Source organism: Papio anubis, chromosome 9 (assembly GCF_008728515.1).
Source record: "Papio anubis isolate 15944 chromosome 9, Panubis1.0, whole genome shotgun sequence".
In the NCBI taxonomy this organism is placed as follows: domain Eukaryota; kingdom Metazoa; phylum Chordata; class Mammalia; order Primates; family Cercopithecidae; genus Papio; species Papio anubis.
In genome coordinates this window covers 107,230,617-107,359,528 of record NC_044984.1, presented here as the reverse complement: position 1 = coordinate 107,359,528, position 128,912 = coordinate 107,230,617, and the positions used below count along the sequence as shown (strand labels likewise).

The window sequence follows — 128,912 nt, the reverse complement described above, 5'->3', positions numbered from 1 at the left end:
TGAGGAAACTGAGGCACGGAAAACTCAATTTGCTTGTTCAAAGTCATACGGCAACTAAATGGTACAACCAGGATTCTAACTCAATATCCTATTCTGCCTTCATATGAGCACCGATGACTCCAAGAAAATCCCACCTACCAAAATCTAAATTCCCCTAAAGTAAAAATGAGGGAGACAGCCTTTGCTTCAATGAAAGCATCACCACCATAACTCTCCTGGCTAGAGGGCTTAATTCTCATGCCGTTTTTGTGGAGTATGTTTTAGTTGAGTTTGAGAGAGCCTCAGATTGACCTGAGATGAACTCTGGGACCCTGGGAGCCAGTGTGCAACCCTGGTCTCCTATGGAAAGCCCCAAATCAAGTTTGAACCCTGGCTCCTCTCCTTTTTTTTTTGTTAAAATTTTTATTTTAAATTAATTTGAGAGAAGTTACAAAGAGTACAACAAATTATTTATACCTTTCACCCAGATTCCTCAAATGTTAATCTTATATTTGATTTCTTCCTCTTCCTCCTCCTCCCCCTTCTCCTCCTCCTCTTCTTCCTCCTCCTCCTGCTTATTCTCTACCTCTCTCTGTGTGTGTGTGTATATATATACACACACACGCACACACACACGAACAAACACAATACATGGATATATATAATTTTCTGAAATTATATATATCCCTCCTTCGTCTTCACAGCCAGCAGCACCCTCCAGTCCCTTTCCCTGCTTCTGCTGTCACTTTTTTCTCCACTCTGACCTTCTGCCTCCTGTTAGAAGGACCCTCCCTCTTATAAAGACCCTTGTCATGACACTGGGCTCACTTGGATCATCCAGGATCATCTCCCATCTCAAGACCCTTACTTAGTCCCATCTGCAAGGTCCCTTTGCCGTATGTGCAGGTGTGGGGATGAAGATACGCACATCTTTGGGGGCCCTCATTCAGCCTATCATGGCTACCTGGCTGAGGACTGGCTGAGACCTTCTGAGCCTCTTCATTGCTGCTATTGCTCCTTTGCTCCCAAACCACTCACCTGCTTCGCCAGGGCTGCAGTCGTTGACCAACTCTGTCTGAGGTTGCATGTCTCAGTGGCAGCGTTTCAGTGAATTCCGCATTTGCCTTTTTTTTTTTTTGAAACCGAGTCTTGCTATGTCACCAGGCTGGAGTGCAGTGGCGTGATCTCGGCTTACTGCAACCTCCGCCTCATGGATTCAAGCGATTCTTCCACTTCAGCCTCCAGAGTAGCTGGGATTACTGGCACATGCCACCATACCCAGCTAATTTTTGTATTTTTAGTAAGACGGGGTTTCACCACGTTGGCCATGATGGTCTCGATCTCCCGACCTCGTGATCTGCCCGTCTCAGGCTCCCAAAATGCTGGGATTACAGGCGTGAGCCACCGTGCCCAGCTGCCATTCTTAGTTAAGAAGTGAGTGTGTGGGCCCCAGAGTCTGGCTGTCTGAGTTGAAATCCTGGCTTCAATGCTTTGTGGCTGTGTGACCTTGGACAAGTTACTATACCTCTCTGTGCCTCTGTTTTCTCATCTGTTAATGGGAGTGAGATAATAGGTACCAGTCCCATAGGTATGGGGTGTGAGGATTAAATGACTTCAGGACTGTTGCATTCTTAGAACAATACCTAATTCAGAATGACCTCAGTTAATGTTAGCTAGCTTAAAAAAAAAAATTAAACAAAAACATTATTGACCGGGTGCTGTGGCTCACTCCTGTAATCCCAGCACTTTGGGAGGCCAAGTTGGGTGGATCACTTGAGGTCAGGAGTTCGAGACCAGCCTGAGCAACATAGTGGAACCCAGTCTCTACTAGAAATAAAAAAATTAGCCAGGTGTGGTGGTGCATGTCTGTAGTGCCAGCCACACGGGAGGCTGAGGCATGAGAATCGCTTGAACCGAGGAGGTGGGGGTTGTAGTGAGCTGAGATCTCGCCACTGCACTCTAGCCAGGTGACAGAGTGAGACAGTCTCAAAAAAAAAGTTATTAAAAGCAGAATATTTCATCACTTACCATCTACCAGGCTGCTTCACTGTCTTCTAGGCCTGGGCTTTGAGGTCTGAGTGTGCCAGGGTGTTTAATGCCAGCGCCACAACAGACAAACCCTGGACTCGCAGTGGCGAAACACAATCAAGCTTGCTTCTTGTTCGTCTTAGGAGGAGGGCAGCCCTTCCCCAGAGAGAACACGTGGCCTCAGGGTCAGTGGGGCAGGGCAGGAAAGCAGTGGGACTGCTCCATTTCGCAACACCAGCTCTCCATTGCCTTAACTCCCAAAGTCACATGTCAGTCTCACTCCAGTTCCAGCCCAGGAACTAGGTCAGTGGAGGCAGGGATGGGGTGGTCAGTGCTGCGTTGGGAGGTGGAGCCTGGGACAGAGAAACCACTAAGGTATCCCACGGAGTCACAGAGGCCTCAGCGAGGAGGTGATGAGTAACTCCAAGCTTGAACAGGAACTTGCCTAGGACAATCCTGGATGTGGTCCTGGGATAAACCCTGCAGGAGATTAAGGTTTCAACATTCAGGGTGAGAGACTAAACCTGGATACCTAGAGACAGCTGCACTCCAATGCTCATTCCATCATTATTCACAATAGCCAAGATATGAAAACAACCCAGGTGTTCAGGGCAGATGATGGATAACGAAACTGTGGTATATGTACACAGATTATTCAGCCTTCCAAAAGGGAAACTCTGCCATTTACAACAACCTTGATGAACTTGGAGGACATTATACTGAGTGAAATAAGCCAAACACAAAAAGAAAAACACTGCAGGATCTCACTAGTAAGCGAAATCTAACAGTCGAATTCATAGATGCAGAGAGTAGAAGGGCAGTATCTGGATTATTTTGAGATGGGAGATGATCCTTGAGAAAGAAGGATAGGGGAGAACTGGGTGATTCATTGAGGATTTGGCAAACCCAGGAGACATTACCCCGACACATTCAGATTCCAAAGCTCTAGCCTAGAAGACAGCAAAGAACCTCTTGGCTGGGGTTCTCAGCCTGGGGACCACAGACTCCTTTGAACTTGGATAGGGAAAGTGATTGTCTTTATTCTCATTAACCATGAATTGAAAGACAGCATTTCCTTCTACTATGAACATAGGCAACAAACCACAATGGCGTGAGTAGTGTCTGACTGTGTCGTGAATAGAATCCTATAGTTTCCTATTACATTTCACTTGTTGGTGCTGTTTCAAAATATATTGCCTTTACTCATCACTGCTTTGAAATCATTACAGTAATTAGACTGGGATCTTCATTTTATTTTATTTTTTTGAGATGGAGTCTCACTCTGTTGCTCAGGCTGGAGTGCAGTGGCGCCATCTCAGCTCACTGCAATCTCTGCCTCCTGAGTCCAAGCCATTCCCATTCTCCTGCCTCAGCCTCCCCAGTAGCTGGGATTACAGGCGTGCACCATCACACTCGGCTAATTTTTGTATGTTTAATAGATATGGGGTTTCGCCATATTGGCCAGGCTGGACTCGAACTCCTGACCTCAGGTGATCCGCCAGCCTCAGTCTCCCAAAGTGCTGAGATTACAGGGGTGAGCCACCTAGCCCAGCCTATTTTAACACAGCCCGAGTTAACTGTAGCTCAAGAGGGGTGACCCCAACAACCTGCAGCTGAGGAGTCTTGATGAGATCCGCCAGGCTTTGGGCAGCACTGGTGCAGCGGACTGAATGTCTATGTCTCCCCAACCCCTAAATTCATACATTGAACTCCTAACCCACAATGTGATGGTGTGAGGAGGTGGTGTGAGAAGGTGATTAAGTCTTGCAGGTGGGGCCTTCATGAATGGGATTAGTGCCCTTTATAAAAGGAACCTTGGAAAGCTTCCTTGCCCCTTACAGGCCAGTATGAAGACATGCAGAGCTATGAAGCACTTAGCTAAAGCCTATGAACCAGGAGGAAGGCCTTCATCAGACACCAAATCTGCAGATGCCTTGATCTTGTACTTGCCAGCCTCCAGAACTATGAGCAACACATTTCTGTAGTTTCTAAGCCACCCGGTCTATGTATTTTGTTATGGCAGTCCTGAAAGTAACCCCCGTGGGTGAGGGTCTTTCTCTGGGTCTTCTAAATCAAGCTGGACTATGGGACATGCATTGCCCATTAGTAGGGACATCGGGACTCAGAGCAGCCTTGAAATAGCAGGGCCCGACAGTGCCCCTGAAATGCGGTTTGCTAATGAAGTTTCTGCCTTGGCTCTGGGCCCTTCTGGACTGTTTACTGCAGGAGACTTGGAGGGCGTGGAGATGGGAGGAGGGAGAAGAAGGACTGTGAGCCTTTAGTCGCCTGCAGGAGGAGGCGGGTAGAAGACAGTGAGGCTCTCCAGCGTCCAGCTGAGTTGAGGTTCCAAATCTTGTACCATGAGGATTCCAGGGTGTGAGTGTGGGAATACTTCCTGATCAAGACCTGGGCAGTGACCTTGGGTGGGAGAGTTGCTCTGAGCCTCAGTTTCCCCCTTGGTCGGATGGAGATGAAAATATCTACCTCATAGGCAAGGATCCAATGAGGATGGATGAAAACTTTGAGCTGAGCACACAGAACACTGTGAGAGTGAGCTGCTTTTGTTCTCTCTGCGTTGGACAGGATGCCCAGGGCTGAACCTAGCTTGGCCTTGGATGAGTGAAGAATAAGATGGGGATGCAACCCAGTGTATTTAGTCCAACAGGATTTCCCAAGAGCCCTTAAGAAGAGTTATGGGCCAGGTGTGGTGGCTCATACCTGTAATGCCAGCACTTTCGGAGGCTGAGGTGGATAGATCACCTGAGGTCAGGAGTTCAAGACCTGCCTGGCCAACATGGCGAAACCCCATCTCTACTAAAAATACAAAAAAATTAGCCGGACGTAATGGTGGGTGCCTGTAATCCCAGCTACTGGGGAGGATGAGGCAGGAGAATTGCTTGAACCCAGAAGGCGAAGGTTGCAGTGAGCTGAGATTGCACCATTGCAGTTGCACTCCAGCCTGGGTGACAGAGCAAGACTCTGTCTCAAAAATAAAAAAGTTAAAAAAAAAAAAAAGAAAGAAAGAGTCATGAGCTAGCATTTAGCTGGAGCTTCACCTGGGCCTGGTAAGTTTGGTTGGGTGGGTGTACAGGCTGGGGAGAAGCATGGAGTGTGTGCCCCATAGGAAGATGGTGGTGTTAGGGGTGGGGATAGGTGGGTTTGGTGGTAGGAGGAGACAGACCTGGAGGTGGGCGGGTGCTAGTTTTGTATGGGCTGCTCACCGTGTGATGGAGGACATACGCAGGTGCTTCTGCACTGCCACACTTAGCGTGTGGGGTCGCATGCACATCACCTTGTCCTTGTTAGATGGCTGTTGCAGCTACAGACTTGATATTGCATTCAAGGGCAAGTAAGGGGAACCCAGGTGGTGGTGGCTGAGCTGTTCCTTTTATCAGGAAAGACACTGTACTTTGGCCAAATCAATCTCCATTTGCAACATGTTTCTCCCTTACTTGACTCCACCATAGAGACAGTGAACTCTAAATTTTAATGTTCCACCCCCACCCCCTTATTGATACGAGAAATAAGTCTTCTGGTGCATTCCTCTCCAATTTCCATCTTCTTTCCACTTGAGCTGCCAGGAGATGCAACAGTCATTTTGAAACCAAAAAGATAAAAACTACATACTAAGAATGCATGAACCTAAAGATTTACAGAGCCTGGGACACTGGTGATATTTGGAGTCAATGTATCAGCTTTGGATTGATCCCCATGGGACTTCTTGTTACCCAAGTGAAACAGTCCTTCCTTTCATCTGTTAAGCCACTATGTTTGTTTTGATGGTTCTTGTAGCCAAATACAGTTTTGACTGCTATACCCATTTTTTCCTTATGGATGTTCATGACTTCTTTTATATTGTGGATTGTATTGTGAATATATATCATGTTTGTTGCAAAAAAAAAAAAAAAAAAAAAAACTCTCTGAAGCCTCCTAGCAGATTTCCCCATCAGTCCCATCGTCAGCATGGGGAGCCAGCCGAAGGCTCCCTTTAGCTGTGAAAGACTGTGAGAAGAGACAGGTTTTCAGCCCCTGCAGTGAGAAGCAGCAGGCGAGAAGGCGTGGGGATGGCTGTTGGGCCCGTCAGTTGATTGTGTCCTCCTCAGCTATGTGAACCCCACTGGTACCTGGGGGCCACTCAGGTACCTCTTCTTTCTCTGAACTTCCACCTGAACACTCTAGGCTCTTAGCTACAGCCAGGGACAGCTTTCTAGGTGTGTCACACAGAGCCCTTCACTCAGAAGTGCCCGTGGTTAAACACTCTGGTGGTATAGCCTTAACCATTTTTGTTTGTTTGTTTCGAGACAGAGTCTTGCTCTATCACCTAGGCTGGAGTGCAGCAGTACAGTCATGGCTCACTGCAGCCTCGATCTCCTGGGTTCAAGCGAGACTCCCTCCCTGACCTCCTAAACAGCTGGGGCTACAGACTCATGTCACCACAGCCACCTACATTGTTAAATTTTTTTGTAGAGATGGGGTCTCACTATATTGACCAGGCTGGTCTCCAACTCTTGTCCTCAAGTGATCCTCCCACCTTGGCCTCCCAAAGTGCTGGGAGTACAAGCGTGAGTCACCGTGTCCAGCCAGTCTTGAAACTCTTAAGACCTTTTCCACAAGGGGTCCTGCGTTTTCACCTTGCACTGGGCCTCACAGATCATGGAGTTGGCCTTGTCTACTGCTCACGGTGCTATAGCCACTTTTCCTATGAGGCCAGAGGTTTCTTGGTTTCCCATATATTTATGACCTTAGGGAAACAAAAGACCTCAAGATGCAAAATCATTCACCAGGGAGCAGACCACCATCGAATTAGACTGCACTCAGACATCCCTCCTGCCCGCAGTAGAGGTATGTGTGTGCTCAGCTCGGGTGTCTTTAAGGGAAGGATATTACTTTTTTTTGGGGAGAAAAAAAATGAAGACTTAATTTTTGTCTCTCTTTTTTTTTTGGTTATATAGATGAGAGGTTTCTATGTTGCCTAAGCTGGCCTCGAACGCCTGGCGTCTCCTCCTTATGCGCCAGGACAATACGCCTGAGTCACCGTGGCTCCTCATTTTGTCTCTGTTTTGAGTTACTAATTAATTGAAACACAATGTAAAATATGCTCATTGAAACATAATGTAAAATATGTTAAATATCATAGAAATAAGCTTCTTTTCCTTTTTGTTTTTTGAGAAAGTTCTCACTCTGTTACCCAGGCTGGAGTGCAGTGACATGATCACGGCTCACTGCAGCCTTGACCTCCTGGGCTCAAGCAATGCTTTCACCTCAGCCTCTTGAGTAGTTGCAACTACAGGCGTAACCCTAGCTAATTTTTGTAGGCTTTTGTTTTTGTTTGTAGAGATGGGGTTTCTCCATGTGGCCCAGGCCGGTCTTGAACTCTAGGCTCAAGCAATCCTCCTGCCTTAGCCTCCCAAAGTGCTGGGATTACAGGCATGAGCCACCATGCCCAGCCTGTTATTTTTCAAGATAGCTCCACCATCAAGCCTGTTCTCTTACTCCCATTTATTATGACATTTTCATTCTTGTGGGTTTAGTTAAGTGGTCTTTCCCACTTCTATTTTTTTTTATTGTTTTTATGGTGGCAAGGTATATATAACATAAGATTTGTAATTTTAATTGTTTTGTAACATATAATTCAGTGGAATTAATCACATTCACAATGCCATGTAATCATTGCCTCTACCTATTTAGAAAACTGTTTCATTATCTCAAACATAAACTTCATACCCATTATGCAGTAACGCCTCATTATTCCTTCCCCCAGGCCCTGGTAACCACTTTTTGTCTGTATGGTTTCTGAATTTGAAATTATGCAGTATTTTTTTGTGTCTGGCTTCTTTCAACTAGCACTTTTTTTTTTTTTTTGGTGACAGAGTCTCGCTTTGTTGCCCAGGCTGGAGTGCAGTGGCATGATCACGGCTCACTCTAGCCTTGACTTTCTGAGCTCAACCCATCCTCCTGCGTCAGCCTCCTGAGTAGCTGGGACTACAGGTGCTTGCCACCATATCTGGTTACTTTTTTTTTTTTTTCTATTTTTGGAGATACAGGGTCTTGCCATGTTGCTGAGGCTGGTCTTGACCTCCTGGGCTCAAGCAATCCTCTTGGATAGCCTTGGCCTCCCAAAGTGCTGGGATTACAGGTGTGCGCCACCACGCTCATTCTCAGCCCCGTGTCTTAGCACTGAGGTCCATCCATGTCGTAGTCTGTATCAGAATGTCATTGTTTTTACAGCTAAATTATAGTCCATAGTGTTATGTGCCACATTTTGTTTAGCCACTCATCTGTGAATGGACGCTTAGGTTGTTTCCGCTTTAGGCTGTTGTGAATAGCACACTGTGAACATTTGTTTACAAACATCTGTTCAAGCCCTTGTTTTTAACTTTTTGGGGTCTATATCTAGGTGTGAATTTGCTGAATCACATGGAAATTCGATGTTTAACTTTTTGAGGAATGGCCAGTCTGTGTCTACAGTGGCTGTACCATTTCCACTTCCCAACAACAATGTGTAGTAGTTCCAATTTCTTCTCATCTTCTCCAACAACTGTTATTTTTTCATTAAAAAATTATAGCCGGCTGGGCACAATGGCTTATGCCTGTAATACCAGCACTTTGGGAGGCTGAGGCAGGCAGATCACCTGAGGTCAGTAGTTCAAGACCAGCCTGGCCAACACGATGAAACCCTGTCTCTACTAAAAATACAAAAATTAGCCGGGTGTGGGGGCATGAGCCTGTAATCCCAGCTACTCAGGAGGCTGAGGCAGGAGAATCACTTGAACCTGGGAGACAGAGGTTGCAGTGAGCCGAGATCACACCACTGAACTCCAGCCTGGGTGACAGAGTGAGACTCCATCTCAAAAAAAAAAAAAAAAAAAAAAAGTCATTCTAATGGGTATGAAGTGGTACCTCATTATGGTTTTGATCTGAATTTCTCTAATGACTAATGACATTGGGTATCTTGTCATAAACTCATTAGTCATTTGCGTATTTTCTTTGGAGAAATGTTATCCAAGTCTTTTGCCCATTTCTGAATTGCAGTTTTGTCTTTTTGTTGTTGAGTTATACTTCTTTATATATTCTGAATATTAAATCCTTATCAAATATATGATTTGCAAACATTTAAATTCCATTTTGTGAGCTGTCTTTTCAATGCTCTTAATAGTGATACAGGAAAGGCAAGCCCCAAAACTGGGGCTTAGCTCTAGAGGGTTCTTGGCTTTGCCCAGTGTATTTGTTGCTGACAAAGACATACCCAAGACTGGGCAATTTACAAAGGAAAGAGGTTTAATGGAGCATTCACAGTTCCACATGGCTGGGGAAGCCTCACAATCATGATGGAAGGCAAGGAAGAGCAAGTCACCTCTTAGGTGGATGGTGGCAGGCAAAGACAGAGAGCTTGTGCAGGGGGGCTCCTCTTTTTTTTTTTTTTTTTTTGAGATGGAGTCTCGCTCTGTTGCCCAGGCTGCAGGGCGGTGGTGCGATCTCAGCTCACTGCAAGCTATGCCTCCCAGGTTCACGCCATTCTCCTGCCTCAGCCTCCCCAGTAGCTGGGACTACAGGCGCCCACCACCATGCCTGGCTAATTTTTTGTATTTTTGGTAGAGAAGGGGTTTCACCGTGTTAGCCAGGATGGTCTCGATCTCCTGACCTCGTGATCTGCCCGCCTCGGCCTCCCAAAGTGTTGGGATTACAGGCGTGAGGCACCATGCCTGGCCTGGGAGCTCCTCTTTTTAAAACCATCAGATCTCATGAGATTTGTTCACTACTATGAGAACAGCACAAGAAAGACCTGCCCCCATGATTCAATTACCTCCCACTGGGTTCCTCCCATGACATGTGAGAATTGTGGGAGTTACAATTCAAGAAGAGATTTGGGTGGGGACACAGCCAAACCATATCACCCACGAAAGAATTCAAGGACGAGCTGGTGACGTTAAACAGCAACTGTTACTGAAGCGGTGATGTACAGTATCAGCAGGGTACTGCTCCTTGCAGAGCAGGGCTACCCCCTAGGCAGCGTGCCCAGAGTAGCAGCTCAGAGGTAGTTCTTCAGTTAAACTTTTACCAACTTCTAATTATATGAAAATTAAGGGGCGGTTTATGGAGCCATTTCTAGGATGAGGGTGGTAACTTCTGGGTTGCTGGGTCATTGCCATGGTAAGGGGCAGTAACACTGGAGTGTTGCCTTGGTAATGGTAAACTGAAATGGCACACTAGTGGGTGTGTCTTATGGAAAGTTGCTCTGCTTCTGCCCCAGATCTGTTTTAGCTAGTCCTCAATTTGGTCCAGTGTCTGAGCCCTGCTTCCGGAGTCAAGCCCCATCTCCTACCTCGCTAGTATCCTTTAATGTACAAAAGTTTGTAATCTTAATAAATTCTATTTTGTTGTTGTTGCCTGGGCTTTTAATGTCATATTAAGAAATACAAGGTCATGTAGATTTTCCTCTATGTTTTCTTCTAACAATTTCATAGTTTTAGCTTTTAAAATTTAGGTCTTTGATTCATTTTGAGTTAATTTTTGTATATGGTGTATGGTAAGGATCCAAATTCGTTCTTTGGTGTGTGAATATTCAGTTTTCCCAGCATCATTCATTGAAGAGACCATTCTTTTCCATTGAATGGTCTTGGCACCCTTATTGAAAATCAACTGACTATAGATGTGAAGGCTTATTTCTGGATTCTCATTTCTGTTCTATTCTATTGATATACATGCACACACACATATATTTTTGTGTGAGTACCACATTGTTTTGATTACTGTACTGTAGCTCTGTATCAAGTCTTGATATGGAATTTTAAGGAATCAGAGCAGTCAACTTTTTTTTTTTTTTTTTAAAAGATTGTTTTGGCTATTCTGATTCCTTGAAATTCTGTATTTTAGGATGAGTTTTTCCATTTTGGCAAAAAATCCAATTGGGATTTTGATAGGGATTGCATTGACTCTGTGTGTTGCTTTGGGTAGTATTGCTGTCTTAACAACATCAAGTCTTTCAATCTGTGAACAACACTGTTCCATTTATTTTTAAGGACCTTATTAACACCTTAGGAGGTAATTCTTAAAAATGGGTCTGCCTTCAGAACTCCAAGACGAGAATCCATCCATAATGGTCAAATTTGAGGTCGACAGGGAAGACCTGTCTTTCGAATACATAGCACAGAATGATCTCAAAAATAACACGGTGGGTTAATTTGGTAGCGCCCATCCAGTGTCCCTCAATTTGTAGGAAGCCAAATTAGAAGAATAAAGGCTGTTTCTGGGCCTTTGGCCAGCTCATCCTTCTGTACTCCTAGTGAGTAGCGAATGCACAGTACGTGGAAACACTCAAGTGCTTAAAGATGCCCTGGTTACGTGGATCAAGATTCAGAATGGACTTCCCTTCCCTAATCACATTACAGTGGCTTTAACTGTACTTAACCATATTCTAGGACTTTCCTACTTCCTGCTCAGGCTAATTTAATTCTCTCTAATACCACAAGATGGCAGCAAGAGCAGAGCCACCCTGAGCCAAGAGTGCAGGAGTAGAAGAAAAAATCAGGCACAAAGAGAAAAGGAGGGAGATGTGGGGAGGAGATGGAGAGAGAGAGGAGGATGAGGCGTGAGCAGGACAGACGCCACCCTGTGGACTGGCATGCTTGGCGGGCCCAGGATACTGACCGCGGGTGTGCAAACACCCTGTGCAGGTGGGTTATCATGCTTGAAGTAAGATAACACACGAAACTGTTTGAAACCAGTATTTTCCTTTAATAGTGAGCATGGAGGAAGCAGGGGAAATTAGGGACAACAAAGAACTTCTCCGTCTTCCTCCCTATGTCCACTCATGGAAAGCTATTTTACATGACAACATGCTTAACAATTGCAATCTCCCGGCAGAGAAACGCCCCCTGCCTTAGAAACGTTAGAATCTTAGAAACGTTCCCTATGGAATGGACAAAAGTGTTCCATAGAGAGAGCTCTAGTGCACAGCAAGTATGTAACAATGATCTAGCAAAACCCACTGGATCACTGAGATAAGTGGCTATGGAGATAGAATAGAAGCCAAAAGAGAATTGAATTCAAGGGTAGAGTGTGAGACCTGGGTTCAAGTCCTAGCCCAGCCACCGACTTGCTGACCTTGGCAAGTGGCTCCAAATCTCTAGACATCAGTTTGCTTTTCTGTAAAATGAGGATTGGATCAGCCAGGCGCAGTTGCTCATGCCTGTAATCCCAACACTTTGGGAGGCCTAGGTGGGCGGATCACTTGAGGTCAGGAGTTTGAGACTGGCCTGGCCAACACAGCAAAACCCTGTCTCTACTAAAAATACAAAAAATTAGCCAGGTGTAGTGGCTGCATACCTGTAGTCCCAGCTACCTGGGAGGCTGAGGCATGAGAATTGCTTGAACCTGGGAGGTGGAGGCTGCAGTAAGCTGAGATCACACCACTGCACTAGAGCTAAAAAAAAAAAAAAAAAAAAAGCTGGGTTCAGTGGCCCATGCTGGTAATCCCAGCACTTTGGGAGGCCAAGGTGGGTAGATCACCTGAGCTCAGGAGTTTGAGACCAGCCTGGCCAACATGGCAAAACCCCGTTTCTACTAAATGTACAAAAATTAGCTGGATGTGGTGGCAAGCACCTGTAATCCCAGAGACTTGGGAGGCCGAGGCATGAGAATTGCTTGAACCTGGGAGTTGGAGGCTGTAGTGAACTGAGACCATGCCACTACACTCTAGCCTGGGCAACAGAGTGAGACTGTCTCAAAAAAAAAAAAAAAAAAGAAGAAGAAGATTGGATTGAATGGTCTATCCTTCTTCAATCCCTCTAGAAGATCCAGATTTAAGGATGAAGATATTAAAAGTGAGGAGTTTTAGCAAGTCCCACCAGCCACCAAGTAGGAAAGAACAGAAGGGGCCCCCTGTAGAATGGCATGAGAATGTCTCAGAGCCCACAAACTCAGGTGTGCTAGACGTAACACGTGTCTCTGCTTTCGTTGAATCAGCCTAGTTTTGTTTCCAGGCTCCCATCCATGTAGAGTGGAAAATTCCACCTTGGTGGTTTTTGGGGCTTTCTTCCCTGGTGAAGGAATCTCCTGCAGTGCAAAGGAGGGGCTGAGTCCCTGGTCACTGGCTATCTCTGAACTTGGGCTCCACTGAAATGTCCACCGTTCCAATCATATGGCACCTGGGTGGTCCTCAACTGTTTCATTTTGCTGCCTGGGGAATGGGCCTCTTTGTCCAGGCTGGAATTCCTTGTTTAGGGGCACATCTCAATGGGGGTGCCATGCTGTTAATCCTTCCCAGGGCACTGCCTCAGAGCACTGGTCCTTGCATCTCAGGACCCCCAAACTCTGCCCATCCCCCTACCTATCTCAAGTCACTCTTGATACCCAGACAAATTTTGCCAACTACTCAGTGTTAAACATTACTAGGTGGAAAGATCTTTTAATAATTTTTTTTTTTTGAGACAGGGTTTTGCTCTGTCATCTGAGCTAGAGTATAGTGGTGTGATCATAGCTCATGGCAGCCTTGACTTCCCAGGCTCGAACAATTCTCCCACCTCAGCCTCCCAAGTATCTGGGACTACAGCAGTGCACAACCATGCTCAGCTAATTTTTCAATTTTTTTGTTGAGATGGGATCTTGCTCAGTTGCCCAGGCTAATCTTGAACTCCTGGCCTCAAGTGATCCTCCTATCTTGGCCTCCCAAAGTGCTGGCCACTGTTTTTTTTTTTTTTTTTTTTAAATCCATGGTAGCACTGAAGTTTTCATAGTTTTAGAGAAGTCGGTTTTGGGAGGCAAGGAGGGTGAGTGGTTTGCCCAAGTGGTTCAAAGCTCAGAAAGTTTAAGCCCTTGACCCTGGGGCTCCTCTCAACTCTCTGAGCCCCTGCATGATGATGGATGGAGGCACCGTTGTCTTCTCATTGTGATCAGAGAGAGTGCCTTTCCTCTTCACCCCTTCTCACTGCGTTTGCTCATCCTGCCCACCAAGCCCAGAGCAGTTAACAATTTTATTACATTCAGTGTTGTCTTCTTTTTGATTAGGCTATTACAATGAAAGATAAGATTACACTCATTTTCCTATTGCATCATTATTGTATAAAGGGAAATTTTAATAGTGGTTTAAAATACTTTTAGGGATTACTATAGAATTCTCTTCTTCCGTACTTAACATTTTAGCACTGGGAGGGAACTTAGTTATCCTGCTAATGTAACACTCTCATTTTAGAAACTAGAACGTGGAGGCCAAGAAGATATAAGTTCAAGAGAACTATTGTACACATGGTGACCGTAGTTAATAACAATGTATTGTATATTTGAAAATTGCTCAGAGAGTAGATTTTAAGTGTTCTCACCACACACACACAAAATATGTGTGTTAGTCTGTTCTTACACTGCTATAAAGAACTACTTGAGACTGCGTAATTTATGAAGAAAAGAGGTTTAATTGTCTCACAGTTCTGCAGGCTGTATAGGAACCATGGCTGGGAGGCCTTAGGAAACTTACAATCATGGTAGAAGGCGAAGGGGAAGCAAGCACGTCTTTCCATGGTGGAGCAGGAGACAGACAGCGAAGGGGAATGTGCTACACACTTTCAGACAACCAGATCTCATGGGAACTCATTCACTGTCATGAGAACAGCAAGGGGAAATCCTTCCCCATGACCCAATCCCCTTCCACCAGGTCCCTCCCCCAACATTAGGAATTATAACTGGACATGAGATTTGGGTGGGGATACAGAGCCAAACCATATCAGCATGTATGGTAATGCTTATGTTAAATAGTTTGATTTAGGTTTCCACGATGTATACATATTTGAAAACATCATGGTGTACATCATAAATATATACAATTTGTCTTTGCCAGTTAAAAAAATGGAGGCCAAGTTTCTTCATGGCAGAGTGGGGACAGAATTCCTGTCTGCACCCAATCACTTTCTTGATTATTGAGGCCCATCAGATGAAAAGTTCTTCAGCTCCAATGAGCATATTGGCTGCTCTGCTGAATTGTGTTAGTCTAAAGCTTGATTTCCTGGGAGGTACTAATGTTCTCCCCCTCAGAGAGGAGAGGCTATGCAGCATTTGAGGGCAGGCTCCTTACTTCCTTCTCAGGAATGGCCTTATGTGGTGGCAAGAAGTAGTCTGGTTTTGGATGGGCGCAGTGGCTCCCACCTGTAATCCCAGCACTTTGGGAGGCTGAGGTGGGCGGATCACTTGAGGTCAGGAGTTAGAGACCAGCCTGGCCAACATGGTGAAACCCTGTCTGTACTAAAAATACAAAAATTAGTCAGGCATGGTGGTGCATGCCTGTAATTCCAGCTACTCGGGAGGCTGAGGTGGGAGGATCGCTTGAATCTGGGAGGTGGAAGTTGTGATGAACCAAGATCACACCACTGTACTCCAAACCTGAGCGACAGAGTGAGAATGCATTTCCAAAAAATTAATTAATTAATTAATTTAAAAAATAAAAAGAAGTAATCTGGTTTTGGAAGATGCCTCATTTCTCTTGGTAGTATTTCTGTGTATGAGTGGCCCAAACAGTGTGTTTAGGTTAACTGAGGATAAGAAGTCTTTGGGGGTCCCTGGCCAGAAATCAGCCCCAGCTTTGGCAGTGGAATTGGTTATGTGGTGGACTCGAGCATTCCTGACAGAAACAAGCATGGTTGTGTCTAACTTGACTGACCACGATGAGACAGCCAGAGGTTCGGACACTCTCTGGAGTCAGTAGAAAGGTAGGAGGTGGGACTGGTTGCTGGAGGCAGGCTCCGACTCCAGACCAGATTGAAGGCTAGCTGAAACAGGGAAGAGGCAAAAGCACCTTTCCGTAAGAGATGCCCACCTGTGCCACTGCAGTCTACAATTGCCACGGCAACACTTGGGAGTTACCACCCCTTTCTAAGGCAATGACCCCAAAACCCAGAAGTTACCCCTCTTTTTCTAAAAATTTCTGCATAACCTGCCCCTTAATTTGCATATAATTAAAAATGGGCATAAACGTGACTGCAGAACTGCCCCTGAGTTGCTACTCTGGGCGTAGCGCCTGTGAGGTAGCCTTACTCTGCAAGGAGCAGGACCTCTGCTGCTGCTGTGCACTGCTGCTTCAATAAAAGTTGCTAATACCACTAGCTAGCCCTCGAATTCTTTCCTGCGTGAAGCCAAGAACCCTCCTGGGCTAAGCCCCAATTTTGGGACTCACCTGTCCTGCATCAATGGGACATTAGTCTCATCTTTGGGAATGCCAAGGAACCAGGTGTTTAAGCCAGTGAATGTTTCCATTCCGTCTTCTGGTGTTCCTTAAGAGACTTCCATGATAGGACACTTAGGTTTTTTCTTTTTGTTTTTGTTTTTGTTTTTTTTTTTTGAGACAAAGTCTGGCTCTGTTGCCCAGGCTGGAGTGCAGTGGCACGATCTCGGCTCACTGCAACCTCTGCCTCCCGGGTTCACACCATTCTCCTGCCTCAGCCTCCTAAGTAGCTGGTACTACAGGCGCCCGCCACCACGCCTGGCTAATTTTTTGTATTTTTAGTAGAAATGGGGTTTCACCGTGTTTGCCAGGATAGTCTCAATCTCCTGACCTTGTGATCTGCCCGCCTCAGCCTCCCAAAGTGTTGGGATTACAGGCATGAGCCACCGCACCTGGCCAGGACATTTAGTTTTTTATCTGGGCCCAGAATAATACCTGGAATCCATGTGCCAAGATTCCTTACTGGGAAGAGACAGACTTGGAAGGTAGCAGTGGGTTTGTGTTCTTCCCACTGTGTGCCATCTATCTGCACCAAATAGGGATTAGGGTCTCCTGTTCCAGGTGGGGAAGAAGGAAGGAAGGTAGCAGAGCAGAACAGTGTCCCTTGGCATCAGATAGAACCGAGTTTGAGACTTAGTTCTCATATTTTCTGGCTCTGTGGCCTTGGCAAGTTCCTTCTGCTCTGAGCTCAGCCTGCTCATCAGTAATGATAATAACATTAGTGACTATTAGTGAACACTTACTAGGTGCTGGGCACTATGCCATGTGCTTTGCATATCTGTTAATTAACTTTCACGACAATCCCTGGAAGTCAGTTCTTATACTTTTTTTTTTTTTTTTTTTAAAGATAGAATCTTGCTCTGTCATCCAGGCTGGAGTGCAGTGGCACAGTCACAGCTCACCGCAGCCTTGAAGTCCTGGGCTCAAGCAATCCTCCTGCCTCAGCCTCCTGAGTAGCTGGGACTACAGATGCATGCCACCACATCTGGCTAATTTTTTTGTAGAGACAAGGGAGTCTCATCTCACTATATTGCTCAGGTTGGTCTCGAACTCCTGACCTCAAGCAATCCTCTGATGTCAGTTGCCAAAGTGCTGGGATTACAGGTGCAAACCAAAATGACTGGCCAATTCTTATAATTCTTATCTTACTGTATTAGTTTGCTGGGGCTGCCATAACAAAATATCACAGACTGGGTGGTTTAAAGAGTGGAAATTTATTTTCTCAAAGTTCTGGAAGCTGGAAGTCCAAGGTCAAGGTGAAAGCAGGGTTGGTTTTTCCTGAGGCCTCTCTCCTTGGCTTGCAGATGGCCACCTTCTTCCTGCATCCTCACACTTCCTGTGTTCTGTGTACATGTACCCCTGGCATTGCCTCCTTTTTTTATAAGGACACTGGTCTTATTGTATTGATGTCATGACTTCCCCTTTCTCATGACCTCCTTTACCATCACTACTTAATGAATCGCGTGAACCGGGGAGGTTGCAGTGAACAGAGATCATGCCACTGCATTCCAACCTGGGCAACAGAGCACTCTGTCTTAAAAAAAAAAAAAGTACTGGGGGTTAGGGCTTTTACATATGAATTTGGCGGGGGGAGGGGGGGCGGACACAATTCAGTTCACAACATTTAACAGAAAGGAAAGCCAGGCTAGTGAGGTACAGTACCTTGCCCAAGCCCACTCAGTAAGTGGCAGCACTGGGATTTAGATTTGGAGGCCATTTAAGTTTAAACTAATTAAAATTAAATACAATTTAAAATTAATTTTCTCAGGCATACATCTCACGTGCTCAGTAGCCAATGTGGCTGTTCGGTACAGAGTTGGACATTGTAGATCTGGAACATTCTCATCATTGCAGAAAGTCCTGTTGGACAGCCCTGCTTCAGAGTCTATGCCCGTGGCCTCTGTGAGCTCTGCTCTGGGGGTATGAAACTCAGGGAGCTGTTGTGAGGACTAAAGGAGCTAATGTCTCCTAGGTGTCCAGGACACACAGAGAGCTTGGGAAATGGTAACTGCTTGTGGTATTATTTTTAAGTGTCAAACAGAGAGGGACTTCTGGGATGCTGGAACAGTGGGGATTATAGACACCATTAAATTTCACCTGGTAAGACTCAACTTGGTCATTGTACTCAAAGAAGCACATCATAACTAGGCGTGTTTTGGATGAATGAACCTAGTCAAATATCTGGCCTTTTTTTTTTTTTTTCAGTTAGCATTTTGAGACAGGAGGCAAATAACATTATTATAGTTTACTGATATTCCAAGTTCCTTCTGCTGATCAATCTCCTTGGACGTCAGTGACTAAATACATGAATATAAGATCGTTCTGCAGTGGGCAGGTCTATGTAAACCTACCCCCAGAAGTTGGAAGAAGCTGAGAGGCCAAAGAAAGAGGCTGGTAAATAAAGTTTCTTAGGAAAAAATACTTAATAGCGTCTTACAAACCGAAGCCATGCCTGTGTCTTGGGCAGTGGGAAGACCAGATGGTGGATCCCCATGCTATTATGACTGCCCAACGGGTTCTTCCTGCCCACTGCCTAGATACAGTTGATTTATCAAGACAGGGGAATTGCAATAAAGAGTTTCATACTCATAGAGACAGTTAAACGGGAAACTGGAGTTTTATTATTACTCAAATCAGCTTCCCTGAAAATTCAGAGGCTAAGGGTTTAAGCCGGGCATGGTGGCTCACGCCTGTAATCCCAGCACTTTGGGAGGCCGAGGTGGATGGATCACGAGGTCAGGAGTTCGAGAGCAGCCTGACCAACATGGTGAAACCCCATCTCTACTAAAAACAATAAAATAAAAAAATTAGCCGAGTATGGTTGTACATGCCTGTAATCCCAGCTGCTTAGGAGGCTGAGGCAGGAGAATCGCTTGAACCCAGGAGGTGGAGGTTGCAGTGAGCCAAGATTGTGCCACTGCACTCCAGCCTGGGCAACAGAGTGAGACTCTGTCTCCAAAAAAAAAAAAAAAAAAAAAAAAAAAGATAGTTTGGCAGACAGAGGATAGGAAATGAGGAACGTTGATTGGTGGGTTCGGGGCTGAAATCACAGGGAGCTGTCTTCTTGTACCACGTCAGTTTCTGGGTGGGGGCCGTAAGACCAGAGGAGGCAGTTTACTGGTCTGGGTGGGACCAACTGATCCATCAGAATTCAGTGGCTGAAAAATATCTCGAACACCAGGCCGAGGTCTTACAATAGTAACATTATCCTTAGGCGCAACTGGGGAGGTTAGGAATTTTGTGGCCTCTGGCTGCACGACTCCTGAGCTACAATTTCTAATCTTGTGGTTAATGTGTTGGTTTTACAAAGGTGGTTTGAGTTCTAAGCAAGGAGGGAGTTCCTTTTGGGAAGAAAACTCTTTGTTTTAAAGCTAAACTCTAAACTAAATTCCTCCCCAAAGTTAGTTCAGCCTACACTCAGGAGTGAACAAGGAAGCTTGGAGGTTAAAGGCAAGATGGAGTTGGTTAGGTCAGATCTCTTCACTGTCATAATTTTCTCACTGTTAGAATTTTTGCAAAGGCAGTTTCACCATTACTCCCAGACCCAGGGCTTATATACCATAGGGAAAGGGTGATTCAGAGGGGATGCTTAGGGCAATTGACATAGAAAACATCGAGGTGGTTTGACCTGAGAGCAAGATTTATAGCAAGTATTGGCTCTTCTACAAGGAACAATAGATAAACTGGAAATTTTAGGGGCCCTTTTGGAACTGGGCTTAACCAGAAGCCCATATGGTGGATTAGTGTCTGAGATGGAGCTGCTTTGGCCTCCACAAAGACGTATTTCATTTCTACTTTCAAGAAACTTACAATCTAGAGCAAATGCACCATGGCATATGAGGTAGTTTGGATGTGTGTCCCCACCCAAATCTCACATTGAAATGTAATCTCCAGTGTTGGAGGTGGGGCCTGGTGGGCAGTGATTGGATCATGGAGGTGGATTTCTCATGAATCGTTTGGCACCACTCCCCTTGGTACTGCCCTCACAATAGTGCATGAGTTCTCATGCAATCTGGTTGTTTAAAAGTATGTAGCACCTCCTGCCCTGACTCTTTGCTCCTGCTTTTGCCATGTGATGTGTCTGTTCACCCTTTGCCTTCCGCCATGATTGGAAGCTTCCTGAGGCCTCCCCAGAAGCAGATGTTGCCGTGCTTCCTATACAGCTTGCAGAACTGTGAGCCAATTAAGCATCTTTTCCTTATAAATTACCCAGTCTCAAGTATTTATTTATAGCAATGTGAGGATGGACCAAAACACCATATCATGCAACACTTTAATACTTTAGCAACCAGCAAAGTTGTACAACTGTCAGTTCTTGTTCTCATTCCAGCTCTATCTCAGCATGGGTTACCTGCAGACTGATGAACTTCCCTTCAATAACCATTGAGATGTCAGTTGATTCATTGGTAGATCCAAAACTCTTTTCCTACAGAACAACGTAGTCTTTGGAAATAATCATGGCAGTAGTCTTTTGAAATATGTCCAAAGCCAAGATGCTAGATTTCCCTAGAGTGCACATCACTCAGAAGATTAAGAAAGACTTAAAGGAGGTGGTATTTACCATGATGCTTGAAATATGGGAATGTGTCTGCTAAGATACGGGGTAAAGATATTCCAGGTAAAGAGGAAGCATGAGTCAGTTCCTGTGTGTGTGTATGAAAGACACATTCTATAGCAGGATAACAGTTCAATTGGCTGGAGTTTTCTTCCATGAAGACCCTGGTGCAGGAATGGGTGGTGGATGTATGAGTGACACAAAAGAAGGTTCAGAGCCATGCGTGGTGGCCCACACCTGTAATTCCAGCATTTTGGGAGGCTGAGGCAGGTGGATCACCTGAGGTCAGGAGTTCGAGACCAGCCTGGCCAACATGATGAAACCCTGTCTCTACTAAAAATACAAAAGTTAGCTGGGGGTGGTGGCAAGCACCTGTAATCCCAGCTACTCAGGAGGCTGAGACAGGAGAATCGCTTGAACTCGGGAGGCAGAGGTTGCAGTGAACCAAGATTGCACCACTGCACTCTGGTGTGGGTGACAGAACAAGACTCTGTTGAAAAAAAAAGAAAAAAGAGAAGGTTCAAAACCATGCCCAATACAAAAGGAATTAGGTGTATGATAAAGCTAGCACCGCTTACCTGTGAGAAAGTGGTAAGATGTTAAGGTAACTGGTCTTAGCAATAAAATAAAGCTGAATTTCCAAGTGATTTCTTACACTAAAATATTCTGGACAAAACCATGAAAATCTCAGATAAAAAATGACAATGTAAAAACTAAAACAAATGAAGTCCCAGAAGTGGAGAGCTTTCTAACAATGACATAAAACTCAAAGGAAAAAAATCACACAATTTAATGACTGGAATGTATAAACAAAGCACCAGAGGAAAATGCCTGCAGCACTCGTTAAAAAGGCTGGATTATTTAATGTGGAAAGAGCTTGCACAAATCTAGGTAAAAGGAGACCAACCTAGAGAGGTGGACAAAGGACACGGGCAGGTGGTATTAGAAAGATAAATGCAAATAGGCAATGATTCTTTGAAAAGCATGCTAGACACAGATCTTAGAGGTAATGAAGAAAATGTAAAATTTTAACTTTTCTTGTGTGAAATACGGCAAACATACATAAAAGTACAGAAACACAAATGGACAGATTAGCAAATGCTAAAAATGTGCTTAAAAGAACCACCTTACCCCACCTGCTCCGCGACCACTGTCTGGTAATCAGCATCTAATTTCTATCACCAGAAAGTAGTTTGCTTGTTCTTGAACATCATGTGAATGGAATTGTGCTGCCTGCACTCATTTGTGTCTGGCTTCCTGTACTCAATGTTAAGCCTGCAAAACTCATGCATGCTGTTCCATGTTACTGGTATTTGTTCCTCCTCTTTTGCTAGGTAGTATTCCATTGCATGTCTCTGCCACAATTTATTGCTCTGTTCCTCTGTTGTTGAGACATTTGGGTCGTTTCTAGTTTTTCGTCGTTATGAATAGAGTTCCTATGAACATGTGAATGCAAATTTTAAAAAAATTGTATTAATTACCCAGTCTCAGGTATTCTTACATACTCTTGTATTGCTCTAAAGGAATACCTGAGACTGGGTAATTAATAAAGAAAAAAGGTTTAATTGGCTCATGGTTCTGCAGGCTTTACAGGAAACATAGTAGCTTTTGCTTCTGGGGAGACCTCAGGAAGCTTCCAATCATGGTGGGAGGCAAAGGGAAGTGGGATGTCTCACATGGTGGGAGCAGGAGCAAGACAGGGGAGGTGCTAAACACTCTTAAACAACCAGATCTCTCAAGAACTCACTCACTATCTCAAGAAGAGCACCAAGGGGATGGTGCTAACCGTTCATGGGAAACACCTGCGTGATCTAATCACCTCCCACCAGGCCCTACCTCCAACACTGGGATTACAATTCGACATGAGATTTGGGTGGGGACACAGAGCCGAGCCATATCAGATATATATTTTCATTGGGTATATACCTTAGGAATGGGTCCTTATAAGAGGGAAGCAGTGGGGCTGGGAGGGAGGGTGGTCAAAGCCAGAGGTATAAGGAGAAAGTAATGAGACCATGGAGGCAGAGATTGTAGCAATTGCAGCTGTAAGCTGAGGAATGCAGGTGGCCTCTAGAAGGTGGAAGAGGCAAAGAATGGATCTCCCTTAGAGCCTCTAGAAGGAAGCAGCTCTATTGATACCTTGGTTTCACTGCAAATAGGCAGTGGATCTCTGAAAAGCATGCTAGACACAAATCTTAGAGGTACTGAAGGCCGAGGAGGCCCATTTCAGACTTCTGACTTCCAGAACTGTAATAGAATATATATGTTTGTGTTGTTTTAAGCCACTAAGTTTCTGGTAATTTGTTACAGCTGCCATAGGAAAGAATCAAATTCCAGCTTGGATCAAATTCCAGACTCTTGTAAGCTCTGCAGCCTTGAATCAGTTCTGCAACTGCCAAGTCCCTTTCCCCCTCTGTAAAATGTGAATCTATCAAGAGTATGTCAGAAGCATCACATGTCAGTGTTCAGAAGTTGGCATTTAATCAGTAGGTGTTGAATGATGTAGTTCTGTCTCTTTTTTTCTGACACGAGCATTGTGTTTGCAGGAGAAAAACTGCTCAGTGAAGGAAGAGGCAGGGCATGGAGGAACACGAATGGGATGAATTTTATCTTACTCATTTCCTGGAGGAATTTTGACAAAGCAGAGATGAAGGCGAGTCCTCATTCCTAATTCACCAGGAGGCTGTTAGCCCAGCAATTGGGCGTGACTGTTCCTGCCCACTGTGCTGTGGGTGGCAGCTGTGTCCCTGGAGCCCCACATCCCCAGAGCTCCAGGTATATTGTGGCGGCATTTATATATATATATTTTTGTAATTTTTTTCTTTTTTCTTTTCTTTCCTTTTTTTTTTTTTGAGACAGAGTCTTGCTCTGTTGTCCAGGCTGGAGGCTGCAGTGCAGTGGCAAGATCTTGGCTCACTGCAAACTCCACCTCCTGGGTTCAAGTGATTCTCCTGCCTCAGCCTCTGGAGTACCTGGGATTACAGGTGCCCGCCACCACGCCTGGATAATTTTTGTATTTTTAGTAGAGACGGGGTTTCGCCATGTTGGCCAGGCTGGTCTTGAACTCCTGACCTCAGGCGATCCACCTGCCTCAGCCTCCCAAAGTGCTGAGATTACAGGCATGAGCCACCGTGCCCAGTCATTTTTTTGTAAATTCTTTCTAAGGTACTTTTGCTGTAGCATATTGTGGCTTCAGGCCTCCCGGCACTGGGATTGTGGAGTGGGCCGCCGTTTTCTTCGTCTTCCTCTCCAGGGCACACAGACTGGATGGATGGGGGAGGAAGACAGGGGAGAGGAGAAACAGGTGGGACTTTGGAGGTCTTTGAAGAGAGTTTGACACAGGTTGGGGCAATTGAAACCCCAGGTCTCAGTCATTGGAGCTGTTCCTTTCCTTTCTTTATTTTTTAGAGACAGGGTCTTGCTCTGTTGCCCAAGCTGGAGTGCAGTGGGTTGATCAGAGCTCACTGCAGCCTTGAGCTCCTGACCTCAAGCCTCAACCTCCTGCCTCAGCCTCCCAAAGCACTGGGATTATAGGTGTAAGCCACTGCCCAGCCCAGGCCTGTTCTTCTCTGTTTACACTCACTTTCTAGATTCTCTCTCCGGTGTCATGGTTTAAATACCAACTGGTTGCCAATGCCCAGTGATAGGGTTTGGCTCTGTGTTGCCATCCAAATCTCACTTTGAGCTGTAATAATCCGCACGTGTCAAAGGCTGGACCAGGTGGAGATAATGGAATCCTGGGGCTGGTTTTTTCCCACGCTGTTCTCGTGATAGTGAGTGAGTTCTCATGAGACCTGATTTTTTTTTTTTTTTTCCTGGAATCTTGCTCTGTTGCTAGGCTGGAGTGCAGTGGTGCGATCTCGGCTCATTGCAACCTCCGCTTCCTGGTTTCAACTGATTCTCCTACCTCTACCTCCCGAATAGCTGGGATTACAGGTGCACACCACCATGCCCAGCTAATTTTTGTATTTTTAGTAGAGACAGGGTTTCACCATGTTGGCCAGGATGGTCTCGATCTCTTGACCTCATGATCTGCCTGCCTTGGCCTCCCAAAGTGCTAGGATTACAGGCATGAGCCACCGCGCCTGGCCTGACCTGAGGGTTTTATAAGGGGCTTCCTCTTCTGGTCGGCACTTATTCTCTCACCTACCGCCCTGCGAAGAGGTGCCTTCTGCCATGGTTGTAAGTTTCCTGAGACCTCCCCAGCTATGCAGAACGGTGAGTCAATCAAACTGCTTTTCTTTATAAATAGCCCAGTCTCAGATATGTCTTTAATAGCAGCATGAGAACAGAGTAATACACCCAGTGTGGTAGACTGAGTAATTACTTCCTCAAAATGTCCATGTCCTAATCCCCAGAACCTGTGAATATGTTACCTTATATGGCATAAAGGACTCTGCAGATACGACTAAGTTAAGAATTTAGCAGGGGGAGATTATGCTGGTGGGTTTGATGTAATCCCAAGGGTCCTTATACGAGGGAGACAAGAGATAAGTGTCAATAGTAGGAGGTGCGATGAGGAAATCAAGAGGTTGGGGTGATACCAGGAAGGGGTCGTAAACCAAGCAATGTGGGTGATTGCTCTGAGCCCCGCCAGGCTGGAATCACGGTGACAGCTGGGCTGCCTTCCTTTCTGGAGGCTCTGGGGAGACTCTGCTTCCAGACTCACTCTTGTGGGCAGAATTCTGTTCCATGTGGTTGCAGGGCGGAGGGCCCTATCTGCATGCTGGATGTTGGCTGGGGCTGTTCTTAGCTCTGGAGGGTGCCATGTTTCCTGATCCATGGCTCCCTTCATCTTCAAACCGGTGACAGAAGCTCAGGTCTCTCTCCTGCCTCTTCTCCAGTGAATCTCTTCAGCTAGGAAAGGGCCTCTGTTTCTAAGGACTCAGGTGATGAGTAGGTTGGTGCAAAAGTAATTGCAGTTTTTGCCATTGTTTTCAATGGCTTTTGCATCAAAATAAGAGATTGGGCCCACCTGCATAATCAAGGAGTGTCGCCCCATCTCAAGATCCACGACCTTAGTCACATCTGCAAAGCCCCTTTGCTGCGTAAGATAACATACGCACAGGTTCTGGGGATTAGGATATGGACATCTTTGGGGGGCTATTCCTCTGCTCTCCTGTACTCCTTGCCTCCCATGGGTTTAGTGGCATTTTCTCTCCTGCTATCAGAAGGAATTGAGCTTCGAGCTCATAGTGGTCACCTGCTGGCCACCCTATTCTTCCATTATCCTAGCCATCATCCTGGCCAAATCCTCCTTTGAGATGGAGTCTCGATCTATCACCCCAGGCTGGAGTGCAGTGGTGCCATCTTGGCTCACTGCAACCTCTGCCTCCCGGGTTCAAGCAATTCTCGTGCCTCAGCCTCCCAGGTAGCTGGGATTACAGGCATGCCACTAGGCCTGACTAATTTTTTTTTGTATTTTTAGTAGAGACGGGGTTTTATCATGTTGCCCAGGCTGGTCTTGAACTTCGGGCCTCAGGTGGTCCACCCGCCTCAACCTCCCAAAGTGCTGGGATTACAGGCATGAGCCACTGTGCCTGGCCAAAGGCCTTTTTTTTTTTTTCTGAATAGCAAATAGTTTATTGGTAAGTACATGGTTTCAACGGGAGTAATAAATTCACATGAACACGAAACAATATTCAAGTCAAAAGAATAAATGCTTACCAATCATCAGAAAATCTGTGGCCATTAGGACTGGCACGCGAAAACTCAAAATCACTCAGAGGCCAAATCTTAAAGAAGATTCATCCTCTTATTAGTCCATATGGAATAGGTCCATAGTACCTGGAATGTGGAATCTGTAGAATTCTGTAGATTATCACCTTCTAACCAAACATGACCGACTGGCACATAACTATGGCTTTTAAAGAAATCTAATGGACTAGTGGTGAGGATTTGGTCTCCTTCTGATTACTCTTTTACAGATATTTGATTTTGGATCACTTGGGCTTTTTGCAATCACAATGTCACCTCTTTGGATATCACAAAAATGTACACTAAGATTTTCTGCAAAGACAATATCTGAATTTTGAATGGCAGATTTCGTTAATGGTCCAGAACACATGACAGCACCACTAATGTATTCAAAAGCACTATACAGCTATACTGAATAGCACAGCCAAGCCAAAATGTTTTCCCCAGAACACCACAAAACATAGTTCTATGTAGACTCTGCCACCATCGGCCTCGGGCCCTAAAGAACCCTGAAGACCCTCAACCAGGATACAGGTGCACCAGGGCCTTTTTATCTTGCTCTTTCAACTGTGGAGTCTTTTCCCTTCTGGCCAGGGCTTCAGTTAAGCCCTTTGTGAGCCTTTTTCTCCTGGCTGAGCCTTGGCAAAGGATGTTATTTCGTAAGCACCCCTGCCCGCAAACTGAGCTTTTCTCCTTTTCCTGCTGATAACTCCCTGCCCCGCCAGTTGGAGCCCCACATCCCCATTCCCTCAGGAACATGACGAGTTCCCCTCTGCAATTCCCAGCCTGGCCTTACAATCGAGGGACAGTGGCTTGGATATGGCACCTCTTTGAGGAACTCCATCCGAGATGAGCATGCCGGACATTGTTGCTTGGATGGGACCCTCTTGGTTGGGCTGAGTTGCTGGGATCCTCGTATCCTGCTCTCCTTGCCAGATTCTTCCCTCCAGGTCTACACAGCACTCCAGGGCACCCAGCTCAACTCACATAGGCAAAGGAGAGCTTCCTTCCTCACCTTTCCCCGTCTAAGGATTATCCCAGGCACTGGTGCCAGAGAATGGAACCGAGGAGTGATAACATCTTACCTACTGTGATCTGACTAAGTTCAGCTGGAGGAGCCTCAGGTCAGAGCAGCCAAAGCTTTCCAGCATGCAGGCTCCTTTTATCCACAACCTCTCCCCACTGGTGACCTTATTTGTGGTCGGTCGCTCAAATTCTTCCTAAACTGCCCCTTTGGCCATTGGCCACTTGCCATGAGTAGTCCTGCATCTAGTCATTGCTTCCTTCCTTTGATGTCAGTGGGGACCTGGTTGCTAGGGTAACTGGGGTGGAACTATAGGTCTGGGGTCTTGACCTTGAACCCTGCTTAACTGGATTCTTGTTAGGTTCTTGGCTCGTTTCCCTTTTGTGGTTAGGAGAATGCACACCCTTCCACATTTCTATCCTGGTTTCTCCATATTTTGTTGTTCTCTTTCTTTGAAGTCTGTCTGGCCTATACATTTTCTCTGGAATTTGCTAACTCAATGGCTTTTGTTTCTCGTAGCCAATATTGCTCCCAAATTTAAAAAATCGATTTGGCAAGAACACGTAATGGATTGTGCTGTGTGCTCTGTACTGTCTCATACCTGGAGGCCACCACGTTTGGCTGTTCCTCCTGCTAACACTGAGATTAAACTGTGGATTTGGTACCAGGAACGGTGGCTCATGCCTGTAATCCCAGCACTTTGGGAGGCTGAGGTGAGAGGATTGCTTGAGATCAGGAGTTTAAGACCAGTCTGGCAACATGGTGAAACCCCATCTCTACAAACAAATTTTAAAAATTAGCTAGGTGTTCTGGTGTGCACCTATGGCACCTATGGTCCCAGCTACACAGGAGGCTGAGGTGGGAGGATCATTTGAGTCTGGGTGATTGAGGCTGCGATGAGCTGTGATTGTGCTACTGTACTCCAGCCTGGGTAACAGAGTGAGGCCCTGTCTCAACATTAAAAATAAAAAAATAAAAATAAACCCTGTGGATTTGGGAGGTGACATCTCCCCACCCCATTATAGCCTTCCCCATCATTTCATCTAATGGTTTCATCCATTGATAATCTCTGCCTAAATCATTTATTTCATCGTAGGTTGCAAAATTAAAGCTGTCCTCATAGGGTTAAAGTGAATTCTGGACAGAAATATTATTGTAATTAAGCATTAATCATGCTGCGCTTTGATCCGCTTCCTTGTAACTGAACGTCAGGAGCACTAGATACTGACCATTTACATCCCCATTGTTCCTATAGGATCTCTGACATTAGAATCATAAGGCTTTTGGCCAGTCGTGATGACTCACACCTGTAATCCTAGCACTTTGGGAAGCCAATGCAGGCAGATCATCTGAGCTCAGGTGTTCAAGACCAGCCTGAGTAACATGGTGAAAGCCAGTCTCTAAAAAAAATACAAAAATTAGCTGGGTGTGGTGGTATGTGCCTGTAGTCCCAGCACTCAGAGGGCTGAGGTAGGAGGATCACTTGAGCCTGGAGATGGAGGTTGCAGTGAGCCAAGATCACACTGCTGCACTCCAGCCTGGGTGACACAGCTAGACCCTGCCAAAATCATAAGGCTTCTGTTTAAGAATTGCCTAAGATGTTCTTCTGATCCTAAGTTCCAACAGAACAGCTGATGGCAACCAGTTTGAAGACCCCAACAGAGGCACTGAGTCAGCAGTACTATGAGAACACAGTTTCCTCCTCTCTTTGTTCCGTGACTTCACGCTGTACTCTTCAACCAATCAACGATCTCCACACTTTGGCCCACTCCCAAACCCTTAAAAATCCTAGCCCCCAACTATTCAGGGAGGCAGATTTGAGGTTTCCCCCTATCTCTGCATTTGGCAGCCCTACAACTAAACCGCTTTGAATGTTGCAACCTGGTGTCTCAGTCAACTGACTTGCTGTGTGCATTGGGCAAGAAACCTATTACGGCTACAAAATGATGATGTTTCTAATTTGTCATCTTTTAAACATGTATTAAATGGAATTCTTCCATAAAAAAAGAATAAAATTTCCTCATCAGTTATGGCTGCTCTTTTAATACTGAAACACAATTTGTATAAGAAAGGCTGGGTTTAATTATTGCCTATTCAGGGCCATTTGTTGCCAGTTTTCTGAGAAAGGGTTGGTGCCCTAGCTGCTTCTAGTAGTGACCCGTGACTGCATGTTTCTTAATTACTGTGAACTTTTTATTGTCTTTGCTCTTAATGAATTTAAATGTCTACTGAGTGCTGAGAAGACATTGATGAGAAAGACTGAAATGGTCCCGTTCTGTCTTTGTGTGGCTTTGAGCAGCTCACCTTGTTCTTTACGGTCTTTCTCATCATATACATCTCACTTGGCACGTGTTGTAAACTTCCCTTCATTTTTCTTTTCTTTTCTTTCATTTTTTTTTTTTTTTTTGAGATGGAGACTCGCTTTGTTGTCCAGGCTGGAGTACAGCGGTGAGATCTTGGCTCACTGCAACCTCCGCCTCCCAGGCTCAAGTAATTCTCCTGCCTCAGCCTCCTGGGTAGCTGGGATTACAGGCACCTGCCACCAAGCCCAGCTAATTTTTTGTAGTTTTAGTAGAGGTAGAGTTCATCATGTAGGCCAGGCTGGTCTCGAACGCCTGATCTCAAGTGATCTGCCTGCCTCGGCCTCCCAAAGTATTGGGATTACCGGTATGAGCCACCAAGCCTGGCCCTTCATTTTTCTTTAAGGGATTTAGGGCTATGTGTTCCAGTTCCTCTAGCCAAGCCCCATGGGTATGGGGGCAGCGTCTTACAGTTTCCTCTTCCTTGTTTCCTGCCTATGTATCTAGTACAAGTTTGGGTATCCAGAAGGCCCTGGTAATAGTTGTAGATTGAGTAGATGTGTCCTTAAAGTGGTCATTCTTTCATTAAATGTTTTTTATTATTTAAAAAACTTTCTAAAAATTATTCTTGCTTTTTCTTCTCATGCTTGTTTCCTGTATTCCTCCATTTTTCGACATCTTCATATATACTTCTTTTGCCTGCGTCCTGGACAAGAGTAGTGGTGCATTCCAACACCTAATCTGTGACACCAGCTGACTGTCTTACAATTTAAGTCAAGTCTGGCACTGATTACCTGGAATTTGTGTAGATTCCACAATTTAAAGAGCAAGGTCCTCACCAAGTCCACCCTTCTTTCAGACTCCAGCCATACATGGGGTCCCTAGGCTACCTACACCTCTGTCCGACTTGGTTACAAACTTGGGAGTTTCCATGATTTTCCTTCAGTTTTGATAATTTACAGAATGACTCACAGAACTCAGGAAAATGCTCTACTTACAATCACCATTTTATTATAAAGAATACAAAAGAAGAGCCAGATAAAGCGATATGTATGGTAGCAAGCACTGGAAGGGTCCAGAGCTCAGGAGCCTTCGTCCCTGTGGAATCAGGATGCTCTACCTTCCTAGTACACTGGAATGTTCACCAACCAGGAAGCTCCCCAAGCCTCACTGTCCAGAGTTTTTATTGGGGTTTCTTTACATAGACATCATTGCTTAAATCATTGGCCATGTTAAAATTGAACTCGATTTCCAGCCCCATCACCTCCTTAGAGATCGGTGATGGGATGGGGCTGAAAATTCCAATGCTCTAATCACATGCTTGGTCTTTCTGGCTTGGTCAACTCCTCCCTTGAAACTAAGGGCCCACCATGGGTAACCTTGTTAGCATAAACCCAGGGATGGGTGAAAAGGACTTGTTATGAGTGCAAAAGACACTCCTATCAGGAAACAGTAGAGTTTTTGAAGCTGTGTGCTAGGAACTAGGCACAAAAGCCAGACACATTCTTTATTATATCACAACTGGTATATGCAGCAGTGACAAAACTTTAAGTGAGTGTGTGTGAGGTTGAAGTACCTAGACCTTCGAGTATCTTTAAGGCTAAAGCCCAAAGAAAAAGTCTTTTGATTTGGCAAGAGGATACTCCTGGGTTGGGGGAGAAAGGCAGGCTCAGAAGGAAAAGACAACAGCCTCATATATATATGGCAACAGTTATAATCTGAGCCTTTGGAGAGCTTGAAGGTCTAAGGAAAGGGTTGACTGGCTGCTGGCATAGAAGACCTCTGTGTCAGCAGGGACAGGAAGGGTTTTGTATACAGAGGAAACAGACAGGACGTGGATGAGTTGGAAGCTCTGAGAGCAAGATCACAGAGTTATGAGAACCAAGGGGCAAGTAAAGGGCTTTGCTTTGAAGACACAAAGGATTCCTTTTTTAGACTAGAAGGAAAAACGAGGAGCTAATTGGAAAAATGCAAGAAAAAATACAAGTTGACAGAAATATGATGCACACAAAGTGGATGAGAGCAACTATTTTTAAAGGCAGGCAGCCTGCAGAGCGGGAGTTCAGCAAGGCAAGACTTTATGAAAGGTCTTGCAGTCTTGATTGATTTCAAGGAGTCCAAGAAGCAAGGGAAGGAGGAGTAGGGACCATCAAGGGAAGAATAGACGTGAGTGACTCTTTCTCATGGTGAGCCGAGTCTTTGAAAGTGATTGCCAGATGACCTCTAGAAGTTTCTTCTAGAGTTATTATTCAGGATTCTATGGCTTCTGGATGAGAACATCTCATTGACAGTAGGATGGATCCTAGCTCTACAACTTCCTAGTGTCTGCATTGTCTAAAAAGAAAAACATATACGTGGGAGAGCAATGTCTCCTAACAGTTACAACCATTGCTTAAAATAGTTAGGAGGAAAAAAGGGGGCACCTGTATCTGGGAAGGTAACTATTGCCAGAGACAATTTTTTGGTACTTATTTATAATGCAGATCTTAATAATTAGAGCTAACTCCGTGGTTGGCTTGGCCACCTCTTCCCTACATTCCACCCAGGGTTGGGGTGTAGGGTTCCTCTACTGCAAGGGTTCTCACCTAGGGCAGAAGACAAATGATAAAGTCTCAAGACACTTTTAATTGTCACAACTGGGTAGTGTCTAGTGGGTAGAGGCCAGAGATGCTGCCAACATCCTACAATGCACAGGACAGCCTTCAAACAAAGAGTGAGGAAATATCAAAGTTGAGAAATCCTGCTTTAAAGAAAATACCTGGAGGAAGGATATCCTGGTGAAATATACCAGGTATATCTTGGTAGGTAGGGAGGGCTTTCGAGAGGTGTGGCAGACATCCTTGGGTGGCCAGTGCAACCCACGTCCACAGTCATCTTTGTAGCTACCTTCAAGTTATAGGTAACCACATGACATTTCTGAGCAATGAAATGGAAGATAATTTGCTGGATGAAGCTTCTAATAAAATCACTGTGTTCTTGACCTTTGGGTATCTTTTCCTTCTTCCTTCCTGGAAAGTGAACTTGCCATCTGGAGGTACAGTGGCCGCTTTCAGGGCCATGAGTACTCAAATCAACAGCTAAAGAGGGTGGAGCCGAAAGCCAAAGGCAGAAAGATCTGTGAACCCAGGGGAATGTTTGACAATGTCTGAAGATTTTGGTTGTCGCTGGGGAGGAAGGCTAGTGGTATCTACTGGGTAGAGATTAGGGATGCTGCTCAGCACCCTACAGTGCATGAATCCAGGGTTACCTGCCTGAGGATCACTTGTAGTGGGGGCTTAGGGAGCTGACCAGTTGTTTAAGCTCCTGTGAGCTGGGTTTCCTGTTATTTGTGGCTGAGTTAATTTCAAGTTGCTACAGTAGGAGAACTTCTTTGATTCAAGCCTGTTACAGGGCTATTTCCAGACAACGCCTCCTTTAGATGACTTTTACCGCCACTTTCCAGGGTGATATTGGGTTTCCAGTCCCATCCTTGAAGCAGAGAGAGTATAACCATTCCTTTGCTTCTTTTGCCAGAAGATGCCAACACCAACGGTCCCCTCCACCCACGTCGCCAGTGGGTTCGGCTGGGTCCAAGATCACAGGCCTGAATAAGAGGTTAGAAGGCATTAGGAGATTCCAAAAACCAGTGACTTCAGAATTTGGGGTCCATCCTATAATACTTTCAGCAATAAGGCAATGCGTTCTTATAGCTTAGATGTCAGCAACTCAAATTTACTAATAGGGTTCAAACTAACTTCCTAGAGGCCGCGTGCAGTAGCTCATGCCTGTAATCCCAACACTTTGGGAAGCTGAAGTGGGAGAATCACTTGAGCGCCAGAAGTTCGAGAACATCCTGGCCAACATGGAGAAACCCCATCTCTACTAAACATACAAAAATTAGCTGGGCGTGGTGGTGTGCACCTGTAGTCACAGCTACTTGGAAGGCTGAGGCAGGAGAATCAGCTTGAACCCGGGAGGCAGAGGTTGCAGTGAGCCAAGATTGTGCCACTGCACTCCAGCCTGGGTGACAGAGTGAGGCTCTGTCTTCAAAAACAAAAACAAAAACTAAAGTAACTTCCTAGAATTACATCGTATTTGCCAAAAGTGTTTTGAAAGCTGTTAATTGCTATACTTATGAAGGCATAATGAAGGCATATTCTAAATTTCTCCTCCTTGCTATGTCAGCTAAAATATGATACATAATTTAATCAAATATAATGTTGCCAAGAACCCAGGGTAGGCAACCCACCAGGGGTTTCCTTCTCTCTTACTTCTCCTCTATTCTTTTTCAAAGCTCCTTTATTTTCTCTTTCCTTTCCTCTGGTTTCCATTGTTTTTGTCCGTTGCTGGTGGCCCTAAGCAGATGGATACGATTTCTTACTATTCTTGAAGGTCTGAAAGAGGAGATACACCCTAATCCAATAAAAACCCTGCAGGATAAACTGGCTCGTGAATGACAGCATTACTTCTCAGGGACACACTTCCAACTCTAACACTTCTTAGATGAAAGCAACTCAGGGACCTGATATCTTGAACCTTCCTTCTGTATTTTTTTCTGAACAGCATTTTCTCCTGCCTCCCTAGGTTTTATCCCCAGAGACTGTGAGAAGTCTGTTGGCTAGCACTTTCCCCCTCTCACACAAGGAATGAATCATGACCCCAGCAGAGGAAAATCCAGGTCGCTGAGACAGTGTTCAAGGGAGTCAGGTTAAGAAAAGGATGGGGCTAGGGTGAGGGCACCTGGTTTTCTGCAACTGGCTCAGTAGGAACTTCCTCATGGTCTCATCTTCAAAGTTGTAATTGACCTTCCAGAAGATGCAGAGCTGCCGATATTGTGTGACCAGCTCCAGGACTGTCCGGAAACCTTCTGCAGTGTCAAAATCTGGCGCTCCACTCCCCTGCTCCCAGGCATAGACGGTGAGTAGCTCCAAGGCATACTTTGGGGGCAAAGACCCCTTTGGCTTCAGTTTCCTTTCACACTAGGGAAGAGTGGGAACATCAGATGAACTGGTTAGCCTAGGAGCTCAGTGAGAGCCGCACAGGGACCACAGCAGGGCAACTGAGTCATGACGTCATGCTGGTGTGCTCACACTCTGCAGCTTGGATGTCTAAACTGCATAGCCTTACAGGAGTCCACCTGGTAGCTGGTAGGCAGCACACCTGAGTTTCTTTGTTGTGCCTTTGACCATATATGCCTTCCTAGGACAATAATACAGCTACGGTTGACTGGAAACCCACTGCATGCCAACTATGGGCCCAGGCATTCATCCACATCATTCCTAATCTTCGCCACAACCCAGGCAGCATGACCTGCATTTTAGATGAAGACTTTGAGGCTGCGGGAAGTGGAGTGACTCACTCAAGGTCATGTCACAGCCCCGAGTCTTCTGACACGCCATGCCAGCTCTCTGATTTTCCGGGATGAAAACCACAGAGTTTGGTCTTGGTTTCACGTTTCAGGGAGCTGGGCACAGAGAGGAGGCATCTCAGGAAGAGGTGGTATGTGCTTGATGTTTACTGTCACAAGAATATTCAGAAGCTACCTTGTGTGCAAGTGCGGGGAGACTGACCAATATAGAAAATGCAGCCCTGGTTCCACCTATAGCTTCAACCTGCCTTCTGAGAGACAGTGTGTGCACCGGGAAGCAGAAAAGCCCCACTGGCAACGTGTGGGCGTGTAAATCCCAGCTTCCACCCACGCTCTGTAGGCAAGGTCACTTGGATTCCTGCAGAATTCTTTGGCTAGTGCGAGGGCAAAGTAAATCACATGTAGCAGCTTTGGTGGCCAGAAGCCATCAACGCCTGACCCAAATGAATAGGGTTAGTGATGGGAAGGTCATAAAGATACCCAGTGGGAAGATTCTCCAAAGTGGGCCCTCAGCATGGGAGATTGTGGGCAACAGGGCTTAATGTTCATGGCTTACTGGTAAAAATAATAACCCCATGGTCAGAAGAAGGACCGTCCTTACCTCTTTGTACCAGTGCTTCACCAGGCGAATTAAATCCTTCAGTTTGGTGGGCCGGGAGTGAATGAAGTTTCGCTGCAGCACTGTGAAACAGGTAGAAAACTCTCCTCCCGGGAAGTCTGAGGATTTATACAGATCAAGGAGCCCTGCATAAACCTCGGGGCTGGGTGTGGAGCCAGAGCTCAGCTGACCTGCCATGAGGGAGAGATTGACATCCTGCTTTAATATGCACAGTAAATAACAGATTACAAAACATTGTTGACAAATACGATTTAATTCTGGGAAATTACTTTGAATAGTGTTAGTGTATTTGAAAGACTGATGTCTAAGTTATAGGGAGCATCTCCAGAATAATGAGCTATGTAAAAAATTATGTGGCCTACATGGGTGCCGGTGGTATTATTATTATTTTTTTTTTTTATTTTTTTTATTTTTTTGAGACAGAGTCTTGCTCTGTCGCCCAGGCTGGAGTGCTGTGGCCGGATCTCAGCTCACTGCAAGCTCCGCCTCCCGGGTTCCCGCCATTCTCCTGCCTCAGCCTCCCGAGTAGCTGGGACTACAGGCACCCGCCACCTCGCCCGGCTAGTTTTTTTTTTGTATTTTTTAGTAGAGACGGGGTTTCACCGGGTTAGCCAGGATGGTCTCGATCTCCTGACCTCGTGATCCGTCCGTCTTGGCCTCCCAAAGTGCTGGGATTACAGGCTTGAGCCACCGCGCCCGGCCGCCGGTGGTAGTATTAAAGTATCATCTAGACTTACACTAACAGAGCAGCCACCAGCCAATGTGGCCATTTGCACTCTCATTCATTAAAGGGAATGAAAATTAAAAATTTAGTTCCTCAGTTGCTGTAGCCACATGTCAAGCTCTCAGTAGTTGTAGAACCCAGACATAGAACATTTTCATGATCACAGAAAGATCTTTGGGACAACACTGATCTGGAGTTTGTGAACTATGGCCCCTGGGGCTAAATCTGGTGCACTGCTTCTTGTTTTTTGTTTGTTTTTGTTTTTTTGCTTTTTTGAGACAGTGTTTTGCTCTGTTGCCCAGATTGGAATGCAGTGGCATGATCACAGCTTACTGCAGCCTCGCTCTCCTGGGCTCAAGCAATCCTGCCACCTCAGCCTCCTGGGTATCTGGGACTATAGGTGTGTGCCGTGTACCACCATGCCTGGCTAATTTTGTTTGTTTATTTACTTATTTATTTATTTATTTATTTCTGGGACGAAGTCTCACTATGTTGCCCAGGCTGGTCTCAAATTCCTGGGTCAAGCAGTCTTCCTGTCTTGGCCTCCCAAGGTACTGGGATTACAGGTATGAGCCTCTATGCCCAGCCCAACTACTTGTTTTGTTTGTGTGTTTGTTTGTTTGTTTTCAGACAGAGCCTCACTCTGTTACCCAGGCTGGAGTGCGGTGGTGCAATCTCGCACTGCCACCTCCGTGTCCCGGGTTCAAGCAATTCTCCTGCCTCAGCCTCCCCGAGTAGCTGGGATTACAGGCACGCACCACCATGCTTGGAAATAAGAAATGGGACCAAAATCGTATACAAGTGTAAAGTATTACTGCCACGATTAATGCCACTTGCTGGGGCCAGGAACCCATGAGTAGCACATGCTTTCACAGCCCATCATTGAGTCCCGTGGCTCTCCTTCCACCCTTTGTCCACTATCACTTCCAGGATCCAGAATCTTCTTCCTCCAGAAGCTAAGGTCTGGGGAGACTTACCCAGAGCGTTAAAGGCAGGAAGCACATCAAAGCTGACACTTTCGTTGAGGACTTTGGATTTCAGAGAGAAACTCAGCACCCTGGGAGCCTTCCACATGGGAAGCTCAAAGCTGACCTCAAGCTCCTCCTTCTTCTCCCTCCAAAAGGTTTCCAGCTGTTCCTGGATTTCCTTGATGATTCTGTACCGCTCGTTTTTTTGGGAGGTGTAGCTTTTCAGCGAGTTATGGAACACGACGAGGTTGCCATCAGAGCCAGTCTTCAGAGCGGTGCCTTTGGCGGTTGATCCTCCCTAAGGAAGAAAGGAAGGTTGAGATCCAGAATTTCCTAGACCGAGGAGTCCCCTGCCCCCATGGGCTGGCACCAGTTGGGCTAACTGATGTGGTTTCCAAGGCCAAGTTCTGCGTTAGGGTCCAGTGAGGGCTGAGCCCAAAGCAAAGGGTTTTGTTTTACAAACTAGTAGATAATGCAGTTATTAAACCATACAGTTCCAAAGGCAATTATTCTCCTGCCTTTCATACACAAACAACTGATGGGCTAGTTACAAGTTACCTGCTTCTCAGGTCAATTTCCTAAAGATTTTGCCTAAAGACATATTTAGCTTTATTTGGATTCCTGTAACCAAACAAATCGAGTGGAATGCAACCATTATAGTGAAAGTGCTCATCTGTTCTTTGATGCGTGTTTTCTCCTGCAGGTCTGGGGAGCACCAGGTTGGTAAACTTTCTGCAAAGGGCCAGATAGTAGGCATTTTAGGCTTTGTGGGCTATTTATGTCTCTGCCATTAAGGCTTCTCCCTTCCCTTCCTGTTCCTTCTCCTCCATTTAGTTTCTGTAGAGAAAAATGTTTTATTTTATCCATGGGTGTTAAATGCCTGATTATATGGGTTAAGGAGGTGAGGAAAGGTTGTGTTCTATTTCCTGTACGCAGATCCCCAATTCATCCCTGTTCCAGTCCCCTTCATTCATGCAGCCCACCTTTGTCTTTAAGAGTTGGGCTTCAGCAGCTCCTCTCAGACTGTAGCCCCTTCCTCATAATCTCTAGGTGTCACCTTCCTCTGGCCTTAGCAGAGAAACCTTCAACCAACTCCGGGAAGATGGAAAGCAATGTCTTATCTGCCGATGGCTCTCTTTTCTTCTTTAATGTGTCATATACCTTTTCTTTTTCACTGACTATATCATGTGAATGGAAGGAGAGGAGAAAGCACATGCTTTGACAATTCTAACACTGATCAGAAACTCAGTCCTGTTTTCACTCCAGTGACCTTCAATGAGACAGTTCACTCATTGCCCTGGGGCTATTGGTGCCAATTCCAAGGCCCCTCTCTCTAGATGTACAGATTTGTCCTGGCATCACCACAGACGTTTACGCAGACATAACATTTTCCTCTCTCCCTTCTTGTGACCATGGGAACACGTTTATCTGGTCTTGTGACCAGTAAACAGAGAGAAACATGTCAGCCCCAAGGCCTTTGAGCCACAGACAAGGATGACCGAAGCCTCTGAATCTCTAGCTCAGCTGATGGGGCAAGTTGGGCTCCAGTCACTCAAAGGAGAAGGAGATTCTAAGCTCCTTAGAATCTGCAGTGGGTTCAATGGTGGACCTGTAAAAATACCCTCTGGGGGCCTGTGGATGTGCCCCTATCTGGAAAAAGGGTCTTTGCAGATGTAACTGAGTTAAGGATCTGGAGATGGGATCATTCTGGATCAGGCTGCGTCCTAAATCCAATGACAAGTGTTCTTAGAAAAGAAGAGAAGGAGGTGGACACAGAAGAAAAGGTGTGATGACAGAGGCAGAGACGGGAGTGATGTGTCTCCACGCCCAAGAGCCCCAAGGATGGCCAGCAGCTCCAAGAAAAACAATACAGAATCCAAGTTGTGTTGTTAACGACCTAGGCAGTCTATCCACAGCCCCCACTGAAAACTAGTGTCCTAGTTCCCTTAACTCCTACTTCCCTTCCTCGTTTCTGAAAGTATATGGATCCTGGAGAGCTACAATGCACACTTAGCTCCCTTCCAAGAATGCCCAATGTTACATCATTCCAACAAGACATGAGAAAGGCCAGTGCTCACCTGGACAATCTGGATCTTGGCAGTTGATTGTCGGAAGCAATTTTCTTTAAGGAATGTACAGATGATGTCAACAGCACTATCAATCTGCTCTAGGAAGAATTTGTTGGGCTGAAGAAACTCTTTGATGAACTTATCCAGAAGATGGCCTGGGGTCGTGAAGAGTGGTGCTGGCTGGGGAAGGAAGGAAGACCCCAGTTGTGAGTGGCCCCTGTAAGTCCACCCGAGGCTTCCTTTCCTGCCTATACTGGGCCCCCTACCCTTTCTCTCCCAACTGCCCTCCAGCTCGCGGCCTGGCATCTTTTCCATCTTTTGTCCTTGCATGAATACATCCCAAGAAGACACCTGAGAGTTTGGGGTGGCACGCAACCCCCCCCCCCCCCAGAAACAAAAACAGTCCTAGTTGCCCCTCCTTCCCCCAGGAGAGATCTGGATCCTTGTCCAGACAGATCTGTCGTGTTCCTAACTCCAAACTCCTTTTTCCTTGCCCAGTTTGAGCATCATCTCCTAATGACCTGTGGCTTTTTGCTTTAACTACACCTCTGGTCCTTTCCTGTTTTCCCATTTGCTGTAGGTATTGGAGATTGCTGATGACCGCATCCATTCCTTTCTTAAGATTGTATCAGCCTGTGTTAAACACGCCATGTGCGGGTGTGTTGGTTTCCAAGGGCTGCCATAACAAGTGACCACAACTAGATGTCTTAAAACAACAGAAGTTTCTTCTCTTCCAGTTCTGGAGGCCAACAGTTCAAAGTCCAGGTTTTGGCACAGCTGTGCTCCCTCTGAAGCACACGTGGTTAAGGCTCTAGAGATGAGAGGATTATTCTGCATTACCTGGATTGGCCTGATGTCATCACAAGGGTCTTTTCCCTCTTAATTTTAATTTTTAATTGAATTAATTAATACATTTTTTCTCCACTTTTACTTTAGGTTCTAGGAGATACATGCATGGGTTTTTACATGGGTAAATTGCATGTTGCTGAGGCTTGGTGTATGAGTGATCCCATCACCTAGGTAGTGAGCATAGAACCCAATAGGTAGCCTTCCAACCCATGATTCTAACCCATGTTTTTTCAGAAACAGTGTCTCGCTCTGTCACCCAAACTGGAGGGCAGGGGTGCCATTATAGCTCACTGCAGTCTCCAATTCCTGGGCTCAAGGGATTCTCCAGCCTTAGTCTCCTGAGTAGCTGGGACCACAGGTTTGTGCCACCACGCCTAGCTTTTTTTTTTTTTTTTTTTTTTAGAGATGGGAGTCTCACTAGGTTCCCCAGGCTGGTCTCAAACTTCTGGTCTCAAGTAATCCTCCCACCTCAGCCTCCCAAAGTGCTGTGATTACAGGCATGAGCCACTGTGCTTGTAAGGACAAGAGTACTTATAAGACGGAGGCAGGAGGGTTAGGGTTGGAGGGGTGATGTGATGTTGGAAGTAGAGAGAGGGGCTGGAAAATGCTATGCTGTTGGCTTTGAAGAAGGAGTAAGGGGCCATAGGCCAAGAAATTTGGACAGCCTCAAGGAGCTTGAAAAGGTGAGGAAACATATATATTGTTTTTTTTTTTTTTTTTGGTTGGTGCAAAAGTAATTTTGAGAGAGGGTCTTGCTCTGTCACCCAGGCTGAATGCAGTGGCACAATCATGGCTCACTGCAACCTTGATCTCCCTTGCTCAAGTGATCCTCCTGCCTCAGCCTCCCAACTAGCTGGAACTACAGGTGTACACCACTGCACCTGGCTAATTTATTTATTTATTTTTGTAGAGACGGGGTATTGTTATGTTGCTCAGGCTGGTCTCAAACTCCTGTTCTCAAGCGATCCTCCCCCCTCAGCCTCCCAAAGTGTTGGGATTACAGGTGTGAGCCACTGTGCCTGGCTCAAATTCTTGTGTTTTAAGCCACTAAGTTTAGGGCATTTTTTAAAAACAGCAGTAAGAGGCAACTAATTCAGTGTTCTATACAAATGTTGTACTTTTGCTGGCAACACAGACAAGATGGGCTAGCTCACCTGGAGGTGGGGAAGGGCATTCAGCTTGAAAGTTGAAGGTCAACCTTGGTTGTTCTTAGATGTTATAAGTTGGCCTCATAGTTGCTGAGGATGATGCCTATTGAAGGTAAATTCATTGCCAACACTGCTCCTTCCACAGGACAGAATATTTGTGGTGTGTGAGTGCATATGTGTGCATGGTGTGAGTGCATGTGTGTGCATGTGTATGAATGCATGTGTGTGCATGTTTGTGCATGTGTGTGAGTGCATGTGTGTGTATGCATGTACATGTGTGCATGTGTATGTGTACATGAGCCCTCCAATGTTTGGACCTCCTTATGCAGTGGTTCCTGGGCCTAATTGTCTTCAAAAACTGTAGAGACAGGGATGGTCTCACAGTTCTCAAAATAGAAGTTGATGGGATAGCAGAATAAAAACAGCCACAGTGAATATCAAAAGATGGTTTAGGAGATGTTTGGAACTAAATGCCACATGTGCTTCTGGGTTGGAAAAGAATGTCCTATGAAGGACATTCTTGGCATGATTGTCAAAATCATCCCAATGGCTGTATTGGGACAATAACATATGACTCCTAATCTCCTGAATTTGATCATGGCATACAGGTTATTGAAGAGAATATTCTTGTTCTCAGAGATCCCTGTGAAAGTATTTAAGGGTAAAGAGATGTCTGGCAGTCTACTCTCAAAGGGCTCAGTATAAACAACAACTATAACAATGGGCCAGGTGAGGTGGCTCACGCTTGTAATCCTGTAACTTTGGGAGGCCAGGGTGGGAGGATCACTTGAGCCCAGGAGTTTGAGACCAGCCTGGCCAATGTAGCGAGATGTAACCCCATCTCTTAAAAAAAAAAAAGATTAAAAACAACAATAACAACAACAACAATAATAACGTGTGCACACACACACTGTAACATAGCAAATGTTGCACATGGGTGCATCTATGTGAGGGGCTCACAGGAGTTTACTGAACCATTTTTCTAACTTTTTAAATGTTTCAAAGCTTCAGAATAAGTTGTCAGGTTGGGGGGATAACTTTTTGAAAAAAATCTGTCTGAAGAAGTCAGGAAAATTGGGGTCAGGGAGCAAAGACCAGGGGTCCAGTGAAAGTAGGGGTTACGGTGGGCACAGGGGTGACTGCTCAGAGTGTCCTGATCCTTCTGAGTCCAGTTAGGGAAGTTCCCCATTCATAGACTCCCCACCCTCTGTGAAGTTTGCTAAACTAATTTACATCTTCATTGACATGCCAGATTGTTGCTCAGTTAGCCTTCACATTTTTTGCAAATGGGATGTAGATTCTGCCTCCCATAACTTGGATATAAATAAATCTGTCTGTGAAGTGTGGAATTTGGTTGGCCCCACTGGCCTCAATTAATACAGTTGTCCCCAGTGTGGTTCCCAGAAAAGCCGAGAGAGCTCAGTGGTCTAATCTGGGAAGGTTCTTCTTAATGGCTTTTCTCTAATAAGCACTGAGCATGCAGGGGAGTTTGTGTTGATAGATTTACTTCTCCTTTTGGGGATGGGAGGGGGAAGGCCAGTGCACCTGTTTCACTGCTGGTGCCTTAATTGGTTCTCTTGTTTTGGCCCCACTTCCCGCTCTTGCCCCCGGCACTTGCCTGAATGGAGCTCAGAACCTGTCCTGGCATCCACAGGCCTGACTGCCACCCCCTTCTCTGAGCTATGCTCTGTTTCATGTCTCCAACTGCTCACCAGCTTTCTCTCTTGCAAAAATTAATTGAGATCTCGCATCTGTGGGTATCCCCCTTTCTCTTTGTTCCATTTTGCACTTCATAGTCATTGCCTTGGTGGTGTGCGATGGGTTGAACTGTGTCCCCCTAAAAGATGCTGGGGTTCCAACCTATAGTATCAATGAATGTGTATTACCTGGAAATAGTGTCTTTTCAAATGGGATCTCATGAAGATTAGGTCATTATGGTGGGCCCTAATTCAGTATGACTGTTGTTCTTAGAAGAAGAGGATACGATAATACAGACATGTACAGAGGGAAGATGATAAGAAGACACGTAGGGAGAAGGCCACATGACCACAGGGGCAGCGGCTAGAGTGATGCAGCCACAAGCCAAGGACTGCTGGCAACCACCAGAAGCTGCAGGAAGCCTGGAAGAATTCTTCCCTAGGGCCTGCAGAGAGCGTGGCTCTGCCAACACCCTGATTTTGAACTTGTAATAGCCAGAATGGTGAGAGAATAAATTTCTGTGGCTTTAAGCCATCTGTTTTGTGGAACTTTGTAACAGCAGCACAGGAAACTAATACAGAGCACTCTCAGATAAGGCTTAGCCTAGGTGTCAGGAAGACCTTCCTGCAGCATGAAACACCCTGCATTTGGAAAACCCTCTTACCAGAACATTCCAAGATGGTGCAGGTAACTCATTATCCAGGTTGGGAGAAGTCAGCCAGGTTTGAGCTTCTTTTTTCAGCCATTGCCAGCATCTTTTATCTCCACTCACATTATTGGTTGGGTCAGTTGGATCCAAGATTATTGGCCTGTGTATTCCATTAGATTAAAAAAAATGTCAGTTGAGCTGCTTGTGGGAGGCAAAATCTGTTTTGGGGAAAGAGGCCTGGAGTGGGAATCTGGCAACCTGAATTTGGATTCCTGTGGCTCCTCCAAGCTGCTGAGGAATTTTGTCTACAACATCAAGCCCCTCTGGCCCTATGTTTGCTGCTTTACAGAGACATTCTATTAATAAAATAACAAAGTGGTCTCCTCTTCCTGTCCCCCCACTGCCCTTTCTCTCTTAGCTCCTGCCTTCTATAACAGGAAGTGTCTCTCCAGTGTTTGTTTAGGGGACAAAATGTGACTACAGCTTGGAACTTGAAAAGCACTGACTGGACTTCCCCTCTTTCAGACAGACCCCTCTGCCTTCCCACCCATGGTGGCTGCCATTCTTCTGGTCCAGCACTGGCTTGATAGGGCAAGGCTGAGATCTCATTCCAAAGAGGTATGCCTGGCATGTGGATGATGAGGTACAGGGATAGGGCATGAGAAGCTCGGCACCTCGCTGATTGGAGCTGGGGCAGCAGGATGTTCCTGATGGTCTCATCTTCAAAGTTGTAGTTGACCATCCAATAGACACACAGTTGCTCATGGCATTTGATCAGCTCCAGAATGGTTCTGACGCCTTCAGCAATGTCAAAGTTGTCTTTTCTGCACCCCTGTTCCCAGGCATACACTGTAAGCAACTCCAGGGCATACGGAGACAGCAAGGGTAAATCCTTCATTTTGTTCTGACACTGTGGGAGAAGAAAAGGGTAGCAGCTCATTTGGGGATCCAGTTCTTACCATGTCAGGGATCTGAAATCAAGAAACCAGAGGTCTACAGGAAGTCATTCTCCTTTGCCAGAATACCTACAATTCAGCAGATTGACAATACTAAGTCTTGACAAAGATGTGGAACAACTGGGATGGAGCAGGGACCTCTCTTAGGGGACTGCAGGCCACCCACTGCCCCCATCCCACAAGCATAAAAATAAAGGACAATCTGGAGTTCTTTCGAGGGAAATTCCAGGCACCCTACTAGCCTTTAAAAGTCAATGAGCAACTTGATAAGCAAAAATATAGTAGTTTAGGGTCTACAGGAACAGTGAAAAAAAAACCAAAACAATAAAATAAAAACAACAAAAAAGGAAGGTAATAGTCACTTAAAACAGTAGCCAAGGAAGCTAGAGTCAGAAGATGTTTTGTTCCCTATAGAAACTAAAGATAACATCTTAAAGATGTCCCTGTCCCTGAGTTGATTTTCAGAAACTCAGGCCCCCACCAAGCAAATCGACTGGCAGGTAGACCTCAGATAAGGGGAAACTGAGGATTGAACCCTGACCTCATTCTTTATTCTAAATTTCTTCCTGAGGGTCTTGGAGGAGGTCACACCTACGAGCCAGAGCTGACGTTCCTTTCTGCTGATCTGAAATTTTTAGATAAAGCTTCGCCCATTTCACCCATCACAAATCGGAAAGTCTTTGAATCCTGTGACCTGAGCCATCCATCCATCTCCTCCCTCCTGCTTGGAGACGTCCCACCTTTTTAGGTCAAACCAATCTACAGTCTCCATGTGTTGATTGATGGCTTTGCCTGTAACCTCTGTCCCCTCACCTTTAAAACACTTACCTGTAAGCCATCGGAGAGTTTGGCTCTTAAACATGAGCTGCCCGATTCTCCCTGCGTGGCTCCCTGCAATAAATGCCTCACTCTCTCACGGCAGTCCCAAAGTCTGTGTTTGGTTTTGCTGCGCTGGGTGGGCAGATCCCCAGTTGGGTTTGATAATATTCCTGAAACTTACATCTTGCTGATGGGAGTATAATTTGGTAAGATTTTGGAAATGATTTGGAAAGATTTGCTATGGTTAAACAAAAAAACAAGTAAACCACATATATATTTTATATATTTACACACATATATGTACACGACATTCATATATGTGTACTGGATAGCCCAGAAATTCTGCTGCTACCTATTTGCCCAAGAGAAAGGAATGCTTACATTCACAAAAAGACATGTAGGAAAATATCCATAGTAACCTAATTCATAATTGCCCCAATTTGAAAATGACCCAATCATCTATTTGAAAATTGCCCCAATTTGAAAATGACCCAAAGCAGCAGAATGGATAAATGTGTGTTACATTCATAAAATGGAATATGGCAAAACGTGAAAAAAAGTGCTACTATGGCTGGGTGCCGTGGCTCATCTCTGTAATCCCAGCACTTTGGGAGGCCGAGGTGGGTAGATAGCTTGAGCCCAGGAGTTGAAGACCAGCCTGGGCAACAAGGCAAAACCTCATCTCTACAAAAAACACAAAAATTAGCCAGGTGTGGTGGCACACTCCTGTAGTTCCAGCTACGTGGGAGGCTGAGATGGGAGGATTGCTTGAGCCCAGGAGACAGAGATTGCAGTGAGCCAATATCACACCACTGCACTCCAGCCTGGGTAACAGAGCAAGATCCTGCAACCACATGAATGAGTCTCTCAGACGTACTGTTGAGCAAAAGAAGGCAGACATAAAGTATGTACTGTATGATCCCACTCATATTGTTTAAAATCAAGCAAAACTAATCTGTGGTGGTGACAGATGTTAGAATAGGGGTTTGTTTGGGAGGATTACTGGGGAAACAGTTGGCTTGAGGCACCTTCTGTGGTGCAGGAAATGTTCCCTATGTTGATTTGGGTGTTGCTGGTAAGATTGCAAAACATGCATTGAGTTGTACACCTAAGATTGTTGCACTTTACTGGATGTCAGTTATCTCGATAAAAAGGAAATGAATGATAACCATATATAGACAGTTGGAAAATTACCTGTTGATGCCAGTGCTTTATCAAGAGGATCAAATCCTTTAGTTTTCTGGGACGGTTGTCAAAAAACTTCTGCTGGAGTTCGGTGAAGCAGACTGCAAACTCACCAGGACTGGCACTTGTCTTATCCAAGGATCTTTTGAGCTCTCGATAAATCCAGGGGCTGGGATTATCATTTAAGCCTGATGTGAAAGAGAAATTGGAACTTTGGTATTTATGTAACCTGGTCTCAGAGAGCCAGGGTTGCTCTACAATGAAAGTCAGTTATAGTTTAACAGCACACCATCCCTGTTTAATCAGTCAGAGGACTGGTACCTTTACATAAAATATAATAGGAAAGGGCAACTTGGCCCATTAGATAATAAAGTGTAGTCTAAAATGACTATAATGAAAACGGTATGGTGTTAACCCAAGACAAGATCAGCAGAACCTAATGGAGGGATAAGAGATGGAATTATAAATGAGAAAGGGAATTCTCCAAATTAGTAGGGAACAAGTGGGTTCTTTAAAAAAGTGTTGGTGTTGGCATAATTAGTATACATCTGGAAGAAAGGAAAGTTTATATTTTACATGCAATATATTCTGTCATTGAGTCCATCCAGTGAATATTTTACTTCAGAGTGTCAGGGTACGGGGACTTCGAGAAGGCAGGCAAGGTGGCAGCAGGGCCGTGGAGATCTGGGGACAGAGGCTGGTTTAATCAATGGGTTTTCATTCTTGCCAGCTGAACTCCACTGTTTATAAACACATTTATTTAGCCAGACATGGTGGCTCATGCCTGTAATCCCAGCACTTTGGGAGGCTGAGGCAGGTGGATCACCAGGAGTTCGAGACCAGCCTGGCCAACATGATGAAATCCTAAAATTCAAAAATACAAAAATTAGCTGGGCGTGGTGGCACATGCCTGTAATCCCAGCTACTCAGGAGGCTGAGGCATGCGAATTCCTTGAACCCGAGAGGCAGATGTTGCACTGGGCCATAATTGTGCCACTGCACTGTAGCCTGGGTCACAGAGTGAGACTCTGTCTCAAAATAAAATTAAAAATAAAACAAACACATTTATTGATTGATTACTGATACTGAAACACCAGGGGTTCAGTCTGGGTCCTGCTACCCACCACACCGAGAGCCAATGACTGAAACAACAAGTGTTGCCAAGAAGAAGGCTTTAATCAGGTGCTGCAGCCAAGGAGATGGGAGATCAGTCTCAAATCCTTCTCCCTGACAGACTAAAGTTAGGGTTCTATGCAGCAGGGAAGAAATGTACCTATGTGTAGGAAAACGGGAATTAGGGAGGGGTGAGGAGGTAATCATGAGGAATAAGGGATTTGACATCCCATTGTCTGGATGCAGTGACTGGTGAGTTTCAGTTCTTTGATACTTTTTGAGAGGTCTGAGGTTCCTTTTCTGAGGAAGGAACTTAGATAAAACAAATGTAAGTTTCAAGCTTTAAGATCAGAAGGGTCAATTTCTATGTTCATTAAAAAACAAAACAGCCTCCCACCCCCCCACCAAAAAAACCAACCAAACAGAAACGAAAACAAAAAGGTGGTCTATGAAACTACTGGGTTTGTTTCATCATTATTCTTACTTTTAGAGACAAAGTCTTCTCTGTCACTCAGGCTGGACTGCAATGGCACAATCATAGCTCACTGTACCCTCAAATATATTTCAAGGCTCAAGTGATCCTCCTGCCTCAGCCTTCTGAGTACCTGGGACTACAGGCGTGTGCCACCATGTTTGGCTTTTTTTTTTTTTTTTTTTTTTTTTGAGGCAGCATCTTACTATGCTGCCCAGGCTGGTCTTGAACTCCTGTCCTCAAGTGATCCTCCCATTTCGGCCTTCCAAAGTGTTGGAATTACAGATGTGAGCCAGCACCCTGGCCCATAAACACATTTAGATAAGCAACCAGGAGAAAGCAGCTAGCTTGTTCCTTTCATACACCCCAATGGATATTTACTGACTCCCTAGGCCTAGTTCTGGGCACTTGGCATGCAGGGAGGTTGACAGAAAGAACATCTTATCTTCCTCCATAATGATAATAAATAGCCAACATTTATGGTGTGTTTACTCTACGCCTTTTATGTACAGTGAAACATACAAGCCTCACAAAACTCTGGCAAGTGCAATTGCAATTACTAATTTACAGATGAGGATAATGGAAATACCAGCAAGTCTAGTAAATAGGTACTTCTTGCTTTGGGTCAAAGGCCCTAGGGGGAGAGTTGTGGTGGTACGCAATAGTGGAAAGAGATGCAGAATTTGAGACAGCCAGCCTGGACCTGGTGTAAAAATAGGCCAGATTAGTTGGGCTAACATTTAGTTAAAAAAAAAGAAAAAGAAAAAAAAAAGAAAAACAAGTTACCAATTCCCCTGTAGGTTGCTTTTCTCAGAAAGTGACTCTGTTTCCTTGCAGAAAAGGGAGTGTACAATAATTTGGAATGTGCAGCTCTACTACCATCTAGTGGCAGCTTCTGGGTAGCACATGTGGGGAAGACCTTATTTCTCACTCACACCATCCTTGCATAATGGGATGAGCCCAGTAGAGGGCGCTCTGGCCAGGTCTTCCAGTATGGTACTTGGAACAGGAGGAGAGGACTTTCCTATGAGACTTATGAGTGCACCTGTCTCCCGCTTTGACTCCAGCCCCTGTTTGAAGCAGGCTCCCACCCACAACCCTGAGCATCCTAATGGCCCTGGAAGCTAGTTTCTAGTCTGACTGTACAGCTGGCAGGCATACGTGAGTAGTAGGACCAGGATAAGAACTCAGAACTGCTAACCTCCCAAACTGGTACATGTTTCCCCAAGCTAGGCCACCTTTCTGTGAATGTGAGTTATCAGGATGTCTGTATGTCTCCTCCTTATCAGTGATGGCTGGGCTAATCGTTCTTCATGGTTCCTGGTAACCCAGAAATTCCTTAAAACTATATGTGATGGAAGGTACTCTGGCCATGGGCTTAGAAGACCTGGGCTTTTCTGTTTCCCCACTTGTTTAATAATGGCTTAAGTTTCAGCTTGGGAATTTTCCCTTCCCCTTCTCTCTCCTCCCCTCCCCTCCCCTTTTCTTTTCTTTTCTTTTCTTTCTTTTTCTTTTCTTTTTTTTCTTTTGACAGGATCTTGCTCTGTTGCTCAGGCTGGAGTATAGTGGTGTGATAAAAGCTCACTGCAACCTTGAACTCCCGTGCTCAAGTGATCCTCCTGCTTCAGTCTCCCCAGTAGCTAGGAATACAGGTGCATGCCACTGCATCTAATTTTTAATTCTTTGGTAGAGATGGGATTTCACTATGTTGCCCAGGCTGATCTTAAACTCCTGGCCTCAAGCAATCCTCTTGCCTCAGCCTCCCAAAGCACTGGGATTCTAGGCATGAGCCACCATGCCCAGCCTGGAACTGTTTAAGTTTGTGATTATATGTGCACCTGTACTTGAGACTATGCTTTGTGCTTGAGACTATCCATTATCTACCTCATCTATAAATATATACATATATTTAATATCTATCTATCCATCCATCCATTTACATTCATTTGTCCATCCATTTACCTTCCATCCATTTATCCATCATGATCCATCCATCCATCCAACAACTATTATTAATGGTGAACATTGTACTAGAGATCATAGAAGAACAAGATACTCATGATACCTGTCCTCATGGAGCTTATAGTCTAGGAGAGGAGAAAGCTAAATAAATTATTTCCATGTAAGTTGTGAAAGGAAAGTAAATCTTGGGGCCCCAAAATCACGCAGTTAAAGGGAAAAGTCAAGCTGGGAACTTCTCAGGACAAACCTGCCTCCCATTCTATTCAAAGTCATCCCTCTGCTCACTGAGATAAATGCATATTTGATTGCCTCCTTTGGAAGAGGTTAATCAGAAACTCAAAGGAATGCAACCATTGGTCTCTTATCTACATATGATCTGGAAGCCCTCTCCCCACTTTGAGTTGTCCTACTTTGCTTTGAGTTGTCCTGCTTTTCTGGAGTGAACCATTGTTCATCTTACATATGTTGATTGATGTCTCATGTTTCCCTAAAATGTACAAAACCAAACTGTGCTCTGACCGCCTTGGGCACGAGTCGTCAGGACCTCCTGAGGCTGTGTTACTGGTGCCCGTCCTCAACCTTGGCAAAATAAACTTTCTAAACTAACTAAGACCTGTCTCAGATATTTGGGGTTTGCAAGGTGATAAATCTCATGATTTAGAAAGCACAAATTGCTATTGGAGCATGTGGAAAGTGGATCTAACCCAGACGTAGAGAGCCAGAGGACTTAAAGGATGAGTTGGAGGTATCAAAAAATAAAAGGCTGGGGGAAGTATGTTTCAGGCAAAGGAACAGTATGGGTCAAAGTCTCAAGCTGAGCTAGCATCATGTGGGTTTGAGGAGCTCAGGGAAGGCCAGAGTGGCTGCAGCATAAAGAGTTAGTTGGTAGTGAGTGGTATAGCTGGAGAGGTAAGTCAGTAGGGGCTGCCAGATCATCAAAGTCCTGTCCTGCTGAGGAGTTGGATCCTTATCCTTGTAAACCAAAAATAAAATTCTAAGCCTTTCCAACCTACTGAATGAACCCCTCTCTTGGCCAAGGGGAACCCCCAAAGAAATCTGAAAAACTAGTTCAGGTCATAATGGGAAGGAGGTCTCGGACACCTCATTATACTCTCCTCCCTTTGGAATTCAGGCACAATTGACAAACGCTAACATTAAAATAGAGATCCCAAGACTGACAGAACAGACTCTTTGTAGCAGTATGACACCAAATTCCAACTTAACTCTGGCATTGCCTGACAGATAACAGGCCCTAAAGGAAATAAAAAATATTTTACCCCAAAATATATCTCTTTTTTTTTTTCGGATGGAGTTTCACTCTTGTTGCCCAGGCTCGAGTGCTATGGTGTGATTTCGGCTCACTGCAACTTCTGCTTCCTGGGTTCAAGTGATTCTCCTGCCTCAGCCTCCCAAGTAGCTGGGATTACAGGCATGCACCACCACGCCTGGCTAATTTTGTAGTTTTAGTAGAGACAGGGTTTCTCCATGTTGGTCAGGCTGGTCTCAGACTCCCAATCTCAGGTGATCTGCCCGCCTTGGCCTCCCAAAGTGTTGGGATAACAGGCGTGAGCCACCGTGCCTGGCCCAAAATATATTTATTTGACACATTTTGGAATGGCCCTGCAAAGCTGTGTCCTGTGGAAAAATTAACATTCTGTGGAGAATCCCCTTCCCCTTCCCGATCTTTTCCTGATTCAGGAGAGATTTTAACTAATAGTCTGACACCTGTAAGGTCTGATAAGGGACATTTACCACCTATTCTCCTTGAAGTCTGCTACCTGGAGGCTTCATCTACATAATAAGAAACTTGTCTTCCACAACTCCCCTTTTCTTAAGCTGAACTCCTTCAACCAACTGCTAATCAGGAAATCTTTATAACCACCTATGACCTGGAAGACCCTGCTTTGAGATATCTTGCCTTTCCAGGCTGAACCAGTGCATACCTTATGTGTACTGATTTATGTTTCTCCCTGTAAATTCTGTCCCCCTAAAATGTATAAAAATCAAGCTGTAACCTGATCATCTTAGGCACATGTTCTCAGGAACTTCTGATTATGTCACAGGTCATGGTCTTCATATTTGGCTCAGAAAAAAAACCTCTTAAAATATTTTACAGAGTTTGGCCTTTTTGGTCAACTTCCTAAATGCAATGAAAAGCTATTAGAGGCAGAGTGTGTGACACGATGATATTTGTGCATGGAAAGAGAGCACCAGCTGCAGGGTAGAGTGAGAGAGGAGACAGGGAGACTATTAAGAAGTCATTACCACATCTCTGGTGGTGACGCTGATTAGGGAAGTAGCAGTGGGAAGGGAGAGAAATGATGCAGATTTAGGAGCAAGTTAGGCAGAACTGGAAGGACTTAGTGATGGGCTGTGAGTGAGGAGATGGGGGAGTTGGAGATACAATCCTGGCTTAGGTGTATAAACCAAAAATAAAATTCTAAGCTCCCCAATCATCTGAATGGACCCCTCCTCTCAGCAAAGCCATTCCAAAGTTGACCTAAAAAACCAGTTCAGGCCATAATGGGAAGGAGGAGCTGGACATTCCTCATGATACCTCCCTCTTTTTTGAAATTAGTGATAGAACAGGCTCTTGTCTGATAAGAAACATTTACAATCTATTCTTTCTGAAGCCTGCTACCTGGAGGCTTCAGCTGCATGATAAAACTTTGGTCTCTACAACCCCTTATCATCATAACCCAGACATTCCTTTCTATTGATGATAACTCTTTCAATCAATTGCCAATCAGAAAATCTTTAAATCTACCAATGACCTGGAAGCCCCCACTTTGAGTTGTCCTGCCTTTCCAAACCAAACCAATGTACCTCTTACATGCATTGATTGATGTCTCATGTCTCCCTAAAATGTATTGTATTAGTCTGTTCTCATGCTGCTAATAAAGACATACCCGAGACTGAGTAGTTTATAAAGGAAAGAGGTTTGATTGACTCACAGTTCCACACGGCTGGGGAGGCCTCACAATCATGGTGGAAGAGCAAGGGACGTCTTACATGGTGGCAGGCCAGAGAGAGCTTATGCAGGGGAACTCCCCTTTATGATACCATCACATCTCATGAGATTTATTCATTATCATGAGAACAGCATGGGAAAGACCTGCCTCTATGATTCAATTACCTCCCACCAGGTCCCTCCCATGACATGTGGGAATTGTGGGAGCTACAATTCAAGATGAGATTTGGGTGGGGACACAGCCAAACCATATCACGTATACAACCAAGCTGTACCCTGACCACCTTGGGCACATGTCATCAGAACTTCCTGAGGCTCTGTCGTGGGTACATCCTTAACCTTGGCAAATACACTTTCTAAATAGATTGAGACCTGTCTCAGATACTTTTGGTTTACAGGTGATAGCGTTACTGGAAAAGAGGGTCCTGATTCAGATCCCAAGAGAGGGTTCTTGGATCTCATGCAGGAAAGAATTCAAGGCAAGCACAGAGTATGGTGAAAGAAGCAAATTTATTAGAAACTACTTTGTTATAGGGTAGGGCGTCCTCAGAAAGGAGAAGGAAGAATGTGCCATTTTTTTTGTTAGTGTCTTTGTTTATAAGAAACTCTAAGGAGCTATAATTAAAATTGGAATGTGCAGAGGTGCTCACTAAAGGTAGGGGCTATTGGTGCTGTTAAGTCAAGTTTAGTCTAAAGCTGCCTCCTTACATATTTTAAGTTTGGTGTAAAATTTCTCTGTACATGGTGAACTATAACCTAAAAGGATGTGCAAATAGACTGCAACCTACTCTTGTGCCGATCACTGAGTTTTGGCCAATCAAAGGTGGCCAACTGCTCAAATCTCGTTCAAATAAGGCCAATGCTGAGCTATAACTAGTCTGGCTGCTTCTGTACCTCACTTTCTTTTTCAGTACATCACTTTCCTTTTCCTGTCCATAAATCTTTCTTCCACCACATGACTGTGTTCAAGACTCTCTGAACCTACTCTGGCTCGGGAGGCTTCTAGATTCGTGATTTGTCTGCTCAGTTAAACTCTATTAAATTCAATTTGGCTAAGAACTTTCTTCTTAACAGTGGTATTGATGACCATTAATCCTTCAACCTAAGCCTGCTCATTAATGTTGACTTTAAGTGGGCTGCACTTTTAGGACATCTGGACATTTTGTAGGCTTAGTGGGAGATGTTTTGTATGGCCATAAATATTCTGCAATTATAGTTGGTGGTCAGCTTAGACTGTGGCTATTTTCAGACCCAAGTATTAAGCCTGTAGGTTCCTTGTGAGTGCCTAGCTACTCGCTTTAAGATGGAGTCATTGTAGCCATCTTTTATTAAACCAGAAGCCTGGTAAGCAGAGGTTACTTTAACAATAAGCAAGAGTGTGGGAATGTTTGCTGAGACAGGAGACACAAGAGGTAGGCAGGTCTTGGAGATTTAGGAGTTGGGTTCAAGGCACCCCTTAAGCTTTGATAGTTATCTGTGGAAGGTTGTTGCCTTGATTTTGACCTGGTAGGAAGGCAGACTTCAAATGCTTGCCCCAGCTGGACTTTTCCCAGATGTCTGCCTCATCCTTTCACTCTAACCAACACTGACTCTGGTCAACACTCGCAAGCGTGATCTGTGGACTAGCAGCTCATCATGGAGCTGGCTAGAAATATGAAATCCTGGGCCCTGACTCAGACCTTCTGAGTCAGGATCTGCATTTTAACAAGGTTCTGGGTGATTTATATATACAGTATGGCTTAAAAGGCTCTGCCTTAGATTCTAGAATCCAGAACATTTTCTCCAAAGACAGTCAGGATATGGGGGAGAAGTTAGTTCTAGAGAAGAGAGCGAGTCCAGGGTAGAAAGGATTCTTCTCTCCTGAGGGTCTATGGTCTCCCATTTTTTGAAAGCAGCAGTGGTATCTATGTCACCCATGGCCTAGAGGTTGCATGGGGCTATCTGGCACCCCCTTCTTTGGCTTTTATCCCCCAACACCCAGGAATACTTACTCAGAGCATTGAAGGCAGCCAGCACCTCAAAAGAGACTCTCTGATTTTTTGTGAACAACTGGATGGTGAACCCATCATGGGACTTCTGAATCTCGTAACTGTCTTTCATCCACTTCGTGTACAGACAGAACTCCAGCTTATTCCCAGTTTTATCGAGGATGTCATGTTGGCTTTTCTTCTGATCCTGGAATTGTTTTAAGTCACTGAAGAAGAGGACAAGAGTACCATCGGAGTTGCCTCTTAAGACTGTTTTCCGTCCATAGGAGCCACCCTGCCAGTGACAAAGAAGCAGATGTGAGACTCTAGATTCTGGGGTCACAGGGATCTCTAGCAAGCAGTGGTATTTCTCGACTCAAGTAAAAGCCAAAAATGGTCTTAAAATTGAGTGGCAGGCATCCATTTGCCCCACAAAGACCTGACTGGGATGCTCATAGTAACACTTTTCATACTAGCCCCAAGCTGGAGGTGACTCAAATGGCTATTGACAAAAGAAACGGATTGAACTGCCCCACCTGCCACCACTTGCACCTGTGCTTACTGTCCCAGGGCCTGAGGATAAGATTGCCCCACCCACCATTGTTGCTGGTGCCTGTGCGCATCTGGGGGTATGCGGGTCAAACTGTCCCACCTGCTGCCAGCACCTGCACGCACCATCCGGGAACCTGAGGACAGGCTTGCCCCACCTGCCACCAGCATCCACATGTGTTGCCCAGGGGCCAGGAGATGACCCATCCTGTTTACCACCAGCAGCACAGGCACACACCATCCAGAGGTCTAAGGATGGGCCCACTCTGCCTGCCACCAGTGACCACATGTGTCTCCCAAGGGCCTGGGGACCAGCCTACCCAGCTTGCCATCAATGATGCCTGTGTACACCACTTGAGGGCCTGAAGGTTGGCCTGCTGCTGCCACTTCCACACAGGCCACCTCGGGGCCCAAGGACCTGCCTATTCAGTCCACTGCTGCTACCACTGGCACCTGAACATGTTACCTTGAAGTCTGAAACCCTGCCCACCTGGACACACCAGCACTGGCACCCACATACACTGCCTGGGGGTCTGAGGACCAGCATGCCTGGCACACTGTTGTCACCACTGGTGCTCGAAGACCAGCCTGCCTGATGTGCCTGTTCCCAGCACAGCCTTTCCACAGACTCCATTAACAACTACAGTGTCAGACACTGAGGAACTCACAGACAACATTGATGCTAATGAAATCATTTGGAGGCTTCACTAACTGTATCCACACAGAATCAAAGCCAAAGTGCTCCATTCAACCAACACTATAGACACATCTACAGGAAAACATCTTCTTATTTTATTTTTATTTAATTTTTTTAGAGACAAGGTCTTGCACTGTCACCTAGGCTGGAGTGTAGTGGCACAATCATATTTCACTGTAACCTCAAACGCCTGCCAGAAGCAATCTTCCCACCTCAGCCTCCTGAGTCACTGGGATTATGGGCATGAGCCACCATGCCCAGCAGAGGAAAATGTCTTTCCCTATGAAAGCCAATAAATACAATTGGAGAAGTGACTGTTATATTAGCTGTGCTGATATCAATGTAAGGACACAGAAACATGAAAAGGCAAGGAAACATGGTACCTCCAAAGGAACACAATAATTCTTCAGTACAGATCCCCCAAAAAATGATATCTATGCAATGACTAAGAAAAATTCAAAACAATGATATTAAAGAAATTCAGTAAGATACAAGAAAACACAGATAAACAATACAAAGAAATCAGGAAAATAATTCATACTCTGAATGAGAAACTCAACAAAGAGATAGATATTGTTAAAAAGAACCAAACAATTCCTGAAACTGAAGAAATCAATGAATAAAATAAAAATACAACTCACTGCTTTAACAATAGTCTAGATCAAGGAGAAGAAAGAATTTCTGAACTTGAAGACAGGTCTTTTGAAATAACCCAACCAGAAAAAAGGAGAGAAAAATAAATAAAAATGAGTGAAGAAAGCCTATGTGCCATATTGGTAATCATAAAGCAATCAAATATTTAAATTTGGAAAGATCTAGGAGAAGAGTTGGGAAAAGGCATAGAAAATCTATTTAATGAAGTAATAGCTGAAAACTTTCCATGTCTTACAAGAGATTTAGACACCCAGATACAGGAAGCTCAAAGATTCTCAAATAGATTCAACCCAAAAAGGTCTTCTCCAGGCATATTATAATCCAACTGTCAAAAGACAAAGACAAAGATAGAATTCTGAAAATAGCAAGAGAAAAGTATAAAGTCACATATAAGGGAATCCTCCTCAGACTAAGAGCAGATTTCTGAGGAGAAACCTTACAGGTCAGAAGAGAATAGGATGATATACTCAAAGTGCTGAAAAAAGAAACCCTTTGAGACAAGAATACTATACCCAGCAAAGCTATCCTTCAAAAATCAAGGAGAAATAAAGCCTTTCCTGGACAAGCAAAAACAGAGGGAATTCATCACCACTAGACTAGTTCTACAGAAAATGCTTAAGAAAGCATTACATCTGGAAGCAAAGGGATGATGTCTACCATCGTGAAAACACCCAAAAGTATAAAACTCACTGGTAGAGCAGATACACAAATGACAAAGAGAAAGGAGTCAAATGTTATCATTACAAAACCCCCAACAACTGGAAAGGTAGGCAATAAAGAGAAAGAAAAGAACAAAGAATGTGCAAAACAATCAAAACAAATACAAAATGACAAGAGTAAGTTGTTACCTATCAATTACAACCCTGAATTAAACAACAGTTTAAATTCTCCAGTTAAAAGATATAGACAAGCTGAATGGATAAAAAATAAGGTCCAACTATATGCTACCTCCAAGAAACTCACTGCATCTGTGAAGATACATGTGGACTGAATGTGAAGGAATGGAAAAAATATTCCATGCAAATGGAAACCAAAAGTGTGCAGGAGTAGCTATACTTATATCAGACAAAGTAGACTTTAAGTCAAAAACAAAAAGAGACAAAGAAGGTCTTTTTTTTTTTTTTTGGGACGGAGTCTCGCTCTGTCGCCCAGGCTGGAGTACAGTGGCCGGATCTCAGCTCACTGCAAGCTCCGCCTCCCGGGTTCCCACCATTCTCCTGCCTCAGCCTCCTGAGTAGCTGGGACTACAGGCGCCCGCAACCTCGCCCGGCTAGTTTTTTGTATTTTTTTTGGTAGAGACGGGGTTTCACCATGTTAGCCAGGATGGTCTCGATCTCCTGACCTCGTGATCCGCCCGTCTCGGCCTCCCACAGTGCTGGGATTACAGGCTTGAGCCACCGCGCCCGGCCAAGAAGGACATTTTATAATTAATGATCAAGAGATCAATTCAGCCAGAGAATATAAGCATGTGTATATATGTATATAGACATATATACGCCCAACAGTGGAGCACTGAGATATGTAAAGCAAATATTAGAGCTAAACAGAGAGAGAGAGAGAGGCTTTCAATACAATAATCGCTGGGAACTTCATCTCACTTTTGGTAGTGGACAGATCACGTAGACAGAAAATCAACAAAGAAATACTGGACTTAGTCTGCATTATAGTCCAAGTGGACCTAATGAATATTTACAGATTATTTAATGAGCTACAGAATACACATTCTTATCAGCACAGAGAATGTTCTCCAGGATAGACCCTATGGTAGGCCATAAAACAAGGCTCAACAAATTTTTAAAAATTGAAATACTGTCAAGTATCTTAATGGATACTTACCACAGTGGATATAGATCACAGTGGAACAAGAGGAACTTTGGAAATTGTACAAATACATGAAAATTAAACAACATGCTCCTGGACAACCATTGGGCTGATTAAGAAATTTAAAAGGACACCAAAAAATTTCTGGAAACAAATGAAAATGGAAACACAACATACCAAAACCTAAGGGATACAGCAAAGTTGGAAGCAATACATGCTTACATCAAAAAAGTAGAACAATTTCAAATAAACAACCTAACAGTTCATCTCAAGGAATTAGAAAAGCAAGAAAGGCTGGGCATATGGCTCGCATCTGAAATTCCAGCACTTTGGGAGGCTGAGGCAGGTGGATCACCTGAGGTCAGGAGTTCGAGACCAGCCTGACCAACATAGTGAAACCCCGTCTCTACTAAAAATACAAAATTAGCTGGGTGTGGTGGTGTATGCCTGTAATCCCAACTACTCAGGAGGCTGAGGCAGGAGATCACTTGAACCCAGGGGCAGAGGTTGCAGTGAGCGGAGGTTGCATCATTGCACTCCAGCCTGGGCAACAAAAGCAAAAATCAATCTCAAAAACAAACAAAAAAAGCAAGAATAAACCAAACCTAAAATTAGCAGAAGGAAAGAAATAATAAAAATCAGAATAGAACTAAACATAATAGAGGCTAAAAATTAACAAAATGAAAAGTCGGTTTCTTAAAAGCATAAACAAAATGAATGAACCACTACTTAGACTAAGTACACTAAAAAAAGAGAGAATATCCAAGTAAATAAAATCAGGGATAAAAAAAGGAGACATTACGATTGATACCACAGAAATACAAGGGATCATTAGAGACTATCATGAACAACTATTGTGAATAAATTGGAAAGCCTAGAGGAAATGTATAAATTCCTGAACACATACAACCTACTAAGATTGATCCAGGAAGAAACAGAAAACCTGAACAGACCAATAGAGTGAGGAGATTGAATCAGTAATAAAAAGTTCCTCAACAAAGAATAGTCCAGGACCAGATGGCTTTACTGCTGAATTCTACCAAACTTATAAAGAAAAATTAACACCAATTCTTCTCAAACTATTCCAAAAAAATCGGGGAATTATTCCTAACTCCTTCTATGAAGTCAGCATTACCCTGATACCAAAACCAGACCAAAAACACAACAAAAAAGAAAACTACAGGCCAATATCCCTGATGAACATAGACACAAAAACCTTCAACAAAATACTAGCAAACCAAATCCAGTAACACATCAAAAAGATAACACATGATCAAGTGGGATTTATCCCAGGGATGCAAGGATGGTTCAACATGAGCAAGTCAACAAATGTTGAACATTTGCACATCACATCAACAGAAGGAAGGAAAAATCATATAATTATCCCAGTAGATGTAGAAGAACATTTGGTAAAATTCAACATCCCTTTATGCTAAAAACCCTCAACAAATTAGGCATGTAAGGAACATACTGCAACATAATAAAGTCCATATATGACAAACCCACAGTTAACATCGTACTGAATTGAGAAAGGCTTTCACCTCTATCCTGGAAGTCCTAGCCAAAGCAATCACACAAGATAAAGAAATAAAAGGCATCCAAATAGGAAAAGAAAAAGTCAAATTGCCCCTCTTTGCATACCACATGATCTTCTATACAGTAAAACCTAAAGACTCCACCAAGAAAACCTCTTAGAACTGATAAATTTGGTTAAGTTGCAGGATACAAAATCAGAATACCAAAATCAACACACCATACCAACATACCAAAATATCAACATATTCTACACATCAATAATGAACTAGCTTAAAAAGAAATCAAGAAAGCATCTTATTTATAGTATTTAACAAAAAATAGCTAGGAATACATTTAACCAAGGAGGTGAAAGATCTCTACAATGAAAACTACAAAATACTGATAAAAGAAACTGAAGATGACACAAGCAAATGGAAAGACATCCCATGCTCATGGATTGGAAGAATTAATATTGTTAAAATAGCCATACTATCCAAAGCAATCTACAGAATCAATGCAATCCTTATAAATACCACAGAAATAGAAAAAACCATCCTAAAATTTGTATGGAAACACAAAAGATCTCAAATAGCTGAAAGAATACTGAGGAAAAAGAACAAAGCTAGAGGCATCACACTACATGACTTCAAAATATACTACAAAGCTATAGTAACCAAAGCAGCATGAGATTGGTATAAAAGCAGACATGTAGACCAAAAGAAACAGAATAGAGAACGCAGAAACAAATCCACACATTTACGGTCAACTGATTGAGAAAGCACCATTGGGGAAAGGATACTCTTTTCAATAAATGGTGTTGGGAAAACTGGATATCCATATGCAGATGAATGAAATGAGGCCCCCATCTCTCATCTTATAAAAAATTAACTAAAAAATGGATTAAAGAGTTAAATGTAAGGCCGGAAACAATAAAACTAATAGAATAAAGCAGAAGAGTAATGCTTCAGGATATTGGTCTCTGCAAATATTTTGTAGCTAAGACTTCAAAAGCACAGGCAACAAAACCAAAAATAGACAATTGGGACTATATTAAATGGAAAAGCTTCTGCATGGCAAAGGGAACAATCAAGACTGAAAAGACAAACTGTAGAATGGGAGAAAATATTTGGAAACTATTTTTCCAAAAAAGGGTTTAATATCCAGAATATACAAGGAACTTGAACAACTCAACAGCAAAGAAAACAACCCATCCCATTTAAAAAGCAGGCAAAGGAACTAAATAGACATTTCTCAAAAGAAGACATACAAAATGGTCAATGGGTATGTGAAAAAATGCTTGACATCACTTATCATTAGGGAAATGCAAATCAAAACCACAATGAGATATCATATCACCCCAGTTAGAATAGCTATTATCAAAAAGACAAAAAATAACAAATGCTAGCAAGAATTTGGAGTAAAGGGAATCTTACACACTGTTGGTGGGAATTTAAATTAGGACAGTCATTATGGAAAACAGTATGGAGGTTTCTCAAAAACTAAAAATGGCATTACCATTCGATCCAGCAATCCCACTACTAGGTATTTATCCAAAAAAGGGATAACTGTACCCCTATGTTTATTGCAGTACTATTCACAAAAGCCAAGATATGTAATCAACCAACATATCCATCAGCGGATGAATGGATAAAGACAATGTGATATATATACACGATAGAATACTATTCAGACACAAAAAGAATGGAATTCTGTCATTTGCAGCAATGTGGATGGAACTATAGGTCATTATGTTAAATGAAATAAGTCAGGCATAGAAAGACAATTATTGCATGTGCTTATGTGGAAGTTAAAAAAAAGTTGATCTCATGGAGGTAGAGAGTAGGATCATAGTTACCAGAGGCTGGGGAGTGGAGAAGGAAATGAAGAGAAGTTGGTTAATGGATACAAACATACAGTTAGATAGAAGGAATAAATTCTAGTGTTTGATAGCACAATGGGGTGACTATAGTTAACAATAATTTATTATATATTTCAAAATAGCTAGAAGAGAAGATCTGAACTGTCCTCAACACAAAGAAATGATAAATGTTTGAGATGACAGATATCCTAACTACCCTGACTTGATCATTTCACATTATATCCATGTGTTCAACTATCACGTGTACCCCATATAAATATGTACAATTATGTAAAACTAAAAAGCAGTAGAATGGACAAATGTGGTATATTCACACAATGGAATTGACACAACAATGAAAAGATAAACAACTGCACTCCACAACATAAATTTCATAAACATCTTCGGTCAGAGAAACCATGCACTAAAGCACACAGAGCCCATGACGCCATTTATATAGGGTCACCCATGCATCCTGGTTTACATTCCCAGTTTTGGCACCAAAAGTCCCATATCCCAGGAAACACCCCAATCCTGGACAAACTGGGATAGTTGGTCACCCTATATTCGTAAAAAGTTTAAAAACAGGTAAAAGGTGTCTATGCTATTAGAAGTCAGGAGATTGCCTACTTGGGTTTGGAGGTATTGATTGGATTGGGGGCCCAGGGTTCTGGGGCGCTGAGAATGTTTTGTTTCTGTATCTGGGTGGGGGCTACACAGTTACATTGTTTGTGGCTACCTATCAAGCTGGACACTTTGATCTGGGCAGTTTTTCTGTTTTACTTCAGTGAGGAAAAATGTTAACACTATTGAGAGGCAGGATAGTGTCCTGGTTAAACATGCATGCCCTCAAGTCAATTACCCAGGCTTGAAATCCCAGTTCTGACAACAGCTGTTAACCAAACTTGCCTTAGCTTCCTGACCTGGGCCAGGGCTGGGGACACCACATGTCTATATTTCTTTATTGCGGCACTAGCTGGTGTGTGCAAGGGGTAGAGACCAAAAAGTGTGGCACCAGCAGAGAAGGGACGTCAGCAGTGCAGGAGGGTAAGAGGGTAGTATTGGGCCATGAGGACCCCCACGCCCCCAATTCTAGGGTCCTAGCACCTCCCCAATCCCCCTTCCTCCCCAGAGGTCCAGAATTTTCAGCCTCAGTCCTGAGATTTGTGTCCACAAAACCAAATGTTTCTAACTGATGAAAGCCACTCCTTGCTGCGAAGAAACCAGAAGGCAACCTGGATAGTTTGATCAAAGTTCTCTAGCCTCCATAAGTTTACTCCTCCGTACTGTGGAAAGGATAGAAGAAAATGGCAGTGAGTAATCACAGTGAGTTCACTGAGCACTATGTGCCAGTCTTTTGCTAAGAATGTGATGTGCTCAAGCCTTCTGATACTCTGAAGTGGGTACTATGCCTCTCCCCATTTTACAGATTCAGAGACTGAGGCACAGAGAGGTTAGGTAGCCTGCCCAGTGTCACACAGCTCTGGAGCAAGAGCCTGCTCCAGAGCCTGAAACTCCTACACCACATCCCACCCAAGTGTGGGCTTCACACATAATAGGCGCCCAGCACCCAGTAGCTCGGCCTTGCTGCCGCTGTGGAATTTCCTGCCCCCCATAGCCCCAACCTCAGCCCTGGACTCACAATGGCCACTCCTTGCACCAGGGGGAACTGCGTGGGTGCCTGCAGGACATCACAGATGGTGTTCACCATGTCGTCGATCAGTGTCTGACACTCTTCGTAGGGCTTCAGGTATTCCTGGATAAACCAACCCAGCTTCTGAGCAGGCACCGAGGACAGCTGGGACCCCCCATTTCCCATTGCTCTCAGCTGGCTGCCGGCAAGACAATGAATGGCAGGGTGGGAGGCAGAGGAATTCTCGCTGCTGCCCAGAGACAGGAAACAGAAACTGAAGTCTAGAGGCCTCTCTCCACCTACTGCAGCGAGCTACCAACTCCTGCATCCGGGGCAGGGAAACCAAAACTAACTTAAGCTCAGAGGCCCTGCCCTGCCCCCTGCAGTGAGCTACCACCTCCTGCATCCGGGGCAGGGAAACCAAAACTAACTTAAGCTCAGAGGCCCTGCCCTGCCCCCTGCAACGAGTTTACCAACTCCTGCATCCGGAGCAGGGAAACCAAAACTGACTCAAGCTCAGAGGCTTTCACCGTGCCCTTGCAGCAAGGTTTACCGACTCCTGCACCCCAGCAGGGAAACCAAAACTGACTCAAGCTCAGCAGCTTTCCCTGTCCCCTGCAGCATGGTGAACAGCCCTTCAGGGGCTCCCCAAAACTTGAGGTTAACCAAACAACCTCTAGAACCCCATTGTGAGGGCTTCATACCTGCTAGACATCTGTCCTTGGGAACATCACCTGCCCTCTTTGCGCCTCAATTTCCCCATCTGTAAGCTGGGGAAAGTGGCAGCTCTTTCATAGGATTAGCTTGATGATTAAATAATACCTGCGAAGTGCTTAGAAGCAGGGGGCACAGGTCATCTTTTGAGGCTCTGTCCCTTTCCCCCTGTTCTCAGTGACCGGGGAACTCAAATTCAGGGAGAGGAGCAGAGGAGAAAGAGGCTCAGAGAGGAAACTGACTTGCTCAGGGACACAGCAAAGCAGGGACCTAACTGGACTCAGGTTTTGGTCTGCTTCTGTGTAAACACAGGCCCCGGAGTGGTCAGCGGGTGGGAGCCTCTGTGTGTCCAGTTTCTCAGCACACTTGTGGACAGCCGTGGGACCATATGAGGCACTTGCCCAGCCCCTCAAGGGCAAGAAAACACGCCCCAAGTGTGTGAGCCAGAAAGGAGAGAGACATGCAACTGCTGTGCCCAGAGCTTTGAAAACAAAACTCGCAGAGAACTCCCAGACAGCTGCCTTGGCCCAGAAAGAATAATTCACAGAGAAGGCAAACATCTTCAAGATGTCAGGTGGGGGACCGGGGCCCTTCCATGCTGGGATGGTTAATTTTATGTGTCAAGTTGGCTGAGCCCAGGTACCCAGATATTTGGTCAAACATTATCCTAGATCTTATTGTGAAGGTATTTTTTAAGATGAGGTTAGCATTTACGTTGGTAGACTTTTTTTCTGAGTAAAGCGGATTATCATCTGTAAGGTGGTGGGCCTCATTCCATCAGTTGAAGGCCTCAATAGAATAAAGACTGAGCTCGCTCAAGGAAGAGGGAATTCTGCTGCAGACTGCCTTGGCCTCCACTTGCAGCAGCAACTCCTTCCTGGGTCTCCCACCTGCCAGTCTACCCTGCCGATTTTGGATTTGCCAGCCTCCACATTCACATGAGCCAATTCCTTAAAATAAATACCTCAAAATAAATATACATACCCTGTTGGTTCTGGAAAACCTCGATTAATGCTCATGCTCATTAAGGGCCTTCCCTGCCCTTATCCAACTTCTACTGCAACACCGAGAGGTAGGCAGGCTGGGCAGGAGTAGTCTTAAGGCTCCTTTCTCACATGAGAACGTGGAGGCTCAGAGAGGTGGAAACATTTGCTCAGCAAGTTGTCGGGCTAGGTTCTAACACTAACACACCGCCTGACCCCAAAGCCTGTGCTTTATTTGTTACTTTAAAAAACATTTTATTTTGAAGTAATTTGAAATGCTGAGAAAATTTACAAGATGCACACAAAGAACTTCCTTAGAGTTTTTACCCATCATATTTTTACCACATTTGCCCCTCATTTTCTTGCTATTTATACATTTTAGGAGGTTTTTGTTTTGTTTTGTTTTTGAGACAGAGTCTTGCTCTGTCGCCCAGGCTGGAGTGCAGTGGCGTGATTATAGCTCACTGCAGCCTTACCCTCCCAAGCTCAAGCAATCTTCCTACTTCAGCCTCCTGAGTAGCTGGGACTATAGGCATGCACCACCATGCCTGGCTAAATTTTTTAAATTTTTTGGTAGCAACGGGGGTTTCTACCAACATGTCACCATGTTGCCCAGGCTGGGCTTGAACTCCTGGCCTCAAGCGATCTTCCCAACTCAGCAATCCAAAGTGCTGGGATTACAGGCATGAGCCACCATGCCCAGCCCTTCATGAGTATTTTTATTCCTGAACGATTTGTGTCCATGTTGCATGATTTATGTCCCTTTACTCCTAAATGCTTCAACCTGTATCTCTTAAGTACAAGAACATTGTGTTACAGAAGTACAGAACAATGGTCCAATTCAGAATTTTAGCATTGATGCAATGCCATCATCTCTTATAACATATATAATAAACATAATTTTATATAATTTATATAATATATAATTTATATAACATATAATAAGTATATATTTATTATATAAATATTGCATAAATATATATTTTGAGACAGAGTCTCACTGTCACCCAGGTTGGAGTGCAGTGGCACAATCTCAGCTCACTGTAGCCTCAACCTCTCAGGCTTAAGTGATCCTCTTGCCTCAGCCTCCTGAGTGGCTGGGACTACAGGCACACACCACCATGTCTGGCCAATTTTTGTATTTTTTGTACAGGTAGGGTCTCACCATGTTGCCCAGGCTGATCTTGAACTCCTGGGCTCAAGTGATCTGCCTGTCTCAGCCTCCCAAAGTGGTAGGATTACAGGCATAAGCCACTGTATCCAGCCATAAATATATTCTTATACTGAAAATTTTACCAATTATTCCAATACTCTTCTTTATAGCATCCCCTCTGCCAACATCTAGGCTCACACATGACATTTAGCTGAAGTATGTGACAGACATGTTTCCTGGGAAGCCCACTAGGAAAACAATGGGGATTTTTTTTTTTTTTTTTTTTTTTTTGAGACGGAGTCTAGCTCTGTTGCCCAGGCTGGAGTGCAGTGGCACAATCTCGGCTCACTGCAAGCTCTGCCTCCCGGGTTCACGCCATTCTCCTGCCTCAGCCTCCCGAGTAGCTGGGACTACAGGCGCCCGCTACCACGCCGGCTAATTTTTTGTATTTGTTTTTTAGTAGAGACAGGGTTTCACCGTGTTAGCCAGGATGGTCTCGATCTCCTGACCTTTTGATCCACCCACCTTGGCCTCCCAAAGTGCTGGCATTACAGGCGTGAGCCGCCGCGCCTGGCCAGTGGTGATGTTTTTACTGGGGGAAGTTTCCTCGGTGTTCATTCTTGAGGTATTTTAATGGTGTAAGTTGAGTAATTCCCTACTTGTGGCCCATCTAGTCTGTCCCTATGGACACCAAGATTTAAGGGTCATCTCCATGTTCTGTAGGCCAGGCCCTCCTGGCCAATCCTGGGCCCTACCACTCATGGTGAGGACTATGTCCTCTAACGGGTGCTATCTCCTGGCCTCTGTTACTCCAGGGTTCCACCATCCCCTTTGCTATCAGTGAGCCTAGCTCCCAAGGGTCCTCACCCATCATCCTGTGATAGCATCTCTTGCAGAAGAGGCTCTCTGAGCTTCTCTGTGATGCTGGCTGGTGTCCTCTTCTTGGTCCACTCCTCGTGGCCTTGGTAAAGGGGAATCTTGGTTCCCTGGGTCTTATGCAGCTTTCCCAAGCATTGTCACTTCCCTGACCTTTCATGTCATCTGCCACCATCTCCTCTGCAATTCTGGCATTTGGATCTCACTTAGCATGACCTCCTACTTTTTCTCCTCTTCTGGGAGCCCTCCTGGCAGCAAGTTTACACCTCCTGGAGTCCTTGCCAGGGTGTGCAGCCCTGAACTTCCAAAAGACTTCCGAATCAATAAACCCTTTCTTATCTGACCTCATACTACAGCCCCTTGATCGAGTACCCTCAAGGTCCACTTCTGCACATACTCACCCGACTTCTGCTGGTCATGCTGGCTTGGCCTCCAGCTACTTTGGGATACAGGCCCTTTCCTCCCCTGTGAGGCCCATCACATCCCTGGCTGGTTTATGCTGGAATTTAAGCCTAGTCACAACCCTTGTGGGCAGGAGAGGAGGTGGGCATAGGGACAAACATCTTGTGGATGAGATGCCTCTGTAGGGTTTCCAAGCAAGGGAGGAGGGTTAGCTCTTAACAGGGAGGGATGGATGGGTCACCTCTACAGCTCTTAGGAGTCAGAGGAATCTGGGGATTCAAGATTCTCAGTGGGACCGGGGTGGTGGCTCTTGCCTGTAATCCCAGCACTATGGGAGGCTGAGGTGGGCAGATCACTTGAGGTCAGGAGTTCAAGACCAGCCTGGTCAACATGGTGAAACCCTGTCTCTACTAATAATACAAAAATTAGTCAGACATGGTGGCATGTGCCTGTAGTCCCAGCCACTTGGGAGGCTGAGGCAGGAGAACCACTTGAACCTGGGAAGTGGAGGGTGCAGTGAGCCAAGATTGTGCTACTGCACTCCTGCCTGAGTAACAGAGCAAGACACTGTAAAAAAAAAAAAAAAAAAAAAAAAAAGATTCTCAGTGGCATCAACCTGAATGTCCCCATTCTATGTGTCAAGGCCCTATTCTTTTTTACCATGTAGGGTCCTGACCACATTGAGCAGACCTGATTATTTTGACAGCATATCATCACTTTCTCATCTACCCACTAGGATGGCTATAATCAACATGATCAATGAGTGTTGGCAAGGATACAGAGAAACTGGAACTTCCATTCACTGCCAGGGGTGGGTGTGTATAAATGGTGCAGCCACTGTGGAAAACAGTCTGGCAGTTCTCAAATGGCTAAACGTAAGGGTTATCACGTGATCCAGAAATTCCACTCCTAGGTATACATGAGGGTTAATTTTCTGTGTCTACTGGACGGGGTTAAGGGATGCCCAGATGGCTGGTAAAATGTTATTTCTGGATGTGTCTGTGACCATGTTCCTGGAAGAGATTACTATTTGAATCTGTAGACTGAGCAGAGAAGACAGCCCTCGCCAGGGTGAGTGCGCATTTTCCAATCCACTGGAGGCCTGAATAGAACAAAAAGAGGAACAGCAATTTTTTTCTCCCCACGTGAGCTGAGGCATCAGTCTTCTCCTGTCCTCGGATATTGATGCTCCTGGTTCTTAGCCTTTCAGACTTGGATTGGGACTTATTCCAGCAATCTCCTGGTTCTCAGCCTTCTGAATTGGTCTGAAACTACAATCACTGGCCTTCCTGAGTCTCCAGCTTGCAGATAGTGGATCACAGAACTTCTCAGACTCCATAATCACACAAGTCAAACCTTCATGATAAATCTCTTTCTATATGTCTCTCTCTATTCTAATGGCATGGTTTCTCTGGAGAACTCTGATTAATACAGCACACAGATGCTCCTTGGCTTATGATGGGGTCATCAATTGTGGACCGCCTTTTATACCCAAGAAAAATGAAAACGTATGTCCGCACAAAATCTCATACAAGAGTGTCCATAGCAGCTATTAGTCATAATAGCAAAAAATGCAGCAAAATAACAAAAAAGTGGAGAGTATCCAAATACCTATCAATGGAAGACGGCTAAACAAAATGTAGTCCATTTATGCAGTGGAAACGTCATTCGGTAATAAAAAGGAATGAAACACCAACATATACTATAACATGAATGGATCTTGAAAACATGTTAAGTTAAAGAAGCCAGACACAAAAGACCACATATTGTATCATGCCATTTATATGAAATATTTGCAATAGATGAAATACACAGCAGATTGGCGGTTTCTAGGGATTAGGGAGAGAATGGGTTGGAGGAATGGGGAATGACTGCTAATGGGTTTCAGGGTTTCCTTTTAGGGTGATGAAAATGTCTGGAATTACTATGATGAATGCATCTGTGATATGGCTCTAGTTATGAATATGCTGAATATAAGTTTTATGAATAGACACCAAGTATAAATCTTACGAATATACTCACACCACTGAATTGTACACTTTAAAAGGGTGAGAGCTTTATGGTATTGACTTATATCTCAATAAAAACTTTTTAAAAATTAAACACACACACGCACACACCAATTTCTTTGGAGTCCTGCATTTCTTAGGATTCGGTTCTGGACTTGATCTTCACTTTCTCTGCCTTCTGGCTGCAAGAAATGCAAGCCTCTTTCATCACCAAGGAGGCCGTCTGGCTCTCTCACTTAGCTTTCAATTGCTGATTGATTGCATTTAGCTTTTTATTACTTTTTTCCCCAGAGTCTTGGAGAGAGTCACCCAATGCACTGGTCTGTTTATTTACGTACCAACGCTATGCTGTTTAAATATCAGAGGCTTCATAGCGTGTTTTAATATTGGCTAAGTCTAGGCCCTGCTCAGCACTCTTCTTTTCCTGTGTTTTCCTAGCTATTGTGTGTGTATTTTTCCATAAGAACTTCAGTGTCAACTTATCTGGTTCCATAGAAAAGCATATGTGGGTGTTTTTAGGGTGACAAGTCTATCAATCAACTCAGGGAGAACTGACATCTTTATGCAGTCAAGTCTTTCTACCCAAGGGTGTGGCTAGACCGGGAAGCCCCCAAAAGTTCCAGTGGGGCCAATATGCCAACACCAGGGTGGCCATTGCTAAAGACTGAGGGCCTGGAATGAAATACACCCCTTTTCAGATCAGCGAGGCCTCCTCTCTGCCCTGCCCAGATGACAACCACTCCTTGTATCATGCACCTGAGCTGCCCTGGTTCCCACCATCTCATGATTACCCTAGTTCTGGAGCCATTTTACGGGGAGGCCCAGAGTCTGTGTGGTGAGAATGGAAGGCACCCAACTGCGACCCGCCACCTGGTCTACTCAGGAGCATCACTGGCTTGCGACGCCCAGGCCAGGGCCACCCTGCTGCTGGACACCTTGGCAGAGCAGGTCGCTGCTGCCCACTAGAGCTGGCCCTGAGCTCTTGGATGTGTGTGTGGCAGCAGCCAGGGCCAGTCCAAGAGGCGGAGGTTGGGGTCCTGAGAGTTCTAGCCTTGGATTACTAGGCAGTATCGATGAGGTGAGTCTAAGAAGGTGCCCTTAGTGTTGGTTCAGCACCAAGATGGGGGACAGGGATGGAGGCCGTCACTATGGCACAGGTATTAGAAGCCCTGTCCTCTGTCCCTTCACCGACTCTAATCTCTGTAGGCTGAGCCAAGCAGGGCAGAGAACAGGCTCTAGGTGAATCAGAGGAGCTGCCCTTGGTCGCTCTCCTCTCTCCAAGAATGACAATAACGAGGGAAGGCTCTTTCCATCCCATTCAATCTAGCATTCTTAGCAGGTAAGTTTTAACAGTGGTTTGTTGAGAGTCAGGCTGTCTAAGACACTCCCGTGGGGCAGAGAAGGGATGTTCAGTGGCTTCCTTTCTTTGTTTCCTGTTCCTTCCTCTGAGATAGACCCACTCCCTCATCCACCCAACAGACAGCCAGGATGCATCTGCTGGGGACTCCGCCCCTTGGCACTTGGAACCCATTCAATCATACATGTCTCAGACTCCTCTGCAGCCAGAGTTCTGGCTGTAATTTAGATTCTGCTAAGAAAGGGTGGTGGGATCTGTCTTCCCGCAGCTCTGGCAGCTGGCCATCCCTGATGGATGTTTGTGCTTGCAGGAATCTAACCTAGGTTTCGACTCCAGTTTTGTGCATGTGAGGCAGTGATGGCAGGGGCAGTGGTGGCATTAGCAGCAGCAGTGGCGGCTCTCTGACCCCTGATTCGGCTACAGTGGTCTAATCTTGAAACCAATAGTCCGGTGGTGACCTCTGCCTTCTGCTCCTCCAGCCTTTCCAGTGATTTAGATAAAATCCTTTCTGCCTAAGATTCCTGGAGTGTTTTCTGTTTTCTGGGCTGAACCTTGACTAGTGTGGACACTGTTGTTGGACTTGAGGTGAGGAGAGCCTCCTGGATGGACCTGGTGGGCCTTGCTCTGGAGGGCAGAGAGAAAAAGGCTGAGCATGGCTGTTTGGCCACTGGCTCAGGTTTAGGCTCCAGGGATGCAGAATCTCAGCATGTTAGGAGAGAAAACAGGAACGCAATAAAAATTCAAGAAGGTAAACTGAGCCACAGCATCAAGATGTGTAAACTAGGGAGGAGTGCAGCATAACAGGTGAAGAAAAGGAGGCCTCCCATGAAGAGGCATCCAATTAGTTGTCCAATAAGAGAGTCCCAATAGCATGCATGTCCCAACTCCCTCTGTCTGCGTCTGTGGCAGACAAAGTAAGCCAATATGGGCATACTCTCCTGCTAGCAACTGAGCTCAGAGGGCTCCTCAAGAGCCCAGACATGCACTGTAAACCTATGAGCACCTTCTCTTTTCTGCATCCAGTGCAGACATTGCTAATCAATCACGGCACTTGTACCACCACTTTCGTCTGCTGCATCCATGGCAGACATCACTAATTGATTAGATAATTCTTCTCAGCTAATTGGCCATTCTTTAAAACCTTTCAGAAGATAAGGCTCCAGGTAGCCAGTACCAAATGGCTGTGGCAGACAAATGAGATGGAAACTTTCTGCCATCCCTATATAAAGTATTTAGATTTGGGAAGAAGGAGGGGCCAGTGGGAGGAAGGGTTGGATTGTAGCAGGAGGAAGGATGTGAGCTAATTTGCATGGGCAGAGAGGAGTCAGGGAGCAGGGGGCATTCTCAGCTGGGTGGGAAGCAGCAGTGGTCGTGGGAAGCAGGATAGAGTCAAGGCAGTGATAGAGAAGCTGCAAATGCAGGCTGGTGTCAAACCATGGAGTCTGGATCCTAGTGTGCAAGTCATGGGAAGCAGGGGAGTGTGTGAGCTGGGAGAGCAGATTCACTAAAACACACACATGCATACATGGGTACACACACACACACACACATACACACAATCTCTCTCATCTGGCAGGGGACCCTGAATTTCCTTATGCTGAGGGCTGGTGTCCATCTTCTCTTCATCCAGTAGGACCACTGATTTTCTTGACTTCACACAGCAGCCTAGGGAAGTATTATAGGAGATGTTGGTAACCCCATCCTTTCTGCAGAAGCTGAGACCACATAGCCAGATGGGAAAATGGAAGCACAGGGGCACACCTGGGGCCATCACTGGGTCCTGCCCATTTAGGAGGAGTCATGTCCCTCCCCTGGCCATGCTCCCCGCTCACCCGCAAAGGGTACTTCCTTTGACACCACAGATCTCTCACCTTCACTGGCCATGGCTGGATGGGGATGCCATTCCGTCCCACGCAGCACAGGGCAGACATGCAGGCTGCAGCTTCCTTGGCCAGCAGGTCCCAGCGGGCACTGTGGCCCAGGTTGCCTGTCGGGTCAGCCGGATCCAGGATGATAGGCCTGTAATTCCCACCCAGGGTCAGTCTTATTCCTGGCAACATCTCAGTGTCCACCTATGGCACCGATTGGACTATTTTCCCTTTTCACCTAACACTTTGCAGGGGCTAGGGCCAGGCTCAGAGATTCCTCAGTGCTCCCAGCACACACTACAGGACAGGTATAGAAAATAAGACATACATGGCCACTTTGCCATTCTGTATTCAGGCAAACATTACTAACCAACCACAGTGCTCCCGCTTACCCCTTCCTTATTCAGGGGAGGCATTGTTAATCAATCACAGCACTGGTTCCACAGCTTTCCCTTCCTGCATCCGTGATACAGGTTGAGTATCTCTTATCTAAAATGCTTGGGACCAGAAGTGTTTTGGATTTCGAATTTTTTCAGATTTTGGACTCTTCGCTTACCAGTTAAGAATCCCTAATTTGAAAATCCAAAATGCTCCAATGAGCATTTTCCTTGAGCATTTTTTTTTGGTGGTCAAAAAGCTTCAAATTCTGGGGCATTTTCAGATTTTGAATTTTTGCATTTGGGATGCTCAACCTTTGTTCACCACTAGTTGGTTAGCCTGCTCTTTCCAGCTGCGTCAAATCACAACCTCAGAAGCTTTTTCCACACATCATTCTAAGTAGCCACTACCCACTGACTGGAGATGCATCCTGAGTTTGCAAAAGCATCTCTGTTACCTCTGTACCCATTTCCGAGGTAGGCAAAATCCCAAAGAATGAAACATGCTTATGGCACCTGGGTGGGTTCACAGGTAGGGTGGTCAGGTTTAACAAATGCAAATACAAGGCTGGGCACAGTGGCTCATGCCTGTAATCCTGGAACTTTGGGAGGCCAAGGCGGGCAGGTCACTTGAGGCCAGGAGTTCGAGACCAGCCTGGCCAACATGGTGAAACCCCTGTCTCTACTAAAAATACAAAAATTAGCTGGCCATGGTGATGTGTGCCTGTGGTCCCAGCTAGTCAGGAGGCTAAGGAAGAAGAATTGCTTGAACCCGGGAGGCGGAGGTTGCAGTGAGCCAAGATCACACGATTGCACTCCAGCCTGGGCGACAAAAATAAACAGACAAACAACAACAACCACCAAACCAGGATGCCCAGTAAAATTTGATTTTCAGATAAACAGTGAATAATTTTTAAGCATAATTATGTCTCATATATGGCATTGGGCATACTTACACTAAGAAGTTATTCATTGTTTATCTGAAACTCAAATTTTAACTTGAGGTCTTGCATTTTATCTGGCAACCCTATTCCTGGGTGACCAGAAAATTGACTGCTTGTCCCTCAGGTCCTAAGAATATAACTTCTAGAAAGGAATCAGTTCCAGGAAGAGTGTTTTCCTGTCTCTGCTCTGCAATCTAGAAAATGGGGAGAGTGAGTGATCCCAGGTCTGAAATTCCAGAACATTGGGGGTAGACCCAAACCTGGGCTTCTGAAGCTGCTGTTTCAGGAAGTCTCCAACAGTCTTGTCCTCGGTGTTGTAGTTGATGGTCCAGTAGATACAGAGCTGGCGATACTGGGTGACCAGCTCCAGGACCGTGCGGAAGCCCTCAGCCATGTTGAACTGGGGGTCCTTCCCGCCCTGCTCCCAGGCGTACACAGTCAGGAGTTCCAGCCCGTGCTTTGGGGGTAGGGAGCCTCTCCCCCTGGAGATCTTGTGACACTGGAGAACGAGGACAAAGATGTGTTGGTTTATATTGGCACTGATGAGGTACAGAAGGGACTATTCTGGACTTGACAAAGCAACCCCAAAACTTTTATTGAGCACTACATGTGCCAGATGCCTTGCTATGCATTATCCCGTCATATCCTGCAACATAGTTTTATCACCCCCATCTTACAGATAAGAAAACTAAGGTCCCACAGCTGAGATATAGCACTCTTTCTGCTCTGCTCCACCAACCCAGGTTCCTGGCCAGGGCTGGGCCCTGCCTCCTCCCAGGAAAGTGCTCCAGAGGCAGAGCCTAGGGCTGCTGGGGAAGGTGGCCCATCCATGTGCCGAACCTGCTGGTACCAGTGCTTCACCAGACGGATCAGGCTCTTCAGCTTGGTAGGGCGAGAGATGATGAAGTCCCGTTGTAGCTCTGTGAAGCAGGTGGAGTACTCGCCTGCATTGCTGTAGCTGTGGATGAGGTTGACGTAGACTTGAGAGCTGGGCCTGGAGCCAGAGACCAGCTGGCCTGGAGGTGGGGAGACAGTTACCATCACTCTGGTTCCCACGGTGTCCCAATGGGGCCAACTTAGAAAGGACTTCTGAGATCTCCTACCTCTTGGGTGTTTTCCTAAGGGTGGTCTGGGATCCACTGGGAGGCCACAGGGTGTTTTTAGGTGGAACACAGATGTGGCATGACCCACGTTAAATCCCTGGTGACAGTCTTACTCCCTTTTCTGCTCCCTTTCAAACCATCTGCTTACCTGTCTTGGAAAAAGTCTCAGCTGGGAGCTAGTCTGTCTTTAACACCTCTCTAATACTTGCTTATCTTTCTCTCTAACTGGGGGAGGGGAGGCCTCAGTCTTACAACCTCCTGCAGGTAACAGAGCTACGTATGGAGTTGACATCACCATTCTGGTTACATTGCACTTAAAGGCATTCCTTAATATCCAAATTCTCGCTCTCCGAACTGAGGAACTGAATAGATTCAGATAAATTTCTGGGCTGGGTGCAGTGGCTTACGTCTGTAATCCCAGCACTCTGGAAGGCCACTGCAGGAGGATCATGTGAAGCCAGGAGTTTCAGATCAGCCTGGGCAACACAGTGAGATCTCCATCTCTACAAAAAATTCTATAAATTAACCAGGTGTAGTGGTATGCACCTGTAGTCCCAGCTTCTCAGGAGGCTGGGGCAGGAGGATCACTTGAGCCCAGGAGTTCGAAGCTGCATTGAGTCATGATCACGCCACTGCACTCCAGGCTGGGTGATAAAGTAAGACCCTGTCTCTTAAAACAAAATTCTGCATGATTCCCTCCCTTGGCTACCTGCTCCCTCAAACTCAGAAACTAAATCAATTCAGATACAAGGGATTTTCTCACTCTGAAAACTGCTAACCAAACTGAGAGTTGAAGAGATATGAAGAGAGTTGTGTCTATTTTGTTCAAGGCTTTATTTCTGGTCCCTGAAAGAGCACTGGGCACAGAGTAGATGCATGTATTGAATGAACTGAATGAATAGATCTGCAGCAGGTGGAGAAGGTGGATGGCACACAAACCACTCAAAGCTTGGAATGTGCAAGAAACATCAGTGTCCTTACTGTCAGATGTGAGATAAAGACACTAGGGCTCAGGATGGGGAAGTCCCTTGTTCAAGGTCATCCAGCATATTGGTGGAATTGCTGGGACTAGAACCCAGCTTGAGGCCACTGTTAGCCCACAGAGTGCCTGTGCAAATTAGAAAAAGGTGCTCTCTTCTTTAGATACTTTGCAGGAAAGTTGTGATGAACATACACAACTACAGTGCCTGCAATGATGGGAACAGATGTGGCCTGGTTGTGCACTGTGCAACCTCTACAACTGTGCATGGCAGGTCTGCCTCTGTATTTTTACCTCTCAGGTCTATGTCAGGGCACCTCACCTAGGGCGTCAAAGGCTGGCAGCACGTCAAAGTCCACACTCTGGTCCAGCATCGTCTGGGATGTCAGTGAGAAGCTCAGCACACGGGGATTCTCCCATTTGGAGACTTCAAACTTGACCTCGAACTGCTGCTCCCGTTGACATGCCTCCAGCTGGGCTCGGATCTCAGATATAATCTCGGCCCGCTTGTTCCCCTGCTCAGTGAACTGGCTGAAGCAGCTGAGGAACACCACGAGGTCGGCGTCTGAGCGGCCTCGCAGGGCTGTGCCTTTGGCTGAAGAGCCACCCTGGAGAGGACATGGCAGGTGGCTCAACCCTTGAAGCATGGCTTGGCATCCTTTTGCCTGTGGGTTCTGGACTATGAGTTAGAAAACCTACTGTGTGACTTTTGACAAGTCACCTAACCTCTCTGTTACATCTTTAATCTGGTATGACTGTAAGAAAAAGAAGCGTGCAGGAGGTAAGTTTAAACCCTTCAACAAATGCAAAATTTCTCACTCCATCATGTTTTGTGACTGGAGAGGATTTGAGAAGTGTTTTGTTTGTTGGTTGTTTTTTTGGGCCGGAAGCTCCCAAGGCTATCTGCACCTGGAAGGCTTTTACAAATGACCAACGGCTGGCTCCCACCCCACAGGACTGTGATTTAAGTTTTCCTGGGTTGGGGCTTTGGCATCAGCATATTTTTTAAAAACTGTGATTCTAAGGTCAAGCCAGGGAAGCCAGGGTTGAGAACCAGTGAGCCAAGCCACTCTCCTCAAGTGTTAGAAATCAGGAAGGTGAGGATCAGAGAAGGGAAGGTACATGCCTATGGTCACACAGCAAACCAGCATCCCTGGCACTGTTCACTGGTTGACTTTATGCTAACACTCTTTCTGAGCCGATCTGGGTCTCACTTGTCTCTCCAACTGTGGACTAAGGCTGTATCCAGTGCCGTGGACAGTGTGACCTTTTGTATACCCCCAGTGTCCTTTCTACCTGGAATCAGCATCCTGGTGTTCTATGGAGGGACTACCCCTACCCCACACTCAGCCCATGAGGTCTAGGCAGGGGCCACTTCACCGTGTGACCCGGTCTTGGCCATCCAGAGCATCATGTCTCCCTAGCCCCAGTAATTAGTTTGGGGGTTGATAGGTTACCCAAGGCAAGCCAATGAGACTCAATTCCAAGACTTTTATTTGAATTTTAAGAAAAAACAAATTCCCCTTTCTGGAAGCTTAGAGCTGCCAAAGACCACCATATGTTAAGGGCCTATCCAAGACATTAAAAAGCAAAACCAAGAACTGGAGAGAAAAACTGAGTCCTGAGGATGCTGCCTGGTCTCCCGTATCTGGCTATGCCTGTAAGCAGCCCTACCCCCAGACTTTCCAGTTACATCAGTCAATACATTCCTTTGCTGCCTCTTTCGAGTTGGGTGTCACTAGCAACCAAAAAAGACTTGTTGAACATATCTGGGCCCTCTCTCTGCCATCCCCCCATGATCACTTTCTGGCTCTTTCTCTATGCCTGGCTTTTTGCTGGTTGCTATGAGGGCGGAAGTGGGTCAGGCCTGGCCCTGGGCTGGGAGAGATCACCAGCTTGCAGGACATTGCTTGCCTACAGCTCTCTGAGGACTCACCTTGACCACCTTGATCACTTTGATGGGAGAATTCCGGAAGCAGTTTTCCTTCAGAAATGAACAGATGGTATCAACAGCCTTGTTCACCTGGGCCAGGAACTGGCGGTTGGGCTGGAGAAATTCACTGATGAATTTGTCGAGGTCTCCAGCTGGGGTTTGGTAAAGGAGGGCTGGCTGCAGAGAGAATCCAGGCAGGGCCAGCTTGAGACGGGACTCCCAGTGCTCACCCAAGCCCTGCCCCTTGATGTCCTCTGAGGACAAGACTCCCACTGTCTCCCATGTCCCTCTTTCCTTCTCAGCTGGTGGGTAGGTTCTGAGGTAGCATCAGAAGGACCTGAGATTGAATTTTGGTTCTAGCATCAATAGACGGTCTCAGTTTCCCCATGTTTAAATGAGTGCAATAATGAAGCCCGAGTCTCAATGGCTTGTCTTGAGTATTAAACGCTGGGTATGAGACCCTGCTGCAAAATAGTAAAAGTGATAAAATCATGTCCTTTTGGGAGCTGCAAGTGACTTATGTCTCAGTTTTCCTAGAAGCAGGGCCCACGGTGGGAATTCTTGTGGATATGATTAATTGGGGCAGTGCTTGGAGGAGAAGTGGAACAAGGGCAGCAGCAGAGGGCGGAGAAGAGTCTCAGCAAAGCTGGGTGCTCAGCCAGAGACAAGTGTTTGCCTGATCCCACAGGGAGCGCTGGACCGTGAATTGTATCAGAGTCGGTTCCGCCTGGAGACAAAGTTGGGCCTTTTGTAACCCCGTGTCACTCAGGCACTGGCTGGGACGTAGCAATCTGCATTTCACGGAAGGCAAGTCTCCAGAGAAGGGGTGGTTATGAGTTGTCAGGAACCAACACTCCTAGCAGCGGGGGATGGGTGCACCGGCAGGTTAAGGGAACCTGACTAGAAGGCAGGGGCAGGGCCCCCTGCCCCTCAGGACCCTCTGTCTTACCATCACATCCCAGGGCGGCATAGATGTCCCATCTCTACTCAGAAAGCAGGCCTGCATCCCCAGCACTGCTGCTTCCTGGGCCAACAGCTCCCAGCTACCCTGGCCCACGTTCCAGGTGGGATCAGCGGGATCCAGGACCAGAGGTCTGGGGGCACAGCAAGAGGGTGGGTGGGGAAGGTGGGAGTCAGTGAAAGAGGAGGTGGGTGGAAAGGCTGAAAAGGGGTGTGAGGGCTGGAAAGAGTGTCAGGACCTCAGGGTTGGCTCAGTCTTGCCCAAATGCAGAAGCAGTCTCAATTGGCTGCCTTGGTTGGAAAGCTATTGGGTGGCCCCTTCAACCGAGAAATACTATTTTATCATGCTAATAAAACTGGCCCTGGTTTCTTTTGGGACTCCTTATGTCCACATTTCCTCAGCAAAGAGTCCAGAGGGAAGCAGAGTGAGGAGTGGGATTCCCACCCCAAACCCTACCTTGGACCCCTCCTGGATGACTGACTCCAGGGTGACGGTGGGGAGGAGAAGCATAATTAAGCCAGGCAAAGGGAAGCGGGTCTTCACCTGGGTTTTCGAAGCTGGCCAAGAAGGTGCATTCTCATGGCTGGGTCCTCAGTGCTGTAGTTGACCGTCCAGTAGACACAGAGCTGCTGATGCTGCTGCACGAGCCCTAGCACTGTCCGGAAGCCTTGGGCCATGTCGAAACAGTCCTTCCCGCAGCCCTGCTCCCAGGCGAAGATGGTGAGGAGCTCCAGGGCATAGGCTGGGGGCAGAGAGGCAGGGGCTGGCCGTTTTCTTTTGTTCTGAGCCGCAACCTGTGTCACCCAAGGCCAAGATGAGTGATTAGTGGATGTGAGCCGAGTGTGGCCATAAGCACTTGGGGCAGGAAGGGAATATAGAAAACAGAAGTGCAGAAAGAATAGAAACTTGCTGATGCTTCTCATTTTACAGGTGGGTAAACTGAGGTTCAGAGGAGGGTAGTGACTTGTCTAAGGTCATACAGTGAGACTGAGAGCTCAGATGTGGCTTTTGCCCAGTGTCTCCCCTCAAGGAATTTGGAAATTTGAAACATCTTGAGTGTGTAACTCTAATTGAAGATGGAAGCATTGACGAATCCATCCATCACCAGCCTTTAGGAATATTTTAACATTAATCACATAACATAGGGTGGTTGTACAGGAATAGAGGCTGCAATGTATCCATCTTGGTATCCCAGTGTCCATCACAAGAGTTAGTAATAGCAGGTGCTCGATAGATGTTTGTTGAATATAGGGATGCATGAATGCAAGTCAGAATTCAGAGAAGTACTTAGTAAGGGAACTCCGAAGGATGCTCAGAATTTAGTGCAACTCAAAAGAGGTAGCAAGGCTGGGGCGCGGAGGCTCACACCTGTAATTCCAGCACTTTGGGAGGCCAAGGTGGGTGGATTACTTGAGCTCAGAAGTTAGAGACTAACCTGGGCAACATGGTAAGACTCCTGTCTCTACAAAAAGTACAAAAGTCAGCCAGGTATAGTAGTGCATGCCTGTAGTCTTAGCTACTTGGGGGGCTGAGGCAGGAGGATTGCTTGAGCCCAGAAGGTTGAGGCTGCAGTAAGCTGTAATAGTGCCACTGCACTCCAGCGTGGGTGACAAAGTGAGACCCTTTCTCAAAAAAAAAAAAAAAAAAAAAAAGAAAAGAAAAGAAGAAAAAAAAGGCTGTGAAAGATTGTATTGGCTGATGTAACCCAAAAGCCCTGGAGTAGACTGCTTTCAGGCACAGGTTGATCCAGGAGCCCATAAGGAGTCATCAGCTTTTCTGTTCAGATCTTTTCTGTTCAAGTGCTCTGGTTTTTCTGTCTTGGACAGGTCCTTACCATATGGTGGTCACTGCCAGCTCTAGGCTTCCAGAAAGCGGAGTTTTCTTTTCCAAAAATAGAGATGTGGTGGGGGTAACATAAGCAAAAGTTTGGAGGTGGGAGAAAATCAAAGAAAACATTTGCAGTGTCAAAAGAGAGAAGTGGATGGGCTAAAGAGGGACAGTGAACCCCAGGTACAAGAAATGAGGACTTTAGAGTTGATGGAGAAAAGATTTTTTCTAACAGTGACTTCCAGATCTGGGCAGGAAATGGAGGATGGAGGAGGCCGGTCCTTCTGCTTTGGATGACCAATAAGAAGCCAAGGAGGCTGGGCGCGGTGGCTCAAGCCTGTAATCCCAGCACTTTGGGAGGCCGAGACGGGCGGATCACGAGGTCAGGAGATGGAGACCATCCTGGCTAACACGGTGAAACCCCGTCTCTACTAAAAAATACAAAAAAACTAGCCGGGCGTGGTGGCGGTCGCCTGTAGTCCCAGCTACTCGGGAGGCTGAGGCAGGAGAATGGCGTAAACCCGGGAGGCGGAGCTTGCAGTGAGCCGAGATCCGGCCACTGCACTCCAGCCTGGGCGACAGAGCGAGACTCCGTCTCAAAAAAAAAAAAAAAAAAAAAAAAAAAAAAAAAAAAAAAAGCCAAGGAGGGGAGACGTGGGTGTAGGGGAGGAACTGATTGGCTGGGGTGGTTGCCATGACAGTGGCGGCTTCCTGGGAGGAGCCAGGGGCAACTCACCTGGCGGTACCAGTGCTTCACCAGCAGAATCAGGTTCTTCAGCTTGGCGGGGCGAATGTTCACGAAGTTCCTCCGCAGCTCTGCGAAGCAGGCCTTATGTTCGCCCTCCTGGCAGCCACTGCTGAGGAGCCTCGAGTAGACCTGGGGATTTGGTTTGGTGCCAGAACTGAGCTGCCCTGTAGAAGTTTGAAACACCCTGAGTGTGCAACTCCAATCGCAGACAGCAGCATTTACCAACCCATCCATTCACCAGCCTTTATGAATATTCTAACATTAATCACCTAACATTGCAATCAGTAATACACTATAATATTGCATAACAATCAGAGCTATCATTTTTTTCAGTATCAATTCTGTACTGGATGCTTTTTAATAATTTTTGCTAATCCATCCAGTAACTGCACGGTGGATAATCTTCTATTTATTTATTTTTTAAAAATTTTCCCTGAAAGCTGAAAGATGGATAATCTTGACCCAGAAAAGCTGTGTCACATAGTGGTTAAAGGAGTCAGCTTTGGAGACAGATAAGCCTGGGTTCAAATCCAAGCTGTGTGATTTTTACCTCTTTGGGTATAGTTTCCTCATCTGTAAAAGGGGGATCATAAATAGCACCTGTCCTTCTAAGGTTATTGTAAGAATCAATTGAAATCTACATGTGAAGTGCTTAGAACAGTGTAGAATCATGTGCTCAATAAGCAGTAATTATTGCTATTATTAACGTTATCTTCCAGAAGAAGAAAAACAAGACAAAGAGAGGAAGCTACAATTGAGTCTCATCCCTCACTTTGGTAAGGCTGGCCTCTAAAATAAATGCCTTCTTCATGAAAAGTGACTGCAAAAGGTTATCCGCTGGCAGGGAGGGGCTTTAAGGAAGCTTGCTGCTAGGGCTCTGGGGGGGCGGGAAAGAAAATCCCCTGTGAGAAACTGGGACCCCCATCCTGTGCTAGATGTGGATGTGAAGTCCAAATGTACAGTATCTGCATGGCGAGGAAAAAAAAAAAAAAAAGAGAGAGTGAAAGAGATGAAAAGCCATGGAGGATGAGATAAGAAACTATCTAACAGGAGTTCTAGAAGTAGAGAATAGAGAAAATAGGGGAGAGGCAGTATTCGAAGAGCTATTGGAAGACATCTCCCTAAAACTAAAGGAAGAATTGAGCTCTCAGATTCAGGAGGGATAGCACGTTTCAAAGAGGACACATTAAAAAAAAATCCATACACAGATACATCAAAGAGAAGCTGAAGAATACTATGAACCAAGAGAAAGTCTTAAAAGCCAACAAAAGGGAAATCAAAACAAAATGAACAAACAAAAAACCACACACACAAACAAAAAAACAGATCGTTAACAACAAAAAATCAACAACTGACAGAGACTTCTCATCAGCAACAACAGGTAAGAAGACAGCAGAACTAAGGAAAACAAGTGTCAAGCATCCCATTCAAGCATGGAGGTGAAACAGAAAGGGCTTTAGACAAAGTCTGAGAAAAATTTGTCACTCATAAACCCTTTCTGAAAAAGTACTAAAAGATGTATTTCTGTAAGAAGGAAAATGAATCCAGAAGGAAGAACTGGACATCAAGTAGCAATGGTGAAAAAATTTGTTAATTATATTAATAGGTTTTAATTTGCACAGACTGTGAAAACAAAAACACAAGAAACAGTCTCCCCTATTATTAGTGACTGGTAGTTTAGTTCCAAGATACTATTAAACCCGTGTAAATTATTATATCATTGTTGCTTGTTTCATTTTTGTCTTTTAGCTTTGTGCTACTTATAAAGGGTACAATTTAATAACACATACTAGGAAATAAAGAGTGGGGAGGGTACATCAGGAAAATGCCGACAAAAGAGGACTGCGGCTCTGTTAATATCAGACAAAAGGCTTTAAGACAAAGATAACGTTGAGAAGTAATGAAGATTATTACTTAATGATAAAAAGTACAATCCAATAAAGTATAATAATTATGTGCGTATATGTTCTCAATAACATAGCCTCAAAATATTAGAAGCAAAACTTATTGCAAGGAACAATGGATAAGTCTCCATTCTGAGTAGATTTTAAGATATCTCGCTCAGAAATTGAGAGACTAAACAAAAAATTATCTGAGCAAAAGGTCATAAGCTAGATCTAAAGAACCTATATAGAAGTCTGCATTCAGCAATGAAAGCATGCGATCTTTTTTTTTTTTTTTTAGATGGAGTCTCACTCTGTCTCTCAGGCTGGAGTGCAGTGGTGCAATCTCAGCTCACTGCAACCTCCACCTCCCAGGTTCAAGTAATTTTCCTGCCTCAGTCTCCCGAGTAGCTGGGATTACAGGTGCATGCCACCACGCCAGGCTATTTTTTTTTTTTTTTTTGTATTTTTAGTGGAGACAGGGTTTCACTATGGCCAGGCTGGTCTCAAACTCCTGAACTCAAGTGACCCACCCGCCTTGGCCTCCCAAATTGCTGGGATTACAGGTGTGATCCACCACGTCTGGCTGGAAAGCATGCATTCTTTTCAACCATGGGCAACCTAAGAAATGCCAACAAATTCCAAATAATTGATATCACATAAAGTATGTTTTCTGACTACAGTTTTAAAAAAGATAATAAGTAAATGTCAAAAGCAAACAAAACCCCAAAACATTCATTTGGAAAGCTACTTCCAAATATTCATGGAAGAAACAACAAACAATGATGTCATAATTAAAAGTACAAAATATTTAGACCGGAATGAGGATAAAAATTATACATGTCAAACAAAAGATTTACCCTGTAGCTAAAGTGGTACTGGAAGGGAAATCGGTAGCTTTAATTGCGTTGACTAAAACTGACAATTACTAAGCTAAGATTCACCTCCAAAAGTTAAAAAAAAAAAGAACCATAAAGTAAACCTTTTAAAATAAGGAAGAAAATTGTAACATGAGAAATTTCTTTAAAAAAAATACCAGGCAGATATGCCTACTGTTAGCATTTTTTAAATCTGAATTGGGGTACATGGGTGTGTGATGTCTGTCGTTTTCTGTATGCTTGAAACGTTTCATAATTAAAATCTTTGTAAAGTTAAAGCACTAAATAGTTGTAAGATTTGATGGTGATGATTACTTTCAATATCTCAAAGTCATTTTCAGTGCTTGGTCAAGTAGGAGAATTATGATCACAAAGAGGAGGCAGGCACCCCAGTTAGACGGGGACCTGAGGTCCCTATCATTCTCCAAGGGACACGCTGGACGCCCTCACCCAGAGCATCAAAGGCAGGCAGCAGGCTAACATCTGTCCATCTCTTCGGGGCCGTCGACACCAGCTGGAACTGCAGAGCCTCAGGCACATTCTGCTCAGGAAACTGAAGGCTCAGGCCAGGGACCTGGCCCTGCCACCAGGATTCTAGCTGCGCTCGCATCTCATCGAGGATCTCTGCGCGGCGGGGCCCCTGGTCCTTGTAGTCCGTGAAGCAGTTGAGGAAGATGACGAGTTCAACATCACAGCCATCCCTTAGGTCTGTGCCCCGGCCAAATGATCCCCCCTGGGGAGGGAAGTACAGCTCAGACCAGGGAACTTCTAGGAGCCTAGGAGTCAGACTACGATCCCATCACCTGCGCCCCATCTACAGCCTGGAACCTGCCCTCTTGCTGATGTCAGGTCTGGGCACTATGACAGAGGCCGACTGCATGGGTCCTGTGAGCTCTTAGAATTGTGACAGAGAGTCAAGTTGTAACTGCCTGCACCTGCCCTCTGATCCATGAAGCCTGAGCTAAGTCAGGCCAATCTGCAGCAACAGATAATGGAGGTGGGGCTGAGTAGGGGCAGCGACCAAACATTTTAGCCTACTCTCTGCAGCGCCTACTGACTGCACATCTGGGCCAGCAGTTGCAAATTGAGGTCCCAAGGCAAAATAGGGCCTGCAGTTGTGCTCTGTTGCCCTGTTTCCATCAATTCCCTCCCTCCCTCCCTCTCTTCTTCTTTCCTTCCTCCAACAAACATTTAGTGAGCACTTACATGTAATGTGATACCACACGGGATATCACACATATCCCAGTACATGTCAGTGCTCACTAAATGTTTGTTGCAGGAAGGAAAGAAGAGGAGAGGATACAAAATTTCTGTTCTCCTGGAACTTACATGTTGGCTGGGGGAGAAAAGGAAAAATGCTAAGCACTGAAAGGGGGCTGGTAGTGCAAGACTGCAATTTTATTTTTATTTATTTATTTTTATTTTTAAGATGGAGTTTCACTCTTGTCACCTAGGCTGGAGTGCAGTGACACGGTCTCAGCTCACTGCAACCTCTGCCTCCCGGGTTCAAGTGATTTTCCTGCCTCAGCCTCCCGAGTAGCTGGGATTACAGGGGCCTGTCACCATGCCCGGCTAATTTTTGTATTTTTAGTAGAGACAGGGTTTCACCATGTTGGCCAGGGTGGTCTCGAACTCCTGACCTCAGGTAATCCACCCACCTTGACCTCACAAAATGCTAGGATTACAGGCGTGACCCACCGTGCCCGGGCAAGACTGCAATTTTAAATTGCGTGGTCAGGCCTCAGTGGAAGAGGACGTCGGATCAAGAACCTTGAAGAGGAGAAAGAGAGAGAGAGAGAGACAAATGGATGGGGAAGAGAAAGCCACTACAGAGGCCTTGAATGGGCCTGTGAGCCTGGTAAGCTCAGAGCAGCCAGGAGGCCAGTGTGGAGTAAGTCAAGGCCAGAGGGAGACCAGGGCCCACCCTACAGGACTTGAGGCCTCTGCACACTGTGAAACCATGGAGAATTTTGAGCTGAGGAGGCAAGTGATCTGATTCTTGTAATAGTGTTTTAAAAATTGTATCATTAAAAAATGAAAATCTAAGCTGGCACTTACATATATTTTATTTAAGCCAGCAAATCATCCTTCCCGGGCCATGCAGTTCCCCAGCCCAACCTCAGCTCCATTGCTGTAACTCCTTCCCTTTCCCACGCTGACCCCTCGAGAGGGTCCCCCCGTGTCTCCACTGGCCCAACTCACTTTGCTGACTCTCGAGACCTTGTGAACACAGTTCTCACGGAGGCGGCGCAAGATGATATCGATGGCCTTTTTCACCTGCTCCTGGAACTGGGGGCTCGGCTTTAGGTGGTCCTGGATGAAGCGGTCCAGCTCCTTGGTGGGGATCTGAGACAGGTCCAAGGCCATTCCCGGCACAGAGGGGGCGACGCTGGCTGCCCCAGCGGGGCCGGGAGCTGGGCATGAAGGTGCTTTGCTCCCTGCTCTTGGGGACACAGCATCGAGGCTCTTGCTGTTTTCAGGGGTCTTCTGGTTAGGGTTTAGCTGGATGGGGTGGCCCAAACCTGAGCATCTGGCACGTGGAAGGCTCTGGAAGGTCGTTGAAGGAGCTGCCTCAGCCAGGTGCAGAGGTTCCTGCATCAACCCAGTGCCTTCTGTCCCCAGCTCCCGCCCTTTGTACAGTCAGGGTGACTGAGGCTTAGAGAGGGGAAGTGGGAGGGCCACAGCTAACCCACCTGGCATCTTTGGGCAGAGTTGAAAAAGGTGCCTTTCTGAAGGGATAAACTGCAAAATGGGTGCCCTTGTTATGGGCAGAAAGGCCTGGTAAGCAGACCATAGGTGCAGAAAAACAAAGGGCTCCTTCCCCCGGCAGTTTCAGCTTGAGCTTGGTGATAAGACCGTTTTACATGCCTGCTGCCCTGTGAATTTTTATTTATTTATTTATTTATTTATTTGTTTATTTTTTGAGACGGAGTCTTACTCTGTCGCCCAGCCTGGAGTGCAAAGGAGTGATCACGGCTTATTGCAACCTCTGCCTCCCTGGTTCAAGCAATTCTCCTGCCTCAGCCCCTCGAGTAGCTGGGATTACAAGCACCCACCACCACGCCTGGCTAATTTTTGTATTTTTAGTAGAGACGAGGTTTCACCATGTTGTCCAGGCTGGTCTCGAACTCCTGACCTCAGGTAATCTGCCCGCCTCAGCCTCCCAATGTGTTGAGATTACAGGCGTGAGCCACCGCGCCCAGTCACCCCTGCTTTTAAAAGCCTGTTCTACACCATATGGCACATAGTAGATGCTCAGGAAATATTGGACACATAAAAAAAGTGCAAAACCCAAGGGTCCTGGGACCCCCTCACTTACCGGCCCCTGCCAAGGCTGCACTGGATCCCCCATCCCGTTCAGAAAGCATGGGTGGTCACAGCAGGATGCTGCCTCCTGGGCTAGCAAATCCCAGTGCCAGGCTGCCCCATTTCCCACGTCCCATGTGGGGTCGGCTGGGTCCAGGATCACAGGCCTGCAATTTCAGAGAGACAAGAAAGTTCTGGTTAGCAAGAGGGCTCTAGAGTGAAACGGACCTGGTTCCAATCGCATCTCTGCTACTTTCCAGCTGTGTGACCTGGGACAAATGATTTACCTTCTCTGAACTTCAATTTCCTCGTCTGCAAAATGAGGATAACAACATTGCCTGCTTATCATTGTCAACCCTGGCTGCACGTTGGAATCACAAGACACCAGGATCCACTCTCAAGGGCTCTTGAGTTACATCCTACAATTCAGCAATTTCATTCCTAGGTATATTTCCAACAGATATGCATATGCACCAAAAAAACATGTCCAGAAATGTTTATAATGGCCCTATTTGTAATAACTCCAAGTTGAAAGAACTCAAATGCCCATCATCAGTAGAATGGACAACGTATTTTGATAAATTCACACAATGGAACACTATACAGCAACAAAAAAGAATGATCCACAACTGTATAGCTGAATCTCAAAGACTTAATCTTGAGAACAGAACAAGAAGCCAGACACAAAAGTACATGTGGCATGATTCCATTTAAATAAGATTTAAGAAAAGGCACAACTGTAATCTTAAAAGTGTAAGTGGGGTTATTTTGGAAGGTTACTGACTGAGAGGGGACCAGCGAGGTGCTGGAAATATTCTACCATGATCTGGGTGATGGTTTCAAAGTACGCAGTCTTCACACATTCATCAGAACATGCGCTTTCTGCTATACATCAGCAAAACATTCACACATAAAACATGTGGGGTCAGGCACTGGTATATTTTTTAAAACTCCCCCAGGTAATTCTAATGTGCATCTGGGCTGAATCCAGTGAATTAAAACATGTACATGCAGCATTTTGCTTTGGCCTACACCCAAGCACTCAGTAGATGTGACCGATTTTATCCTTGTTAATTATCTCCCCCTGGCCCCAGGACAGGAGAACAGGTATTATTAGGAGGTACCTGGGTCTCTCAAGCTGCCGCTGCAAGAACTGCCCAACTGCAGGGTCCTCGAAGCCATAGTTGACAGTCCAGAAAACACACAGGTGCTGATGCTGTTGGATCAGGTCCAGGACAGTCCGGAGGCCTTCGGCCAGGCTGAAAGCATCCTTCTTACAGCCCTGCTCCCAGGCGAAGATGGTCAGCAATTCCAGAGCATAGACCGGGGGCAGCGTCTCCTCCCACAACCCCTGTAGGCACACCTGTGAGAGGGCATGGCAGGGGACTCAGAAGGATGAAGGAGAGGAAAGAGAGCCAGCTCTCTGCAGAACCAGACTGGGGACCTTCCAGGCTGAGACAAGATGCTGTGTTCCAAGCCTGTTCCAAGAACAAGTGGCATTTCTCACCAGCCCTCACTGGTAGCTTCAGCAAAGTGGTTGGCTCATATGACGGGGGAGTGGTGGGAGGGAGGGGTGTAAGTTTCAAGTCCCAAGGAGGCAGGGAGCAGTCAGAGAGAAGCCAAGGGTAGTCTCAAATTGCTACCTATCCTCAAATAAAGGTGAAGCAGATCTGGGGTCCCAGTTCCGTGGATGGTTGGAGAAGGGCACCAAGTTGTCGCCCTTTCACCCCTGGAGTGGGGTGGGGCAGCGGGCCAGGACTCTGTCCTTCCCTCCTCACTCCAGCTGTCTATCCCCCATCCCCAAATGCATGATTTCTATTTGTGAACCATACACTTGGGATCTCCATGTACCAGGGAGGAATTACTCCATGCCAAGGCAAGAATCCCAGGCCTCTGAGTAAGTCCAGAGGGGATGCTTCAGCTTGCCAGAAGGTGACCCACCTGACTAGAAGCACCCAGCATCTCCACATTCCCTCCACTCACGCCCTCTCTTTGGGGGGATAAACACACCTGGGTGCACATGTGTACCCACCACCCAGATCAAGATAGAATTTCTAATGCCCAACCAAGCTGGCTCCACAGTTGTATTAATTAATTACTTAATTTATAGACAGAGTATTGCTCTGTTGCCCAGGCTGAAGTGCAGTGGCTCAATCATAGGTCACTGCAGCCTTGAACTCCTGGGCTCAAGTGATCTTCCCACCTCAGCCTCCTGCATAGAGAGGACCACAGGCATGAGCCACCATATCCAGCAGTTTGCCCTTTTAAGAAGTACCAGGCTATTAGCATTTTCTGCCCCTGGAGAATCCTATGTGGAAAGAACCTGAGTAAGATTTACCAACGCATATATTTATTTATGTGCAAGTGGAGGAAACAGAGGCCCAGAGAAGGCTAGGAACTTGTCCAGGATCACACAGCAAGAAGATGGCTGAGCCAGAATTGGAATCCAGAATCTCCTAGATAGACTGCTTATGATGACTGGTCCATCAGAATGACCAAGCCATGTGCTGCAAGATTTTGGGGGAGCTTGTTCCCCCATCTCCAGGCATAGACTTGGCACACTTTCCCCAGTGCATAAGAGTCTGGCAACAAACATGAACAGAGCAAGGGAGCATCCCTGAGGCTGGGGAGGGAGGTGTACCACCTCCACATTTCCTCATACCATACCAGACAGGCCAAAGTCCTGAATATGAACAGAAATACAATGGGAAACAATACGATGGCAGGAAATATGAAAGAGTCATTTTACAAAGTCAGGATAGGGAAAGACCTTTTTTTTTTTTTTTTTTCTCGAGATGGAGTCTGGCTCTGTCACCCAGACCGGAGTGCAGTGGTGCAATCTTGGCTTACTGCAACCTCTGCCTCCTGGGTTCTAGTGATTCTCCTGCCGCAGCCTTCCAAGTAACTGGAATTACAGGTGTGTGCCACTACGCTTGGCTACATTTTGTATTCTTAGTAGAGACAGGGTTTCACCATGTTGGCCAGGCTGGTCTTGAACTCCTGACCTCAAGTGATCCACCTGCCTTGGCCACTCAAAGTGCTGGGATTCCAGCCGTGAGCCACTGCACCTGGCAGGATAGAGAAAGACTTCTTAAGATACACTAAGAGGCCGGGCACGGTGGCTCAAGCCTGTAATCCCAGCACTTTGGGAGGCCGAGATGGGCGGACCACGAGGTCAGGAGATCGAGACCATCCTGGCTAACATGGTGAAACCCCATCTCTACTAAAAAATACAAAAAACTAGCCAGGTGAGGTGGCGGCACCTGTAGTCCCAGCTACTCGGGAGGCTGAGGCAGGAGAATGGCGTAAACCCGGGAGGCGGAGCTTGCAGTGAGCTGAGATCCGGCCACTGCACTCCAGCCTGGGTGACAGAGCCAGACTCCATCTCAAAAAAAAAAAAAAAAAAAAAAAGATACACTAAGAATAACTCATTTTTCAAAGGATATATCTGAGTACATTAAAATTTAAATATTTTGTCCTACAAATAACCTTTAAACAAAGCAAAAGCCCAAGTCACAGACTGGAAGAATACTGGAAGAATGCATTATATTAACTAAATAAGGATCAGTATCCACAATATATAAAAAGCTTCAACAAATCAATAACAAGACAGCTAACCCAGGAGAAAATAATGCACAAGGTACATAAACAGATAATTTCCAGAAAGAGAACATGAATGGCCACTAAATGTATGACAACAGTTTCACGACTATGGAAGTACAAAGCAAATAGTCACATGTCTGGAGCAACCCTCCCAAGGGGCTTCACCTGGTGGTACCAGTGCTTCACCAGCAAGATCAGGTTCTTCAACTTGGCTGGGCGAATGTTCACAAAGTCCCTCCGCAGTTCTGTGAAGCAGGCCGCATGCTCGCCCCCTTGGCAGCCACTGTTGAGGAGGGTAGAGTAGACTTGTGGCTTGGGTTTGATGCGAGAGCCGGCCTGACCTGTTGGTGTGAAGCACTGTGAGTTAGGAAGGGCACTGAGGACACAGGATGGAGGGCGGTGGGCAGCCCACAGACTGAGGTGGAAGGATTGCTTGAACCCAGGATGGAGGTTGCCGAGCTCGGCCTCGGGCACTGAGAGAGAATGGGAAGAATTTGGAGGGGAAGAAATCTGCCAACATGGGAGTCGGGGGACTGGGAAGAGAGCCTGGAGCTTTTCAGGAGTCTGGGAAGAAAAGCGGCCCTCCAGAATGCAGTGGGAGAGTCCCTCCCTCCCAAATGGCCAGGCAGTCCTTGGAGCAACAGCTCAAAGAAGAGCAGCTGCATTCTAAGATGGTTAAACAGGAAAGATACTTCCAGCTGAGTCAGCAGTACCTGCAGCCTGGCAGCTCTCTCCTCCCTCCATGAGCCTTCCTCGAAACACCACTCTACATACCCTTAATTAAGAGGTGTCACAGAGAGGAAAATGATGCCCAAACAATAAAAGGCAAAAAGCCCTGATCCTTTAGCAGTGGTTGTTGATATTTTTTACTACAGGCCTGGGGCTGTGGCTCACACCTGTAATCCCAGCACTTTGGGTGGCCGAGGTGGGCAGTTCATCTGAGGTCAGGAGTTCGAGACCAGCCTGGCCAACATCATGAAACTCTCTCTCTACTAAAAATATACAAAAATTAGCCAGTCATGGTGGCACTCGCCTGTAATCCCAGCTACTCCAGAGGCTGAAGCACGAGAATCGCTTGAACTCAAGAGGCTGAGGTTGCAGTGAGCTGAGATCATGCCACTGCACTCCAGCCTGAGGCACAGAGCGAGATCAGAAAAAAAAAAACAAAAACAAAACAAAAAAACCATCTATCTATCTATCTATCTATCTATCTATCTATCTATCTATCTATCTATCTATATTTTACTGCATACTGGGCACTGGACTGAAGGTCTTTACATGTATCTCCACCACAACCCTATGAGGCAAGTATAGTTCTTCATCCCATTTGATAGCTGAGAAAGCTGAGGCACAGAGAAATTCCATGCTTTGCCCAAGGTTATACCGCCAGCATGCGATGGAGTCAGGATTTGAGCTCAGAGCCGGTGGACTTTACAGGATGCACCTTTTCCTCCACCACTCCCATGGGCATGACTTGGGAGAAGTAAACACTCTCCATAATTCCCTGAGGTTGCTGCTACCGCTTGCCTGCTGTGTGGCTTTGGGTGGGTCACTGTATGTCTCTGAGCCTCAGTTTCCCCATTGGTGAAACTGAAGCTGAAACAGTGCAGACCTCATAGGTTTGTTGTGAAGAACTGATGAGATAAAACATGTCAAGTTCTTGGAATAGTTAAGCATTTAATAAGTAGTAACCATTATGACTAATATATGTGTACCCAGCCTGGGTGTGGTGGCTCATGCCTGTAATCCTAGCACTTTAGGAGGCTGAGGCAGGTGGATTATTTGAGCCCAAAAGTTCAAGACCAGCCTACTGGTCTTGGTGAAACCCTATCTCTATTAAAAAAAAAAAAAATTAGCCAGACATGGTGGTGCATGCCTGTAGTCCCAGCTACTCGGGAGGCTGAGGTGGGAGGATTGCTTGAACCCAAGATGGAGGTTGCAGTGAGCCAAGATCATGCCACTACACTCCAACCTGGGTGAGAATGAGACCCTGTCTTAAAAATGTGTGTGTGTGTGTGTGTGTGTGTACCTAGTAAGTGGATACACTAGGCATGGGGTACCAGGCATAGGGGATGTGGCTACCTGCCCAAAGGATAAAGCTATCCCCCAGATCATCAAGGTAAATAATGATAATAATAACAATAATAATAGAAACAACAATAATAGAAATAATAATAGCAAACACTCTTACAACCCTTACCACATGCTAGACATGTTTTTTTTTTTTTTTTTTTTTTTTTTAAGAAGTCTTAGACAGATTGTAGTGGCAAAATCACAGCCCCCTGCAGCCTCCACTGCCTGGACTCAAACAATCCTCCCACCTCAGCCTCCCCAGTAGCTGGGACCACAGGGAGGCATGCACTACTACACCTGGCTATTTTTTAAATTATTATTATTTGTAGAGACTAGAGCTTGCTGTTTTGCCAAGGCTGATCTTGAACTCCTGGGCTCAAGCAATCCTCTCATCTTGGCCTCCCAAAGCTGGGATTACAGGCATGAGCCACTGCGCCTGGCCCACTAGGCACACTTCTATGTTTGATTACATATATTAATGCATTTAATTCTTCTGACAACTCGATAAGATTACTAATATCCCCATTGGTATTATCCTCATTTTACAGATGAGGACACAAAGACATATTTTTATCTTAACTCAAGCACAGGTATATTACGAAGAATGCAAAAATCACATTAATGTTTTGGCGTGAACCCAGGAAGTGGGCTTGCAGTGGCTGGATCTGGCACCATCCCCAGCCAGAAGCCTTGAGACTCGTCTCAAAAAAAAAAAATCACATTAATGTTTCTGAATAAATCTGATTTGCAGAAATCTGGTTTTGTCCCCAGGCCCCTACTGCTAGCCACATGTCCACTTGGCAGCTTTGGGAATACTGTAGAAGAGGCTGAGGCAGTAACTGCTCCCAGGCAGGTGGCCTGAGAGCACAGATGCCTGTGGAGGGTGACATCTTGACAGCAGGACTACAGATCCAGGAGGAACTGGGCTTTCTCTCTGCAGCACCATGCAGTGTCTTTGAGTCCTAAGGCTGAGAGAGGGGTAGAGGCTGGCCCAGGTCACATAGCAAGTCGGTGGCTGGGCTAGAATTGGAAGTCCTGTGTTGTTCCCAGTGATCTTGCCCCCAACCCTGGAACAGTCCAGGAACCCCTCACCCAGGACATCGAAGGCAGGCACCAGGCTAACATCCATCCAGTCCTCAAGATCTATAGATGTCAGGCGGAACTGCAGGGCCCCAGGCACGCTCTGCTGAGGAAACTTGAGGCTCAGACCAGGGACTGGGTTCTGCCACCAGGATTCCAGCAATGCCCGCATCTCACTAAGGATCTCTGCACGGCGGGCCCTCTGGTCCATGTAGCTCTTGAAGCAGTCGAGGAAGATGACAAGTTCAGAATCACAGCCACCCTTGAGAGCTGTGCCCCGGCCAGAGGAGCCTCCCTGGGCAGAGAAAAATAACTCAGAATTTCATACTGTCCAATTCTAGTGGCCTTGCAACCTGGCAGGCGACTTAAGTGAGGTGAGGGTGCTGGGGAGAGACTGTGGCCACATAGCTCTAGATGTTGAAGCCACGCAGGAATGTGGGTCCAGGGTAGCCAGGCTTGAGATTTCAAGAGAAGCAATTTTAATATGTAAATCCATGATTATTTTTTCCATAGAAACAGGGTCTTGTTCTGTCACCCAGGCTGGAATGCAGTGACATAATCATGCTCACTGTGGCCTTGAACTCCTGGGCTCGAGTGATCCTCCTGCCTCAGCCTCTCAAGTAGTTGAGACTACAGGCACATGCCACCATGCCTGGCTAGTTTTTACACTTTTTTTTTTTTTTAAGAGACGGGGTCTTGCTATGTTGCCCAGGCTGGAGTGCAGTGGTTATTCACAGACACGATTATAGCTCACTGCAGCTTGGAACTCCTGGGCTCGAGTGATCTTCCTGCCTCAGCCTCCCAAGTATCTGAGACTACAGGCATGCACCACCATGCTGGGCTAAATCCATAATTTTTATTTTAGTTTTATTTTTGAGACAAAGTCTTGCTCTGTTGCCCAGGCTGGAGTGCTGTGGCACTATCTCAGCTCACTGCAACCTCCATCTCATGAGTTCAAGCGATTCTCCCACCTCAGCCTCCCGAGTAGCTGGGACTACAGGTGTGCACCACCACGCCTGGCTAATTTTTGTATTTTTAGTAGAGATGGGGTTTCACCATGTTGGCCAGGCTGGTCTCGAATTTCTGACCTGAAGCGATCTGCCCTCCTTGACCTCCCAAAGTGCTAGGATTACAGGCCAAGTAAGCCACTGTGCCAGGCCTATAGCCATGATTTTTAAATGTTGGCAACTAACTTTTTAAAAACTCAAGACCACAGGTAAAAGAAATTCTGCTTTGCAGAACACACGTTCGCAATCTTTGCTCAGAATGGGTACAGAACTGTGGTATGACTCAATTTCTGAGACCTGTGTGATCAGTGTTTCTTTCAGCAAAACTTCCAACCTGAGGATTTGGAAAAGAAACTCCTAAACATTGTCAGAGCCACTGTTCTGTGTCTGGGATCTGACGTCTCTACTCTCACTTCCAACACAAAACAACTGTGATGTAGTTGCATGTGGTTGCAGATATGGAGAGTGAGGCTCAGATGGTGAAATGAGTTACACAGCCAGTAAACAGCAAGAACCAGGATGGAGCCCTCCAGGAGCAAGTCTTGCCCCAAACTGGGACCCCCTACTTATCCCGATGATTATGCCAGTCCTTTTACTTCCAGCTCCCGCAATGTGGGGGCTGCTGACAAAGTGGGAAGAGGGACTATTACAGGCTGGGCACTTCCTGCACGTTTCACACACTTTCATTGAACCTTCCTCACAGCCCCGGAAGGAAGGTACCAATTTACAAAAGAGGAAGCAAAAGCACAGTGCTCACTTTATAAAGGAGGAAATGAAAGCACACGGAGATTGTGCTCGAGACCCCCCGCCTGCTGTACCCCTTTCCAGGGAAGCTAGGGATGCCAGGACTTTCTCTTGCTGCACAGAAATCCCTCCTGTCCATCTCCGAGGTAGAAACGGGACTTCACACCTCCTAGGCAACAAGTGTGTCCTCCTTCCCCACCTCCCAAGCTGAGAGTCAGCCCCAGGAAACCACTAGGTGCTCTGAGGCCATTTCTACTCTGCGTTTTCACTCCCTCTCCTGACAACCTCCAAAACTGCTTTAGCACACCCAGGTTCCCTGGGTCCATCCGCTCCTGGTACCCCCGAATTTACCCTGAGGATAAGGGAGCTCATGACTTGTCTCCTCCCTGAATCTGCGAGTGTCCTGGGATCACAGTGGCAGTGTGGCTGTATTTAAGTGACAAAAAGTGACCTGGAGCCTGGGCAACATGGTGAAATCTCATCTCTACAAAATATGCAAAAATTACCTGGGCACAGTGGCTCACACCTGTAATCCCAGCACTTTGAGAGGCCAGGGCAAGTTGATCACTTGAGCCCAAGAGTTCCAGACCAGCCTGGGCAACACGGCAAAACTCTATCTCGATAAAAAAAATGCGAATAATTAGCCAGGAGTGGTAGTGTGTGCCTGTAGTGCCAGCTACTTGGGAGGCTGAGGTATGAGAATAACTTGAGCCCGGGAGGCGGAGGTTGCAGTGAGCCAAGATCGTGCTACTGCACTCCAGCCTGGGTGACACAGTGAGACCCTGTCTCAAAGAAAAAAAAAAAAGTGACTCAGAGCAGTAGTTTAGCGTTTAGCCTCAGTTTCCCTATCCATGAAACAGGTACAATAATACCTACCTCACTGAATGTGGGGATGAAACGAGGTAATACTCATTTAATGAGATAATTTTCATTGCTATTTGGTAATGTCTCCATAAATTGGGCTATTCTGGCTGTTACAGAGTATTATTACTTCCGTATCCTTAGGGTCTGGCATAGTGTGAGGCCCCCAGCCTGTTTGAATGACTGGGTGAATGAGTGAGTGAGTGAATGAAAATGGGAGAGGCAGCCTCTGAGAGCAGAGATGCAGGAATCAGGCTACTTGGATTTGAATCCTGGCTGGGCCTCTTACAGGATTGGACACGTCACTGTGCCTCTCTGTGCCTCAGTTTCTCCATCTGTCAAGCAGACTTAAGAGTACCTACCTGGCTCGTATGTTCAGGGGACTTAGCACAGGGCTGGCACATTGGAAGTGTTTGTTAAAGAAATGAATGAGAGGTGCACAAGTGGATAAAAGCCACCCCCACCTTAAGGCTATGTGAGGCTTAAGCGTCCTCCCAGGACTGTCGCCTTTGGACACATAAAGACCCCGAGGCGGCACCTCACCTTGACGATTTTCAGCACCCGCGGGGCTGCAGCTCCGGGGCGGCCCCTGCGCTCCCTCAAGGCAGCGGCCAGGGCGCCCAGGGCGCGCCGCGTCGTCTCTGTGAACTCCTTCCGCGGCTGCAGCCTTGTGGCCACGAACCTGTCCAGCTCGCTGGCCGGGGTGCGGTACAAGTCCATGGCCACCTGCCGCAGCTGCAAGGGGAAGCAGGGCTCTGGTGCGGCCTTCAGATTTCTGGTTTCCCTGCTCGGCTCTCCGCACCACGCCCAGCTCGGCAGGACCTAGGTCGTCGGTCTCGCGAGTGGCGTGAAATGGGGACCAGCACTGCTGGTCCTGTCTTCCTTAGGTTTCACTCCTCCTCCCCAAACTTGGTAAATTCCCTGCTTTCAGTTTCGTTTCTTTCTAGCAGCTCCTGGATCTGGCACCCGCTTCCTGGCTCCCTTCCCAGCTACAACTTCCTCTCCTTCCTCTCCTTGCTTCCAGCCGTCCCTGCAACCACCAGCTGCAATGAACTAATCACAACCTAACAAAGTATCTTGACAGAAGCAGGTCCACAGAACGTATGGGTACATACTGAGTAACATACTCTGAGCATTTCAGAAATGTGCAGGTTTTTTTTTTTTTTTTTTGAGACGGAGTCTCACGCTGTCGCCCAGGCTGGAGTGCAGTGGCCAGATCTCAGCTCACTGCAAGCTCCGCCTCCCGGGTTCACGCCATTCTCCGGCCTCAGCCTCCCGAGTAGCTGGGACTACAGGCGCTGCCACCTCGCCCGGCTATTTTTTGTATTTCTTAGTAGAGACGGGGTTTCACCGTGTTAGCCAGGATGGTCTCGATCTCCTGACCTCGTGATCCGCCCATCTCGGCCTCCCAAAGTGCTGGGATTACAGGCTTGAGCCACCGCGCCCGGCCAAATGTGCAGGTTTTACGTGGAAAAAAAAAAAAATTCAGGATTTAATAAACGGAGAACTCCTATGTTGCTGTCTGGCTGAGGGATGTGTTCTTTTTTTTTTTTTTTTTTTTTTTTTTGAGACGGAGTCTCGCTCTGTCACCCAGGCTGAGTGCAGTGGCCGGATCTCGGCTCACTGCAAGCTCCATCTCCCGGGTTCACACCATTCTCCCGCCTCAGCCTTGCGAGTAGCTGGGACTACAGGTGCCCTCCACCTCGCCCGGCTAGTTTTTTGTATTTTTTAGTACAGACGGGGTTTCACCGTGTTAGCTAGGATGGTCTCGATCTCCTGACCTCGTGATCTGCCCGTCTCGGCCTCCCAAAGTGCTGGGATTACAGGCTTGAGCCACCACGCCCAGCCGGGATGTGTTCTAAACACCACTACCACCACCAATGATAATAAAGCACACTTGGAGACTCTCACTGACTCCTCCCAACGACCATGGTGTAGGTGCTACTATCATCACCCATTTGACAGATGAGGAAGTTAAGGTACAGAGGAACTAGGTAACTGTCCAAGGTAACACAGCTGGAAAGTTGTCTGACTGGATTCAAACCTAGCCCAAGCCCACAGAGCTGCCTTCTTCAGAAGCCAACTCTTCCTAAATAATTTATATGTGTAATGCAGTTCCAATAAAAATTCCATTTTTAAAAACTTCAAACACACGATCTAAAGTCTGTCTGCAAGAATTAAACATTATTTTGGAGGAGAAGGGAGGAAGGAAAGTCAGTCAGTTTAGAATGGTACCTTGCACAACACTACATATTAAAACATTGTAAAGCTGCAATAGCAAAATCCTCTTGGAACCGGCACAAAGCTAAGCGGACTGTAAACTATAAGCTGCAGAGTGGGGATTTGAATCCAGGACTATTGCACTTCTATCTTCATGGCCTGTCTCCTCCTTTTTCTGCTTATTTCTTGCTGCTTCTCCACCCAGGTTCCCAGAGACTGCACGCCTGAGCTCTCTTCCAGGCCTGGTCCAAGCCATAGCCTATCTCCTCCTCCTCATCTTACTAAAAAACTCAGGGGTCCTCTCTCCTGTCTGCTCCGGGATCCCGCATTTACTCTGCCTCTGGGTACGTTTCAGGTAATAGTCTTAACAAGTGCTTCCTGACATCGCATGTTAACTGAAAGGAAATAGATAGGATTAGAGTGTGAATTTCAGAGGTCATGGTCAACTAGAGGGAGAGATGCTGGGTGGGTAGTATGTACATCACAACATACGTAGTATGCAGTATTTTGAGTAGTGAATGCTGCATCACTTGGAATATTCAAGTATGGGAAGGAGACTATTTTGTAGGCCAGGTGTTGTGGCGGGGATTTAAGTCAAGGGATTCAGCAAGATTTTCATGCTTGTCCATTAACCACAGTCTTCTTCCTGAGTCACAGGCCACTTTAGAAACTTTCTTTTTTTTTTTTTTTTTTGAGACGGAGTCTCGCTCTGTCGCCCAGGCTGGAGTGCAGTGGCTGGATCTCAGCTCACTGAAAGCTCCGCCTCCCGGGATCACGCCATTCTCCAGCCTCAGCCTCCCGAGTAGCTGGGACTACAGGCGCCCGCCACCTCGCCCGGCTAGTTTTTTGTATTTCTTAATAGAGACGGGGTTTCACCGTGTTAGCCAGGATGGTCTCGATCTCCTGACCTCGTGATCCGCCCGTCTCGGCCTCCCAAAGTGCTGGGATTACAGGCTTGAGCCACCGCGCCCGGCTAGAAACTTTCTATTCAAGATAGTGGATTGAACACAAGCTCAAAATTCTATTAAAATAGCAGCAAAGATGTATTAAAAGCATAATGGAAATCAACAGGGTTGGAAACTGAGAAAAAGTGGAGTCAAGGGAACAGGACATTTGAGGCATTTTTAGAAGATGGAACGCAGAAGGGTCAATATTGGGTGAGGACAGTGGACTGAACATATACACAAGCCTTCAATGTTCATCCCAGGCCTCTAGAAGTGGCAGGAAAGAGATGGAAAAACTTTAATAATGTCGCTGAGTCCTAACCAGAGGTGCCCTAGATAAACCCGAAACTGAGATCCCTGACAGAGATACAGGATTGGATGAAGGAGGAAATTGCAGCCAAAGCGCATAAAGGAGGGGGTACCTATGCAGAGTGGAAAGGATCTGAGGAGCTGCAGGCTCTAGGCAGTGGATTGAAGGAGAAGAGACCCTAGGTTAACTGTCACGGTTGTCAGTTGTGCTGGCATAGTAATGGCAGCCTCTAAAGACATGCAGTCTCCCACCCCAACCTTTCTGTGTTGAGTAACACAGAAGTGCAGCAGAGGTGCCTGTTTAGGGAGGGAGCAGTGAGGGTGGGGCAGAGAGGCAGGGAAGTGCCCAGCATACCTGGCCACATCCGGAAAGAACGGGAAGCCCTGTATGCAGAAGACTCGTTCCTGGCACTTCCCCTTTTCTCACCTCTGCCTCCAGATGCAGTAAGAAGGTACCAACTTCACAGGGAGACAAGCAGAACATCCCCAGTGAGCAAAAAGCACACATCCAAAGGTGCCAGATTATTTTGGGAGACTGAATGCTATGGACATAAAAACTCACATATAAGGACATTAAAATAATCAATAAAGGAGAAGGAGTCTTCTATGGTCTGAATTTGTCCCCCAAAATTCATGTGTTGGAAACTTACTCCCCAGTGCAGCACTTGGGAAGTGGGGTCTAACAGGAGGTGTTTGTGTCATGAGGGCTCTGCCCACATGAATGGATTATGGCCACTATGAAAAGAGCTTGCAGGAATGGGTTCATTCTCTTCTGCTTTTCTGCCATGTGAGGACATAGTGTTCCTCCCTTCCAAAAGACACAGCATGTTTCAAGGTGTCATCCTGGAAGCATAGAGACCAGGCCTTAACCTGCTGAAGCCTTTATCTTGCACTTCTCAGCCTCCGGAACTGTGATAAATAAATTTCTATTCTTTGCTAATTACCTAGTGGCTTTCTGTTTTAGAAGTACAAATTGCACTAAGATGGTCTTAGAAATATATAATTAACATCCTCAGAGGGATTAGATATTACATCCATTATAATTATTCATTGTATTCATAATTATTCATCATATCCATGAAATAAGAACAGTTATGAAAATCAACAACCACCACCATCACATTGGAAGTGAAAAAATAATGCAAAATAAAACCAAAGATGAACAGAAAAACCAAACCTTCTCCATAGATGGGCTGAATAAATATACCTGAAGATAAAATTGGTAAACTGGAAGATAGAATGGAGGAAATTACCCAAGATTATAGGAAAGCAGGACATAGAAAAGAAAGGTATAAAAGACAACTTATGAGATGTGGAAAACAGATCCATTCCTTATTCTTATAAATATTTATTGAGGCCGGGTGTGGTGACACACACCTGTAATCCCAGCACTTTGGGAGGCCAAGGTGGATGGATCACCTGAGGTCAGGAGTTCAAGACTGGCCTGGCCAACATGGTGAAACCCCGTCTCTACTAAAAATACAAAAATTAGCTGGACATGGTGGCAGTCACCTGTAATCCCAGCTACTCAGGAGTCTGAGGCAGGAGAACCACTTAAACCCCGGAGGCGGAGGTTGCAGTGAGCTGAGATCGCACCATTGCACTCTAGTATGGATGACAAGAGTGAAACTCTGGCTCAAAAAGAAAATAAATAAATAAATAAATAAATAAATAAATAAATATTGAGTGTTTTCTTTATGGTAGGCACTTGTCTAGCACAGAACATGTGTGGTGAGTAAGTGAAAAGGCCTCTGCTCTCATGGAATTTATATTCTAACAAGAAAAGATATACAAAAAATTAATAAGCAAATAAATGAGAAAACGTTGGATTCATGGTTAATAAAATCTTAAGCAGAGGGTGTTTCTTGGGGCTCTTGGAATTAGAAGGCATATCTGGACAGGTCACCCACACTTGTGGGTGTAACAAAATATCTCAGAATGTCTGTTACAAATTCTGTTACTTACTACTGTCAAAGATATTCTTGGTTGATACAGTAGCAAATCATCTACTGTTCTCCTTGGAAAACTTGCTTGTTGCCTATATGTAAAAGGTGCCAGTATCCACCCACAGATACTCTGTCTTTTTATCTGTCTGCTTAGCCAACTCACTCACCACCTTGTACTGTCCCAGGAAGAAATTGCCACTGGTTTCTTTTTGAAAAAGAATCTTCTTTCTTCCTTCCTTCCCTTCCTTCCTTCCTTCCTTCCTTCCTTCCTTCCTTCCTTCTCCTTTCCTTTTTTTTTTTTTTTTTTTTTGACAGCGTCTCGCTCTGTCACCCAGGCTGGAGTGCAGCAGTGCACTCTTGGCTCACTGCAACCTCTGCCTCCCGGGTTTAAGTGATTCTCCTGCTTCAGCCTCCCAAGTAGCTGGGATTACAGGTGACTGCCACCATGTCTGGCTAATTTTTGTATTTTTAGTAGAGACGGGGTTTCACTATGTTGGCCAGGGTGGTCTCGAACTCCTGACCTCAGGTGATCCACCCACCTTGGCTTCCCAAAGTGCTAGGATTATAGGCATGAGCCACCGTGACTGGCAGAAAAAGAATCTTCTGATGCATCAAAAGAATAAGATGGATTCATGGATGGATAGAAGGATGAAGAAATTGTAGATATGCTATCAAGCAAGTGCAATAAAACATGAATTGTAAAATGTATGTGGTGAGTATGTGAGTGTTCACTGCAAAATTCTTTCAATGTGGCTGTTTGCTTGGAAATTTTTCTTAATGAACTGTTGGAAGAAACTGGCAAACTATGGCCCAAGGGCCGCATCTGGTCCAGCCTCGACTTGTTTTTGTACTTTTATTTTTTTTTGACAGAGTCTCGCTCTGTAGCCCAGGATGGAGTGCGTGGCAGGATCTTGGGTCACTGCAGCCTCCACCTCACTGGTTCAAGTGATTCTCCTGCCTCAGCCTCCTGAGTAGCTGGAATTACAGGCACCTGCCACCACACCTGGCTAATTTTTGTATTTTTCCTAGAGACAGGGTTCACCATCTTGACCAGGCTGATCTCGAACTCCTGACCTCAAGTGATCTGCCTGCCTCAGCCTCCCAAAGTGTTGGGATTATAGGTGTGAGCCACTGCACCCGGCTGTTGTACTTTTTAACACGTTTAAATGGTTAAGAAAAAAATCAATAGAAGAATATTAAAAATAAAAGAAGACTATTTTGTGACGTGAAAATTATGAAGTTCAGTGCCCATAAACAGAGTTTAATTGAAATGCTGCTACACCCATTTGTTTATATGTTGTCTATGGTTGCTTGCATTATAGCAACAGCAGAGATGAAGAGTCCAACTGAGGTTGGATGGCCCATAACGCCTAAAATATTTACTGTATTGCCCTTCACAGGAAAACTTGGCCAATCTAGCAATCACTGGGCACGTAGGCGGGACTTAATGATAGCTGCAGTGATTCTCATTTCACAATTCTGTTTTCTTCTTCTACATCAACACTAAGAAACCTTACTCATGACACTTATGATTTTCAAAAAATATTTTATTTAATCAGCTGGCAGTACATGGGGGTTGAGAGCAGGGGTAGAGTGAGGTTCAAGGGGGGATCCATTGACAAAGGAGGGAACGACAGTGTGTTCCTCCAGGAGCTGATGCCACTTGCAGTCACAGTGCTTGAGAAATTGCATAATAGGCTGGAAATGGCAGATTTCTATGTTGATTCTTCATCACAACTAGGAATTATCTGCATTACCGCCATTTAACAGACTATGAAACTGAGGCTCAGAGAAGCTAAGTGACTTGCCTGGGACTGTACAGCAAAGCAGAGCAGGGAATGTGTACCTATGGAGCTTAATTAAATGGACAAGGAAGCACTAAGACAGCAGGGTAGAAATTAAGAGCATAGGCTTTGAAGGCTGGCACTTTAGGGTTTGCATACCAGCTCTGCCACTCACCAGTTGTGTGACTTTGGGCACAATGACTTCAACCTGTCTGAACCTCAATTCTCTTACCTGTAGCAACGGGGAAATAATGCATTCATAGGTTTAGCAAAGTGGCTGGCATCAGATAAGCACTGAGTAAATAGCAGTTGTTTTGTTTTTATTACTTTTATGTTATTGTGTTTTTTGTTTGTTTGTTTTTGTTTGTTTGAGATGGAATCTCGCTCTGTTGCCCAGGTTGGAGTTCAGTGGCACAAACTCAGTTCACTGCAACCACCACTCCCCAGGTTCAAGCGATTCTCCTGCCTCAGCCTCCTGATTAGCTGGGATTACAGGGGCTGGCCATGATGCCTGGCTAAATTTCATATTCTTAGTAGATATGTGGTTTCACCATGTTGGCCAGGCTGGTCTCGAACTCCTGGCCTCAAGTGATCTGCCGACCTTGGCCTCCCAAAGTGCTGGGATTATAGGCATGAGCCGCCGTGCCTGGCCATGTCATTGTTTTTATGATGATTATTAAGATTAAACCACAGCATCCTTTTCAGTCATACATAGCTAACTCAAGACTGAGATCCCACTATTTGTGTAAATCTACCTAGTATTTTTTTCTTAAATTTTATTTTTTAATGAGGGAGAAAGAAAGAAAGAAGGAGAGAGGGAGGAAGAGAGGGAGGGAGTTCACATGTATGCATGTGGGGGCATTGAAAGCAGAGCTGGAAATAGATGCTAATTTTAAGTAGAGAGAGAGGTTGGGTTGCAATTAATTTTATGAGACGTCTGTTTATTATTGAAGATTTTCCTTGCTGTGATTCCTGCCTCCCTAAGCAACCTGGAAAATATAGGATAATGAGGCTTCTCTTGTCTGCTGCAAATTCACCACATGTTCACTAATTATTGGTGTAGTGCCTTCTGCTAACCGGTGTCAGGTTTACCTGAAAATGAAAAAAGGAGTGTGTGCTCACTCTCATATTAAGCAGCCTGTCTGCCCAGAGAGCATCAGTGAGAAAAGCCTATAGAAGCATCTCCGCTCTGGCAGTCAGGAGACCCTAGGTCTTTTTCGTGTTGTTTTGCTGTGCAGTCCCAGGCGAGTCACTTAGCTTCTCTGTGCCTCAGTTTTATTATCTGTCAAATGAAGAGAATGCAGGGCAACAGTTTTAGATGTTTTGGAGTCAGATGGTCTTGAGTTTGAGTCTGGAACCTATCTGTACCACATGAGCAAATGAGTGCCCTCTTCTGAGTCTGTTTCCTCGTCATTGAAATGGATTTTATTTATCAAACAATTACCAGATGTCAGGTATCATTCCAAACACTTTATAAATATTAACTCTTTTTTTTTTTTTTTTGAGATGGAGTCTCGCTCTGTCGCCCAGGCTGGGGTGCAGTGGCCAGATCTCAGCTCACTGAAAGCTCTGCCTCCTGGGTTTACGCCATTCTCCTGCCTCAGCCTCCTGAGTAGCTGGGACTACAGGTGCCCGCCACCTCGCCCGGCTAGTTTTTTGTATTTTTTAGTAGAGATGGGGTTTCACCGTGTTAGCCAGGATGGTCTCGATCTCCTGACCTCGTGATCCGCCCATCTCGGCCTCCCAAAGTTCTGGGATTACAGGCTTGAGCCACTGTGCCCGGCCAATATTAACTCATTTAATCCTTGTACAAATCCTATGAGGTAGATGCTATTGTCAGGTTCCTTTTAGAGATAGGGAAACGGCATAGAGAGGTTAGGAAATTAGCCCCATGTCACAGAGTTGGTCATTGGTAGAGCCAGGATTTGAACCCAGGCAGTTGGACTCCAGATTCCTTGCTTTTAGCTCCTTCCTCCTTCCATCATGTTCCTCCACCTCACAAGGTTGTGATGTGAGAATAAAATGAAATAATGAATGTAAGTTCCCTAGCATGTGTCTGGAAAGTTGTAAATGTCAGTAAGTGGAGACTGCAATGGTTATGGTTATGCCTATTAGTGGAATGAGCTACCCAGGATGCCCCAAAACAAAAGTAAATACAATTCCAGACTGCATGAACAGAAGGCTCAGAAAAAGCATCTCTTTATAGTGTGTGGGTATGTGTGGAAATGGTGACCCAGAGACTTTGGCCAAGCTGGTGTAAATATGGAACCCATCAGTGAAAAATCTGGGGTTGGAAGCCAACCATCCTATTTTCCCGAAAACCAGTATATCCAGAAATGTCGATCAGTGGCCAGGTAACGAAGGAGAGTGTGTGTGTTAGAGAAGAGACAAAGAGAAAGAGCTCCCCAAATGAATGTGGGTTTCACTGAGTGAATGTGTGACGTCAGGGTGTGGGATACTTCCAGGGGAACATAACAGTTGAAGGAACACAGTTTGATGGAGTTGATGCCTGCATCAGCAGCCTGTTGCTATTAAAATGAACCCTGATTTTGTTCAGATTTATTCTGGCACTAGGCTCAATATGTCACTTTATACAGTGATCCTGAATTCAGTGGATTTGCCTATGGTCAGCACAAACCCAAACCAGGAGGGACAGGCATCCACAGTTCTGAGGCTGTCCCTTTAGGCATGATACAGTCTTTGGTCTTCAAGTCATAGGATTCAGTTCAAGAAATGCAAAGGTGTCTGTAATTTTGGACAAGTTACAACTATGCTGGATTCTGTTTCCAGCATCCTTGCTCCCAAACATAGACGGTTGCTGTGAATTGTGATGTGACCTCCAACAACTTCTCCCTACATTAGCACAGTGGGAAAAAAATCAGAAAATCTGATAATTCTTGCTTGATATAAGTGAAAAAGACACTTATACTGCATCTGAGCCATGCTGCAGCTTGGGGGACTGTTTGTTACAGCAGCTAATGTTATCCTGACTAACACATCAAACTTTGACCCATGTGATATACCAAGATTGTAGTAGTCCTGCCATAATCATGCATGTTCTATAGAGTAAGGTTGATTTTAGTACAAAGCTGTCATGTGGGAGACTGTGGAGACCTCACCTTTTGTGGGAGAGAGCAAAGATGGTGAATAGAAGTCTCCTATGGCCAAACACAAGATCTTTACTCTCACAGGATTCTGGGAGTCACATGGCTAAGAGTAGGGAGAGAGGCACTTCTTAAATTCACCGAAGATCCTATGCTCTAAATGACGTGTGACCAGAGAATTAGAATCGATGCTAATTTCAGGTATATAGTGATGTTGTGAAAAGTCAGGGACCCCGAATGGAGGGACCTGCTAAATCCGTGACAGAAGAATATAAATTGTGAAGATTTCATGGACATGTATCATTTCCTCAATCAATACTCTTATAATTTCCTATGTCTATCTTTACTTTAATCTCTTAATCCCGTCATCTTCATAAGCTGAGGATGTATGTCACCTCAGGACCCTGTGATGATTGCGTTAACTGCACAAATTGTTCTTAAAGCATGTGTGTTTGAGCAATATGAAATCTGGGCACCTTGAAAAAAGAACGGGATAACAGCGATGTTCAGGGAACAAGGGAGATAACCATTAAGTCTGACTGCCTGGGAACTAGGCAGGACAGAGCCTTATTTCTCTTATTACTGAAAATGGGTAAGAGAAGTATCACTGAATTCTTTCCCTGATAAGGAATATTAATAATTAACGGCCCTAGGAAAAGAATGCATTCCCAGTGTGGGGTCTCTAAAATGGATGCTCTGGGAGTGTCTGCCTTATGCCGTTGCAGATAAGGGATGAAATATGCCCTGGCCTCCTGCAGCGCCCCCAGGCTTGCTGGGATTAGGAAATTCCAGCCTGGCGAATTCTAGTCAGACCAGTTCTCTGCTCTTGAACCCTGTTAAGATGTTTATCAATGACAATGTGTGCACAGTGGGACATGAAACTTCATTAGTAATTCTAGTTTCACCCTGACCTTGTGATCTAACCCTGACCTTCTGCCCTATGATCTTTTAGTTGCCCTTGAAGCATGTGATCTCTGTGACCCACACCTATTCATACACTCTCTCCCCTTTTGAAAATTGCTAATAAAAACTTGCTGGTTTTACGGCTCAGGGGGCATCATGGAACCTGCTGACATGTGATGTCTCCCCTCAACACCCAGCTTTAAAATTTCTCCCTTTTGTACTCTTGCCCTTTATTTCTCAGACCAGCCAACACTTAGGGAAAATAGAAAAGAATCTACTTTGAAATATCGGGGGCTGGTTTCCCCTGACACGGTATGATATTCAAGCATCATGTTGTACTCCTGAAACACATGCATTTTTTTTATTAACATAAAATTTTAGGCCAGGTGCAGTTGTTCATGCCTCTGTAATTGCAGAATGCTGGGAGGGGGAGGCAGAAGGATTGCTTGAGCCCAGGAGTTCAAGACCAGCCTGGGTACCATAGTGAGAACTGGCCATTGCCCCCCACAGGCTCCTGCCATCAGATTTATTAGCCCTCTAATAAATTATTAGATCATTTATTAGATAATTATAAGATAAATAGAACTCTATTGATTAGACCACTCATAAGTAGTGCCTGTTACCTCATCAGACAATTGTCCCTGAGGAGTCTCTTGCTCATCTTTGCATCCCCAGCACTGAGCCAGAACATGGCCCATGGCAGACCTTTGAGAAATATTTTTTGAATAATCATCATAATAAGCTCTAACTTCCTTCAGGATAAGCTATATGTGAGGTACTGGCATAAATCCATCATCCATTAGCTCATTCAGTCCTCTCTATAACACTAAGAGCCACAATTGCACCCAGATTTATTTATGTATTTATTTATTTACTTATTTCTGAGACAGGATCTTGTTCTGTTGCCCAGGCTGGAGTGCAGTGGCTTGATCATGGCTCGCTGCAGCCTTGACCTCATGGGCTTAAGCAATTCTTCCTCCTCAGCCTCCTGAGTAGCTAGGACTATAGGCATGAGCCACCACATCTGGCTAATTTTTTAAATCTTTATAGAGACAGGACCTCACTCTGTTACCCAGGCTGGTCTTGAACTCCTGGGCTCAAGCAATCCTCCTGCCTTGACCTCCCAAAGCATGACCTCCCATTTGACAGAGGAGAGTCTGTTTCACCAAGGAGTTAGGTAAGTGACTTGACGTCTCATAAGATTCAGAAGCAGGATTTGAGCCCAGGCAGTCTGACTCCAGAGCCCTGGGTTTGATCTGCCTGAAGGGAAGTTTAGAGAGGGGCAATACTGGCCTGTGGCTGGCTGGGAGAGGGGACCCTGGCACCTCACAGACAGGTGTGAAGGCTGTGCAAGGAGGGGATTTGTGTGAGGAAAAGGGGGAGGGTCTGGGAGAGTTCATGCAGGGCCTCAAAGATAGTGGTACATCAAAATTCACCCCCTCATTGAGCTAGGAGACCTAACATGAAGCTGAGTGTGCAGAGTTCACCCATCAACCCTGGACCTCAAACTTGACATTGAACGTTTCCTCATTTTGAACACTTCTACTGTGTCCTAATTTCTTCTGTGAACTTCACTCTCATTTCTGTTGTCTAAACGTTAATTCTTCTTAGTTTTGTTTTCTCATCAGGGAGGAGCTGAGGAAATTTATCTCTGGGGGCTCAGAAATTTCCAGCTCAGGTGCTTCAATTTTATATGATAGTTTCCCTTGTCCTTACACACTTGCCCCTCTGTTTCCAAATCTTGTGAATTTGTCCTTGAACCAGCAGCTCCAAACAACAGCACCCCAGAGCTTTCTGTACCCTGTGCCTGCCAACTTTGCATAAACTATCAGAGCTTAGCTGAGAGAAATACTTGTCAAAAGCTTATTTTTTTTTTTTTGCAAGAAAAGTGTCTTTATTATTTCCCACGGCCACAGAAAATTAAGAAAACTATAAAGATCACCTGTAATGCTATAGCCAACTATCACCACTGAAAACGTTTAAATCTCCCATGAACCAAGCATTATAAAATGAAATTAAAGAAAGTGTGCCAAGTACGATAGTACTGAAACAAATACCTAGGAATACGTATGACAAAAACCATGACCTCTCCAGGGAAAATGATAAAACGTTGTCACTGTCACTAAAGAACACTAAACTTAATGAAAAGAAACTCCAAGTTCATGGGTCAGAATCATCAAATTCTATAGGGATCTATATATCTATATATATAATATAGATGTTATTCTTCCCAAGCAAATCTGTGTAATTCTAATCAAATGCCTCCCCATATTTTGGGAGGAGCTTAACAAATTGAGTATAAAATTAATGTAGAAATAAAAAGGGCCAAGAGGAACCAAAGACTTGATAAAAAGAGAACAGAGTTCTCCCAAAGATACTAAGAATTATAAGGCTATAGTAATTAAGACAAGGTTGTATTAACTCAAGGACACAAAAAATAGACCAATGGAAAAGAGCAGAGTCCAGAAACAGACTCCCACATAGAGGGACTCTGGGAATATTTAAGAGGTGGCTTTGCAAAGAAGTGGAGAGAGCATGGTCCCTTCAACAAAGGCTGCTGGGATAACTGAGCATCCACATTGGAAGAACTGGAAATGAAGCCCTTCCTCACATGCTGTATGAACATAAATGCCTTTTGTTGTCTGTGCGTTTGGTGTCACATACATGAAATCACTGGGAAGACCAATGTCATGAAGTTTTCCCCAGGTTTTCTTCTAGTAGTTTCAGTTTCAGGTCTTATGTTTAAGTCTTTAATCCATTTTGAGTTGATTTTGTGTGTGGTGTAAGGTAAGGGTCCAGTTTTATTCTTTTGCATGTGGACATTCAGCTTTCCAGACATCATTTGTTGAGGACACTGTCCTTTCCCCATTGGGTATTCTTGGCAGTCTTGTCAAAGATCAGGTGGCCATGTATGCAAAGCACAGACAGCAAAAGCAAAAATAGGCAACTGGGACTACATCAGACTAAAAAGCTTCTGCATAGCAAGGGAAACAACGGGCTGCAAAGACAATCTATGGAATGAAGATAATATTTACAAACCATACAACTAATAAGGGTTAATCTCCACAATATGTAAGGAACTCCTACAACTCACTAGCAAAAAAATTAATAACCTGATTTAAAAATGGGCTAAGGATTGGAATAGATCTTTCTCCAAAGAAGACATACAAATGGATAATAGGTATATGAAAAGATAGTCAATGTCACTAATTATCAGAGAAATGTAAATCAAAATCACAATGCAATATCACCTTACCCCTGGTAGGATGGCTATCATTGTTTAAAAAAATGAACAAAAGATAACAAGTGTGAGGATGTAGAGAGATGGGAACTCTTGCACACTGTTGGTGAGCCACTGTGAAAAACAGTATGGAGGTTCCTCAAAAAATTAGAAATAGAACTACTGCCGGGTGCGGTGACTCACAACTGTAATCCCAGCACTTTGGGAGGCCAAAGTGGGCAGATCATGAGGTCGGGAGATTGGGACCATCCTGGCCAACACAGTGAAGCCCCGTCTCTACTAAAAAATACAAAAAATTAGCCGGGCATGGTGGCAGGTGCCTGTAGTCCCAGCTACTTGGGAGCCTGAGGCGGGAGAATGGTGTGAACCCGGAAGATGGAGTTTGCAGTGAGCCGAGATCGCGTCACTGCACTCCAGCCTGGGCGACAGAGCAAGACTCTGTCTTGAAAAAAAGAAAAAAAAAATTGAACTACCATATGTTGCAGCAATACCACTTCTGAGTATTTATCGAAAAGAATTGAAATCAGGATATCAAAAAGATAACTTGCATTCCCGTGTTTACTGCAGCACTATTCACAATAATCCAGTGGAAACAACCTAAGCAGGAGGCAGAGTCCCCTTCGGAAAGGACCCTGTGACACCATAGCATATATAGTAATGTTTTCCCCCAAAGGACCTACAGCCATTTATTCAGAGGATGATAACACTGGAAAAGGGGAATCACTCAACATTTCTAAGACTGTTGAGCAGAGGATCAACATTGATAACGATGCATGAAAACCCAAAGCGTCATCAGATTCTGTCCTCATCAGAGTAGGGGTATATAGGAGCCAAGAATGAAAAATGGAGCCCTGGCCAAGTCAGGCTTGTAATATGTCCACTGTGTCTATGGACCGACCTGGTGATCATTTCCCTGTCCCCTGAATGTATATTCAAAAAGGACATGCTTGGTAAAAGACACTACCCCACATTGGCCTGAGTGTTAAGTGAAGGCTATCACAGTGAGGAAAGTCATGGGGATACCTTTGAAAATGTCACCTCCCTGGCCAGGATAGTAAATCAAAACCGCTATTACATCTCAGAGCCAGGGAAGTACAGAAATTAGCACCCTCTTATTAAATCCTAAAGGGCTCTGCAACTGGTATAGGCTTCAGTGTAAGTCACCCCTCTACTTGGGCCACACCAGCCTGGCAGGCCCCATGGTGTCCAAAGTGTTGGTCATGGGAAAAGATGTCATTCAGAGATTATGGCAATATCTAATTAGAGAATTATAACACAGACCCCTCCAGGACTCTGGAGCAAGCCCATGTCATTTTCAGCAAAAATGTCTATGCCCTTTGAAAAACAATCCTGGGGCACTCCTGGGTGCTGTTGTAGATGAAAGGCTGATCATGTGGCTATGTGGCTCTTTGATCAAACAACTGATTACTGATTCCATTAACCTGCTGTTGGTTGTGGCACTGCTATAAAATGAAACACTCTCAAAAGGCAACAAAAGTGCATTTTCCATACGGTAAAATACAATGAAACCATTACATTGGGATATCCACGCTCGCCTATTGGCATGGAGTGTGCAATGACAGATTTTATGTGACAACTTGACTGGGCTAAGGGTGCCCAGATAGCTGGTAAAACATCATTTCTGGGTGTTTCTGTGAGGGTGTTTCTGAAAGAGATTCACATTTGAATCAGTAGACTGGCATCATCTAATCCAGTCTACAAATAGGACAAAAAGATCGAGGAAGGGTGAATGTGTGCTCAGGTTGAGCTGGGACATTCATCTTTCACTGCCCTTCGACATTGGTGCTTCTGGTTGTCATGGTGCCAGAGCAGGAAAACATAGGAATTCAATGAATGAGGACACATTGAGACCATACTGCAGTGATTAAGAACATGAGCTTTAGAGAGAGAAGGATTAGGGGTTCAAATTCAGACTCTGCCCCTGACCAGCTGGGCGATCCTGGGCAAGCACTGCAACCTCTTAGAACCTCAAGTTATTCCACTTACTATTATGAGAATAACAACAAAACCCATCTCACAGGGGTGCTGGGGGACTAAATGGAAGAATATAATCTGGATAGACCAAAGACTGCTTGCCAGCCACCCAAGTGACCAGCAACTCAGGTGATCAGAGCATTCAAGTTCTTTTGTGAGTATTTATGAGAGTTTTATATTTTAGAGTATTATGAATGATATTCTGATTCTTGGTCCCAAGGACAGTGTAACAATGTGGCAATGTAAGTCAGTAGAGTTGAATCTTTAATCCAGTGATTTACCTTGGAGGGCAGAGCTGTCCAATAGAAATACATAATATAATGCAAGCCACATGTGTGATTTCACATTTTCTAGTAAACACAATTAAAAAGGTAAAAGAAAGAGATGAAGTTCATTTGATTTAACTCAAATATATTTTAAAATTGTCATTTCAGCACACAATTAAACAAATTATCAGTTGGCAAGAACTTGGCCTTCTTTTGATTTGTACTAAGTCTTTGTAACCAAGTATATATCTTGCACTCACAGCACACATAGATTTAGACTAGCTATGTTTTAAGCATTTGATACATGTGGCTAGTGGCTGCTGTGTCACATAGAGAGGTTCTAGAATTTTTCTCAGAGATATGGAGAAAGGATAAATCAAGGATGCTTATTTCAGAATTACTAGTAATAGGAAAACCATCTAATATTAAGATGTTTTGCACAAATGTCAACTCCATAAGGACAGGGATTTTTTTTTTTTTAACTTAAAAAATTCTGGAAGCCTTGACTCTGCAGGATCATGAGGACAGGGATTTCTGTCTGCTTTTGTGCATTGCTATGTTCCCAGTGCCCAGAGCTATGCTTGGCACATAGTAAGTGCTCAATAAATATTTCTTGTTGAATCAATGTATACACACACACACACACACACACACACACACCCCCCAGATAGGCATCTGTACTTCTTGGCGGCTCTGTGCCTTGAAGTTAATAAACACCCAATAAATGGTATTTGCTTTATTTTTATTGTTATTGATAATATATTAGACATAACCCTCCCATCAGGTTCACAGAAGAAAGTCAAGGCTGGAATTTCATTCTCTTATCTAAATCTCTCTGTTCTCTCTCAGGGAATATTTTCAGAGAATAGGTGGAATGAGGCGAGGCTGTGGGGAATGTTATCTATGATAGGAGAGAGGGCATAGAAGGCCAGGAGTCAGGAGACCTGGGTTCTGTCCTGGATTATACACCAGCTCACTGAGGACCTTTGTCCTCTCTGGATCAAGCGTCCCACCTGGAAATGAAGGGGCTGGTCCAGATAACACTGGAGCCCTTTTCCCTAAGATGCACTGGCATTCAGAGGATGGTGCATGTCCAGTTCTCTTCTGCCTGTCGAGTGAATGCTGCCTGGAGTGTGCTGGGGCTTTGAGAGAAATGAGGGCACTCATATGTTTGGATATAACCATGTTGCTGATACATCCTGGGATCGTAGGACTCATCGTCTTCACTGTCGCCTTCAGCCTGAAAGGGTGAGACACATGATCTCATCAGGGAGTCTTCCTACCTTGCAGCTGGATTCAGTGAGCATTTAAGGTGGACACTGTGACATGCCATCTGGATCCCCCTTTGAGGAAAGACTAACAAACCCCAGCTGCTGGGATGGTGGGCAGCAGACAGACTTCAGCCCTCAGCCCGTTTAGGGGTTGCCTCAGCTGCAGAGAGTGTTTTGCTCAAGGCCATGCCCTTTCCCAGGTGCCCAGGCACAGTGAGTGGTCCATAGGGGTATAGAGGCCTGGCCACTTCTGTCGCCATGGGGCAGCTCTAAAGGCCATTCCAGCTCCAGGGCTGTCCTTGAAGTTGGCTGAAGCTGGCATTTGCTTTGCATCCCTGTTCACTTCTCCCTATGCTCTTTCTTTCTTTCTTCCTATCCTTTCTTCCCCTCCTTTCCCTGAGTGCTGGTTCCAGTGGCTCTCCCCCAGAACATCCTGCACACTAAATTCCATCCACACTAAATTCCATTCCTAGCCATCTGCAACATCATCAATCCCCTGGAATCAGACAGATTCCTGCTTGGGGGTGGAAAGATCCAAGACTGGGTCCTTTGCCCCTATATAGCCCAAGGCACTCAGCTGCTCAGAGTCTCCCACTGGTCAGATGAAAGGTGAGGATGAGACAAGGCTGGCTGTTTAGCACCGTGACATAAGCACTGGCTTTAGAGTCCACTGAGTTTGAATCCCATTTCCACCACTTGTGATGTCCTTGAGCAAGTGACCTCACCTCTCTGAGCCTTTGTCTCATCTGTAAGATGGGAACGATAGAAAACATACCTCATGGGACTTTTCAAATGACTAAAAACAGAATGTCCATTCAACTCAGCAATGCCACTACTGAGTATCTACCCAAGGGAAAAGAAATCATTATATCAAAAGACACCTGCACTCATATGTTTATCGCAGTGCTATTCACAATAGCAAAGTCATGGAATCAACTTAAGTGCCCATCAGTGTGGACTGGATAAAGAAAATGTGGTATATCTACACCATGGAATATTATGCAGCCATAAGAAGGAATGAAATCATGGGTGCAGCTGGAGGCCATTATCCTAAGTGAATTAACCCAGAAACAGAAAACCAAATACTTAACATCTGCTAAAGATGGGAACAATAGACACTAGGGACTCCAAAAGGGAGGAGGGAGGGAGAAGGGCAAGGGTTGAAAAAACTTTTGGGTACTCTGTTCACTAATTGAGTGACAGGATCACACCATTACACAATATAGCTGTGTAACAAATGGCACATGTGACATCTGAACCTAAAATAATAAAAATTTTAAAAAAGAAAACATGCCTCATGGGATTGTTGTGAATATTTAAAGAGATAGTGTATATTAAAGGGCTTAGGACAGAACCTGAGCCCGAAGCAGACAGTCAGTAAATGGTGCTACAGATTATTATTATTACTCTTAGGGGAATGAACTCTAGACAAGGGATGTGAAAATTCCAGAAACCCTCAATTGTGACCAAAATGACTGTTAAATATGGAGCACAGCCTGGAACTATATGAATACAAATGGCCTTGGCAAGAGGTAAGTTCTTTGGAAAGAATGGTCTCCAGCTATATGTCTCAAGCTGTGTGGAGAGGGGCAGGGATGAATGGCAGGGAGGAAGCAGGAGGTCTCACCAGCAGAATCCAGGAGCTCACGGGGACCCATCCCAATTCTTAAAGCATGGGTAATTCAGCCAGGCCTCAGCCTCTTGTGCCAGCTGCCTCCAACCCTTTGGGTCTCCACCACCCAGGTTTCCTGTAGGGTCTGCCGGGTCCAGAATCACAGGCCTGCAGAGCAACATTTAGAGAGAGACAAGTGAGAAGCTGGGGCTCAGTCCAGGGAGTCCAGATGCTCCTTGGAGAGCAAAATAGCAGCCTGGGATGGACTGGGACTCAGAGCACGAGGAAGGGCTCCCTGGGGTATGTCCCCAGTGCCCTGTTCCCCAGCGGGCCGTGAGCATGAGGAGAAGGAGCCTTGCACTTGCGCCTGACAGATGTGGGTTTGAATCCCACCTCTGCCCTTTATGAGTGATGTGCCCTTGAGTAGGTCACTTGAACTCTCTAAACCTCAGGATTCTTATCTGTAAAATTGAGATAGTTCCACATACGTATCTCAAAGGCTATGGTGTGAGGATAGAAAAAGCCCAGTTATGTGAAATGCTCAGCACAGTGACTACAACATAACATACATGTCAGTAATATTGATAATAATTTTTACTATTATATTAGCATGTGTTAGTCTTACAGCAAGCTTTCAATACCTGGGAGCAATTACTATCATTGTTGTTGCTGCTGTTCTTATTTCAGTTCAAATTCCAGCTATTTTACTCATTTTCTGTTAAGGGCTGGACGAGCTCCTTACCTCTCAGAACCTCAGTTTACTCACCTGTAAAATGATAGTGCCTGCCTCACAGGGTTTGAGGTAGGTGTTTAAATCAGGTGGCAGTAGTAAAATGCCCAGTACGAATGACAGGCAAGAGGAGATTCTCACTAAGTGGGGAGCCCTCCCACCTTCTCCATTTCCAAGGCACTGTACCTGTGTCCAGGTGTTCGTTTACATAGGGGAGCTAAGCCACGTGGGGATAGCATACCTGGGTTTCCTGAGCTGCCTGCTCAGGTACTTTTCAATAATGGGGTTTTGAAAGTCATAATACTTTGTCCAGTAGACGCAGAGTTGCTGGTAGTTTATGACTAATTCCAAGACCGTCCGAAATCCCCGGGCTGTGTTGAAATCTGTTTCCATGCTCCCTCGCTCCCAAGCATAGACTGTCAGGAGCTCCAGGGCATACTGAGGTGGCAGCTTCCCAAGCTTCTTCTTACACTGAGAAGAGGAAAAACAATCAGAAAAACAATTGGTTTGCTCAACTTTTGTGTAAACTCCATTTCTCATGGGTCAAATCCAGCCTGCCACCAGTTTTTATAAAGTTTCCTTGGAACAAATCCAGGCTCATACATTTATGTATAGTTTATGACTGCATTCATGCTACAAAGGCACGGGTTAAGTAGCTGCAACAGAGGCTGTACAGTCCACAAAGTCTAAAATATTTACTATCTAGCCCTTTGTTTTTTTTTTTAAAGTGTGCTGGCCCCTTGTCAAGAGTGCTGGATTCTTATTGATGTGAGTTTGAATCCTGGCTTCACCATTGTCCGATTCTAAGTTGATGACTTAGACTCACAGACCTCATTATTTTCATCTGCTAAGTGAGTGGTCATAATAGCACCTATCTTATAAGGATACTATGAAAATTAACTGAGAAGAAGGACTTGTAATGTTCCTAAGAAATGCACAGAAGCAAATGAAGTTCTTTCTGGAGGAGTATACATAATCCAAAACCTGAAATTATTTCACACATAATTTTCAAATACAATGACCAGCACATATGCAACCAGGCACAAAAGGAAACAAAACACTAAGAGTTATGACCAACAGAAAAAAAGAGAAATAGTAATAAACTTACAAAACTTTAAATATTGAAAGACTGAATACAGACTTTAAAATAACTAGGAACCCTACAAGGAAAACTACAAAACATTGCTGAAAGAATTCATAGACGACACAAACAGATGGAAACACATCCCATGCTCATGAATGGGTAGAATCAATATCGTGAAAATGACCATACTGCCAAAAACAATCTACAAATTCAATGCAATTCCCATCAAAATACCATCATCATTCTTCACAGAACTAGAAAAAAACAATCCTAAAATTCATATGGAACCAAAAAAGAGCCCACATAGCCAAAACAAGGCTAAGTAAAAAGAATAAATCTGGAGGCATTACATTACTAGACTTCAAACTATACTGTAAGGCCATAGTCACCAAAACAACATGGTACTGGTATAAAACTGTCACATAGACCAATGGAACAGAATAGAGAACCCAGAAATAAAGCTAAACACTTACAGCCACTGATCTTCGACAAACCAAACAAAAACATAAAGCGGGGAAAGGACGCCCTATTCAACAAAGGATCCTGGGATAATTGGCTAGTTGCATGTAAAAGAATGAAACTGAATCCTCACCTCTGCCCTTATATAAAAATCAACTCAAAATGAATCAAATACTTAAATCTAAGACCTGAAACCATAAAGATTCTAGAAGATAACATCCAAAAAACCCTTCTACACATTGGCTTAGGCAAAGACTTCATGACAAAGAACCCAAAAGCAAATGCAACAAAAACAAAGATAAATAGATGGGACTTAATTAAACTAAAAAGCTTCTGCAAAACAAAGGAAATAATTAGCAGAGTTAACAGACAGCCCACAGAATGGGAGAAAATCTTCACAATCTATACATCCAACTGATATCCAGAATCTACAAAGAACTCAGACGAATCAGTAAGGAAAAAACAAACAACCCCATCAAAAAGTGGGCTAAGGACATGAACAGAGAATTCTCAAACGAAGATATACAAATACCAACAAGCATATGGAAAAATGCTCAACATCCCTAATTATCAGGGAAATGCAAATCAAAACCACAATGTGATACCACCTCGCTCCTGCAAGAGTGGTCATAATAAAAAATAAAAAAAAAATAGATGTTGGTCTGGATGTGGGGAAAAGGGAACACTTTTACACTATTGGTGGTAATGTAAACTCATACAACCACTATGGAAAACAGTGTGGAGATTCCTTATAGAACTAAAAGTAGATCTACCATTTGATCCAGCAAACCCACTAGTAGGTATCCACTCAGAGGAAAAGAAATCATTATACAAAAAAGATACTTGCACACACATGTTTATAACACCCCAATTTGCAATTGCAAAAATATGGAACCAACCCAAATGCCCATCAATCAATGAGTGGATGAAGAAAATGTTAAACACACACATACACATGCACACACCATGGAATACTACTCAACCATAAAAAGGAAAAAATAATGGCATTCACAGCAACTTGGATGGAATTGGATACTACTATTTTAAGTAAGTAACTCAGGAATGGAAAACCAAACATTGTATGTTCTCACATATGTGGGAGCTAAGCTATGAGGAAGCAAAGGCATAAGAATGATACATGGGACTTGGGGAACTTTGGGGAAAAGGTGGGGGTTGGCAAGGGTTAAAAGATTACACATTGGGTACAATGTACACTGTTTGGGCGACGGGTGTACCAAAATCTTGGAAATCACCACTAAAGAACTTATTTATGTAACCAAACACCACCTGTTCCCCCAAAAACCTATTGAAATAGAAAAATTAAAAAAACATAGTTGTCTCTCTGTGATCAGTGGTTTGAATGAGGACAGGAAAGGAGAGGTATCAGGTATCAGAGCCATATATGTATACACATGAATCTGTGCGTGCTCATGTCACAGAAAAGAAGTGCAAATAAAACATAAGATTAACAAATAATAAAAATTAAAAATAAAATAAGTAGGAATATCATATTCACAGGATAAAATAAGAACTTTCAATAGTTAACAGGGAATTAAAAGCCATAAGAAGTAACATGGTAGATACAAAAATATGAAATAGAAATTTTAGGATAAAAATGGCAACTGTAATTAATAGTGCAACGGCAAATTAGATATAGCTAAAGAGAAAATTAGTTAATTGGAAGGTAGATTAGAAGAAACTATTCAGAATAAAGCATGGAAAAATAGACAAAAAGATGAAAAATACAGAAGAGAGTATAGAGATATGAAAGATAGAGTAGGATCTAACATACATTTAATTGGAATTCCGGAAGGTGAGGAGAGAATGAGGGAGAATCAATCTTTTAGAAGGATGGCTGAGAAGTTTCAAAACTGATTAAAGATATCTATCCACAGATTCAGGACTCTTAAAGGAATCCCTATCAGGACAAATAATAGGAACCCATCGTTGAGACACAGCAGACTGAAGCTAAACAAAATCAAAGACAAAGAGAAAACTTTTACATCCAGCCAGAGGAATAAGATAGGTTACCTACAAAAGAGCTGCAGTAAAGACTGGCAACTGACTTTTTAATGATAACAGTGGAAGATGGAATGATATATTTAATGTACTGAAATGACCACCCAGCAAAAGCACCCTTCAACAATGAAGGCAAAAGCATGACATTTTCAGACAAAAACTGAGAGAGTTTACTACCAATAGACCATCATCAAAAGAAATCCCAAAGGATGTATGGTCATTTAGGAAAATTACCCCAGACGGAATGTTAGAGGTGTAAGAAAGAATGAATAGTGAAGAAAGTGGTAAATCTGTGAGTAGATTAATTAAACATTTGGCTGTAAAACAATAATAATACTTCGAGGCACTTGAAAACATAAAGAGACTTGAAATATACAAGAAATGTAGCATACAAGTTGGAGGTGGTGATGATGGTGGTTAGTGGAGTTAAAATACTGTAATCTTGTCTTGTTTTAAAGGAGAAAAGCATCAAGAAAGAAAGAAAAAGACAATCCTTGGCTGTGCAGGACTCTCGTAATCATTGTACAGCAATTAGTATTCCTGCCTTCTTTCCACTAAATGTAAGTAGCACCCATGTGCTCCCATTACCACGGTTACCAAAAACACCCTCATTAATTTTCAATATGTCCCTGGGGGCAGTGCTGCTTTTGTCAAGAACTGCTTTTGTAAGTTCTACAATGCTCAGGCTCCATGATTAAAATTCATGGAACAGCAAACACTTAGAAGTCTAGCAACTAAATGATTGTCTTTTTTTTTTTTACCTAGAGGTGTTACTTTTAAATTGGAAAATGTATCCCTGATTATTTTCATTCATTCATTCATTCATTCATTCATTCATTCAAGAAATATATATTGAATGCCTATTATTATCAGGCAAACTCTTAAGTCAGTAGAGCGAAATTTGAGTTTTTGTTTGTTTGTTTGTTTGAAGCAAGATCTTGCTCTGTCATACAGACTGGAGTGCAGTAGCACAGTCTTGACTTACTGTAACCACCTCCGCCCAGGCTCAAGTGATCCTCCCACCTCAGCCTCCCCAGTAGCTGGGACTGCAGGTGCTCACCATCACATCTGGCTAAATTTTTAGTTTATTTTGTAGAGATGAGGTTTTGCCATGTTGCTCAGGCTAGTCTTGAACTCCTGGGCTCAAGCAATCCACCTGCCTTGGCCTCCCAAAGTGCTGGGATTACTGGTGTGAGCTACCATGCCCAGCCAAATTCAAATTTTACTTCTGCTACTTATTGGCCGAATAAGCCGTGTGACCCAAGGAGTTTCTCTTGTTGTAAAATGGGTTTCATAATAATACCTAACCTTATCTAACTTACAGAATCACTGCTAAAGTTGACTAAGATGCAGGGCATTTAAAAGTGAACAGAAAAGTGTATCACATCTGCAAAACATAGATAAGCTAAGCACATAATACATGTTAGTTTTTATTATGTGTACTCTTGTGGTGGCTAAAAGATGCCACATTAATCAGGACCGACTATATGCCATGTTACTGTAGCTGTGGCATGCTACTCATTGCAGATGAGAAAGCAGAAATAACAGAAAGGTTAAGTTGCTTACTTAAGGCCAGCTAGCCAGTAAGTGGGAGGAAAGAGCATCTGAACATATATTTGTTTGAAACTCTTGTTTTAACTTATCCACCTTCTGAAGAGTGTGGTTAACTCTCTCTCTCTCTCTTTGCCTCTCTCTCTCTCTCTCTGTGTGTGTGTAGCATTGATTCATTTATTCAACAATTATTTACACCTATTATGCACCAGGCTGTTTTAAGTTCTGGGGATATAGCAGTGAACAGAACACCAAAATCCCTTCCTTCCTCTCTTCCTTCCCTTTCATTCTCCCTTCTGTTGCAGCCTCCTCCCTCTACCCTCTCCACCTCTTTTTCCTTTCTCTCTTCTTTCCCTCCCTCTGTTTCCCTCCACCACTCCCCCTCCTCTTTCCTTCACTCCCGTCTTTCTCTGCTCCCCCAACCCCCCCTCTGCTCCCAGTCGAGACAGGATCTGCCAGGCCTGGTAGGAAGGCCATACATTTTGGTACCAGTGCTTGACTAGGCGGATGAGGCTCTTGAGCTTGGTGGGGCGCTGCTTCAGGAAGTCTCTCTGTAGTTCTGTGAAGCAGGTGGAGAACTCGCCCTCTTTCTGCAGGAAGACGCACTCCTCGATGAGCTCGACATAGATTTGGGGGTCAGGTTTATAGCCGCCAGTCAACTGACCTGTTCGGGCAAAACCCACAATTTAGGTGTCAGCTCTTCTCAGAAGTTCCTTCAGTCACTCTGAGGGGACAATCTCCCTGGCCATGGGATTTGATTGGAAAGTGCAACAAACCCAGGACTGGGAAGCCTGAGGTCCATTCCCGATCCTCCCTCCTGCCCTATCCACTGCCATCACCCCATCCAAGCCACCACATCACTCGCCGGAACTATGGCAGCCACCTCTTTACAGGTTCCCCCACAGCCTGTTCTCAACCTGGCACCTAGAGAGAACTTTTAAAATCTGATCACGCTGCTTCCTGCATCCCACAACATCTGGAATTTTAAAACCCAAAGTCCTTATGGTGGCCAATGATGTCTAGTGTGATCTGGTCTCTGGAACCTCTCTCACCTCACCTCCTCTCTTGCTTCCTTTGCCCACTTTCTACTTCTCTGACTTTTTCTCTCTTCTTCAAATGTGCCACGGTCACTGCTGCTGCAGGGCCTCTGTACTTGCCGTTCCTCTTCCCAGAACCTCCAGATCTTCCCAAGTTTCACTCCTTCTCATCACTCAGGCTCAGGGACCCTCCCTCAGGGTCCTGTCTAAAAAGCCCCCTAACTCCCATGGCTGTCTATTGTTTCACCCTACTTCGTTTTTTTTTTTTTTTTTCCCAAGATGGAGTCTCGCTGTGTTGCCCAGGCTGGAGTGCAATGGCATGATCTTGGCTCATTGCAGCCTCCATCTCTTGGGTTCAAGCAATTCTCCTGCCTCAGCCTCCCAAGTAGCTACGATTACAGGCACGTACCACCATGCCCAGCTAATTTTTGTATTTTTAGTAGAGATGAGATTTCACCATGTTGGCCAGGCTGGTCTTGAACTCCTGACCTCAAGTGATCCCCCTACTTCGGCCTCCCAAAGTGCTGAGATTACAGGTGTGAGCCACTGTGACCAGCCTTCTCCCTCTTGTCTTTTACAACCGTTGCACTCTAGCCCCCAACACAGGAGATGGCACAAGTGAGAGAATCCAAAACTTTCTCACGCCCTGGTGTCTTTGGAGTGTCAGCCTTTTATTTTTATGGCTGCCCTAGGACTAAAGGAAACTGTGACAGTACCTTTAGTTAAGTACTAATTACTTGATAATTAATCACTAATTATTGTTTAATGACCAACTATTAATTAGTAGCCACTAATCAGTAAGTTCAAACAATTTAATAGTAGCTGTTTGTTTGGCTTGTGACAGACGTCATTGCATTTCCCTCAACAAATTAAAATCTGAACTATTCCGTGTCCCTCTCTGAGTTCACTGTGGTGTTCTGAGGCGCCTTCATATACAGCTGGGAAATTCATAGTTTTGATTGATTGACTGATTGAGACAGGGTCTTGCTCTTGCTCTGTGCCCAGGATGGAGTGCAGTGGCACATTCGTGGCTCACTGACACCTTGAACCCTTGGCTGTCCTCATGTGATCGTTCAGTCTCAGCGTCCTGAATAGCTGCGACCATAGGCATGTACCACCACACTTGGCTAATGTTTTAAAATTTTTAGTAGAGATGAGGTTTCACTTTGTTGCCCAGGCTGGTCTTGAGCTCCTGGGGTCAAGCGACCCTCCCGCCTCAATCTCCCAAAGTGTTGGAATTACAAGCATGAGCCACCACACTTGGCTGGAAGTTCCTATTTTTGAACACCTATTACTCATCAGAGCTGAATGTAGATGATCATTTATCAGTTAAAATAATGATATGATATAGGCAGTGTGGTTTTACCAATTCTCCTGATGTGGCAAAGGAGCCTCTGAGAGGTTACACTTCCTGTCCAAATGTTCCTGCAGATTATAAATATCTATCTCCCAACATGCTGCATACGTTTGATGAGATCTCATGTTGGGACAAAGATGAAAGTAACATGAACTTTAAGCCACATCTTTGCTGCCTGATTTTAGAAAGATAAAATTCACACATTTTGCCATAAACAGAACCAGTAAGCCTTGCAGATGTTCTGTAAGAAATGTCTTTGTCCTCACATTATGCCAGTTTGCTGTTTAGTGTCTCTCCTGTGATAGATCATGACCATATTCATTCTTGCCCTGGAAGAGATCCTAAGGTCTCCTCCCACCCTGCTTTAGAGGGATGCCCTGTTGGGGCAAAAAGCTCTCAAGCTGTGGGAGATTTCTGCTCAGAAATGGGAAGAGGGAGAAAAAGAAGCTGGGAGCTCTCACCCAGGGCATCAAAGGCAGGCAGCACATCGAACTCCACCCCCTCCCCGAGCTGGGGCGAACTCAGCACGAAGCTGAGCACGCGGGGATTGTCCCAGCGTGGAGCCTGGACCTCAAACTTCACGGAAAATGCTCTCTCTCTTTGACAGGCTTCCAGCTGTTTCCTAATTTCCTGGATGAACTCTCCCCGGCGATTTAACTGATCCTGAAAAGTCGTGAGAGGACTGAGGAAGACAACCAGGTCAGCGTCAGATCGGCCTCTGAGGGAGGTGCCTTTGCCAGAGGAGCCACCCTGAAAAAGAAGACAAGAATAATAACTGACATTAGTGAGGCAAACCTCCCTAAATAAAATGACAGGAGCAACCACTAACATTATGGAGCATTAGCCACTGTCCTGAAGGCGTCGCATATCTTAAACTCCTATGATGCTCGCAATGATGCTATGATTTGGGTGCCATTATCATTAGTCCCCATTTTACAGATGGGAAATGGATGCTCAGTGAGATAATATATCAGCCCCATCGCCCAGCTAGTAGGTGGCAGATACAGTTCAAACCTGGGGGCCTTCTTCCAGGATCTGTGTTCTTTTCCCATTGTCCTTTACTATGCCCAAGACTAGCTTATGCTGGGTGGTTCACACTTACTATTTCACTTAATCTGCACGGCCCTGTGAGGTGTTGAGGGGAAGAAGAGGAAAAATCAGTTAGGTAAACGATCAAGGCTGGGCCCTGGAGGAGTGGCCTGCCTGAAACTGGCGCAGGAAGTGGGGCTTACCTGAAACAAATCCACAGTCATACGTACAAGAGAAGCGACGCTTTGTGCTTGCCTAGAGACATACCCACAGCTGCATAAGGTATGGGGAGTTGCACAGCTTTACTGACAACAAGTTTCTCAAACAGTTACAGGGAAGAGAGCAGTTTCTTGTAAAAGTTTTTTGCATTCATCTGCGATCCGGCAATCCACTCAGACTTCCCTCTCCACAGCAGAGAGAGCTTTCTTCTTTTGCTTACTGAACTTTTGCTCCAAGCTCACCTTTGTGTCCATGTTCCTTAATTTTCTTGGACACAGGACAAAGAACCTTGGGTACTAATTCAGACAATGAGAAGCTGCTACATTAAGGTGCATTGGCAAGACTGTAACAGTACGGGGGATTATAGCTGAGGAAACTGGGACACAGAGCAGTTAAGTGATTCGCTCAAGGTCTTGGCAGCCAGCAGATGCTATTTGTTTTCAAAACATATGATTCTTCACTGCAGAAATGGTGAGCCCCTAGCCTGGCCACTAATTAGCCAGCGGTTTACCAGAGCTGGGCTTCAGTTTCCCTTTTTCTGAAATGGGCATGGTCTAGGACAGTGGTTCATAAACTTTAATGGGAAGGTCGGGGGGAGGGTCACTTGTTAATAATAGTGATGTAGCATTTCACCCCAGAATCTATTTTATCATACTGTGTGGATAAGTAAGAAACCACCAGCCCAGAAGATCTCAGCTGTCTGTACTCACATTTGCACCCTGGGTTCTAGGTTTCTCTCTCTCTCTCTCTCTCTCTCTCTCTCTCTTTCTCTTTCTCTCTCTCACTCTCAATCTCAACTCTTGTGCATTCAGCCACCCCTCCCCTGACCAGGCAGGCCTGGACTCACCTTTACCACCTTGGACACACGTACAGGGGAGGAGCTACCTCGGAAGCACCTTTCCTTCAGGAACCCACAGATGATGTCAATGGCATGGTTGATTTGCATGCGAAAACGCCTGTCTGGCAAGAGATAGTCTTCAATGAACTTGTCCAGAGATTTGGCTGGGGTTTTTCTGAGATCCATCATCGACAGGAGAGACAGTGGCAACAGAACTGGCTCCCAGACCTGTTCACTTTTATCTCTTCTGCTGACCGAGCCTGGGCTGCTGTTGGTTTCGTTTCCTCGGAAGGGAGGAGCTGTCTTTTCATTTTCCTTTTGCAAATCAGACACTCCCCTGATTCCAGTGCTGAATTTCATCTGCTTGCTTTCTGCTTCCTGAAACTTACCCTTTGTCCTTAAACCAGCAACTAGCAGCCCAGCCTTTCTCTGAACTCTATTCTGGAAATGCATTTTAACCCCCAGCCAACATAAATCATATTTAACAGATTTTGTGTTTCCTTCTTTATCTTTTTTTTGTTGTTGATGAAATCATTTCACAGTTGTCTGTGGTATTTTCCAGCAATTCATGCCCATTGCAAAAAGAAAAAAGTCAGAGAAATCAGGAAGTGGAAAGATCATCTGTGATTCTAAAACTACAAAATTGCCTCTATAAACATTTTGATATAGAGCTTTCCAGATTTTTTTTTATGTTAACACACACACAAACAGAGGTCTCTTTTCTTTTTCTTAAGAATGGTATTATACTATGCTTTTTTCCCTTTCAATTAGTAGATTTTTACTTTATTATCTTTTGGAGACAGGATCTTGCTTTGTTACCCAGGCTGGAGTGCAGGGGCATGATCATGACTCACTGCAACCTCAACCTCCTGGATTCAAGCGATCCTCCTTCCTCAGCCTCCTGAATACCTGGGACTACAGGCATGCGTTACTGCACCCAGCTCAGTTTCTATTTTTTGTAGAGATAAGGTCTTGCTATGTTGCCCAGGTTGGATTTTGTTTCTCACAGCAGTGTTAGGCTTACAGAAAAATTGAGCTGAATGTGCAGAGAGTTCCGTAAGAGCTCTCTCCTTCTGCCAATAAGTTTCTCTATTGTTGTGTGTGATATATTTGTTACAATTGATGAATTGATATTAATACATCATAATTAACAAAAGTCCATTTACATTAAGGTTTACATTAAGGTTCACTCTTTTGTCCTGCAGTTCTGTGGGTTTTGCCAAACATAACAGGTCATGTATCCACCATTATAGCATCATGCAGGATAGTTCTGAGATAGGAGGTGGGACTCAG

The 128,912-nt window shown here is 45.1% G+C and overlaps 3 protein-coding genes and 1 pseudogene across 3 annotated transcripts; all 4 read right to left on the bottom strand.

The window, feature by feature from the left end:
• Positions 1-26,247: 26,247 nt before the first annotated feature.
• On the bottom strand, positions 26,248-27,122 carry LOC103876070 (annotated as a pseudogene).
• A 3,655-nt stretch (positions 27,123-30,777) lies between these two features.
• On the bottom strand, positions 30,778-64,426 carry OAS2 (2'-5'-oligoadenylate synthetase 2). Its single transcript, XM_009181761.4, has 10 exons — positions 64,042-64,426; positions 55,330-55,600; positions 46,830-47,008; positions 44,535-44,770; positions 43,876-44,020; positions 39,526-39,696; positions 37,457-37,745; positions 35,738-35,925; positions 34,509-34,747; positions 30,778-33,372 (listed from the first exon to the last, which is right to left on the bottom strand). Exons 1-10 carry the CDS (start codon positions 64,216-64,218, stop codon positions 33,204-33,206), a joined length of 2,064 nt encoding a protein of 687 aa, XP_009180025.2. The 5' UTR covers positions 64,219-64,426; the 3' UTR covers positions 30,778-33,203.
• A 5,500-nt stretch (positions 64,427-69,926) lies between these two features.
• On the bottom strand, positions 69,927-98,799 carry OAS3 (2'-5'-oligoadenylate synthetase 3). Its single transcript, XM_031650783.1, has 16 exons — positions 98,245-98,799; positions 95,102-95,384; positions 92,102-92,277; positions 89,458-89,696; positions 88,347-88,500; positions 87,230-87,574; positions 85,478-85,760; positions 82,255-82,430; positions 80,235-80,485; positions 79,680-79,824; positions 78,734-78,907; positions 77,120-77,405; positions 75,556-75,731; positions 74,976-75,214; positions 73,398-73,545; positions 69,927-73,191 (listed from the first exon to the last, which is right to left on the bottom strand). The coding sequence occupies exons 1-16, from the start codon at positions 98,419-98,421 to the stop codon at positions 73,180-73,182; spliced, it is 3,264 nt and encodes a 1,087-aa protein (XP_031506643.1). The 5' UTR covers positions 98,422-98,799; the 3' UTR covers positions 69,927-73,179.
• Positions 98,800-115,138: 16,339 nt separating this feature from the next.
• On the bottom strand, positions 115,139-128,081 carry OAS1 (2'-5'-oligoadenylate synthetase 1). Its single transcript, XM_003907187.4, is given in 7 exon segments — positions 115,139-115,653; positions 117,312-117,337; positions 117,340-117,464; positions 118,268-118,497; positions 123,619-123,803; positions 125,995-126,283; positions 127,629-128,081. Coding segments are annotated over 7 exon segments (1,464 nt in total). The 5' UTR covers positions 128,073-128,081; the 3' UTR covers positions 115,139-115,488.
• Positions 128,082-128,912: the final 831 nt, after the last annotated feature.

Excerpts from the sequence above, each read along its gene's own strand:
- OAS2 (XM_009181761.4), bottom strand. The coding sequence starts at position 64,218 with ATGGGAAATGGGGGGTCCCAGCTGTCCTCGGTGCCTGCTCAGAAGCTG. Across the intron at positions 55,601-64,041 it reads TGGTGCAAGGAGTGGCCATT|GGTGGCTCCTATGGACGGAA; the intron begins GTGAGTCCAGGG and ends TGTCACTGGCAG. Across the intron at positions 44,021-44,534 it reads CCCCAGCTCCAATCAGCGAG|GCCAATAATCTTGGATCCAA; the intron begins GTGCCGAGCTTC and ends TGGAATACACAG.
- OAS3 (XM_031650783.1), bottom strand. The coding sequence starts at position 98,421 with ATGGACTTGTACCGCACCCCGGCCAGCGAGCTGGACAGGTTCGTGGCC. Across the intron at positions 85,761-87,229 it reads AGGTCTCGAGAGTCAGCAAA|GGGGGATCATTTGGCCGGGG; the intron begins GTGAGTTGGGCC and ends TTCCCTCCCCAG. Across the intron at positions 78,908-79,679 it reads TGCCGCCCTGGGATGTGATG|CCAGCCCTCCTTTACCAAAC; the intron begins GTAAGACAGAGG and ends TTCTCTCTGCAG.